This window comes from Antechinus flavipes, chromosome 1 (assembly GCF_016432865.1).
Source record: "Antechinus flavipes isolate AdamAnt ecotype Samford, QLD, Australia chromosome 1, AdamAnt_v2, whole genome shotgun sequence".
NCBI lineage: Eukaryota > Metazoa > Chordata > Mammalia > Dasyuromorphia > Dasyuridae > Antechinus > Antechinus flavipes.
Genome location: NC_067398.1, coordinates 663,749,721 through 663,893,899, shown reverse-complemented (window position 1 = coordinate 663,893,899; position 144,179 = coordinate 663,749,721). Strand labels below are relative to the sequence as shown.

At 35.8% G+C, this 144,179-nt stretch overlaps 2 protein-coding genes across 2 annotated transcripts; one reads left to right on the top strand and one right to left on the bottom strand.

Annotated features, from left to right (window-relative positions):
* Positions 1-28,174: 28,174 nt before the first annotated feature.
* On the bottom strand, positions 28,175-95,676 carry MAU2 (MAU2 sister chromatid cohesion factor). Its single transcript, XM_051971998.1, has 19 exons — positions 95,152-95,676; positions 79,358-79,375; positions 79,114-79,179; positions 76,800-76,895; positions 73,053-73,147; positions 71,214-71,241; positions 65,531-65,686; positions 63,598-63,744; positions 62,423-62,513; positions 61,991-62,094; positions 60,900-60,977; positions 59,495-59,560; positions 57,676-57,759; positions 53,919-53,968; positions 52,891-52,968; positions 48,084-48,195; positions 39,978-40,068; positions 34,189-34,316; positions 28,175-33,401 (listed from the first exon to the last, which is right to left on the bottom strand). Exons 1-19 carry the CDS (start codon positions 95,488-95,490, stop codon positions 33,327-33,329), a joined length of 1,902 nt encoding a protein of 633 aa, XP_051827958.1. The 5' UTR covers positions 95,491-95,676; the 3' UTR covers positions 28,175-33,326.
* A 99-nt stretch (positions 95,677-95,775) lies between these two features.
* On the top strand, positions 95,776-143,553 carry SUGP1 (SURP and G-patch domain containing 1). Its single transcript, XM_051971997.1, has 14 exons — positions 95,776-95,891; positions 110,072-110,243; positions 113,362-113,465; positions 117,000-117,227; positions 118,429-118,552; positions 118,816-118,919; positions 119,896-120,019; positions 122,216-122,556; positions 133,424-133,530; positions 134,281-134,458; positions 139,089-139,195; positions 140,497-140,642; positions 142,405-142,534; positions 143,373-143,553. The coding sequence occupies exons 1-14, from the start codon at positions 95,870-95,872 to the stop codon at positions 143,397-143,399; spliced, it is 1,914 nt and encodes a 637-aa protein (XP_051827957.1). The 5' UTR covers positions 95,776-95,869; the 3' UTR covers positions 143,400-143,553.
* The last annotated feature ends 626 nt before the right edge of the window (positions 143,554-144,179 follow it).

Here is a 144,179-nt window from a genome sequence, read left to right as displayed (position 1 = left end):
ATAAGAGATATACAAATAAAACATTTGCTGATAATTATAATTTTGCAAAAAAACAAAAAAAAAAAAAAAAAAAAAACAACCTCCCCTAATTCAGTTATAAGACATATATGGAGTTGTGAATAAGTTCAGGAATCTGGACTATAAATAATGGAGAGCCTCTGAAAGTTTTTGAGTGAAGAATAAATTGATCAGACTTGATCTTCTTTTAACTTCTTTTAGGAGCTAAGCACTGGACATGATTTCTTTGATTTCCTAAAAACACTTAATTTGTAAAAGAAGGATTAAACTAAATGATAGTCTAAGGTGTCCTCCCCTTACTCCCCCTCCCTCCTACCAGGTCTCAGATCTTAAGCATGGTAGAAAAATCACTAGCATTCAGGATGAACAAAGCCTCCCATCTGGTCAGGTGAATTCTGGGAGAATCTGAATCAGATGTCATCTGGTAAAGAATAGACTCTCGCTCTAGGACCAGCATAGTGCCAAGATGGATGATGGGAATCAGACTGCTGGCATGAAGAAGGAAAAGAAGGATCTGTGCCCTATGTAGGGATGTTTTTTCCTTTCCATGTGAGTAATGATTACATCTTGCATCAAGGCGTGCCCCTTCCCGGGTCTGGGAACACATCTGGGCAAACTGGCTAAGTGACATTCATATCCAAATAGGGAAATGGGAACAGAGCCAACAAGCCTTTACTGACAGCAGTGGAGGAGGGGCCTCAGTGGTGTCAGAGAGAATGGGGGTGGGGGAGTGCAGGCCAGAAGAGGAGACCTCATGTTGCTTCTGTGACCTTGGATTCTATAGGAAATACTACTACTAGGGGAAGTGGGGTGGAGCACACCAACCCAGTAGCAACACAGAAAGATTGCATGCAATTTTTAGACAGAAAGCAATGTAAAGTCCCTAAATGAGAGTGGCTGTTCAGGTGTGCAAAACATTCACCCAGGTTGGACTTCCTCCCTAGGGTTAAAACCTCTTCACCATCATATTTTTTACCCTCACATTATTTTGAAGCATAATTTGGTTTTCCAAACAATTTGAGTCTTTCAGATGCATTTTAGTAATTCACTGAAACTTGTGCCAATTGTTCAGATGACTCTGGATCACAAAAGAAAAGGGTGATGATCTGTCTGTTTTTTTAAGACTCTGAAATCTAAAATAACTCAAAATCTTAGAAGCCACCAGAAGTCTATATACTCACCCAAGTAGTTTTTGAGGTTTGTTTTGTTTGCTTGTTTGGTTTTGTGTTTTGTTTTGTTTTTGCTTTCTAGGATAATTAATTATCCTAAGGTGATATTGAAGAATGAAATTAGATTTATTAGATATTACAGGTATAAGTAGTGGCTAGAGCAAGAAGATAATAGAAGATGCCTTAGTACAAGGCCCAAGCACTACTTAGAAATAATTATTTCTTTTAAAGTCAAAACCCAAGATATGATCACTAAGAGTTTGTTTCCTTGTCTCTAAAATAAGTGTGCTATCTATAAGTTTGTTCTAAGAATGACATTCCCAGAAAAGGTTAAATGTAAAAAAGGTCATTTTAAAGAAAGATAATTCATCTTTTATGGTCAAGAGAAGTCTTTTTTTCCCTCTACACCTACTTTGAAATGGGGAGAAGAGTATTGGAGTAATGGACAGAAAACCTTGAGCTGTTGTTTCTAATTCACTGTAAACTCTGACATATCAATTCTTTCTTTGGGGGTATTTTCTCATCTATGAAATGAAGTTTTATTAAATTAGGGATTCTTAACTTTTTGTATGTTAGGGAATTTTTCAGTGCAGTGAAGCCTAGGGATTTCTCAGAATAGCATTTTAATGCATAAAATGAACTGCATATTACATCAAGAAACCAGTTATATTGAAATGTAATTTTTTTCCCATACAAATTTGTGTATCTTCTTAGATTTGCCCTCGTATCTCAGATTAAGAACCCCCAGATTAGATCTAATGTTTTATTGCCTATAACATTCATTTTTCACATGTGGGATTTATTTAGCATCTTCTATATATCTTGCCTTTTCAGATTATCTTCAGATCCCATAGCATTAAGCTAGCATTGAGGACATAGGGAGTAGGAAATAATAGAGTTAACATGAGTTTAAAAGATCCTTTACCCTAGCTCTTTTCACAGATGAGAAAAACAAGGATCAGAAAAGCAAAGTGATTTAGTCACTTTGGTTACACAGGTAGTACACATCTATCCTTATTCCCCCATTGCTAGTATCCTCAATCCCACCCCCAAATTACTTTGTATAGATCTTGTATTTTTTATCTGTGTGTCCTCCCTACTCCCAATAGAATGTGACGTCCATGAGTATAGGGACTTGGATTTTCTTGTTTTCCTGAGCACCTAGCACAGTACCTGGCCTATAATAAATGTTCCATAACTGAAAGAATACAGCTCAATCTAAGGTCATTTGATGCCAAATCCATGGTTTTTGCCACTGCATCAGACTTGCCCCAGTGAATTGAAAAATCAAAAAATATGAACTACTTCTTGACATAGATAATTTAGAATTGACTAATTTGGATCTCTAAATTCAGCCTGCCTGACTTAGAGGTAAGTAATTTACTTGCCATCCACAGATTCGTCAAAGTTGTTAAAAAGACGCAAAAGTTAAATTAGATATTTAAATGAACAACATTTTCCCTTTACTCCCGCCTGCTGTTGTTGACAAAGATCTGATGATTTGCTTCTACATTAGATCTCTCTCTTTCGTAGACCTCAGAAGTCCCTTGAGAATTGTTATATATTTGTATTCAGTAGTTTTTGAATGATTTTCATGGTAAATGAGAGAAATTTATATTCTCATAGCTCTAATCAGCTCTGGCAAAATTTTCCTGGCCTCCATTTTAAGCCTATTTTGGTCATTATACTGGGAAGTGGCCATTAAGTAATTATACACAGCTCCCCCTACCTTCCTGGCTGTGACTCAAACAGAAGCCCAAACTTTCCAAAACTGCCGCTTGTACTGACTCAGTTCATTTGAAGTACTTTTGCCAGCATCAGAAATGTAAAGGGTGAACTTGGCACAAATAAAGATAAAATTAAAGCACTTATTAGGAACTATTTTGCCCAGTTATATGCTAAGAAATATGAAAATCTAAGTGAAATAGATGAATATTTACAAAAATATAATTTGCCCTGGTTAAAAAGACAATAGAATACTTAAATAACCTCATCATAGAAAAATAAATTGAACAAGTTATCAGAAGAATTTTAAGAAAAAATACTTAGGGTCAAGATGGACCCACAATTAAATTCTACTAAATATTTAATTATAATATTACATATTTTTGGAAAAATAGACAAAGGAGGAATTTTGCTAAATTTCTTTCATAACACCATTTTGGTGCTGACCCACAAACCAGGAAAAATGAAAACAGAGAAAACTATATACCAGTTTCCCTTATATTGTTGAAAAAATTTTAAAGAAAATACTAGCAAGCAATGAGATATTACAAAGATCACACACTGTGACCAGGTAGGACTTATACCAGGATTTCCGAACTGATTAAATATTAGGAAAACTATCAGCATAATTATTTTAACAAAACCAACAAAAAGCATGAGTCAATAGATGCAGAAAAAGCTGCACAAAATAGAAAGCTTCAGTGGGAAATTTCCTTAAAATGGTTAAGTATTAATGGATTGTTTTTGGAGTTGTGAAGTGATCCAATCATTATGGAGAACAATTTGGCACTAGTGTCCAAAGGGCTATAAAACTCTGTATATCCTTTGATGGAGCTGTGTCATTACTGAATCTGTATCCCAAAGAGATCAGAAAAGAAGGGAAAGGACCCACAAATGCAAAAATGTAACAACTCTTTGTGGTAAGGAATTGGAAGTTGAGTGAATGCTCAGCATTGGGGGAGTTATTAAATAAGTTATGGTATATGAATATAATAAATGAGGAGCAGGCTGATTTCCGAGAAGCCTAGAAACACATGTACTGATTCTAAGTAAAGTGAACAGAACCAAGAGAACATTGTACACAGTAACAAGATTATGTCATGATTAACTATGATGGACTTGGCTCCTTTAAATAATGAGGTGATTCAAGGCAGTTCCAAAAGACTTGTGATAGAAAGTGGTATCTGCATCCAGAGAGAGATGACTATGTATCAAAGCATAGTATTTTCACCTTTTTTTGGTTTTATTTGTTTACTTGTATTTTTTTCTTGTGTTTTTTCCCTTTATATCTGATTTTTCTTGAGTAGCATGACAGATATTAAAAATGTGTTTAGAAGATGCACATGTTCAACCTGTATCAGATAGTTATCTTAGGGAGGAGGAAGAAAGGGAAAAAAATTGGGAACACAAGATTTTACAAAGGTGAATGTTGAAAACTATATTTGCATGTATTGGGAAAAATAAAATGCTATTGAAAATTAGTGGAGAATATCCTGGAACAAGAAGAGACATGAAACAAGGAGGACAACCAATTAGAAGACTTGTAGTAATGCAAATGAGAAATGATGAGAATTTGAATTGAGGTAGTATGTGTAAGTATTTAAAATGCTAGCTGTAACAATAAAAGAAGTTGAAGAAACTAGGCAGTGAGGAAATAAAACTAATCTTTTGTAGGTGATATAATGGTATACTTGAAGAATCTTACAACTGAAAGAAGTTGAAATAATTTTAACAAAGTTGCAAGATATAAAATAAATGCACATAGATAATCAGCGTGTCTTTATATTACTAACAAAGACTAGCAGCAAGACAGAAAAATTCCATTTAAAATAAGTAAGACTTTTTTTTTGCTTGGGTGTCTACTGTCAAGTCAGACCTAGGAATTGTAGGACCACAATTACAAAACAAAGTCAGATCTGAACAATTGGGAAAAATTACTTTTCATGGGCAGGGCAGGCCAATGTGATAAAAATGACAAGAATACCTAAATTAATTTACTCAATCAGTGCCTATTAATTAAATTACCAAAAACTATAGAGCTAGAGGGGGAAAAACCCAATTCATTAAAAAGGTCAAAAATATCAAAGGATTTTTTAAAAATTGAAGATAGCTTAGCAGACCTCAAACTATATTAAAAAGCCTGGTACTGGCTAAGACAATGGTAGAGCACTGAAATAAATTGAGTACATTTTCCTACACATTTAGTAATGGCCATAATAATCTGGTATTTTAGTAAAATTTTCCATTGTGGAAAGCAATTTGGAACTATCTCTAAAAAGTTTAAGGGAAAAAAAAACTGCATTCCTGTTGGTCAAACAATGCCACTACTAGTTCTATGTCCCAAAGAGTTTTTTTTTGTTTGTTTTTTTTTTTTAAGGAAAGGGAAAGGATCTATATGTACAAAAATATAGCAGCTCTTTTTCTGGTGGCAAAGAATTGGAAATTAAAGTAATGCCCATCACTTCGGGAATGGTTGAAGTGGTATCTAGTTTTTAGTGATGGAATATTATAAGAAATTATGAGCAAGATGCTTTCAGAAAAACCTGGAAAGACTAAATGGACTAATACAAAATGAAGTGAGCAGAACAAGAAGAACATTTTAAAAGATAACATTGCATGATAAACTGTGAAAAGCTTAACTATTGTCAGCAACACAGCAATCCAAGACACTTATGAAGGACTTAGGATAAAAAATGCTGCCTACCTCCAGAGAACTGAAGAAGCCCAGATGCATATTGATATAATTTTTTATTTTGTGGGGGTGAGGGGAAACATGTGTTTTCTTTGACATGACATTAATATGAAGATGTTTTGCATGATTGCACATGTATAACCTATGTCAAATTGCTTGCCCCCTCAGGTAAAGGAGAAGGAAGAGAATTTGGCATTCGATTTTTAAAAAATGTTAAAATTGTTTTTGTATATAATTGGAAATAATTTTTTTTCAAATAAATTTATAAGTTCTCTTGCAAGCTGTAGTCTTTTTTTCATACACAAAGTCACAGGTGTTTTTAATTTAAGACACAAGAATTTTTCAACATGCTGACCTATTTCAGCACCATCCTTAGATTATATTCTTAACTATATCACTGAGAATAATTAGTGCTTTTTATCCTAATGTCTTTTCTGTTATGTTTCTAAGACCCAAGCATCTCTTGCCAAAGATTCCTTAAAATGAGGAAGGGAAGGCCTAAATTTTGAAATTTTGCCTAGGGCTAGGATTTAAATTTCAATCTCTGCTTATTCACCTTACAAACTTTCAAAGGTGCATCATTTTAAAAACCAGGAAAAACATCCTAATCTTGAAGTCAGAAGATACTAGATTCAAGTCCCAACTTTGAAACTTCCTAGTTGTATAAACCTGGATCAGTTTCCTTCTCTAGAAAATGAAAAAAAATGTTTGCCTTCTCATTTTACAGGATGGTTGTGAGAAAAGCACTTTGAAAACTGCCAGCTGTATAAGTAGAACTTCTTTGGTTCTGTAGTCTTGGCTAGATTTGGACAAAATGAGAATGTAAAGAATGTTGTAAAAGGACATTGGATTGTTTGGGAGGAAAAGAAGTGGGATGACTCAGTTTCAATTCAGGAAGCATTTGTTAAGCATCTACAATGTACAAAACATTGTATACAAACCCAACCATGAAACATTGTCTCTTGAGTTCTTGCATTCAACAGACTTTTAATAAAAACTCCCAGTGATAGTTTTATTTGTGAAGCACCTTCCTCATAAAAACCCTGGGAGGTAAGTAATATGAATATTTTGTACCCATAGTTACACAGTAGCTGAGGAAGAATTTTAATCCAAATTGCAATACTCTTAACAAAACATGCTTTCTACTACACGTAAGGCATTTGTATTAAAGAACAAAGAGTTCCCCCACCCATTCAAAAATGGCATCAATTCCTGCTCTTAAAGAACCTGCAATCTAATAAGGGAAAATGATTTCTATACAAATAAATAAGTGAGATAAGTGCAAAGAGAAGGCAAAATACTTAGAAATTTGAAAAAGGACAGATCACTTCAAAGTGAAAGAAGGAATATAGGAAAGCCTTCACCGAAGAAGTGGTATTTGACTTGGGCCTTGAAGGAAACAGGAAGGACTTCATATAAGGATAGTCTGTTAAGAAAAGATGAACAAAATGTGAATTGTAGTGTGTTAATATGTTAAATGCATTTAGCTTTAATAAATTTTAAGACTACAAAGTATTTTGATTCAAGATGACGAGAAAATATGTTCAACATTAAGACGAATTTGGTAGTAGATATGTGATGTAGTAGAAAGGCCACTGGATCTAGCTATTATAGAAAGCAATTTATACTTATGGTAGAAAAATCACTGAACTATACATACCATTTTCCCCAGTGATTGTACTGGGCTATTTCCACAAAGAGATCACAGAAAGAGAAAAGTCAGGTGTATATAAAAATACCTGGAACAATACTTTTTTGTGGTAACAAAAAAATCGGAAACAAGTGGCCATCAATTAGAAAATGACCAAACAAATTGTAGTATATTAACGTAATAGGATATTATTGCATCTAAAATGCCAGGAAGAATTCAAAGAAGCTTGGGAAAACTTGCATAGACTGACAAAGTAATCAGAACCAGGAAAATTAAGTATCCCTTCTCTCTGTAAAAAGATGGTAAGCCATGCAAGCAGAATGAGGCATGTATTGTTAAACTTGGCCAATATGTTGATTTGGTTTGTTCATTGTTGTAGGGTTTGTGAGTGCACTAGAAATGACAAGCACTCTTACTCTTCTAATTCTAGATCTGCCACCTACTGAGTGACCTTTGACAAATCACTTGGAATCACCTGAGCCACAATTATAGGATAGTTGTAAGCAATAATAGTATTCATTTCTATAGCATTTTATAGTAAAATACTTGCATGGCATCTTTGTAGCTTATTTAAAAATGAAGAAACATTGATTGCCCAAGGTTGCATTCCTATTCTGTAATTTGTATCCAGATGTAATTTTCAGATTATAAACATCAATCATATTATGTGCCTATCCCATTTTGATCACAAATCATGACATTTGATTTACCATCTAGATTTAAAACCGAGCCCCCTTCATTCAAGGTTACTTAAGGGGGAAAAATGGCATATTTTGCTAATCAAAGATTTTTAAGATCAAGATTTTTAAAAAAATTCTCTTAAGTAATAAGATTGATCTGCTTATATGTTAATTTTTTACCTATCACTCCGATAGAGTGGAACTTTGTAGTGTTCTGGTTGGTTTTCTGGAGATCTTTGAACCAGCCTTGGTTTCAGCAGATAATCACCACGAGAATAGCCAGGAATAAAGTTTCAGAGTTCTGGCCCATTATAGAAGTTTATTTTGTTTTTATATGCTTAACAACTAGCAGTAAAAATTTATTGGATTATTGACAGTGTCATTGAGTACTACTTTAAGTTCTAGAGTCTTGAAAGAAACTTAAAAAATACATTATTATTTAAAATTTCTGGAATATCTCATTTTTGTGTATATACACATGTATAGTGATAGTATTGTGCGAAATAGGACCAGGACCACTAACTTGGGCAGAAAGATCCCTGCAGGCCACATTTGACTTAAAAAAGCACACAGTTGGTGTATTTTTTAAGATTAATATTAATTCATAAACATGTTTTTAAAAGATAGGAATTATATATTTGCTCAGGTTATGCTTGGGAATGTTGAAGGCCATGCCTTTGACACATGATCACTTTGATACCTTTGTGAGGTAAGAAAACATCAAGTAACAAACTGATAATCATCTTTAGTAGAGAGAGCACCCATTTGAGAATTCAGAAACCTGAATTCTCATCCTCCTATCACTAACTTATGACAAGTTCCTTCCTCTCTCTGGAGCTGTTTCTTCTGTGTAAAATGAAGTCTTAGCTTAGAGCTTGAACAAATTATAACTAGAAGATAGTTTGTTGTTACTCATAAAATGAATTTTGTCATGGGACCCAGGAGTGTCAGATTCTCATTTAAAGATCTTATTAGTTGTAAAACTGCCCAGGCTCTTGAGAATGGCAAAAGATGAAAGAAGAATAATGCCTTGGGAAACTGGAAGACTCTTTAAGTCCCTTGATTTGCAAATCTTAAAATGCTATATGAATTTCAGTTCACTATTATTCCAGCACTTCTATTAACTTGTTATATAACTACGGGCAAGTCAAAACTCTGAGCCTCATTTTTCTCATCTGTAAAATAAGTCTAAGAGGATCTGGGATAACTAGGGAAGAATAGGACCTTTCCTAGTAGTACTAGTAGTAGTAGTAGCCCAGGATTGTGACACTAAAATTAAGAAATAATACATGTAAAGTGATTTGGAAACCTCAGAGCATTATAAAAATGCCATTTATTTTGTTAGTAATATTTCTTAAACTTTATGCTTCAGCAAAATCGAACCATTCACTGTCCCTCCTCCCTTTACTGTCCTTGCATATATTGTTCTCCTCGCCTGTAATGGCCTCTGCTTCCCATCTCTACTAGCATCATTACCTTCCTTTAAGGTTCATAAGAAGCCACCTCTATGATGTCTTTCCTGGTTTTGTCCCCACCCCCAACAGAAGTGATTCTTTCCTTGCACAGTTTTTCAATTTGACCTCCCCTTATTCTCTAATTTATAGTTATTTTTATATTGCTCTATTCTACATATTGAACTACAAGCTCTTCGTGGTCAGAAACTAGTAGGAACACCAAGCTGCATTCAATAGGTATTTAATATTATCAAATCACAGAATTATCCAGAAGCTCTTTGCACATATTAAAACACTATATAAATTAAAATCACTAAGGTATTTGAAGAGAACAATCAATTATGTACCTAACTCTTCTCTTTCAAGCTAAACATCCCCTGCACTTTTATTATCTATATAGGAATGTATGGGATATGTAATTCATCCTCCACCATTCCCATGAACAGTAGATGCTCCCTACCTACAGAGACACACTTTGCAACGTTCTCCCTTGTCTCACATTACTTGATAATGTCAGTGTTGCCCCCCTCAAAAAAGGAACTAGGACCCAAACTTGCCCAAAAAACAACACAATCCAGTTATAAAGCTGCTTCTCAATGCTCTATTTTAATGTGGTTTTTTTTCCTTCCTTCTACAACACTTTTCTGATTTTTTGAAGGGAATGAATAAGTTAATGTCCCAAGTATCTGAATTGTGATAAATTGTAACAAACAATCTCAGTTCCAGGAATAGATGATAAAAAGAGAGGTAAGAGATGGGATATTGCATACAATGTTGGAAAAAATAGCTATATCAATTAGTTTGCTTCATTGTTTGCTACAAGGAATGGTTTGGGGAGTCACATGGGGAGGGAATTATTGTGGTGGAAAAAAGGGGCATCAGCAAAGCTTAGGAAGAAAACCCTCCATTTTGTTGCTGTTGTTGATTTCTAAGTATTAACTTATTCAGACCAAACCCTGATGAGCCAGCAAAATATAAAGTTTGGGATCAGTATTCTTAACTGACTAAATCTATGTCCCTTGAGGTTTTCTTTCTTTCTTTCTTTCTTTTTTCTTTTCTTTTTCTTTCTTTCTTTCTTTTTTCTTTTCTTTTTTTTTTTTTTTTTTTACAAAAACCAGCTCTAACTTTTCCCTGACAGGGTATGGGTCTGGAATTGGTCAGTCCCTATTTTGGTTGTCCTAAACCCAATCTACTCTTAAATCCTCACAATGTTTAGGAAGCATTTCAGCAGGAGTTTTCTGCTAGCCTATAGGCAAGCCCTGAACTAATATCCCAATGGTCCACTATGAAAGAAACATGAAAAGAACTTAATAACTTTTGACACTGCTTGCCAAAAATTATATAGAGTCCACAGTGCCATCTTGTGGAAGTTGTAGGATTGCAAACTGGCAATAGAAAACCCAGAGCTTAGAAAAATTCCCCAAGTGGATGCAAATAATATAGAAAACAAATTTAAAAGAAAATACTTATCTGTAATTCATTGATCTTTAAAAACTCTCCTTATGGTAGGTGGAATAGAGATTCTTGTCCTCATTTAACAGATGACGGCCATGGTCCCATAGAATCACTGGTAGAAGGACTAGATAACAATTTTATGTACTCCCCAACACAAGAGGTATTTGGGACATCCAGGCTCCAGATGAAGTCCCTTCCATATCTTTGTCCCCATCCCCAATAACATGTCTCTCTGCATATTACGAGTTCTGGAGTCCTATTAGTCCATAGTTGCACTATAAGCTGAAGCTCACCTAAAATGTGGATTAGAAACATTATTGTCTGTTGGCCTTCATTAAAAAAAATCAGAGCTAGTTCTAAAAAGCATTTATCTTTCATGTGAGTTTTAAAGCTCTTCAAAGGGTGTGCTCTAGTCAAAGACGAAAAAAAAAGAATCTATTCTACGTTTTTGATGTAAACCCAGATTAAATATATGATCTGCCCTTGAGTGCAGGAGCTTTTAGGTATAGTAGGGTTAAAGCCAATTGGGTGTCCATATTAAGTTAGGCACCAAAATAGCCTTAGGGGATAGGAAGTACCAGGCCACTTAAGGAGAGTGGAACTGGTTGAGACTCCCTGCTGGTCAGTAGTGGAATTGGCCCAAGAGTGAGTTATTGGTGCTTCCACCTTGAGCAAAATAAGGAGACCTAGTATCTAAATATATACATATCCTAATAAATGTGATTTTTCTTTACAACAGTAATTTAAAGCTCCTCATTAAGCTTTCATAATCCCCTTGTAAGGTCAGCAGAATAGGGACGATTCATCCCACTTCCGAGATATTTTATGAGTTTTTACTAATGTGATAGAGGATGTCCTACATTGAGTCCAAAAAGAAAAGAGATTTCCCCTGCAAGAGAAGTTTTATAATGATGTTGCTGTAATTATCCATCTCTAGATTCCTGATCATTCTGCACTCTAGCTATCTTCCTGCCATATTGCACTGGCAGCTGCTACTACACTGTCCCTAAACTCCTGTTCTGCTTCTGATTAGACTTTATCCGAGCTATATTCTGCCATTTTTGTTCATTTCATTGCTTAACATGGGGAAAAATTAAACTGATTGCTTCTGGAAAGAACATGTCAATCAAATGTCTTAGGTTCCATCCAACCAAAAATCTTTTCTCTTCAATATGTCACATGCATTGCCTCTTTCTGTTAGAATGTAAACTCTTTTAGTATAGAATTATGTTATTATTCAGTGGATCCATCATTGACATGCATCTTCCCTTTCCACTCTTGAAAATTGCAAACTATTGACAGCCTTTCATGCTGAGAACTAATATATAATGCTGGACATATAGGATAGGAATTAGACCTATGATCCCAGTAGTGTAGGAAACTCATTCTGTGCAATTTAAAGTCTCAGAAGAGGTACCTAGAGTACTGAGTGCCCAGGATCTCATAACCAGCTTTGAAGTCAAACTGCCACTGTCACTGTCTCTCTTTTATTCATGTTTGCAAATGACATTGTGCTGATTTTATTGAGAGTCTGTAACAACAGAAGGCCCTCAGGAGGATCTGTGGTGGCTTTTTCAAAATAGATTGGTCTGGCCATTCACATGAAGAAAAGCAGAATGGATAAAGAATGCATAGAGGCCAAATTATTTCAAGCAGTTGGTCTAACACCCCAGTGGAAAAGTCTATCAATATATTTATCTAAGACAGGTATTATAGATGGACAGTGAGCAAAATCCCAAATCAAATAAAATTATGCTAGATCACACTTGGAAACTTCAATGACCCCCAAGCTGTTCGACATTATAAGACCTAAGCATTTTAATAACAGTTTTCTCCCAGTGAAACTATATGGCTACAAATCATGGAACACCATGATTTAGAAGAAACATAATTGCAAACAACCTAAAATATAATAGGAAAACGTAGTGTGGTTGTCCGAATATTATCAATGATCATTTGAGAAATGGTACAAAAGATACAATCCATGACCCCAGTTTGACTAGAACAGAGAATGGGACAGACATGTAGCAAGGGTAAGGATGATACTCAAAGGAAGTCAAGGTCTGCATAATACAAAAAAATTATTTATGACCCTAGAAAATAAATAACAAAATATACCTTCTTCCAAAGATTATTAGGGCAGGAGAGTGTATGCATTGTCAAACAAGGTCATTATATCCTATAATCTTCTGTATTACAGGAGTGATTCAGTAGAGGAAAGGGCCATAAGGTAAAGGGCATGGCACATCAAGGAGAGAGAGAGATTTCCTGAAATTGCATGAATTAAAAAACAGCATGAATTTTTTTTTTTTTAATGTTAAGGATGTCAGATGGACAGCTCAAATGTTATACTTATTTCCTTGAAACATCGAAGGAGCCAAAGACCTCCAGTGAATTGAATGGTTCTTCTGGGGAGATTTATGATAGAAAGTTTAGATAAAAATCTCAATATGAAAGGGTGTCAATAGGTTGCAGTTTGCAAGAATGGAGGAGTATGCCCATAGATGAATGAGATCAGGGATCCATTAAAAAATAGCATTCATAGGTAGTAAAACTTTTCACTTCCTTAATTCATCTCTAACTTGTGAGCTATATAGATATGCTAAAGGCATTTCAATTCCTGTTTTTCAGATGAGAAAATCAAAATTTATAAAGTTTATCAATAAGCATCATTATATGTACCAAGCACTGTGCTAAGCACTGGGGTTACAAAGAAAGGCTAAAGACAGTCCCTGTTCTCAAGAACTCACAAAATCATGTGGGAGACAGTATACAAACAACTATGTATTAAATATATACACGTATATATACATACATACAGAAACACAGACACACACGTACATATATGCAGAGTAATTTGGCAATAACTAAAGCAAGTAATGAGAATTAAGGAGGATCAAGAAAACCTTCTTGTAAAAAATGAGATTTTTAACTGTGTCTTTAAGAAAATCAGTAGGCAAATAGGAGGAGGAATAGGGGACAGTGTGAAAATTCATAGTGTGGGGACATAGAACATCTTGTTTAAGGAACAGCAAGAAGGTCAGTGTAACTGTGATTTGCCCAAGGTTGAAGAGATAATAAATAGAAGATCCAAAACTAACCAGTCCTAGATATCATGAGGACTGATAATCACTCATTGCAGAGCTCTTTTTCTAACACCACACTGCCTTTTACAATCATAGAATTAAATGTTTCTTCTTTGTCCTGTGGATTCCCACCCTACAAAGAGTTCTAGCATTAAAGGGCTGTTTAGAATCTCAGGAGTAAGGTACTTGCCTCTCTCTGCCCTATACCCAGATCTGTGGTCCTATGCCAGTTTCTGTTCTAGGGAGCCAGCCTCTAATTAGGGAGAGCAGGTTGATTTTTTTTGGGGGGGTACTCATTGACTCATTAAGTTCTTATGTCTAGCATCCTGAGGATTTTATTACTTTTTGGTTCAAGTTAGGGTGTCTTCCCCAAAATAGGAGTATGAAAAGAAGTACTAAAGTGTACAGTATAAATCAGGTCACTTATTCCTACACAAATAGCAATAATAAATATAAAATAACAAACACATTAATAGAATGATTTTATCAAAATTCAGTAAACGGTACAATTAAACCGAAAGGCTAGCATTCAAGTTTTGTTGGGAAATAAAAGTTTGTAGAGCTGCTAATTAGCCATTTTTACATTTCACCTTTTCTTTTCACTAATGAAAGCCTGCTGGCAAAAATGACCAAACTAGGCCAGTTCTTTCTTTGCAAAGTCCAGTCTCTCCAATGAAGATGCTTTTCCTGTTGTCAACTAGTGTATCATTATGCCTATGGATATTGTGCCTTTATCTTTCCAGGAGACAGTGCTGCCAAAATGACCAAAGATTGCTAGAGCATTTGAAGCCCACAAGGTTAAAGAAAGGAAACACAAAACAGAAGTTGCCCCATTTCAGGAGCAGGTTTGTCTAGATAGGACATGTCCTCACAGTTTTATGGGGCATCTACTCTTCCCTCACCTGATTGGGGATACAGGATACTTTTTATGATTCAAAGCAGGAAAAAAAACAAAGGATAAGGTCACATTTTGTAATATCCCTTAAGTTTCCAACTCATCAACCAATAGGGACTCTTCATCATCTCTGAATGGAAATCCCTCAGTAAAGTGTCATACATGGCCAGAAGCAGATCTCCCCAAGCTTCCAGGTGAACACTTGGAAACAAGAATAACATCTGGTTACCTTCTATGCAAGATAGGACAGAGAGAAAGGCCTTGGCATAGCCACCTCAATGTCAAGGGCCTTAGTCTGCCCAATAAATGTTTTTTTTAAAAATCTTTAACCTGTTTTTCCCAGATTCTGCTTCATCACAAAAATCTTGACACCCCTCTTTTATGGGACAGGATTCATTTTTTAAAAACCTGATCAGAGAAAGACTGGCAATCTCAACTAACAGTATCATTCACAGAGGAGAAAGCATTCTGGATTCTGAACTCAGATAATCTACATTCTAGTAGCAATTGTGTAGAGGGCCAGAACTCTGGAGAAGTATACTTGAAACAAGGTGTTAACTCAGTGGAATTGATGAGATAATAGTTCTCTAGTTCACACATATTCAATATGCTATAATGATGTAATTGTACTAAGGTATATAAGAGTTAAGAAGGACTGCAAGAGAGACATTCCATCTTTGACCAGCTTCATGGTGGCTATCCTGCCTTTATTACTTCTCCACTAAGACCAAAGACTAGGGTTGATCCTGTGATCCTCAAGAAAGCTTGCCCGGACAATACACAATTCTATCAATAGCTCCCTGGATGATGGTGGGCAAGTCATTTCCTGTGCTTCATTGTCCCCATCTGAAAATGAGATTCATAGGATCCTAGGATTAGAAGCTACAGACAATCTAGTTCAATTCTCTCATTTTACATATGAGAAAGCTAAGGTCCAGAGATTTGCCCCAGATTAGGTTTGATTTAATTGAAAATCCAGTTCAACAAATACTAATTAAATAGCAGCTCTGTTTGTATGTGTGTGTTGAGAACTGTACAGGTGCTGGGACAGAGGAAGAAGTAAACCATTGTCCTTTCTCTCATATCTTCCCTGACATATCTTCTTTCTAAATTCAGAGTTATCCAAAACACTAACACCAGAAATTGATCATCTATGCAAACCCTTCATTTTACAGACAGGGCAACCAAAGACCAGAAAGGGAAAGTGACATTGTAGTTACTCAGGATATTAGAACACTCAGATCAGGACTCCTTCCTTCACTTTAGAAATTCTGTTGCACTTCCATCTGGATGATGTAATCACATATCGTCTCACATCTTTTTCTCTCAATATGTCTTATCTTCTTGAAGAGACAGTGTCTCCTGTATATGTACTTTGTATCCCCCAGGGTCTGACTCAGGTCTAGATACATGACAGATGATAGTATTTGTTTTCCATTCCCCTTAGGAGACAACAAAAGTCTATGGGGAAGGTCCAGAAATCCTGTAGAATGGCAAGAGAAGACAATTATGAATTCTAGCCTTCATTTCCAAATCTTGTACCAATCTAACTTGTCCCCTATGCCTACTGTACTTAAATCTTGACATCTCCAAAAAGCTATCCCTTTATATTGTCATCTGAAAAGTCCACTCATATCTCACCCCCCCCCCCCCCCATCAAAATCTTACCCACCCTTCAAGGCTTTGGGAGTGATAACACCAGCTTCTAGCACAGAGCCTGCAGCCATCATCCTGGGAAGTATGCCCTCTGGAGATGCAGCCTGGCAACTGCTCCCACAGGTACTACAAACACAGATACTACTGAAGACCAAAAAAAAGAAAGTTCTTGCTACCAAAGTCCTTGGCAGTGTTACGTGGTACAATATTAGAAACTTGGATCATTTTATTGTTAGAAGTGATATTAAAGAAAAGGCATTCCCATCTGCTTGATTGCTATCCTCTAAGAACCATGAGATCTTTCCATCTGATTTGTAGCTGGAAACTTCCATAGTTGTCCTAGTTTCTTATGAGTAAGGACTGTCATATTTTCCTATTTGTATCCCCAGGCTTAGCTCTGTGGTTTGCACATAGAAAATGCTTTTTTCTTTTATTGTTTCATTTATTCAAGACCCAATTTAAATGTCACCTCCTCCAGGAAGCCCATGTGATACAGTAGAGCCCCAGCTGGAAATAATTTTTTCTTCTGCTACTGTTCCAGCATTGCTTTTGTATCTTTCTCACCACTTTTTTCCTTATTTTACCATGTATTGTATTTTTGTTTCTGGATTATCTCCCCAACCAGATTGTGAGATCTCTGAGGAATGTCCTCTGTGTTTAATTCATCTCAACTTCCCTCATCACCATTCCCACTCCTGCTACTCTCACCCCCCACTCCTATCCCACCTCCAAATTGTAGATTTTAACAAATATTTGTTGAATGATTGAATGGAAAAGGCATTTAGTCTAGAAACCAGGCCATAAACTTGTTCACTTGCTGGCCAATAAACAATATCAGGAGGTGGGAAAGAAAGGGGAGAGAAAATTACATATCCAAGGCCCTAGGACAGAGAAGATCTAAGAGTTATATGTTTGGAGAACCATTTGAATTTCAAAGCTGTATCTCAGTGGATATCCAGAATCTCCTTTTCAACAATTTCCTACAAGCAGTCATCCAGACTTCATTGTGAATCATTCTGGTGACAGGGAGGCTCACTCCCTACTGAAATTACCCATTCTAAGTATGGACAGCTTTTTTAATCGATATATCCTTTCGTCTACTTAGCCAAAAATCTAACAACCTGTGACTTCTATCTCAATGATCCTGGTTTTACAAAGATTTAAGAGGAAAAACATCCTTACAGATATAACTATCCAAAAATAGAATGGGCTGCTTCAGGGTAGCTTCCCTCTTAGTGGAGGTCTTCTCTCACCCGCCAATAATATTTTTTTCCCCAATTACATGTAAAGATAGTTTTCAACATTCACTTATTAAAAGTTTTAATTTCCAATATTTTTCTCTCCCCCTTCTTACCTTCTCACCTTCCCAAGATGGCAAGCAATCTGATATAGATTATACATGTACAATCATATTAAACATATTTAGAAATTTGTCAAGATGTGGGAAAAAAATCAGAACAAAAGGGAAAAACCATGAGGAAAAACAAAAAAAGTAATAGTCTGCTTCAATCTGCCTTCAAAATTCATGTTGACTTCAAAGTCAACACTTTAATCACTACTCCACCTAGTTAGATCAAATAGTTACTGCACTCTCCTCCAATCCCGAAATTCTCTGAATAGCTGATGTTGTACTCTGGGGCAGAACAGAACAAATTGAACTCTTTTTCCACATATCCCCTCAGACATTTCAGTGAACAATCACGAAGTTCTTTTTTGATGTATTATAATAGCTTTTTTATTTTTCAAAATACATGCAAAAATAGTTTTCAACATTCATCTTTGCAAAACCTTATGTTCCAAAATTTTCTCCCTCCTTCCTCACTATCCCCCTCCCCTAGACAGCAAGTAAAGTGCAGAATAATAGGTTAAATATGTGCAATTCTTCTAAACATATTTTCATATTTGTTATGCTGCACAAGAAAAATAAGATCAAAAGGGGGGAAAATGAGAGAAAAAATACAAGCAAGCAAATAACAACAAAGAGGTGGAAATACCATGTTGTGATTCACATTCAGTCCCTATAGTCCTATCTCTGGACGCAGATGACTCTTTCCATCACAAGTCTGTTGGAACTGGTCTGAATCACCTCATTGTTAGAATTTATCACAGTTGATCGTGATATAATCTTGTTGCTGTGTACAATGTTTTCTTGATTCTACTTACTTCACTTAGCACCAGTTCACGTAATTTTCTCCAGGATGTTCTGAAATCAGCCTGCTCATCATTTCTTATAGAACAATAATATTCCATCACATTCATATACCCTAACTTATTCAGTTATTCCCCAACTCATGGGCAGCTACTCAGTTTCCAGTTCCTTGCCACTATAAAAGGGTCTGCTATAAACATTTTTGCAATGTGGGTCCTTTTCCCTTTTTTAATCTTGAAGTTCTTTATCTTGACAAGGTTTTGAGATACTTGAAGTAGAGTATTCTCTTTTCTAGGCTGAGGCATCCCATTTTCTTCCAAGCAATCCTCATTGCCAGTCTTCTCACCATCCTTTTTATACTTTTCCAGATACACTACAATTTGTCAATGTCCTTTCTAAACATGTTCACATCCCAGAAGCTTCTCAGCAGCTTATGGAAATAAAAACTTCCTCTCTGAGAAAGCAAATTCTCACAACCACCAAGGACTAATCCTTCCCTTTTAGCCCAATAACTACTTGCCTGTTCCTCTGGAAGGTCTGTTGCAGTTACAATTAAGGGTATGATCTCAGTAATTGACTGCAAACTAGTAGTTATCAACCTTAATGACTGTTTTCTAGTAACAGCCTCTGGCTGTACCTCAGACCCCTGTGGGGCTTGGATAGGGCTAACTGCAGGGGGCAGGGGAAATATTTTTCTGAATACTAACCACATCTTCCTAAACCAATTCACTCTGTGATTTTTGAGCAGCCTTAGAAGGCAGTTAGGTGGCATATTGAATTCAGTTGTAAAATAGGTGTCAGGAAAGATTTGAATTCGAATCTTGCCTTCTATACTCATTAGTTGTGTAATCCTGCAGAAAATCACTTAATCTTTCTTAACCTGTGTCCTCACCTATAAAAAGGGGATGCTGATAACACCATCTATTTTATAGAGTTGCTATGAGTCTCAGAAGAGACTATATGTAAAGCATTTTGTAAGTCTTAAAGGAAATCAACAGGTGTTTATTAAAAGTCTCACAAGAAAAGCAAAAACAAAGTCCCTGTCCCGGAGGAACTACATTATAATGGGCAAGATAACATACAAACAACTATGTACACAGATATGTATGTAGTACATAATACACATATATGCTCTCTATTACAGAGTACGTAGTACATAATATGCTCTCTCCTGCAGAGAGCACAACATACAAGATATATATTGTACACCTGGCAGCTCACCTTCACTAGCAATGTGGGAAAAAGATCAGTCTCCTACTGTATCTGGAGTCATCACTTACCATCTTGACTGACTCTGGAGGAGTGTGGCTGATGACTTTGCATAGCTCTGCCTCACTTAAATCCATTTCACTTGTAACTCAAGACATCACTCTACTGAGGTCCTTTGTCCTCTTCTAGAACAAAGGATCGAAGACAATTATTTTTGGGGGAAAGGAGGCTAGGAAAGACTTCTTGAATAAGGTGGAATTTGAGCTGAGTTTTGCAGATGAGAAGTAAGCATTTCTAGGAAGGAAAAGAGGGACATTCAGATACAGGGTACTTTCTGGAGAACACTGAGAAAGGCTAATGTCATTGAATATAAAATACAGGGAGAGAAGGAATATGTAAGAAAGTACTATGTAAATGTTAGCTAATATAATTTAGTGGAAATATTATATCTGAGAGTTAGAATCCTTGAGCTCAAATTCAGGCTCTTTTATATATCAAGAATCCTGGATAAGATTTCTAAATTTGAAGATTATTGTGCAGTAAATAGGTATCTAATAAATGTTTGTTGATTGGTTGATGGAAAAGCCTTACCCAGATCAAACTGAATTGTCAATAAGCTAGAACTTTGGGTGCTGAGACACACTGTATTAGAGAAGGGAAGATGGGAAATAGATCTATTTAGATGCAATTGCAGTGGGAAAATGGAGTGGGCTAGAAAAACATTCAAGAAAGTCAGACGATGTGGCTCCTGAGCTGAACCCTGAAAGAAGATAAGATTTCTGAGGGGAAGAAGAGGGACCCATTCTAGCTTGGAGAATAGTCTGTGCAAAGACATGGCCACAGAAAAGAGGAGATGGAGTGCCAGACTCAGGTAATATGAGAAGTTTGGTTCCCATAGACATTGTCAAAACAGGGTGAAGGGAGGGATGAAGTATCTTGTTAAGAATTCACCAACTAATCACCATGTGAGTCAAAGAACTTAAACTGGCCCAAACTGGCTAGGGTCAATGACAGGGCACAAACCTTTTGACATGGAATGGGTGAATAAGGAGGAGTGTACATCTGACCAATTGTAACTCTGTAAATACAATTTAATTGTAATTTGGATTGTAAATTTGACAATTGTAGTTAATTCTGATTGTAAATCCAAACCTTGAAGGGAGGGGTAAGGAACTGAACTAATAGTATAAAGTTTGCTTCTATGTCTGCTTATGGTGTCTCATCACTGAACTCATCTACTTTTCATGAGAATCACTCAAGAAAGGATCTCTTCTCTGATTCTAAAAATGTTGGTTTTACCACTATTCCTGGACCAACTTGCAACTGGGAAACAGTGGGCTGCTCATCCCTGGCTTACTCCCCAATCTAATTCCATGGAGTCTTTTGGTAACATTAAGCAAATAGTTCATTTCAGCTTAAAAGTAGAATGCCTGAAAAACAGCAATGTGAAATAAAGCTGGAAAGGTGGACTGGAACCGAACCAAGAAGAACTAGAAAGCCCTGTCCATGACATTTGCATTTTACCCCAGCAATAATAAACAGTCCCTAATAAAAGCTGGTAGTGAAGGAGTAAGACATGAGCCTTAGGAAGGGGAGTGGGAAATAATACTAGTTGCATGAAGAAGGAAAAGACAGTTGGAAATGGCCATCTTTTTGAGTATGATGTGAGTTAGAAAAGATTTAAGTGATTCTCTTGGAACATTAAAGCAATTGAAATCCATAAATTTTCAGTGACACCTGTCAGCAAGATTTGGTTTGTGACTAGTGGCTAGGTAGTAGTGCCAGAGGAGAAGAATGAGGAGACCCAAGGGCATGAATGCCAGGATAAGGGGCAAGAAAATCAAGCATAAAAAGCAGGATATAGTTGAAATGGTTAACACAATTAGTAAGGATAAAGAACAAGTTCCATTGATTCCAAAGAAGAAATATAAAAAGACTACTTCTCTCTTTTGCATAAATGTGTGTAGATGTGGGACAATACATATTTCATATTTTAAAAAAATAATTAATTTTAATAACTGATTCTCTTCCTCCTCCTCCTCCCTTCTTCTTCTTCTTCTTCTTCTTCTTCTTCTTCTTCTTCTTCTTCTTCTTCTTCTTCTTCTTCTTCCTCCTCCTCCTCCTTGGGAGTGAGAAAGGGTAGAAATTCAAAAAAGAAATCCAAATCATTTGGCCCAGATAAATTGCCTCCTAGGAGCTGAAATAAATAAATAATATAATTTCTATGTAACTTCAATGTTCTTTGAAAGATCTCAAAGAATGAGAGGATAGGACAATGGACAATTGTTCTCCAAGTTTTCAAAAAAGGGAAGCAAATGGAATCTGCAATCAATAAAATAGTGAGTTGACGAGCTTAACTTTGCTTCCTAGTAAAATTCTAGACTACATTATTATAGGGATAGCTAGTGAATGTCTACAGTAAAAAAGCAATGATCACAAAAAGCCAATGTAGCTTCATGAGGAAACAGATACTCTTGGTGATAATTCAGTAATCAGGCAATGACTGAACAAATAGGGGTATGCCTAGTAATGGAATATAGATGTGAAGAATACAGATCTATTAGAGAAGGCTTAAGGAAATTGTTTAGTGAAGAAAATAGAACCAAGAGAACAATTTTCCTTCCTCTCAGGACTTTGTCCACTATGCCCTGGCTTCCCCTTTCTTTCTCACTTTTCCCCCTTTCTCCTTTGCTTTTCAGCTTCCTTTTATGTATTTTTTTTTTTTTTTACCAGATTAAGTTTCTTGAGGCCAGAAGCTTCTCTTAGCATACTTATTTTCTCAGAATTGAGTGTGTACTTAGCATCTGGTAAGACCTTAATAAATACTTCTTGATGTGACTGAATAGATAGAATTCTAGGGTATGTTCAAGGAGAACTAATACCTTAGGTGTGAAGGCTTGCCAAATTCTTTTTAGGACTGTTCATCTACCTTTAGTGTCCGCCTTCATGCAATTCTCACTTGGGGCTCCAAGAAGTTGTAGCAGTCACACCCCAGTAAAACCATCTCAGAAAAACAGATTAAACCAAGATAAGAGTAATTGATAGGTCTTAAGTCCATTGGTGAGTTAGGGGGATATCTATCTCAATTACCTAAAAATAGCCCCAACCCGGTGGTATTAGCAAAGAAGAGCAACTTGTTCCAAAGGCAATGAAGACAGCTATGGAACACTCAACTTGGTCAGATATTGAAGATGCCAAGGTTATCCATTGCATCCTAGGCCATCACCAGTCATTTTTACTTTTATCTTGTCACTGCACTTCAGTAACTCTGGAAGAAGGACTATGACTGATGACTTTGTGCAACTGCCTAAATTAAATACAATTTACCCAAGTCAAGACAGCACCCTGTGATGTCATTGAGAGCAACGACAACAAATACAGTTATATAAATGAAATAAACATCAAAGTGCTGATGAAATTAGATAAATTGCAATGGTCCAATCTGGATTCTTTGTCCCAGAAAAAGTCTAGGAAACATCCTGGCTGTTTTCTAGGAAGGATTCAATTAATCAAGTAAGAAATCAGGTAGGTAGCAAAGTGGACAGAGTGCTGGGCCTGAAGCCAGGAAGACTCATTTTCCTGAGTTCATATCTATTCTCAGATACTTATTAGCTATGTGATCCTGGATAAGTAGCTCAACCCTATTTACCTCAGTTTCCTTGTACATAAAATGAAGAAATGGCAGAATATTCTAATATCTTTGCTAAGAAAACTCCAAATAGCTTCAAGAAGAGTTGGACATCACTGGAAAAAAAAAAAGATTGAACAACAAAAATTAATAAGCATTTAGTAAGCAATAAGTATTGTGCTAAGGAGAGGATGGTAAAGGAATATAAAGATAAGAAAAATGGTCCCTGCCCTTAAGGAGTTTACATCCTATGGGGGGAAACAACATGCTCATAAATAAGTACAAGATATCAAGCTAGGTTGCTTTGTAGAGTGGAGATAGTTTTTCTTAGATTTCTCTTTATTGCAAAGACATATTTAATTGGACTAGGGAATGATTTTGAGCAAGATAAATTCTAAAAGTAAATGCTCATAAAGAGGAAAAAAGAACAGGTCATGTGAGACTAACCAATTTTTCTTTTCCTTCTTTCCTTCCTTCTTTCCTTCCTTCCTTCCTTCCTTCCTTTCTTTATTTCCTTCCTTCCTTCCTTCCTTCCTTCCTTCCTTCCTTCCTTCCTTCCTTCCTTCCTTCCTTCCTTCCTTTCTTCATTTCCTTCCTTCCTTTTTTCCTTTCTTCATTTCCTTCCTTCCTTTCTCTCTTCTTCTCTCCCTTCCTCTCTGTCTTCCTTCCTTCCTCCCTCCCTTCCTTTCTTTCTTTTTCTTTCTTCTTCTTCTTCTTCTTTTTTTTGACAAGGTTACTAGATGGATAGATCAGGAGAATGCTGTATATATATAGTTGTCCCAAATTTAGCAAAGTATCTGATTGGGTGAAACAGAGCACAGCTTTGGAGGCTCTTTTAAGGTGACTCCTTCTCATTCATATCACATTGAAATAATTCAAAATTCCTTGAAAGACACAACAGAAATGATTGTTTAATGGTGCTATGATCATAGATACTGAATAAGGAATAAAACAGTGAGATGTATTCTTGCCAAAAAACAATTGCCACTGTGATTAAAAAGATCGAAGTTGAAGACAACTTTCCTTGGGATAGCAAGATGTTTCAAGTATTCTTTTTTGTGATTGAAATTGGGCTGATGATATATTCTCAGAGCCTCCTGGATAAAAATTGTAATTATTTCAAGGAGTTTAGTCTGACCATCCACAGGATGAGTATTACCAAATTACAATTCTAATATAGAATTTCAATATATAACTGGATCAGGCATTAAGAGGGGGCAGTAAGGATCCAGAGATTGAGCTAGATTACTGTCAGAATATTTAGCAAAAACTCTCATTCTACTGGAATTATTGTTGAATAGCAGCCTTGGAATAATAAATGGTCTCAGAAATGTTGAAGATCACATCAGGGAGAGGAGATGGACAGGTCCATTAAATTATGACATATAATCATTGAGAAACTTTGAATAAAAGGAGTAAAAGATATCATCAAAGAATTGTATCACAGGAAGAGATTAGTTGCTTACATATCAAAGATGAATGTAACAATGTAGGGATGAGAGGTAGACAGACTAGTACTTTCTTAGTGTCAATAGAACTATACTGGGTGGTGAATTAGTAGAAGGATATGGATAAAAGTAACACAGAAAGTATAGGCATGGATGGGTTGCAATTTGCATTGTTGGAAGAAACTTCCAAATCGATGAGATCACATATTCTCTTGAACACTAATATATCTTTCATGTTAACTTTATGGATAAGATAGAGATTTGGCTAGGTGATAGAACAATTAGGGGGATTTAGAAACGGATTGCATGGCTGGATCCAAAGAATAGTTATTCCTAATCATAAATGGTTCTATGTCAACTTAGGTGGAGATCTCTAGTGAAGTTTAACTGTGCTATTTAACATTTGAATCAATGTTTTGAATTAATAAGTAGCAAGCTTATTAAATTAAAAATGGCAGACATCTGAAAGAAACAACTTCCACATTGGATGATATGAAGATCTAGAAAGATTTTGACTAGGTATACCAGAGGTGTCAAACAAAGCTGGGAGTCCCTTTCCTCCTCAACATTGGAACCAGATTAAACTGTAATTGAAGAAAAAAATGTAGTTAGGAAATATTTAACCAAATAAATAAAAAAAAATAGAACAAATAATCATACTTTTTTTTTTTTTAAAGCCCAAAAGGAAATCAGCATGACTTTCAGGGATCCTTATGTAGAGATAGTTTTTATTTGAGTTTGGGATCAAACCTGTTTGACACCACAGGGGTAGACTACTAGATGGAATCTATAATATGAAATATCATATAATGAAATGAAAAATTTTACACTTAAAATTTAGTTTAAAAAAATTTAGTTTCACAAGCATAAAAATGGAGAAGGAAGGCTAGATAGTTGTTTTGAAGTTTTTAATGAAACTTAGGAGGACCAAAAGGGGCAGAAAGGGAAAAAATTCACAAATTATACATACACACACATGACTATTATGTATATATGCACACACATACATTTCACTTGCTAATTGTGATGACTGCATATTTAAAATCAGCCGGAGTCAGGAATTCAGGTTAAGGAAAAAAATCTTCAATCTTTATTCTTTTTGAGATGAAGGGGGATTGCAATAGCAATATGGGCAGCTGCAACAGGAAGCCAGCCAGCAGAGGTGAAGGGGGATCAGAGGTGAAGGGCGGTTGTGATAGCAGTGTAAGCAGCTGTGTCAAGAAACTAGCCAGCAGCCTCTCTTTCCACTTCCCTTTCCACTCCCCTGCCTCCACCCACCAAAATCGTCATTTCCTATACAACACATCAGGACTTGCACAAAGAGTGGGCGGGGGCCATTCTTTCTTCAAGCTTATATATTAATAGACTATGGTCCAATTACTATTTAGCCTCACGTGCTTGGGACCTCAGTGCATCAACTCAAGCCTCAGCCCATTACAAATAATGTCAATGTAGATGGAGCTCTCTAGTGAAATATTTTAGGATTCTATCCTTGGTTATGACTGGTTTGACATTAAAAAATAAATACTTGTATGAAAATATCATGTGTTCCCCGGATTTGTGAATGACACAAATTTAGGAGAAATAGCTTAGTTTAGATAACAGAATTTGGATCTATAAAGATCTTCACAGGCTGGCAAAATGTGTCAAATAAGATGAAATGTAATAGAGAATGTAAAATCCTACAGTTGGGGTAAAAATAATCAACTACAAAAATTGATATGAAGAGATGAGGAAACTTTCTTGGATTCAGTATTATCTAATGGCCAAAACAGTTAGTGTTGACCAAAAGTGGCTAGATGATGGCACAGAGAGAGTGCTGGATCCTGGAGTTAGAAAATTCTGAGTTCAAAACTGGTCTCAGAGTATGACCCTGAGCAAGTTAGTTAATCTCTGCCTGCCTCAATTTCCTCATCTGTAAAAGGTTGAGAAGATCATTTTACCTTCAAAAATAAATATCACCTATGAATAAGCTAATATTATCTAAAAAATAAATAATAATAAATGGCAAATAACCTTCATGGTTGTTGTGAGGATAAAGTGAGATAGGATTCATTAAGCACATAGCATGCAAAGTCTGGCATATAATAGGTGCTTAATAAATACTTATTTACTTCCTTCCCCACTCTTCAAAAATCTTTAGTTCCTGACATTAGCACAAACAAACTCCTTAGCCTGGTATTCTTCATAATCTTATTTTTAACATATCTTTCCAATCATATTTTACTGGAGCCCCCAATATATGCTATACTTCTAGCTTTAATATCATTACCTAAATTGCTATTCTACCTCCTGCCTCCATACCTTGGCAATGTAACCCCTTTTCATCTCTATCTCTTTAAATCCAGGGCTCATTTCAGGTGCCACAACTGATCTAAAGATCAGTTATCCTGATTGGTGATCTCTTTCTCTGCTCATATTTTCTTGATTTATTAGTGTAGAGGTTGAATTCTCCAAGGAAAATCACAAAACTGTTTAAGCAGAGAGACTTTTTGTTTCTGTATTTTCAGTGCTTAGCATATAATTTTAGACATAGTATTCAATAAATAATTTTCAGGAGGAACTAGGTGGCACAATGGATAAAGTACTGGGCTTGGAATCAAGAAGACTCATGTTTTTGAGTCCAAATTTGGTCTTATTTAATAAGCTGTATGACCTTGGGTAAGTCTCTTAACCCTAATTGTCTCAGTTTTCTCATCTGTAAAAATGTGTTGGAGAAGAAAATGGTAAGCCACTCCAATACTCTTGTCAAAAAAAACTCCAAATGGGGTCGGATAACAACAAAACATATTTTGAATTGAAAGATAATCTTCACTAACAAAATCAAGGAAGGATATCGATAAAGTAGAGTATATCCAGAAAAGGAAAGATCAAGCAAGTGAGAGGACTGGAAATAATGCTATGTGAGGATTAGGAATGTTCAGATATTTGGAGGGGGGGTTAGACATTGATTTTGCTTGGCTCCACAGTGCAGAATTATGACTAAATGGCATAAACTAGAGAGGCAAATTTCAATATGATTCCAGGAAGAAAATCCTAACAAAGTGTTTAATAGTAAAATGGGCTGCCTGGTGAGATTCCCTTCTCCAGAACCAACAAACAGAAGACAAATTGACATTTGGTGATGTTATAGAGAGGACTGATCCTTCATGTAAGGGTTTATCTAAATCATTTCTCTTGAGATTTTTTGAATCTTTGATAAGGGATGGTTTGGAACTGGCAAAACACGTAAATATTTAAAATTAGAATTCAAGAATAGTGAGGTTTTCCTGTCAACTTATTTTATTTAAAATTCTAATATAGAAGAAAAAAGAATTTAACAATAGACACGCTAAGGCAAGTGGTTATGTCTTATTATACAGCAACATTATTGTATATACATGTAGTTTCTCTGGGTTAAAAGCCTCAGCAGGATTTACAAGCACGAGTAATAATGGAATAAACAGACAAATGGAAACACAATCTATGTTATACACAGAATCTTAAAAATCTCTTAATGTTACAAACAGAATAGGGCAACAAATGGATGATTTAATCCACAATGACCAAAAAGTTTTTATTTATCATCAAATCTATATTTTTGTACAAATTGAAACAAAGATGATTTTCCCACTCCCCCAAATAAATTGTTCCCACCTTTAAAATTTATTAATTCAACAAACATTTGTTAGGCACCGACTATAGGGAAAGCCCTATATCAGGTGCTAGAGAAAATACAAAATTTAGACAAGTTAAAATTCTTATAACCACCGGGAGCTGAGGGTGAGCATGATTAAACTGCAATGGAAGTGGATGGTTTTCACATAATTCAAGATATGTAGGTATGACCTGTTTCTGAGGCAACAATAGTAGCACAACATAACTTTTTCACAACTCCCCCATTAACTAGTTGCATGATCTTGCTTGATTATATGAGGTCAAAGGCCTCTTCCAACCCTGAAATTTTAGGACATGTGGTTACCTGAGATTTTCAGCAAAAAAAAAAAAAAAATACATATATATTCACTCACTCAAGTAACTAATTGAATAAATAAGCTAATATTATCTCATCTACTGCTTGCCCCTAATGTTGTGTAACCACTTCCAGGTGTCATGGGTCAATGACTAATTATTTAAAATTTAAAAAAATATATCACTTCTACATATCAGGATATATGTATTATTCTAGATTTGTGTTTTCATTTATGTAGCCTAGGTTCCCAAATTTTGTTTGCTTGCTGCTCATGATGGAACACAAAAATATAACCACTATTTAGCCCATAGGCTTTGCAAACTAGTCCTCAAAGGGAATGTTGCATGAAGTCCATGGGAATGTTTATATGAAAGCCTTATATAGACATTTATACACTTTCTTCTTGTTTTGATTCATAAGGTAAAATTCGAATAGAAATTTTAAGGATGCAGACTAGTTTAATCTAATAAGTCTTACCACTTGAGTTGTTCAATAATGACAAACTGTCTCAGTAAAGTGATGACCATTGGCCATGGTTATGATAGAGGGATTTTGTTCCACTATGTGGAAGATTAATGCCCTTTAAGATTCCTGCCAACTGAAAATTCTGACTTCTAATTCAGTGGATAGTCTGTTCCCTCAGTTAATGATCTAGTGTTGTTGATGACATCATCAGTAATTGAGACTGGCCTTGCTAATATAGCCTTTAATTCATTTCGAAGACCATTAAGAGTTGGCTTTGCCTTCCCCCCTCCATGATCACTATGAGCCTAGAGTTCAAAGGAGAGAAAGAATACAAGAGGGCCTTTTCTTACCGTGATACCAAATTTGCAAGGGTAGCTAATAAATTCTAACCAGTTGTCCAGGAAGAGGATTGGGATGCTGCTCGGTTCTTATTCATGTCTGTCTAAAGCATCTTATCTGTCTCATTTGGCACCCTGGGGAATGGAGCCTTTCTAGCCAGCTTTTGCTCAGAGAAGCTGTGCTATAAGGAGAAAGAGTAATTTATTTGGAATTGATGTCCGGAGTTTGCTTCCTACTATAGAACATTTTGGTAAAGCTCCCTCTATAGAATTTAGTCTTCATCTGTAAAATAAGGAGAAAGAGTCACTAGCTTCCTGGGTTGTTGTGAAGCTCAAATGAGATAATTGTAAAGCTCTTAATACCATGCCTGGTATACATTCAGCACATTCAGCTCCTCCCACCCCCCATCCTATGGGAAGGTGAAACTAAAGAGGGCATGCCATGTACATGTCCTCACATAATCTGACTTAAGTAAGGCTAAGGTGGACCATTTAATGCTCAAAGTACAAAGCTGTACTTTTAAATTGTGCTACAGATGAATGCCCTAGAAGCATGTAAAATCATACAATAAATTAAAATGCATTCGATCACAATGCCATACAAGATGATGTAAACAGTGGGATGCAGAGGTTAGTTCACCTGGGCCAGGTGCAAACAGAGTCTATATTATGAAGGGGCAGAGTGAAGCCACAGTGAGTCCTTGCAGTCTATAAGGTAACAATCTGCTTTACTGCTATTTGTCTTGGGGAGACTTCTCCTTCATGCAACCTTGTAAGAAAGACTGAGAGCTGCAGGAGCTATTTATTCCAGGTATTGACAAAGAGGGACTTATGTGCCAAGAAGAGATTTGAAGGCTCCCAGATCTGTTTGCCAGAGGCCAAAATTCCCTGGGAGCTTTTTCATCTCCTTCAAAAGAATTGTGTTTATATGAAGGAAGTCTATCACTTAAGAGGCAGAGAACACACAGGAAAATTAGGGCTTTGCAGGATCTCAGAGATCATTTCGTTTTCTCCAGACCTTCCTTTTCTCACTGCCATCTTGTCCATTCCTGCCCCACTCCCTCATCTAAGAAAAAAAACACACACACACACACATATGCACAACCAAAAACTGAAGCCCTAGCAATTTAAGTGATTTAGTCAAGATCACAGAGCTAGTTAGCTAAAGGCAGAGATGAGAAAAGAACCCAAGTTTCCTTGGGCCCATTATTCTTTCAGTTACACTGCATTGGGGCTTTTTTGATTCTACCCAATTGAAGACAATCTTAGGACCTTTCAAAAGCTGCACAGAGATGGCCACAATTTCCATGAGAAGGGCAAGTGGTTGGTGGTATGACTAGTTAAGTCATTTCCCATATCTGTCCTTTAGTTTTCTCTTCTGTAAGATTAGGTTTCACTTCAATCTCAACATTCTAATTAATCCCAAAGCTCTAGCTAGCTCACTCTTCTCAGGCCTTTAAAACAAAGAAAAAAGTTTTTTATAATTCATAGCATGTAGACCTAATTTGTTTCTGAGGCAGCAGTGAACTAATCAAACAAGAATTTACATCTCTGATTAAGGGTGGGTAGGCGGGCAATCACCTGTTAGCTTAAGCAAACAGTCATTATTATAGGTGTCGCTGCTGACTACACAAATTGGACATGGGCTCCTCTGATGGGAAAATTAAAAATATTTTCCTTTAAAGGGCAATAATGCTATCTGTGATAGGACATCTTATTTCAAAAATTAGGCTTACCAATATGTGTATAAACAAGAAAAATGAATAAATTCCTTCCTGAAAGAGATCATCTCAAATAAGAAATATAGTTTAGAAGATTTAAATCAAACCTATCCTGAGAGCCTTACCAACCTTGTACATTGGGACTGGTTGGCTCAGTAGGTACTGATGATTTTGAAGAAAACAAGCGAATAACTCTTCTTATATTAGTACTTGTCAAGAGACCTGAAAGGGTCTTTCCTTTGAACCCCACAGCCTACCCAAAAAGGAAGGAATTAAGTGGGTTTACAATCTAGGTCAGGAAACCAACAACAATGGCTACCCTTGGAAAGCATCTGGGGGAAGTGCTTTATGTGAAACTCTTTGTCTTTCTATATCAGCTCAGTGGCATTCCAATCACCTACTAGAATATATTCTGCTTCGCCTATTTTAGGCCCATTTAATTTGTGGTCTAAGTCATTTCAGTCATCATTCATTTAGAGTTTACTTACCATAAGACAGGTATTGTACTAGTTGCCTGCAAAATGGAAACTGAGACCTTTGGATAGTTGTCATTTTCAGTGCATACCACCCACATGCTACTGTGGCTGCCTTGGCCCTGTTAATCACTATAACTAAAACCATTAATCCTGGGGTCCTTTAAAAGGGAATGTTTTGCTATTCAAACAGATTTTCAAAGGTGAGAACAGATAGTGCTTATTCAATGTGCCTTTCATTTCAAGCTGGGCAGAGGGGTAGATTTAAATCAAAATGGGGAGCCTCACAATACCTCCCCCAATAAGTTCCTGTTATTAGGGGAAATGTAAACACAAGCCTCTACCTCTGTAGATATATAAGTACACAACACATACATACATACATATATATATATTTATGTATAATAATATACACAACAGAACAGTGTAGTAGATCAAGGTGCCTTACATTTGGAAGCTGGCATTCTTGGACTTCTAAGTGAGTCTGAACAAAAGTTCAGTGTAGTACAGGACTGAAAGTCTGTTGAATAATGGGATATTCAAAAGATACATTGAAAAAGCCATTTTCTGTACAAATGTGCATTTTTTCGAAAGTGATTTATTTTCTCCAGGTTATCTCCCTCAAATCTGGATGCTGGGATTAAGCTAAATTTAAACTTTCAAACTTTATTCGGTAAAGTTGTCCAAGGGATGCATTAAAGAGTTAATGGGGAAGGAGGATACTGTCCCTCCTTCACAACACATGGCTACTCACTCAGGCAATGAAAGGTTAAAAAGTAACCAACCTTACTTTTCACCTTCACTAGAGAAGAACTTGTTTAATCTGGGTACACTTGGTGATTTGCTACAAAACAGCTTTGAGACATGGGACTTCCCTAAGAGAAGGCTTTTGAGGTTTGCCAGCTCTCCATACCCACTCCCAGGCACAGAGTCATGATTAAATCCCACAATACATGCTACTTGGAGCCTTGTAGTAGACTCTTCTCCACTCCCGGCCTTTCTCCAACCAGAAGCACTTCATTTTAGGTAGAACTTAAATATTTAGAGCAGTGATTGGCAATCTGGTCAGAATCCATTTCCAAGTGCTGCTTTGGGAAAATCAACATCAAGATTGGGTTGGAGAATTTCACATAATGAATGTTTGGTAAACGAGGAAAGACGGATTCCCCTGCCAATATCCCCTAACAGTGTCCTGGATTCTGCACCATACAGAGGAAAACCAGAAACATCAAATACAGTTAAAAATCCAGAAGTTGTGTGTAAGGGCACACACCTCTCATCTTTAAAAGCAGCTTAAAATGTCCTTTTTGAGTCTCTAAAATGTAGGCTGTGTTCAATCTTGATTAAGGCTTTTGGCTGTACAGGAAATTCCTCCTTTTCCCCTTCTGGAAAAAGTCCCCCACGATAGATTTTCCTCTGCCCAGGGGCCAAGTTGCATGTATCACTTTAGCAGAGTTTTCCTTCACAGAAGACTAGCAAGGCTGGTAGTAGGTCCATTCTGCGCCTGAAACTGTACAGGGGGTGGCCCATCTGTCCACTGGAAAACATGCATGGAAATGAAAGAAAATGGAATTTACAACCTGGAAAATGAAGAACATGATGTTCTTTGGCAAGAAGTAAATCACTTTTCACATCCAACCTGGGTGATAAGAATGGGGAAGGGACTCAGAAACCATGGCACATGATGATTATCTGAGACAAGATGTTTAGCCTACAAAAGAGAAGACTTAGGAGGATATGATCCCTGTAGTGGGAAAAGTACATTGATGAGACAGAAGGCTAGAATTGATGGGGAATCACAAGGAGATAGATGTAAATTTAGTATAAAGTATTTTCTAATAACCAAGGCTATCCAAGAATAGAATGGGCCTCTTTTTGAGGTAAAGATGTTTACAGTACAGTGCCTAGCTCATATACACTATAAATGCTTATTCTCTTCTTTTTATCCTTTCAAGAAATTACAGAGAATTCCAAATTGGGAAACTGGTTGGACTAGATGACCTTGTAGATCCCTTTGCAGCGCTGAAATTCTATGATTGCAAATATAAAGATGTTACCACTGAGCTGTCAGACACAGGCAGGTGTTAAAAGTTGGTTTTCTTTAGACAGGGATAGCTAGTGCCTAATATGTTATCAAGGGCTGATATTTCCCTGGGAAGGGAGAACGATGCTAAATAGTCTATAACCATGAGAATGTCAGCTAAAAAATATGACAACTGGCCATAAAACATTTTTCTCCACCAAAGAACCATCATTGATATAGCAGCAAATACTATGAAGAGCACCCTCCCTCTCCCCCCCCCCCCCCCCCCCAAGTTCCTCACCGTGATCAGGTTGTGTTCTGGAAGGCTACAAGCTTCAATGTGATCTTGGAGAAGCTGCTGGGAGAAGTTCTGATGCATCTGGGCAGCTTCATGAGCATCCATTGCATTCCCACAAGCTTTATTCAGGTCTGGGAAAAATAACACTTATAGAATTCAGATAATTAAGTAAGGTACTGTCAGTCGAGTTCTAGCTGGTGTGATGTCTTCCTAAAAGCTTTCCTTGGAGATTGGGTGATAGGATTCTTCTCCTTTCTGTTCTCCCACAGTCTTTATTCATATTCCCCATATTTACTTAAATTTTTATCTGTTTCACATGTACATTTTCTGTCTTCCCAATGAGCAATAATAACGGATACTTTTATAAAGCTTCATAGTTGCAAGAGCATTTTTGTATGTTGTATCTTGGGGAGGCAGTGTGGTAACATGGAAAACCAGCTAGATTGTAAGTCAGAAAATTAGGTTCAAATGTCACCTCTGACACCTATGTGATATTGGGCAAACCACATACATTCTTGGACCTCATGTATAAAACAGAAGGTTAGTAGAGGGGAGAGAAAGGAAGAGAGGAAGGGATGCTGGACTACATGTCCGCTAAAGTTCTTTCCAGCTCTAAATCTATCATCACATGATCCTCATAAAAATTCTAAGACGTAATAATAGCTTCCACTATTAAAAGTTTTTCTAGTATACAAAGGACTTTTCTTACAACAATCCCAAGAAGGACATAGTGAAAATTTTATTATTTCCAATTTATAGATGAGAATATGGAAATCTATAGCGGTTGTATCTTTCCCAAAGTCACACTAGTTGTAAATGGCAGAGCAGGGATTTGAAGTCAAACTTCTCTTTCTAAAAGGAATGATCTTTTTCTTGTACCACAGGTAACCTAATTAGAATATAAAGCTCTCTGAGGACAACAATCATATTTTGGGTATATGTTTTTGCAAGAAGCAGGATGGTATAGTGGAAAACATTTTAAATCAGAGACTTGAGTTCAAGTCTTGGTTACATCACTGATCTCACCTCCTTGAGCCTCAGTTTCATTATCTATAATATCTATAATAATAATAGTTTCTATCCTGCCTCTGCTAAAGGTTCTTATGATCATCAAATGAAATATGTATAAAATGTTCTTAATTGTGAGTAAGATAAATGAATTACTATTGATAATACTATTGATAGTATTGATAAATGAATAACTACTATTGATACATAGTCTCATTCTTTAACAATCTCCTCAAAAGCACTAAATATGGTAGATCCAACTATGGCTCTTTTTTTTTTTTTTAATAGGCACATATTAAAATTAACACATAATATATAACACAAAAGTGTTAATAGGCACATATTAAAATAAACATATATAACACAAAGGTTGCTAATAGGCATATTAATAAGGGCATTTTGGGTGGCACAGTGGCTAAAAGGCTAGTCCTGGCATCAGGAAAACTTCTCTCTGGTTGTTGCTCAGTTGTGACAGCCTTGTCCAGCCCTTCCAACTATGGCTCTTAAGATAATGTGGCTTTACCTATAAATACAGTCATGTGGACCAGGGCCAATATTTTAGTTTAAATTTTCATATATGTGATTCACGGAGCAGTATGGAGGGAGGAAGTTCAATTAATGATCTTTTTATAAAAAACAAAAATGTCTTATTGAAACACTGGCTAGAATTGTTAACCTTTATCATACTGCCTGCTATCTTGGAGAAGGGGGAGGTAAGAGAAAAATGTGTAACACAAAATCTTACAAAAATGAATGTTGGGGGACAGCTAGATGGTACAGTGGATAGAGCACCAGCCCTGAAGTCAGGAGGATTTACTTGAGTTCAAATCTGTCCTCGGACACTAAATACTTCCCAGCTATGTGATCCTAGGCAAGTCACTTAACCCCAACTGTCCCAGGGGGAAAATAAAAGAATGTTGGAAACTATCTTTATGTGTATTTGGAAAAATATTATTGAGGGAAAGAAATTGATAAATGCTACCAAAAAAAGTTAGTATCATATTAGCCTATAATATTTATTTTTTATTAGATAAAAATCTCTAGGTAGATTTCCTAAAACTTCACCAAAATAACCTCTCTGAAATAAAGGTGCATGGCAGAGAAGGTATCTAGATGATCCCAGGGAGTATCAATCAAAGCACACATACATTTTTGGCTAATATTTTTAAATAGGTTAAGAGTTTTATTTGCTTCTCTTCAGAAAAATTCTTTGTTTATTTAATAACCTATTTTGTGGTAAAAGGAAAACTTAAGTATTTTCACACTACCCTATCTTTAAAGTCATTTATTCTTTCCCTTAATAAGCTTCCTCTCCTCTAGTTGAAAGCTCTGAGAACCAGGAATCCAGTCCAATGTTAAATAACATAGACAACATTATTCATATTGTAGTGGAAAGAAACTTGGACTGTGAATCAGAAAACAAATCTTCAGTTTCAGTTATGTCTATAACTTGCTCTATGATATTGGACAGGTTCCTTCCTTTCTTAGTTTTCTTATTTATAAATTAAAGGAGTTAAACTAGCTCTGGCATAAAAATATATTTAATCTTATTTTTTTATTGCTATCTTTCCCTCCCCCCCCATATATTAATTTCCAAATATATGCCTTTTGTTCTCTTTCCCCAGTAAGTCACTCTTTTTTTTTTTGGCTAAGGCAATTGGAGTTAAGTGACTTGCCTAGGGTCATACAGCTAGGATTTGAACTCAGTTCCTCCTGACTTCAGGGCTGGTGCTCTACCCACTGCGCCATCTAGCTGCTCCAGCCACTCCTTATAAAAAAAAATTTAAAAAGAGAAAAAAGAAAAAAGACAAAAAAACTCTAAAAAGCAGTTCATCAAAACTAACCATTTAAAATACTGAGTGTATCTGACAGGATATACAATATTTCACACCCCTCGTGTTCCTACCTCTGTAATGAAGGTAGGGAGGTACATTTTCTTAACAATGCTCTGGGGCCAAATTTCTTTGACTCACATTTTAGCTAGTGATATTTCTACAAAAATTCTGCTAGGTAATGTGATTCCCACATTTCAAATAAATGCACTGAAGGTCATGAAAGTTAAGTGATTTGCTCAGAAGTCCATAGCTCTAAGTGTCAAAATGGGGATATGAAACCAGGTCTTCTCTAATTATTGTTCTATATTGTCTGACAACTTTATTTTATTAGGTCTGATTATCTGGTTTATCTCCCCATTTAAATGTTCCATAGGCAGCTCAAGTTTACTATGTACAAAACAGAACTTATCTTCTCTTCTAAACTCACCTCTCCTCCAAATTTCCCTATTCTAATAGGGAATATAAATATTCCCTATTTAGGAGCACCACCATTTCTGTTGTGCTAGTTCAGAACTTTGAAGTCTTTAATATGTAATTCATGGCCCATTTTTGTTAATTTTATTTTCAGTTTGTGTTCTTGCTCTTCACTTTCATAGTTAGTACCCTAATTCAGGAATTCCTTACTTATTGTCTGAACAACTGAAACTACTTCAGTTGTTTTTCCTGTCTCCAGCATTAACCTTCCCCAATCCGTCTTCTGCACCAGTTGCCAAGTCAATGCTCCTAAGACATTAATCAGACCATGTCATTTTCCTACTTAAAAGATCTTTAGTGGTTCTATATTACTTCTAGAATAAAATACATCCTTGATATTTTTAGAGCCTTCCCCCTTAAACTCTACTGTGTAGCTCCAGCCTTTTTTGTTAGCCTTATTCCTACTAATCTTCTTAAAGCACTCAACATTCCAACTAAACTTTCTGCTGTTCCATGAATTTAGCAATTCAATCCCTGCGTCTATTATTTAGTACAACTTGTTCCTCAAACCTGGAATGTACTTGAATGACTCCTTTCCTCTACCTCTAAGAATCAAAAATTAACTGAGGAGCCACTTCTGATGGAAAACCTTTCCTGAGCTCCTGGCTAAGTATCCTCTTGTTACTCAGATGAATTTTAAATTTCCTTATCAGTATACATGTTGTATACCCTCAGCAGAAGGTTAGCTTTTTGAAGAAAGGGATGGTTTTTCCCTTTGCAAATACAATGCTTTGCACACAGTAGATAAATTTTTCCTGGACGGAACTGAATTTTCTTGAACCTTGGCTTCCTCAACTCTTTAAAAAGGGGACTCTCCACTGAAGGGTAACTAGATGCCTTGTCATGAACTTGGAGTGAATTTTTAGTTCTGGAAGGTTCGGTGACAGTAACTCACCTTTCCCAGATTTGGTATCTTAACAGAATAGACACTCAATTACTTTTCAAGTTAGGTGCTATTATTCTGGTTAAGTTCAGTGATGTTCATCACAGACTGGCTAAAAGAATAAAAGAATTCTCTGGTTGGAGAACTTTTCAAAGCCATCTATTAAGTTATAAGACAATTACAGTCTGCATAAGAGAAGTAAATATAAATGAATTACAGATCCTTTGAGCAATAAAGTAAAATAGGAATATTTTTACTTCCCAGGGTAGTAATGAGAAAAAACATTTTTGTACATAGGGAAAAGTAGCCTAAGACTAGGAGTCAGAAAATGTTCAGATCCTAGTTCTACCAAATAGATATATATACTCATGGCAAATCAATTCACCTCTCAAAGCTTTAGTTTCCTCATCTGTAAAATGGAAGGTCATATCAGAGTAGTTAATACAATAAAAAAGGAAAATGTATGTTGAAGGGAATGTGAGAAAACTTGGACACTAAATGCACTGTTGGTGAAGTTGTGAATTGATCCAACTAGTCTGGAGAAGAAGTTGAAACTGGGTTTAAAGAATTATAAAACTGCAAGCCCACTGATCCAGCAATACCATAACTAGATTTATATCCCAAAGACATTGGAAGAAAGGGAAAAGGACCTAATTGTACAAAAATATTTACAGCAATTCTTTTTGTGGTGTTAAGAATGGGAAATCAAAGGGATCTCCATAAGCTAGGGAATGGCTAAACAAGCTGTGGGATATGACTGGAATGGAATATTATTATGCTATAAGAAATGACAAACAAGATGATTTCAGAAAAGCCTGTAAAGACTAACATGAACTGATGTGTGGTGAAATGAACAATACCAAGAGAATGTTTGTACAGAGTAATAGCAATACTGTTTGATGAAGAACTGTGAATGACTTAGCTTTCTCAGCAATAAAATGATCTATAACAATCCCAAAGGACTAAAGATGAAGCATACTATCCATCTCCAGAGAAAGAACTACTATTGACTGAATACAAATTAACATATGCTATTTTTTACTTTCTTTTATTCAAATCTTATTGTACAAAATGACTAATATGGGAATGTTTTGCATAATTGCACATGTATAGTCTACATCTGCCTGCTTATCTGGTTAGGAAGGGAGGGATAGAATCAGGAAGTCAAAACTAAAAAATTTGAAGGAAAAAAAAAAGAAAGCCAAGACCTAAAAAAGTCCAGCAAGTTGCTCAAGATCATACAACTAATAAGTAGTAATATGGGATTTAAACCTGGGTCCTTTGACTCCAAATATAGCATTCTTTCCTCTAAAACAACAGCAGCAATAAACACAAGCAAACAAAGGAAGATCAGACTAGATAATGTCTTAGATTTCTTTTAATTCTAACAACATATAAATCAATAAAAAGTACTATAGAAGTGTGAATATTGTTATTATTTTTATTCCCCATTTCCAAAAGGAGATAAGAACTCTTTAGATATAATTGCAGAACTCAAGCGGATGACAAAAGGGCATCTATTTAAGGAACATTTTCCAAGTTAGTGCTTAACTATAATCAAAAGTCTGCAGGGAGCTGCCCATCAGACTTACCTCTTAGTAGAGCTGAAGACCACAGCTGCACCGACATGTCTGGAATCTTGCTAGCCAGCTGCATAGCTGGTACCACCATATTATTACTCTCCTGATCAATAAACACGTGAGAAACCTCAGTTAGCACTATGAAGTGATAAATCATCCATGGGCACTAAAGGCAAAGGATCATACTTGCTAAACATTAGGTAGGCAATATACATGCCACAGAGTGAGACTGTAGGCAATGATAACCCCCTAGCCATGGGACATAGAGATCTGTAAACGAACCCATTTGGAAGACAAAAACTTTCACCTACAGCCACAATGCCAAATTGGAGAGAGGTGTAGGGGGGTAGCGCACTGATGCTGTCAGGACACCTGGGATCTACTATATTCTAGCTGTGTGTCTATTTATACTTTAGGTATAAAGTAACTACCAGTTTTTGCCTTGCCTACCTAATAAGGTTGTTGTAAAATTCAAATGAAATAATGAATGTAAAATTACTTTGTAATTGCAAAATAACATACTGGTGTGAGAGATTATTATAACTTAGATATGAGAGACATATGGCACAGTAGATACAAGGGGAAAGGGAAGGAAACAAGAATCTACAGAGCACCTACTACAAAATACTGTGCTAAGGGCCTTATAATATTATCTCATTTGAATGTGGGTGGAAAGTTGACCTTCAAATCAAGAACATCTGGATTTAAGTCTGTCCTCTGAAAACTACTGCCTGTACCTGTAGACAAATCACTTAACTTCTTGGTGTTCTAGGCAAATTTCTATGGTTATAAGTTGCTAATAAGTACTGGTATGAGGAATTTCCTGGAAATTTTCTATACCAATAAAATTACAAATCATCACTATTCCTATTGTATATAATTCTTCAAACAAGATGAAATCTGCCGCTCTAAATAAAGCTCACTTTTTTCTTTTTTCAAAATAAGTTAAATAGATTATTCTGCTAAATCTTAGTTTTCAGGATACTGAATACATACTAATGGTTAATGGAGGCATACTTGTCTACTATCATTAACTAGTTCTGCTAAAGCATGATGTCAGGGAAAATAATGTCATAAGAAGAGGATAAATGATTCAAATGTAACAGTGAGCAGAATGATGCTCAGGAAAATGAACATCATTGGGATTCATGTACTTACAACATATCTCTCCCTATTTAAGATGAAAACACGATTAAAATTTATAAAGACTAAGAGCTATTCTACAGTAAATAAATGGTCAAAGGAAATCTAGGCTATTAGTTATTAGTGTGTGGAATAGAGAGATAAGGTGAAGAACTTACAGATTAAGCACATATTGATCAGAGACTGTTAGCTCTGGCCCTATCGTGCTGTGAAATTTGGCTCATGGACCAGGATGAGGTCCGCTTCTTGAGATTCTAATAAATAATTCTGCTTTCTGAGTGATCTCTGTAGTAGTCAATTTGGGTAGGTCTTTTTGTCCCAAACATTAGTAACATGAAAATTGTCCTAAATCAATAATAATTAGAGAAATATCAGTTTCTGATTTAAACTTATCAGATAGACAAAAAGAAGAAAATGAAAAATATTGGAGGACTGATCTGTGGGAAAACAGATACACTAGGGAATTACTGGTGGAGCTGTGAATTAGTTCATTTTGGAAAGCAATTTAGAACTATGCTCAGAAAGTTGCATAATTATCAAGTTTGTGCACACCTTCTGATAACTATGTAGTTATTATATGTATAAAAATATTCAGTCATGTCTGACTCTTTATGACCCAATTTGGGATTTTTTTTGGCAAATATAATGGAGTGGTTTGTCCTTTCATTATTTTAGCTCATTCTACAGATGAGGTACTGAGGCAAACAGGGTTGAGTGACTTGCTCATGGTCACACACACCTGAACTCTTGACACTATCCATTGTGCCACCTAGCTGCTATTGCAGCTGTTTTTTTTTCCCCCCAAAATAAAGGATGTCTTTCTATTAGACAGATTGTAGCATATAAATATAATGAAATATTACTGTGCTATATGAAGAAATACAGTTTCAGAGAAAAATGGAAAGACATTTATGAAATGATGTAGCGCGAAGGGGGCAGAACTAGTGGAACAATTTATACAATAATAACAATACTATTTTAAAGGACTTTAGAATTCAGATTAATACAATCTTAAATCACAAAGCCAAAAGAATGAAGATAACATTTGCCACTGACTTTCTGGCAGAACTAATGAACTTAAAAGATGTAATGAACAGAAAGATGTTCTTGTGGACATGGCTAATATGGGAATTTGTTTTGTGAGACTATATAGATTATATATTGAGGGATGTTTTGGGATTTTTTTTTTTTGAACTGCTCAATAGGGGGTAATAGAAGACAGATTAATTATATGAAAATGTTAAAAATAAAAAAAATTTTAAAAAATATAACATGGTTCTTGAAAAGGAAAGACTAGGTTAATTTTAACCTATAAGTAAAGTTGGATCTTCAAATGAAAGAAAAATCATTCAAAGACCCAAATGTACACAGAAATAGACACATCTCATACCCTGCCAAGTCCAGCAAAGAAAGATCTCGGCCAATTTGGTAATGGCTGTTCAGCAGCTTTAGAGCCAAGGGATTATTTTATGTTTCCTTATAATTGTATGAAGTCCAGCAACTGAAAAGTTTGTGGGGGGAAGAAGGGAGGAAGTGTGGCACAGGATGCAAGGGTTAGCATAAGGTGCTAATTAGGGTAAGTGAAGGAGGAATGAGCAATTGGGAAAGAAGGGTGGAGCCAACCAAAAGTAAAACAAAAGGTCAAGTTGTATTGGTAACAGAGGTTCTTCAGAATGCCAGTGGGTTGAGACAAAGCAGAAAATTGCTTGCAGGAGACCTAGGCCAAGAGGTCGCCAAGAGTCAAAATACAAAGGTCATAAAAGAGATGATTCTGACTTGTCTCTTCAGAGTTTTTACCTTGGTGGCAACTGAGTTGTATTCTCCTTCCTCAACCCAATGTGCTGGTTTGGTCATATGTCAGATAGGCCATGCTCACTCTGGATTCTACTGTGCTAGTAAGATACTATTCCTCACTTCAGAAATGTTCAAGATCATGACTTGGTGGGACAGAATTGGTGGATGTCCTTTACTAATTCTAGGATCCTATGTTCTTTCCTTGGCTCTGTACTCATACCTATCTATTAGATACTGGTCAGGGTCCTATTGCAACCATGAGCCCAATTAATCCTGAACTATGTCTGAGCAATGAGGTTAATTGTAGCTGGTAGAGCACTGGTTTTACTACTTAACTAGTGATTAGGGACCTAATATTCTGGTTTCTAAGAAGTAGAAGTTATGGAATAATAGATGTACACTCAAGGTCTGATATTGTCAGACTCTATACACAATTTTGGCCACTGGGCTCAAGTTAGCCTGGGTAGCCTTGGTAGTTACTGACTGAAGGAACAGAAGGGAAAAAATCTGAGAATGGAAATCAGTTTATATATAGGACATCCTGCTACCTCTTGTTGCAATATTAGCTACTCCTAAACCCCAAACATTTGCCTTTCTCTTTCATATATTTGCATAAACTAATCCTCCCATCTAGAAAGCACTGCCTGTTCTTCCTTGCTCCTCCAAATCCTTTCTTCAGATAACAGTCTAATCCTCCATGAAGCCTTTTCTGTTTCCCTAGTGTTCTTTTTTCCCTACCTGAATGTTGTTTTTACTATACTGATGTATTTTTTCCTTCTTTCTGGGAAAATATAAGTTCACCGAGCAGGAACTGTTTCACCTTTGTCTCTGTATTCCCTAGCACAATGCCTTGCATGCAGACATAATAAATGTTTGTTGAAATGAATCATACAGCTTTTGGTTGAAGCTCTTTTAATAATGGGGGAATCACTATCTCATGAAGCAGGACTTTTTTGCTTTTGGATAGCTCTAATTAATAGGAAGTGTTTCCTTATATTGAGCTAATATTTACTACTCTCACTTATCTACTGATCCTAAATTTCCCTTCTGGACCAAGAACAGCAAATTTACATTACAATTCATCAGATGTTAGAAGAGAGAGGCCCCTTCAAATGACATCATTTTCAGACCCTCACTAGACTTGATGTCAATTAATGAATATCGTTCTGGTTATACAAATATAAGTAATTATTAATAATAACTAACATTTATATAGTGCTTACTATGTGCCAGGCACTGTGTTAAGCACTTTACAATTATTATCTCATTTGATCCTGATAATAACCCTGGGAAATAGGTGATATCATTATCTTTCATTTTACTATGATTTTATCCATGACTATTCATTTCTTACCCCCTCCCCGAAATCATATATCCAGTCAATTGTCAAATCTTACTGATGACATTTTCATTAACCACTCATTTGGACTATTGTAATAGTCTCTGAATTAGTTTTTCTGCCTTATTGTCTCTCTCTTCTCTAATGCATACCCCACTCAAAAACCAAAGTGAGGTCCCTAAAATGCAAATATGCTCAGGTCACCCCTGGACTTAAAAAATCTATAGAATAAAATATAAATTCTTTTATTCATAACTTAAAGTCCTTCAAAATCTGGCTCCAATCTATATTTCCAATCTTAATACACATTATTCACTTTTCTTAGTTCACTCCATGTTCTAGTCCAACTGGCTTACTTACTGTTCCTCAAATATAATATTCCATCTCCTGTCTCTGTGCCCTTCGTATAGGCTGTCTTCGATGTCTGGAATGTACTCCTTCCTCACATCTGCTTCTTAGAATCTTCAGCTTCCTTCAAAGCTCAGCTTGTGCCAACTACTAAATTTTTTTGTCTTGATCCTCCTAGCTGGCCAGTGCTTCCTTCCAAAATTATTTTGTATTTAATAACTTTGTATTTATGTGGTACTCATATGTATACAGGTTATCCTGAGAGAATGCAAGTTTAAGGAAAGAAGGAAGAAAATAAACATTTATTAAGTGCCTACTATTTGCCAGACACTGTGCTAAATGCTTTTACAAATGTTAATTCATTTGATCCTCATAACCACCTTGGGAGGTAGGTGCTATTATAACTCCCATTTTACAGCTGCCTGAGGACTGAGGCAGAAGTTAAATGACTTGCTCAGAGTCTCACAACTAGTCAGTGTCTGAGGCTGGAATGGAAATCAGATCTTGGTTCCTGGCTTATTGCTCCATCAGCTGAACCACCAGCCACTTCTAGCAGATAGTTTTGCTTTTATTATTTGTGTCGTTAAGACCTAGCACAATGCCTGGCATGTAGTAGGCACTTAAATGCTTATTATTTGATTGAAACTTTTGAGACAGATTTCATGGAAGACTATTCTAATCCAACACCTGTGAAGGGGGGTTTAAATTCTGTAATTTCTAACACAAGTGTAGGTGAAGGCTCAAAAAGTACTGTCAAAGACACAGCTATTAATGACTAAATGATAAGGGACTTATTTAAAAACCCACACAATAGGGGAATACAGGAGACATACAGTTAAAAGTGTTCAGAAACAAGAGGCTCCCCTACCCCAAAGCCAAATACTTTGCTCTTAATACCTCAATATCACTATACTTCCCTTTTTCCAAGATAATTAATTTTGTTAGAGCAATAGAATGAACAAGGGAAAAGAATAGGAATGGAAAAGGGAATAAGCATTTATCAAGCATCTACTATGTGCTAAACACCCAGCACTTTACAAATATAATCTCATTTGATAATAGGCTCACCTAACAATATTAGCTTAGGGGAGTTGTTTCTGAGGGTCAGCAATCTTAGTGTATAAGAGACAGGCTGGCATAGCTCTTAAGTCCACTGTCACAATTCAACTGTCTTAACTTCCTTCAATTGGTAATAAGTGGCTTTTATAGAAGCAGAGGTTCTGCCACTAAAATTCTACTCCAATATCTTACCATAATGTATAAGTGTCCAGAATTCTTAAAGGCTTTGTCCGTAGAGTAAGAATCTGACAGATCCTTCTCAAATGGAAAAAGCTTTGATACAAACCTCATGAAAAGACTATATATGGCTATTGTCCAAAGATGAGGCTAAATATCAAAAGATTCATTACTGAAGAGTTAGCCACTAGTGATTTAAATTTTTTATTTTAACTCATGATAGCCATCTATTAGTGGAAGTAAAGGGTGCTGTACTAAATAAATCAGACATAAAGCAGAGATCATTAAATTAACCTTTTAGAAGTATGGGGCAAAACTGGCTAGCAATGCTTATTTTTCTGACATATTCAAGGTGTAACTGAATTGAGTCTTTTGAGCTGGGTGGAGGTGACTATGTGATGAGACTTTTGAGGGTTAGGTGGTAGGCTATTGTATATTGACTCTTGAAACTGCTATGTAGCAATGGCCAACAACTCTTATAATAAAAGGGTGGGTTGAGATAGTGATGGTGGTTTGGTCAGGTGCCAGGAAAATTAGCTCATATGCACCCACTAATTTTTGTAAATTAACAGATAATATTAATCAGTAATAGATTAAATAGATTTTTAGTAGAGTTCCTAGCACAAAGTAGGCATTTAATACATCTTTCTTCAATTTGATGACTATCTAATGTTTTTTTAAATATAACCCTAAATGTATAAATAAATTCTCCTTTTCCCAGTCCCATTTGAGCTTGGAAAATAACCAAGAGAAAATATTCCAGTATACAAAAATTATTCCTTCTTTAAGATATAGGTTCTAGAAAAGATAAACAAGGAAACTATAGGCGAAATATTTTCAGAAATTTGTCAATGCATTCTCATGTAAAAGCAAAATGAGCCAAATGATTAAAAAGGTAGCATGCATTCAATAAACATCCAATGACCTTGCTATATATCAATGGATTAATGACCTAAAGGATAAATAGTTATTACCTCTAGTGATACAGATAGAAATCCGTCAGTGCCTTCTCATCCTGAGTAACTCTTTTCCATGTCCTCCCCAATATCCTTCATAGGGGGACCACTGAATATGCTGAAAGTCTTATTCTGTTATCTGGATACCAATGCAGCACTCAGTCAGATTCTGTTATCCTTTTTATTCTTTCTATATGCTCGCCCCACCTATATTTCCAATTATACACTGCTTGGATGAAAAATTTTTTAAAATACTCTTTAAAAATTTTTATTGATAGAATTTGTGGTTACAGTGCTTAATTTCTTCTAGTACCTCTCTCCCTTCACTAGACCCATTCCACATGTGACAAAATTTTGTAAAGGGAAAAAAAAAGCGAGAAGAACTCTCTAAACAATATTGATAAACAGATGGGGGAGAGGGGGCGTTTTCTTACTCAAGTTCTAACTTTTGTTTTATTGGATTATTTAATCCATTCACACGTAAAATTGTGAGTTAGGTTTATATTTTTATCCTTGTTTTTAATAAGGCTTTTTTTTTTTTTTTTCTGAACTGGGATTTAAAAAAAAAAAATCCATGCTCTTTAAAGATATTATTGCTTAAGTTATTTTTGCTTAATCTACTAAAGAAACCCTATTTCTATAGGTTGGCTTCCCTTTACCCTTAAATGCCTCTCTCCATTACCAAGTGATAATTGGTCAAAGGATATGAACAGGCAATTCTTGGATGAAGTCTCTTATGCCATTATTCTGGATGTTAGTTCCTTTTTGATATGCTCCAGCCTATTTATGGTTACCATACATCTTAATGTCCCTTGGCACTGAAATTTTGTATTTTCAGAATCAAGTGATATTCTGTCATGCAAAAATGCATAGTATCTCCAGAAGATCAATGAAATGATTACTATAATTGTGAGAATTTTAAAAAGATAATATCTAATTGAAAGCACTATGAATGTAATATGATCACTGTTTAAAGTCATGTCAGAATGACTGTAGTGTGGAGAAGAGATTATAGCCACAGAACAAAGAATACAAGTGACAGTGAAAAGGTTTCAGCTCAATATAAGCAAAAAATTCCTAACAATCAGAACTATACAATACTGGAATGGGTTATACTGTGTGATAGTGAATTTCCTGTCACTAGAGGTCAACAAGAAGAGACTGGACAACCACTTGTTGAAAATGTTATTGTTGATTCATGCTTCCAGAAGAAATTAGAATAGCTCATATTGGAAGTCCCTACCAACTTTAAATATTCTGTGATTTCCATTTTAAAACGACAATATAATGACTGACACTCACCCTATGATTCCCTAATACATAGAATATATGACCCAGGAGGACAAGGGAACAAGCTGTTAACCGGTTCAAATCTTCTGCATTTGACATTTTCAGAGTTTCACGTAAAAATCGCCTACAAAAGTAAAAACAGGAGAAAAGATAAAACCATCTTAAAATGTAACATCTTATGGAGAAGACAGAAAAATGGGCCTACAATCACTTGTAAACAAAAGCCACAAGATTAATTTTGATCTACAATGACATTAATACTGACAAATTAAGTGAGGTAAATTCAGCAATTACAAATCAAATACACTTGTCAATCTTGATGACATACAGAATCAGAAAACTATAGTTTTCTTTTTGTAAAGATGGGATGGTAATTAAGCTATTAATGGATAATAATAGCTAATATTTATATAGCACTTACTATGTGCCAGGAATTGTGTTAAGTACTTTACAATTTTATCTCATTTGATTCTCAAAACGACCCTATGGAGTAGATGCATTATTAATACCAACTTACACATTAGAAAATGGAGGCAAACAAGTTAAGTGATTTGCTTAGAGTCACACAGTAATTCAGGCCAAAGTTGAACTCAGGACTTCCTGACTCCAGGCCTCTCTGAGATGAGATATAGTATAATTGTTTACCTAATGCAACCATCATTTTTACAATGTCCTCAACAGATGTTCCTAGACTCAACTTCTACTTGAATAATTTTGAGTGCTAGTAAGTTTACATCATCATAAAGTGTTCCTTACGATAATAGATTGCTCTATCTTAGAGCCCCACATAATAGAGCAAAATTTCTTATATGTAAATAAAAGTATTATTTGTTTTTGATAGGTGAGCAAGCTGAGGCTCAGAGATATTAAACAACTTCCTCAAGATGACAGAGCTAGTAATAGTAAGGTCAAATCTAGGATGTCCGAGTCAAACTCCAGTGCTCTTTACTCTACACTATATATCTGCCTTCAGAAAAGCTCTCTCAAAAGCACTTCTAGTAAACTCCTCTTTTGTCTCATACTGTTGTATGTTTATTTTAGTAATCTAGATCAAAGTCTGTGCCAGTTAAACAACTTTACACCTATTACAAGCGACAAATTTGCTTTTGTCAGCTTTCTAATTTTTGTCTTTGTATATGTCATTTCCTCGATATGATCCTCATTCCCCAACTAAAACAAAAACCACCGTCAAAGACTTGCATCAAGATTTTCTTGATGGATCTCTGCTTATCCCAGTTTTCCAAGTAGCTTAGAGGAAATGTAATTGGTCATGTATTTCTTTTCTTTGTGTTTGTTCTATGTTCCTGTTGATCCTTTCCCTATTACCTCAACTCCTTCAATGAATTGTTAACTCCTACACAGAAAAGAATCAGCTATGAATAGAAATAGACTGGGTCTCTGGTCTCAATTAGTGAGTAAAAATTATAGTGGATATTCATATTTTATTTGTTATAAAGCCTTTCTTGCTCATTGGCTCACTTTTTTTTTTTTTTTTTTTTTTGCTGAGTCAAGTGTCTGAGATTAGATTTGAATTCAGGTCCTTTTGACTTCGGGGCTCTGTCTACTGCCCCCTCATTAGCTCACATTCTTATAACAACCATATAAGGCAGGTGGTACAGGAATTACCAACTTTAATTCATAAACTAGGAAATTGAAGATAGAAGAGGCCAAATGCTTTGGTTAAGGTTAAAAGGTGAATTAATGTCAAAGCAGCAATTCAACTTCTTATAATCTCTAAGTCTCAAAATAGGATACTATGCAAATTTAATATTTTGGTAACTATTTTACTTTGATCTCCCCATACTATCTACTACATTGCTATGCCCACAAAAGAAGTAAACAACTTCTATTAACTTGACAAATTAACACTGGGGAAATCCTGAAAGGGAGATGGGAATGATTTCTGTCTGAATATCAAAAGAACTATATTTTGGAAGGAATAGTTTAGGACCAATCTAAAGAACCTCTTAATAACCAGAGCTGTCCAACAATAGGAGGGATTAATTGCCGATCAGACATTTAGAACAAGATGATGTTCTACAAGCATCTCAAAATCAACCTGTTCAAAACAGAACTTACTATGTCTAGATTCAAACCTAACCATTCCCCCCCCCCCCCCCAATTTCCCCTTTAGTACTAAAGGCATATACAGCCATCTTTCCAGTCACCTAGCTTTGAAACCTTACTTATATCCTTTTTTCTGCACTTAGTTGATGTATCAATTACCAAGTGTTGTTTCTACCTTTATAGTAATTCTTATATATGAATCTTCAACAGTCACATAGCCACCACTTCAGTAGCCTACAAATTTGATCTCCTTGTGTTAAATCTTTCTTCACATTAATCCATTCTCCTGATACCTGACCAAGCTATTTTCCCAAAGTATATATCTGCTCATACTATTCCCCTATTAAATAAATTCCACTAGTACCCTATTATCTCTAAATTGCAGTTTGGCATTTGAAGTTTTTCACAACTTGACTTCTTTCTTCTTCAATTAACCAATCAGCTAGCATTTATTAAGTGCCTATATTTCAGACAATATTAGACAATTATTTTATATTATTAGACAATGGGTATATAAACAATTCACTTTTCTCAAGGAGCACATATTTTATCAAGGGAGACAATAAATACATGTATAAGTGTGCCCAGAATAAATATAAAGGGAATAAACATAAAGTAGTAATTTGAGGTGGGGAGGAGAGAAGAATCAGGAAACGTTTCATGTAGAAAGTGGTCCTCGAATTGCTTCTTGAAGGAAGACAGTAATTCTGTGAGGTGGAGGTGAAGAAGACTTACATTCTAAGAGTAGGGATGACAGCTAGCAAGCACAAAAGCACAGAGATAAGAGAAGTGCTGTGTGTGAGGAAGAGAAAGGCAGTTTAGGCTGGCTAGATTTAAGAGTATGTCAAGAGGAATGGTACATGAGGCTAAGGTGGGAACTAGGTTGTGAAGGCTTTTAAAAGCTAGAGAGTAGATTTTATATTTGATCCAAGAGACAACAGGAAGCCACTGGAAGTTTAAGATTTGGGGAGTGACATGATGAATGTAGGAAATCACTTTCGCAGCTGTAGCTGAACTGAAGTACAGAGAAGCTTGAGGGAAGAAGGCCAATTAGGAGTCTATTGTAATAATTCAGGCAAGAAGTAATGAGAGCTGGTGGTTATGTGAGCAGAGAGAATGGATCAGATATGAAAGATAGTTGTGGAGACAGAAACAGTAAAATTTGGCAATTGAATGGATTCATGGGAGGAAGGGAGGGAAAGGAATCAAGGACAACGTCAGGGTATCAAACAGGACACTGGAAGAGACAACCAAAATAGTGCGGTTTTTGAAGAAAGGTAATGATTTCTGTTTTGAACATGATGTTTCTTAGATGCATACAAGATAGCAACTTTGAAAAGTCTAAAAAATTGCTAGGAAATATGGGACTAAATTTCAGGGGGGAAAACAGAGACTGGATGTATAGATTTGGGAATTATCTATATAGAGATAAGTTAATTCAGGGGAGCTAATGAGTTCTCAGAAAGAAAAAAGTATAAAACAAGAAAAGGGCCTAGGGATTCTGTGCTTTAAGGCACAACTATAGATGGGTAGTATAATGATGATAAATCAGCAAAAAAAACTTGAGAAGGAACAGTCAGACAAACAGGAAGAGAAACTCAAAGAAAAGAAGGTGAACAACAGTGTCAAGTACAGCAAAAAAGGCAACAGACAGAAAAAGGACCATTATATTTGGAAGTTAAAATGTCCCTCGTCACTTTGGAGTAAGCAATTTCAACTGAGTGATGAAGTGTAAACACATCTTACAAGCGTAACATCTTACATACCAACTCCTCTTGGTGTACTGTATGGTCTAGTTTAGGGCTTTTTAAACTTTTTCTACTTGAGACCCCTTTTAGCTTGAGAAATTTTTACATGATTCCAAGTATACATGTACATAAAATAGATATGCAAATCAAACATTTACTGATAATAAATCATAATTTTGCAACCCCCACTTTAGTTATGAAACCCCATATAGGGTTGTGACTATAGTTTAAGAAACTGGGGTCTACTTATACGGGTCTACTTGAGGTTTCCATAACTTTGCATTTGTTGTTTCCTAATACTAGAATACTCTCTCTCTCTTCAACTGTACCTCCTGAAATCTATGGATTCCTTCAAGACTAAGGTCTAGTGCCAATTTCTGATGGAGGCCTGGACCTCTATAGTTGCTAGTGCACTCCCATCCAAGATTATCTATAGATGAGCCTTGTGTATATCTATAAATATACATGCTACTTTCTGCACTATATCATCACTACCAAAATGGAAACTTTGTGATGACAGAGACTATATTATTTTTTTTCTTTGGAGCTTGAGTGCTTAGTATAGCATCTGGCATCTGATACTTATTATAAAGATATGCTGAATAACATGAGAGATAATGAGCCTCCAGGCACTGGAAGTGTTCAAGCAAAGAGTAGAAGACAACTTATTGGGTATTCTTGCTTTAAATATGGAGGAGGTTTTATTAGATGAAGTCTAAGATTCCTTCCAGTTTTATCCAGATTCTATGATGATTTTTTTTTTTCCGAGAAACTGCCAAATTCCCTACACCTCCTTTTAAAAAAAAGCATATCACCCTGTTAAAGTATAGCAACTATCAGGAAAAATTTGAATGTGAAAGAAAAGTGGGGCATTTATATTTCCCTTTTATTTTAATCAATGGGGAAAAGAATCATTTGATTCTATCTAATAGAAACTCAGATTTCTGGGATTCCACATTACCTTCAAAGGAGCCCTTTGGAGATAGAAATGATCTCATACTCACTTTGCTTCATTGTATCTTCCCTGAAAGAAAGAGAAGAGTCCTCGGATGTAGAAAGCAGCAGCCCTCAGGCAGTGAGAACTGTAAGGAAGGCAAAAAATTGAACTCGTTTTGGGATCATAGTTAATGGTTGTGCTTCTTTTTCTCAATATACTGCATAAAATACAAATTTCTTTTCCTGACATTCAAGACTCTATCTAGTCTGGGAGCTCTTTACCATTCCATTCCAGGTTTCTTTTCTTTCTTTCTTTCTTTTTTTTTTTCAGGTTTATTTTCAATACTTTCCTACTTCTATACAATCTTCAACTAAGCAGGACTAATTGACCATGTTCCACTCATGCCTTCATCTATTCCATCAGTGTATTATATTCATATTGTTCTCAGGAAATGTAATATTCTTTACTCTTCTAACTGCATTTCTATCTATATTTCAAGGTTCAGCTCAACCGTCACTTCTACCATTAAGTCATCCTCGATTCCTTCATTTAGGAACTAACTTCCCCCCTAAATCTTCACAAACAACTCTGTGCCTCTTATATGTTTTATCAGGTATATATCAACCTGTATCGAATTGAGGATCACATCTCCCATTAGTTCCATGGGTATAGGAACCATAGCTTATTTCAACTTTTAAATTCTCTCCAGTAAGAACACATAGATGCAAACAGAGAAGGAGCTTAACAAATATCTGTGAAATGAAATGGAATTTTGTTATGCAAAGTAACTTTGAAAGTAAATAGTAAATCCTTCTCATGTTTCTACAGACAAATGGTCTATTGTAAAATTTAGCAAAAGATTAAATTTTTTCCTTCCCCTCAACTTTTGCAATATTTTTTTCCCAAACAGTACTTTGTGAGCCATTAGAAAAAAAAATTAGTTGCATTTACAAAAAAATGGCAACATCATCCTACTAAGCTACTCTGAAATCAAGTCAACCTGTTTGGGATCTTTTATGTGTTTGATTGCTTGCCTCAAAAAAGCATGTTATAAAAAAGCCCTCAGAATATTCAATTTGTATTTAGAATTATTACCTTACAGGAAAGTTGTGGTCTGGATTTATCCTTTCCAATAAATTGTATAGCTGGAAGTAAAAATCAGAAACATCATTAAAATCTACAGCAGTAGTTTCCATTGTGGTCCTATAGGTACTGCTCCCTCTCAAGGGATTTTGATCATACTGATTGGCAATGTGGTGCTATCATGTCATGGCTATCTCTTGACTGCTTCTAACTCTACATAACCAAATAATCTAATGGAAGATGTGAGATGCAAATAGAGTCTGGCCAAGCAACAAGGTCTGTGGTCACACTGGACCACAGGCTAAGTTGCTATTTGTATTTTCTTCTTTATAGTCAATCCATTGTCCTGGTAATCACATTTTCAGAATGCAATTTTAGTAATGATTAAAATTCATCAGAGGCACAGGGAGAGACTAAGTTATACTTTTGGGTCTAGAGAAATAGCATGATCTTCCCATAGGATGGGAATGTTCTATTATGATATGGATATGGGAATAATGGGTATAAATTCTTTGGTTTTTTTTTTTTTTTTTTTGGCTATAAAATGCCTTCCCAGAAATTTCTCCTAATTTATCAAAGTCCTTGCGAATTCTATGGACTCTAGAAATTCTTCCTTGACAAATTCTATTTGACCTGGTTAAAAATAATCTCTCCTTCTTCTCCCACTTCTTATCAACTTTATCTCTGACTTTTTGTATCTCCTCCTCTATTGTAGTCATTTGTATACGTGTCTTATTCCACCACTAGATTATAAAGCTCTGGAAAGAAGGCCCTATGCCTTTTTCCCTTCGTATTTCTCATGAAGTGTGGTTACTGCACAGAGAAGCCAAGCCCTTTGATACTGATTTAGCAAATGAAAATATTTTTAAATTTTGATACACTGTGGCTATTTTTATAGCAGACATTATATTTTGATAATTAAAACCCAAAAATCCAAAGTAGTTTTCTTTTTTTGTGTTTCTATCAATAAAGCTTTTACTAAACAACCAATTCTTTTCCCTGGTACAGTATGTCTATGGATATCTCATTACTATTTCTTATAGAAAGATAGAGGATGCTGGGACATAAAGACAAAGAAAAAAGTTCAAATATGAGGATCTGCAAAGTAATGAACAATCAAAAAGAAAAGTATTACTGAAAATTATAAGAAAGTTTGTTTGTTTTTTTAACCACACCTATGATTTCATCAGTGGAAGAAGTTCCTGGTGAAGAATTCCTTCTATCAATGCCAATAGGAATCTGCTAAAATTAAATGGGGCACTGAAAAGTTAAGTGACATATCCAGTGTAACACAGCTTGTATATTCCAGGGGCAGAACTTGAACTCAGGTCTTCCTAACTCTAATGTTGGCTTTTTACACTAGTCTGCCTTTGTTGTTTTTTTTCCCTCAAAAGTATTTTATTTTCTCTAATACATGTAAAGATAGTTTTCAACATTCATTTTTATAAGTCTTTGTGTTCCAAATTTTTCTCCCTCCTTTCATTACCTCCTCCTTTTCCAATATAGAATCTGGTATCTGATAGAAGTTAAATACCTTCTGCTCTGTCTTAAAAACATTATGTACTCCTAGGCAGAAATAAGTTCAATGGTTCCCTATTTTCAACAGTTTAAAGTTTAAACTCTTGGCATTCAAAGTCTAGCTTATAAGGTGTCTCACTAGTGGGCCTTAAAACAATATGTTCTTATTTTCCCTGACTAACTTGCCCATTTGAGAAGTATTTGGTTCTCTAGACTAGTAGATCCTCTACTCCTCTAGTCATACTAGTACTTCCTACTTTTGGAATGCTTTAGAATTTAAAAAGTGCTTTCCTTGTAATGCTGAAAACTGGTAAGGCAGGCAAAATTATTTTTATTTTTAAAAATGAGGAAGCTGAGGCTCAGAGGTGATCTGTTTGGTCATGGATATTTTGGTATTCTGATTCCAAAGCCATAACTAGAATATTCTTGGTTGTTGCTGTCTTCTCCAGTTTTGCCCATCATCTGAGGGTCTTTTTCATGAAGTTTTTCCTGACTATTTTCATTCACTATGAACTTTCTTTTCTCTAAATCTGTGGGATGATGCTTTTGGTCAATGCATCTCACTCTAATATTTTGTATAGAGCTTATTGTCTTATTTTCCCAAGTAGCTTCTAAAATTCTTTAAGAAAAGGACTATAATAATGTATTTCTGCAACTCCCATCTCATACAGCACATTATTATAGAGTAGATCCTCAAAAGTGCTGAAATTATTCAGTGAAATAATTGACTAATTATGATTTGATTTTTATATTCAATTTAAACATAACTAAGGAAATATATTTGCTACATAAAGTGATGTGTCTAAAATATAGAACAATAATACACCTTCACATGATTTACCAAAATAATTTCTCTACCACTATCTTGTATAGCTTCTCACAACCATCCTAAGGCAGAGAGAATTATTCCTATTTTAAACATGAGGGAACTGAGACTCAGAGAAATAAAATGACTTTGATGTTTTTCAAAAAGAACAGAGTAGGCAAAAGAGGAGAAAGGAGAGAATGTCCTTATATGTTAAGAAGACATAAGAGGAAAATGAGGAAGAAAAAGAGAACAATTGCTTGAAAATCCATAGGAACATAAACAGAAGCAATAGTGATATTAGGGTATACTATAGACAATCATAGAAAGAGGAAATAAATGAAGAATTTGGGAAATAGTTAACACACCTGGCATGGTAACATGAAATAGTTGTTATGGGGGAATTTTATATATTTGAACTTTTAGCTGGATCACTATCCCTCTGTCACCTAATAATTCTCTGACTTAGCTTAATGATGATTTCATCTCTAAAAGGCAAAGAAACAGGTAGGGTAGTTATTTTGCTACTTTAGATTTGATTCTCAGCAATAAGAAAGAACTGATGGATGAAGTGAAAATGATGGAAATTCTGCAAGGAAATGACTTCTCTAAGATAACTGAGGAAATATTTACTACATAAAGTGATGTATTTGAAATATAGAATGATAATCAACCTAGAGATAGAGAATAGAGACAGAAAAGCTGGACAGAATCTGACAGAATCAAAATCTTAGGTGAGCAGATTTCAAATGAAATTTTCTAGGGTAAAGTCAATGAAAGAGAGAAAAATTCTAATGATTAGGAAAAGAGAAAAAAGGATAAATCATCTATGTGAATGCAGAGGAACTTCATCAACTAATTATCATTAATAGTTCACTCGTAACTTGAATTATGACAATTGTCCAAGGCCCCACGGCTATTAAAAAATTACATTTAAATTAAAAAAAATTTAAAATGGTGGCAGGTCTTATGACTATAAGTCTTGTGCCATTTACGACTTGTGTGATTTTGGATAAAAGACTGTCTCTCTAGATTTCAATTTTTTCATCATTAATTCAAGTGTTGCCACCAATCAGGGACTCAACCTTTTTTTATACACCTCTGCCAATCTGGTGAAGCCTATGGATCTCCTTTTCAGAATGAGTTTTAAGTGTAAATAATTTAAATTACATATATAATATGCACTATATGATATTAAAAAATAATTTAAAATATGAAATATATAAAATTACAAAGGAAATCAATTATATTGAAATACAATTATGAAAACCAAATTAATGGATGCCAGGTTAAGAACACCTAGTCTGGATATTTCTCTAAAGTTCTCTCTAGCTCTAAATCTATGAATCTCTGCTATTTCTACTATACTAGAACATTATGCCATTACTACACCATCAAGTTATAGAAAGATAATTTAAGAGAAAGATATCTAGATATGTCACCTACCTCTTGGTGTCTATTGCCTTCTCTGATGTATACACTGGCAAGGTTTGTCACAATAAATGCCCACAACTCCTGATGAGTGGTAAGCTGTAATAGAAAATGACAAATGAACAACAGTAAAAATAGAAGTAACACAGAATACACATTCACATTTGTTAGATCCCAAACTTTCTGGATCAGTTTGTTATGATGCCTTAATGATATATCTCTATATCTCCCTTAATTTTCCCTAACATGTAATACTAACCTAGTTTTTAAAGAAAAGGGAAAAAGCTAAGTATGAAAGTTAAACTAATTTTACTGTTATCACTGAAGAAAAATGTGCATTCCAGTGACAAAACTAGAAACATTGAAAGAACATACAACTAGAGGTGGAAGCTTCTCCATCCTGGGAATAAAATAATAATTGTTTATATTTATATGAGGCTATAAATAAACAGGTTCACTGGGGCGGGGAGGAGGGAAGGAGAGAAGAGAATCTATACATCTGTAAGATTTCTCCAGGGAAATGCATGGTCACAGTAAGAAGGGCTGAACAATGAACAGGTTCCTGAAAGTGGAGGAAATTTTGGACAAAGTCTACTGAAGGAAAAGGCCAATTCTTGGGCAACACTCAGTCCTAGACAGACAAGAGGAATTTTACAACTAGCAGGAGACAGCAAGGGACAGAGCCATAAGAAGCAAACCCAGATATTCACTAGTACTAAAACAATCACAATCTAATTCCATAATTCAAAATGGAATCTCTCATTCTGTCAAACTTAACCATCATATCTATACTATGAGCATCAATTTCTTCCTCCTACCCCCACTAGAATCTTGGATTCTGTTCCAAGGAGGTTGGGTTCTAAAAGGTGAGATTTCATTTTTACTTTACCCAGAACTAGGCCTCCATATCACTTCTATGCCACCTCAAGTGTATTACTCTTCTCCATTTTCTAGTTCTTCTTCATAGGTTTTTTTTCTCCTATACAAATGTAAGCTCCCTGATGGCAAGGGCTATCCTATTTGTTTGTATCTGTATGCTTCGTACTGATTTAAACCCCATGCAAGTATTACTATGTAATACCAGAGAACAGCATTTCAGAGTTTAAATTTTCTCCTTAAGAAAACCTATCTAAGAATTGTTAGGTCTGAATGTAGGTATTCTGACTTGAAGCCTTACATATTCTTCTACTATATATCATGTTGACTAAAATGCAACTCTGGATTACAATCCTAAATGGGCTTCCACCTTAATTTACAAGAGCTACAGAAAACCAATTTAATATGGGGAAAGGAGCAGTAATCTATGAATAAAAAGACTAATATGCTTGTAATGACAACTTGATGAGGGGATTAGGGGAGGAGCTGGGGGAGTGGAGGTGGGGAGATTTACTCTTCTTTAGTCAACCAAAATAATCAGCTATTTATCTCTGAATAATAATAAGTATGACTAATACTCACATAAAGCTTTAACGGTTTATAAAGTACTTCCCTTGTAATATATTGTGAGGTAGGCAAATACATATATTATTAGCTTCACTTTAAATATCAGTAATTTGAGATTTAGAGGATGTTGTAATATGTTTTATATTAGAAATCTAGTGAATATCTGAATTGGGACTTCAATCTGGGTCTTAATATTCCAAGTTAAACTGGTTCCCTGGCATTTAATCCTTTAGTATTTAATCTTGTAAGCTGGCGCTATTGGGGACAGATAACTCCACTATCAAAGTGGTATACTGATGATGCTACTGTTTTTATAAAGTTAAAATGGAGATATTCTTTTTGAGAAATATCTTCCCAAACTTAAAGAGTAATAGAAAAGTTAAAACCTTACCCGCAATGCAGTAGTGAATTGAGCTTCTGCATTATCCATGCAGTTAACAGAAATACAGTACAGACCCTAAAAAGAAGAAGGGGTGGGGAAAAGAGGGAACATTGAAATGTCACTGTATTCAAGGAGTTTCCTGAAAGAATGGTCATTCATTTGCCCTACTGCATGAACTTTGGAAACTATAATTTAACAGAGTAAAGAGAGGAAGGCAGCCTCTGTTCTGGTCAGATACTATGGAGTATTGTATATAGTTCTGGAAACCATTTATCAAGCTGGGGGAGTTCCCAAAGGACTAGACTGATAAAAGTTTCTCAAAATGTATATAAATTGGTAAAACATCTAAAGATGTTTAGTCTGGAAAAGTATCTTTAAATATATGAAGGGCTGTCATATAGAAGATTTAGGTTTGTTCTACTTGGACCTTAAGCTTGCTACTTTCAGGCTCTGTGCAAAGCACTGGGGATTTAAGGGGGAGGAGAGGACTAAGATCAACAGGGAGATATTTTGGAAAGACAGAATATTTGAATATTTTTAAAATTTCTTTTTTAAAAAATGAGCTCCATAAATGTAGAAAGGGCTGCCCTGAGGAAGTGAGTTCTCTATCACTGAAGGTCTTTTAAGTTGAGATGACCCGCTATCAAAGATGCTGTAGCTGATTCATGAAATACATGTTCTAGATGAGAGTTTCCTTAAAATACAAGCTAAAGGTTCGATGATAAATTCTACGCCAGATACTCAAAATATCCCTTGGATTGAAAAGCTGTTTTAGATCTTCTAAACACAACTATCTCTTGTGGCTATTTTATCTTTCTATAAAGTAACTGCTTCATGTAATATTCATTCTATGGTAAATCACCAGCTTTGAAGCAGCCAGATCTATATACATACTGTCACTGAATGTTGACTTAGTTTACCTTCACAATATCTGAGCCATTCACTACAGTTTGAAATTATGAAGTAGCAAGTTAGTGATCTTAGTAAGTCATGGTACATTTTAGCTTCCTCTTAAAGGAAAAGAAAAATTAACAAATGCCTTCCCACATTTAAAAAAGTGATGTTGGCATCTTTACTTCAGTAATTATTGAAACTATATCTAATTGTTCTATTACGCAATTTAGAAGCACACTTCTTAGAACAAAGGACGTAGGCTGTCAGAGTTGAAAGGAACACCAGAGATGAGCTATTTAAATCCACTTTTTTTTTCCTTCAAATGAGGAAGGCTTAGAGAGTGGTCAGAACCATGTATAGAATCTAAATAGAACACCTGCTTCAGAGTTCTTTTTACAGTATCAGTTGTCTCTGATCAAAGAGAACTAAATTTCCCACACAGAATTAAGATTCCTCTAGAAATTCCCAAGGGTTAATAGACATTTAAAGCTTGATCTTACACCTTTGACTTCATACTCACTAATAAAGTATGTAACTGGGCAGCATGATTAGAAAATAGCCTTGGAGACTGCTGGCACAACTGACAGACTTGTGAGATCTGTTAAAAGGAGAGGAAAAAACATTTTTATTACAGTGTTCTATGCTTCCTAAAAGATCAAACCAGAGAAAGAATTAGCTCAACAATACCTAATTTTTACTGCTAATATTAATAAGGATAAATAATAACCTTATTTACCCTTAATAAGGGTAAATAAATACCACTATTTACTGCAATCCTTTAAAAGATCTGAGATAAAAAAAAAAAAAATAAAAAAATAAAAGATCTGAGATTTTATTCTTGTAGACAAATTTATTCCCTTGAGACATAGGGTTTTAACTTTTTAAGCCTTTTTTAGATGGTTTAATTAGCTGCTATGCCCAAAGAAATTCATCACCTACTGGCTACTTTTCTGGTATAAAGTTGGCTAAGCTGGTTGGCTTTGCTAATATACCTTAAAAGAATGCAGAATTACCAGGAGAGCATCAGACTTTCAAGAACAACAATAACAAAACATTTTATGGTTCACAAAATGACTCCCCCCGCCCCGACATTAATCCTAAAAGTTGCTAGTAAGAGTGCCATTTCATTCATATGGAAACTGATGTTCAGAAAACATCAGGATTAAAACTGAGGGCTAGTGAACACAACTTTACTATTTAGCTTCTCCAAAAAAGCCAGAATAAAAGTTTAGGAATCCCATCTCTCCCTAATTACAAAAACAATTTAAGCCCATCATGCCATTACAAAATTCCTATTTAAATGTGCGTGCTAATAACTACTTAACAGTTTACAAAAATTTTTTTTGGTAGTTTGATGGGTATGGTACTGAATAAGTTGGTGCAAGTGTCATCAGGGAAATTATATGACTTCTCTGAGGACACATGTCTAATAAATGGCAATACGGATTAAAACCCTGATATTCTGACTCCAAGTTCAGTGTTCCTTCTATTTGGATATAAATATAAGTAAATATGACTTAAAATGGAAGTTTGCTTTGTTTTGGATTTAGAAGAAACACTTAACAGACTAAGTTTGCAAGCAATTGCTGAAACTAAACATGTCAAACTTACCTCCTGCAGGGCAGTGGCCTTGTGTCCTGTGACAAGTCGGCACATGATTATGTGTTCCAGCAATATCACTTGGAAAGATGACAAGATAGGACTGCAGTCTAACACTAACAAGAAAATCAAGGAGATTTAGATGATATGCATGAAAATCAAAAGAACCAAGTTTAGGGAAAATGTGCCAGAAAGTTAATGTGCTGACATGGTACCACTAGAGGGAACTACAGTTACAAGGATAGTTCTGTACCTGACACCAAATATTCTACATACAGAAATATGGAATATCAGATCCAGGAAGAATTCTAGAGACCAGACCAAACCTCTCATTTTACAGATGAGACTATTTAGGCCTAAATAGGGAAAAAAACAACTAGCTAGTGACAGAGCTAAGACTAGACCCAAGGCCTTCACACTCGTATTGCTTTTTAAGTTACTTACTTTTTAACTTTTCTAGCTGCATGAGTGCTTTGTCTGTGTACTTCTGTGCTTTCTCCAAGTAGCCGGCTTGCATAGAATGCATTACTGTCACCTGACATGGAAAAAAATAAATCTCACATATTTGAAAAATATTCCAACAATATGAATAGAAAGCATTTATCTAATAAAGAGTTATATAAAAGTAAAGAATATTTTAGATTTATAGGTTGCTGAATATCATTTTATTTGGTTGAGAAAATTGAGGGCAAGGGAAGTTAAATGATCTGATTAAGATCAAAGGAAGTTAGTGCAGACCTCAGACTTGAACCTATACCGCTTGATTATCAAGAGATTATCTTGATTATCAACAACCTCCAAACTGTTTTGACGATCATTGCTTGGTAGTTTGAGACCTGGTATTGCTAGATTCCCTTTTTATAATTTTTCATTAATTCCCTTGAAATCCTAGACCTTGTATTCCTCCAGCTTAAGTCTGTTATTTTTTTCTAGTTCTAGAAAATAATTTTTTTGGTAGTTTGATGGGTATGGTACTGAATAAATACATTAATTTAGGTAGTGGTGTCATTTTTACTACATTGGTTTTGCCCAATCACGAGCAATTAATATTGTCTCCAATTTAAAAAATCTGTCTTTATTCATGTAAATAATTTTCCCACCATACCATTGTTTTCCTCTCAAGAAAATTAAATATCATATTTACTTGAACCATATCATACTGCAGAGAAATCTACCATTCCAACATTTTATATAAAGCAGGATAAACCTTGCCTTAGACTATTGAAACTAAAATATTAGTTTATCTTATAAGCAATCCTGTGCATATACACATAATAGATTTTTGTTCACTGGGATATCTCTTGACCCTCAGGAAGTATGCTTCCCCATCATTTTTGAATGACTCTATTAATTCATTCTAATATTTGTTCCAATGAAATACAGTCTTTTCCACTGTTATAATGACCTCAATTATCAGATAAGAAATATATGTCTAATTCTTATCCTGTAACTAACATGCATTCATTTCATTGTTTCTATAGCAACTTTATGGACATGAAAAGGCTTACGCGCTCTAAATGCTGGGTTGACTTTTCAGTGGGAAGAGCTATATTAATACATTTGGGCAGAGCATAGTGGAAAAACCTTATGCTATGATAATAGCAGAAAGAAAAACTCACCAGGTAGACCAATACACACATATGCTCTTTGGGCAGCCAATGAAAGAGGTCAGCAGGATTGCTGGGTAGAATTTCATCGTCATGAAGAGTAGAAATAGTTTGAATACACTGCTGAAGCTGCTTCAGACATGGCTTCACACTTTTCACCTAGCAAGTTAATACAGATAAAGCAGAATTTCATTGTGTTAAGATGAAAACAATGGAGACTGCTTTAAGAGCATTTCATTCTAAGCCTACTTTCAGGTATAATGGATATATATATATGAGATCATGACATTCTACTCCCAGAATCCAATCTGTAAAACCTCTGCGCATTCTTTCCCATCTTCCAATTTGATATATTCTAGCAACCAGAACTACTCTCCAACTTCAGAAACCTTGGGACTTGCTACCTTCTTACAAAGTACCAAATTATCTTTTTAATACTATTTACACCATCATTTTGTGTGTATGTGTATGTGCGTGCACTGAAAAGCCACAGCTAAGGTTAGCAAGGAAGTGATTAAAATATAATGGATAAAAATCAACAAACATATACAAATGTTCGGAGTGAACAGTCTAAAGTAATTAAAGCAGAATCCAGAGCTCAACAATGATAAATTCCCCTCTTGGATAAGCTTCAGACTTTCTGTATTCGGTTTTTCACACAGCTTCACCCTCAGTTTTTCAACTCCCTTTTATGTATTATTTTTCCCCATTAAAATGTTTTCTTGAGATAGGATTTTCTTTCTTTTTGGGGAGATTATATCACCAGTTCTTAGTACATATTCTGGCACATAGTAAATGCTTAATAAATATTTATTGCCTAGTGGCATGCCTGTATAAAATTCCTAGGTTCCATTACTAAGTTTAAAATAGCTTTAGCTAGATTCCTCAAAAGGAAGGGTCCTGAACTTTGGTCAGGAAAAATGTGACATCTATCTTTTATCTTTCTATCCTCTTGCCAGAAAGAGCTTTTTCCTCCTAAAAAGCTCTGTCGCTCTACTTCTTTTTCAGGGAATGATAACTCTGCTTAGTCTCCTAGTTTACTTAAAAATTCATAAAGAGAAGTCATTTCTTTACATTGATCAAATAAGGTCTCTGGCTATCCTTTTTTCAAAATAGCATATTGTGCAGGGCCTTAAGAGGAATTTTTTATTTTTATTTGAACAGAAGGCTTTATAGATCAGGATGAAATTTGGAAGGCTGAAACCTGGAGTCTTACAGACCCCAATGCCCTTTGAAAAATAAGAGCAGCTGCAGTCAGTTGCACTCTGTGCAAATTAAATGTTGCACTTGGGCTCTTGACAAGTTGCCATGTGGTGCCCATGGGTAGGCAAAATATGAAGTGTTACTGCTGCCTTTTTTAAAGGCAGCATCTGCTAAAACCCTTCCTCTTCGATTCTGCTCAGGTACCAGATGGTAAAATGGATTCTTCTGGGCATGAGGTTTAGTGTGAGGAGTGGAAACTCTTTAGAAACAAAGGGTTAGAGTTTCATGTTGTTATTTTCCTTGCTACTATCTGACTCCATCTGTAGGCTCCAAAGGCATTATACTGCTCAATGAGCCAGGCCTAAAGACTGAGCAATCTTCTAGATTTATTGTTCACAGACCTGCTAAAACTCAGCAGAATAAGTTGCAACTGCTATTCCCAAATCAGATCTCTGAGCCTTGCCTCATGAAAGATTTTTCCTCATCTTTATATGATTACAATATTTTCAGCTCATAGCCTCAATTTCCAATTTAGCTGAAGAAGCAGTTTCCAGGATGCAATTTTAATATAATTACACCTGTGTCTAAATATTACAATACATCAGAAGCCTAGATCACTGTAGCTAAATCTTCACTGATATTACTTATTTCAGTTCATAAGTCTAGACTTTTAACTTCAACACTGGTTAGCAATAATTTCTAAGAGGAGTCTGTCAAATATAGATATAAAACAGTTATGTACCTGTCCAGCATCCAAGTAGTGCGTCACCTGGAGGACCAAGAAGAAAACTCGAAGAGATTCCTTCTGTATGGGGTTCCCTTGCCAGTTTTCAACTATTTGTCCACAAAGAGTCAGAAGAGGATGGACTTCTTGTAACTTCCTTTCCATCAGAAGGAGCTGTAAGGAAAGGCTATTTGGGGTTTTGTTTTGTTTTAACTTGAATATTCCTGACAGCTTCAAAAGGAGTAAGTGGCTGTGACACTTCATGCTAACATGGAACAGTAAAACTCTCATATAAAAATCAGATTACACCCAACTTGAGATCTGTAGATCAGCCAAATAGTGAGCTTGTCATTTTCATTCCAGTAAAACACAAATCTAATTTCATTTACAAAAAACTTTGGAACTGCTTACAAGCTTTTCTATCAATGACCTCTGTCTATCTGTAACATCTCCACAGCTAACATCTGGTCCTCATTCAGTTCATTTGCTAAGATTCTATTCACTCAATGACTGTCATGCAAACAAATGCATGGATAAAATCCCTACTCTGTGATCTCTTCTCATACTCTCATATGTATTCACTCTAGCCATATTCTATGCTAGTCTCTTTCATTACCTGTTTACCTCCAATATGGTACCAATGATGTATTTTTCCATCTGGATATTTCCTTCCCCATCCCCCATCTATTTCTGCCTATATTTATTATATCTCCTTTTATTAATAAAACCTGCCCTTTTCCTGAGAACTTCATATCTTAATCCCTATATGCTAGCATCAACTGCACTTTTTCTCATTTTCTGAGTTTAAAGGCAAACTCTGAGATGAAAAAGAACTTCAGCAGTACCATACAAGAGACACATAGATATTCAATTGAAATTAATCTAGTGCAAACCATGCTTATGCTAGAATTACTACTCTACAATAGAAGATAAATGACATCTAATCTTGAAGGAAACCTACAATTATTTTCCTGGAAAACTTGTTCCACTTTTGGAGAGGTCTAAATGCTCAAACCTAAATTTGTCTACTTCTAAATTCAACTGGTGGCTTCTATTTCTATCCATTTAAATCTGTGCTATCGAATAATTTATAGAATCTATGCTTCTTTTTTGAAAATCAGTACATTTGCTTTTTAAAAATCTTGTAGCATTTTGCATGTTCTTTACTATTTTTTAAGGATTAACCACAGTGGCTCAGAAATTATATTAGCCAGGTCTTTTGGTATGAATGAAGTCCACCTGGGCTTACTGACTTGAATTTGTTCTCTTTTGTGAGGAAAGCTAGGTAACTCCCTTATTATCTCTCTGCTTTCTTGAATTTTTTTTAATTTATTTTTTTCCTTTCAAGCCCAAAGATTTTTTCCTTTTTCTAGTTCTCTCTTGGCAGAAATAGAAAATCAAATATAACATGAATAATCACTTTTTCTGTTACCACCATTCCATCTTTTTTTGAGCCTTTAAAAAATTACAATGTATCTTTAAAAGTCATAAAGTTTAACTCTGATGCTTCATTGTGAACATGGAGATGACGTGGAGAGGAGCCAAGGGCTTAGAGATTATATAGAGGCCTCATATGAGGTACTATACATGGCAAATATTGAATTACATTTTTAAAACATGAAATTGATTATATGCTAAAAAAAGAACAAGAAAGTGGTTACTAAAGAAGGAGATATTTCCAAATCAGCTCTTTGTGCACAGACTGATAAATGGTTTGTTAGGCAGGATCAAAAATAATATCAAATCAGAAGAGTTTAAACAAGATGATATGGTATATAAAGGGGACAACTTCAACCTGACTATTTCATTAATCTACTAACATTGAAAAATGAGAAATGAGTAACAGAATAGACGCGTTAATATATAACTTCTCCTAAGGAAATTTAAACAGATTTATATAATGTATCACAAGGAGACAAAAAGAATCTATAAACTACCATCATCAATAAATACTTTTCATCTTTTCAAGAGGAGAAAGATGGAAAACAGTGGACAACATTGGTTTAGAATAAAAACAAAGAACAAGTTGGTTTGCAAAGTCTTTCAGAGAATGGTGAGAGATTATGAAGAGTATCATGTCAAAAAACAATGAGATGCACTAGGGAGAAAAACAAATTTATATAAGGTTTGGTGAGAGATCCAATTAAATTAGATCATTCTGAGAGCATTTAAGGATGAAACTGGAAGGATGCCAACAAACAAATGGAAGTAATCTGTCAACATTTCCATCAAAATATGATTTCTGAGAGAACCAAGTGATTCTGTTATCTTCTCATCAATGTCAATGGAATCACTACATCTGGAATCCTGGATGTATGATATTATGAAGTATAAAAAGCAAAAAGAAAATAAAGTTAGGAAGAACAACCAAACTAGAACTAGTTATACATAGTCATGATGTCCAGTTAGAAGTGCCAATTTGGAGAAGTGGAGAGTTAATTCTTAAGATATCTGGAAGAGAAGAGCAAGCATACCAAAGATTTGGAAGAAATCATGGATCTGGTTATTACTGAAAAAAGATGACTGAAAGAAAAACATATATACTTATTTTTCTATCTCTATAAAAATCTTTATGATGATAATTTACACAAATCTCAAGGGTACATGAGAATAAGTTTTCCATAAATGATAGCAGATTGCATCTTTACAGGCCCAAAGCAGACTGCAAGGAAATAGAGTGTACCAGACCTTATTATGCTCACTGTTTAACTTTAAAAAGCATTTCATTGGTGGAACAAAATATCTTTAACATTCGCCAACATATTGTTTCTGATGCACATATTAAAATCATATGAAATTTATCAAAAGATATAACAGAAATAACAGTGTACAATGACTATTAATATCAAGCCAGATATTAGTAATGTCAAGCTAGGCATTATCAATATTAAGCAATTAAAATAAGAATATGCAGTATCATTAAACGTTTTTGTCATTGCTATGGACAAAAGAAGGTATTCCCTGAAGATGTTCCAAGTCCCATATAAACTACTTTTTCATATCACACGCTGCTGATTTCACCTTAGAACCCATAAAGCCTATGAGAAACACAATCATTCATAGAGCTTGCCCTAATCATCATTTAAGAGAAAAGGTAAAAAAAGCCCTATCTTCTAGATTATGATAGGCTTCTGGAGGAATAGCTCATAGCGTTGTATCATTAATGCATGTGTCTTGAGACAAATACTGAGGATGGACAATGCACTGGGCCTAGAATTAAATGGGAGTAAGCTACACTGCATTTGAAAACCTATGCAATATTTTAATGCCATGAAGCTTCTTCCTGAAACTAAGGCCCATCAATATTCTTATAGTGATGTTATATGGCTTTGAGTCACAGAATACTGCAATCCACAAAGTACAGGTCTAAAAAAGGAAAGCATGATTAGCCTGTAGCATAATATCAATGAAGAATTGTATAAAGGAATTCATCTGAGAACTATATGACTGAAAGCCATTATTTAGCAAAAGGGAGGAATATACTAACTACTGAATAGCTAAACAAATTACATGAAAGTCCAGGAAGCAAGATATTATGCCATAAAGAAATATAAAGAATTCAGAGAAACATAAGACTTAATGGGAATGATGCAGAGTAAAGTGAGCAGAACAAAACAACATATATAATGACTACACTATAAAGAAAAAGAATAAATGAAACTGAGTTCTATGCAGTTAAACAACCACGTTTGGTCCTAGAGAAGAGTTGAGAAGATGTAAATTTTCTTCTCTTAAGAAAGAGATTATGGAGACTGATGCTACATATATTGATAAAGCTGATGTTAATTGATTTTGATAAACTACTTATTTTCTTTTTCATTTATTATAAGAGATAGGTGAGACTGAGATATATTTGTGTATGATGGGAAAACCAAAGGCAAAAAAGACAAGGGATGGCCAGCCTCAGCTGCATTTGTCAATTCATGAAAATTCATGAATCAAATTCAACTCTGATGTGAATTTATACTATCTCGATGACCTGGGGCAAGTTACTTAACTTCCCTTCTCCCCTTTTTCCTCTAGACCTCTGAGAGTCATTTCAGCTCTAGCTCTATGTCTTTGAAGGCCTACAGTATATTGAATCAACCATATGAGTTGCATACATGGGAGAACATGGACAAGATTTGTATAGGAAGTAGGGAAAGATTATTATTTGAATTAATGGAAGGAGCATCCACATAGATGAAAATCCAACAAAGAAGCAAAGAAAAAAATAAAATCCTTTGTTTTAGTCTTAGCTTTAGGCTAGCCTCAGCTCATTTTGAACTTTAGTATATTTGAGGCCTATGTCATGTTTTTATATTCATCTTCCATTATCTATCCTTGCTTTTACCATTTGTATATCTTAAAAAAAAAAATCTAAATTAATCAGTGAGTTCCAGGTCTCTTTAATTAATATCCTCTGTGTACTTGAGAGCTTTCCATTTTTCCTGGACTGACCTCCATTGTAGAATTCTGTCCATTGACTCCTCTCCATCTCTAAATCCTTGAAATCTGTTTTTTAAAAATCTACAGTACAGACTACTCCCACCTTTCCTCTTTCTATTACAAATTCCAAGACAGAAATGGTTATTGTTCCCTTGAGATTCCTATCATTTTTTACTTTAGGTACCAATTTCACTTTGTGAATGAGAACTGGGCCCAGAATATCCGTTTCCTTCATTGGTTCATTTTTTGAAGGATGAAATTATTAGTAAGGCAAGCCCAGGATGTGTTTGCTCTCTTTACTTTTAGTACCAAGGCAGTTTCAATTGATGTTAAAATAACTGAATTTTCTCTTCTCCACTGCAACCAAATAAAAGTAAAAATTCTTAGGTTATTGTCAAGTCGGATCTTTTTCATGTCCCATCATTATCAAATTCTTTCCTTTTTCCATACATACTTTTGATTGCATAATTTCCTTGCCTTGCATAGACTCCTCTCCTGACCTTCACTTCTTCTTGTTGAAATATCACCCTTCTTTAAATGCTCTCTTCTAGTGCATTCTTCTTCATGAAGCCTTTTCTGAACTTCCCCAGTCTAAGCAATCCATCCCTCCTCAAAGTTTCCTGGAGCACTTAAGAGTGCTCTTTTGGCCCTACCATATTTTACTTTGTAAGATTCCTGTCTACGTACATTTCATTTCTCCCCTGAAGAACCACGAGCATTTTGCGGCAGTAGATTTTTCATTGTTGCACATCAATGTTTGAATTAGATCATCATATCTTCCTTGATATTGTAGTTATCTGCATGCATGTCTTTTTTCCACTAATAGATCATAAATTTTTTGATAGCAAAGTCTGGTTTACATAAATCTGTATTCCTAGGACAGTGCCTTACATAATACTGGTATTTCACAGATGTTTGTTGAATGATCCATCAGAGTCTTTAATTATTTATTTACTTGGCCAAAGTAAAATTAAACTTTTCAAAAACAGTATTAATAACAAAGGCTCATAGCAACGAACTACTTAAAATACATGTAAAGTCAAAATGCTCTCAGACTTTGGATAGGCAGATATTTCTGTTTTCATTAAGTCTGTTTAATTTTCAGAAGATATTTTGTTGGAGGCAAATATTTTAGGCATACAAAAACTAAAGCTTAATGATGAGTTTTAATAATCTTGATTATTTTCTTGAAGTTCTAGTCACTAAGATGCCTAGTCCATCCCATTCCTGTGCAATCCTCACACTGGAGAATTAAAAAACAAACTTTACTTACCATCCCCTTACTCAGCAAGAACAATGCCCTGAAAACAAGAAGTCAGAGTGAGAGCCAGCAAAGGCCTGAGTTACTAAAACATGATAATTAAATATTCAGATGTAATCAGATGGACATGTTGTACATTAATAGATTTTAAAAGTCAGTTATCACAATCAGTATTTTATGAAGGTTCACTGTACACTACTATTGTCCTCCACAGTTAAAGTACACTAGCAAGAGACATGGAAAATCACCTTGCTACATCTACTTGTTAATTCCTCTCTAAATCTTAAGTTTTCTCAATTGTAAAATGAGGACAATGAGGATAACTAACATTTGACCTCACTACTTTCACAAGGCTATTATGAAGTGTGGTTGTTTAGTCGTTTTTTGTTGTGTCTGACTCTTCATGACCCTTGGCATTCTTATTATATGGAGTGGTTTGCCATTTCCTCTTCAATTTTATTTTAAAGATGAAGAATTTGAGCCAAACAGGGTCAAGTGACTTGCCCAAGGTCACACAGCTAGTATTTGAGGACCCATTGAACTCAGGTTTTCTTGACTTGAGGAAAAGTACTCTATCCACAGCACTACCTGGCTGCCCCTACTATGAAGTAGGAAAGCATTTTATGGACCTTAATGAGCTCTTAAAATGTGAGCTATTATTATTATTATTATTATTATTACAATGATAATTAATTGCAATTTTATGGAATTCTGTTTCAAGCAAAGGAATGACCAGAGAAAGCTTTACCAGATTTGTTTAATAAAGGGATTTGGGTCATAATAAATCTACTAATGGCAATAAACAGATTTTCATAGGAGAGAATATAAATTTTAAACAAGGAAAATAGACACTTTCAAGGCCACATGTTGGTATTAAGGAGAGTATTGGGAAGACACCATGACACAGAAGTGACAGACAGCAACTATCACAGTCTGATGAGCCATAATGTCATAAGCTTACTTTTATTCTTTACATGTACTTCTTTCTATTTCATATAGCAAAAAATGAAGATCAGGAATTTTTATTATTTGCTTAAGATCAAATTGGAAAGCAAAGATTCATATCTAGCTCTTGGGACACTGTCCCATGCCTGTTCATATGTACCACACTACTTTTCATTGACCCTATCATTTGTAACTTTCAACTTAAGAAAGTGTTTAAATCAAAGTAATTTTGTTTAAGGTACCTTGGGCATCATTTTATGTCAAATATGGGATAAATTAGTACTAAGAATTGTACCCTCTGCAGATAAAACTGTGGATCCCTGTGAAGACCAAGTTAGCACCCTTGATACTTTAAAATCAGCCGGACTCAGGATAAGCAAAAGCCCTTGGTCTTTATTCTTTGTCCAAGTTAGAGGAATGGATATAGGAATCTCCACACCTCTCTTCTTGCTCTCTCTACCTGGAGTCACCTGGTTTGTCTTACTCCACTCTCTAATCTCTCCTCCCAATCTCTCTGTATACCAACAAATTGAGCCAGTAGGCCATTTTCCAAGCAAATGCTAAGAGAGTATTGTCCAATTGGTAATTAGCCTTAAGTGCTCGGACCTTATTGTATCAACTCAGTTTCACCATTACAGAACCCAGTTTAGATTATATACTATTTTGTAAGGTTAAATGATATATTTTATTAACAATTTTAGATCAGTATAAAGAGGAAAATGCTAGAACTATAATTCAGAAAATTTGCAAATAATCTTTAATAGAAATCTGGTTGCTATACTAATTTTAGACTCCCTTGTCTATTGCTGAATTATTCTAAACAAATCTGGAATGATAAGAGGGAAGAAATCAAAAAAAAGGAAAATTTGTGCAAATCAGAGAAGGAAAGGAAGACTATATGCATACCTGGTATATTCTGATCCTACTACCCTGGCATATTCTGCTCCAACTCCAAGTAAGTCACATGCAGATACCAAATCTTTTTCAAGTGTGTGGAGTTGCTAAAAAATAGAGAAGAGACATTCAATCTTTTTATTTAAAATGTTCCATTTTAAACAACATGTCACTTTTTATACCATAGTACATTTTTACTTGCTAACAAGTTAAAGCTTGGCTCTGTCATATTTCAATAGTTATTTCTACATCAGTTCTAAACTTAAGTAGATGAGTAATCTGTTTGTTTTGTAATGCTTTAAATCTATTTCACCTATGATATATTATTTAAGTTTAATGACAGAACAAATGTGAGGTAAACACAGTGACACTATGTCCATAAAACTTTTTAGGACCATTAAGCAAATGGAAGTAAAACTGTATCTGACAAGAAGTATATGTAATAAACTGTAGTTAAATGCAACAGATATCAGGCCCCCTATGGAAAGGACAAGGAGAATAACATCCCTCTGTAATAAAATACTGCTAGGCATGAAAAAATATTAGCTAAATTATGCAGAGTCAAAGAGGCAAGAAGAAAATCATTGGAAATGTCTTAACTGCTGCTGAAAGCCTGATAATTTTCATTGTTCTCTATCCCTGTGTTAACCCTAACTTTTGTACATATGCTCACATCTTAAGTTATATTATAAACACTTATTATGTCATACAAAGATCTGTTGAAAGAACTACGGCCCTTTAGTCTGGGGGAAAAAAAACAAAAACAACTTATGATTGCTGTCTTCAAATACTTGAAAGGCTGTCACAGATTTGGAAGTTGAAGAGGCCACTCCAAACCCCTCATTTTACAGATGAGGCAACTAAAACCCAGAATGTTTAGATAACTTGTCCAAAGTCATATAGATGTTAAATGCAGCAGTTAAGTGGCAGCAGAGACTTCAATCCAGGTCTTCTGATTCCAAAGTCAGTGTCCTATTCACTATACCACATGGAAAATAGACTAAATAATCTCTGAGCGCCTTTCTAATTGTAAGATTCTATGAGGTATGGAGGAATAAAGTGAAGTAGAAAGATATTCTGAACTTTACATGCTAATACTGTGGTCTATACAAAACTATTTAATAATATTCTCCTGCTAGGAAATCAGCATGTGGCATCAGAGTTGAGAGGTCATAATATTACAATTTGCCTAGTTATGCGTCAACAGAATTCAAGCATATGGACTTTGGGAAAATGAGCACTCTTGCCTTAACAGGCCAACAAGAAAGGCTTAGACTTTTAAGCTTAATTCTCCAGAACCCAGTAAATCTTCTCGGAAATAAAATATAAATTCTTCAAGAAGGTAAGTTGCCTCTTGTGCTTTAAATTTATGTAGACAAGGGAAGAAACAAAGGAGAAAGATATTAAACTAACCCTCATGGAGAAAGAAGTCTTAGAAATCCCTCTGAAAGAATTTTCATCTAAAAGAGACTATCCTCATCAGCTACAAAGTCTCAGGAGGTTGAGAAGAGAGATCTTTTGCTGGTCAGAGACATTTCTAAATTCAGGGATAAGAAGCACCTTAAAATTCTCCAATTGATCCCATCATCCCATCTTTTTTTGTTTTTCTTTTTTTCCTCCTTCCTTTCTTTCTTTTTGGCTGAGGCAATTGGAGTTAAGTGACTTGCCCAGGGTCACACAGCTAGGAAGTCTTAAGTGTCTTAAGCCAGATTTGAACTCAGGTCCTCCTGACTTTAGGGCTGGTCCTCTATCCACTGCACAACCCAGTTATCCCATCAAACTATCATATCCTATGTCTCCACACTTTTTATCCAAATCCTAGGGGGAAAAAAAGTACCTATAATCTGGCTTCATTTTTCCACCTCTCATTCATTTTTCAGCTTCTTATAATATGCCTTTCAACCTTAACATTCAATTGAAAGTGGTCTCTATCAAAACTGCCAGTGATCTCTCAATTGTCAAATCTAATGGTCTTCTTAAAAAGTGTTTATACAAGTATAAACTTTTCTATAGTACCTGATATCATCAACTACTTCCTCCTCTGGGTTTTTGTGACATTGTTCTCTCTTGCCTCTCTTCTAACCTGTATAGTCCTTCCTTCTTAGTCTCCTCTGGATCATTATCCAAGTTCTACTCTCTTATGTGTGGGTGTACATCAACTTAGAACTTTTTCTCTTGGTTTCTTGGTAATTTCATTAGCTTCCATAGAGAAACAGTGATTGTTTTTATGCAAGTAAATTTAGCACCAATCTTTAAACTCTAGTCCCACACCAATTATCTATTTAACATCTCTAATCAGATGTCTCACCGGCATTTCTAATTAAAGATATCTCCTCTTCCTATCTTTCCTATTTCCATGCTTCTAGTCACCCAACAATCAGTTGCCAAGTCACATCTATTTTATTTCTATACTACATCTCTTTATGTTTTTCCTATCATCAATTTGCATATACCCACCAACCTGATTCAGGGCCTCATCACCTCTGACATGAATTATTACAATAGTCTTTTAAGTGGATTCTCTTGCCTCTAAGCTATTTTTCCTCCAATACAATTGACACAACCAGCAAATTTATATTCCCAAAGCACAGTTTTGACCAACTCAGTTCTCTGTTCAAGAAGCTTCAATGGTTCCCTATTGCTTCTAGCATAAAATACAAACCCCCTTATTTGGCTTTTAAAGTCCTTCTTTTCAAGATTATTGTACATTACTTTCTTTCACTCAACATTCCAGACAAAGAGGCTTACCTGGGATTCTCCATACATGACCTTACATCTCCTATTTGCATGCCTCTGTATAGACTATTCTCCTTATCTACAGTGTACACTTATTTTACCTCTGCTCAGCTCAGATGCTACTCCCATAGAGGTTTATCCTTATATTCCCCAAGTTACTAATAACCTTGCTATCTCAAAATTATCTTGCACCTACTTTATATTAAATTTCCATGTGGCTGTCAGTAAAAAGTTATTATTTAAAAAAAATTTCCATGTGACTTTTCCTGTAAGCTCAACAGATCAAAGGGAGATTAGATATTTTAATTTTTGTCTTTGTACCCCTAGGGCTTAGCACAGTACCTGACAAATAGAAGGTGTTTAATAAATGGTTGTTGAAGGAATGATGAATTAATTCTTTCCTAAATATTTCAAAATTTCCCATTTCAGAAGGCTGAATTCAAATCTATTTGGTCAGTCCCCCTAAGCTATTTCTGATAATCAATTCACATTTATAGATCACTTTCTTCACTAGTTACAATATGATGCCTCACCATAGCATAGAGACAACTCTGAATTCCTGAAAGCTATACTATTTGAGCACTAGCTCCAACAGATCCTAACAACCTGGAAAGGCTTCCAATTTAGGCCTGATGCTACACTGAAAGCCTATCATTTGAGGATATGCCAAACCAAATGTGAAGTTCTTCAAGTCAGCCAGAAAGGGATGAATTTTCTAATACAGCAACTTGTGAAGTACTATGTTGGAGAGGGATTTTGATTTGTGTCACTGGAGGGAATACTTACACTAATGAAATCATGGTTCCTTAATAGTGTTGGAATATATATTACTTTAATGCTTTCAAAACACTTTTCTCAGGACAATTCTAGCTAAGCAGGACAAGTATTTTCCCCATTTTATAGATGAAAAAAATCCAAAGATGTTTGGTCACCTGCATATGGTTATAAAGCTATAGAAAAAGAAAACACAATACAATTATGCTTCTCAGGCATTTCTTATAAATTTATAGAGATGATACTTACTGCAAGTTGAAAGAGTAGTCTACAATGCCAGTAGGGTGTTTGCTGTGAAATCTGAATTGCTTTACGCAAGAGAGGTTTTGCAGCATCAACTGAATTCTGAAAGGACATTTTTGATTTGGAGGAAAAAAATTAATATTCAAATAAGATTATTTACACAGCAACTTCAATTTCTGATAATTAGTCATGCTTATTATAGGTTTTGGAATATGTGGGGGGCAATTTGTCACATAAAAACCAACCATTCTTTATTAAGCTTTGTATGACAGACTATGTGCAAGTTCTTTTTTTTTTTTAAATATTTTATTTTATTTAATAATAACTTTATATTGACAGAATCCATGCCAGGGTAATTTTTTTTTTTACAACATTATCCCTTGCACTTGCTTCTGTTCCGATTTTTCCTCTCCCTCCTTCCATCCCCTCTCCTAGATGGCAAGCAGTCCTATATATGTTAGATACGTTGCAGTATATCCTAGATACAATATATGTTTGCAGAACCGAACAGTTCTCTTGTTGCACAGGGAGAATTGGATTCAGAAGGTAAAAATAACCTGGGAAGAAAAACAAAAAGTGCATTTTCCATATAACAATTTATCACTGAATAAATCTGAAACAATCAAGTACAGAACATCATATGGTCAAATTAGATGTAGACCTCGGTCTTACTATTCCAGCACCAGACAGTAGTACCTTCTTAGGTGAAGCACCCAGATCATTATCATCCAGACTCTCTTAAATAATATTATATTTAAAAAGAGAATGTTCAAATACAAGAACTTAAGCTCATCAATTTAAAAAATTAAAGAAAAATGATAAAATCAAAACTTAGTTGGGACTATGAGGAAAGAGATACATTCATCTATTGTTGGTAACAAAACAAACTAGTATAATCCTGTAGAACAGTCTAGCTATATGAAACAATCAGAAAATTCTTTTTCCCTTTAACAATGCTCTACCATGAACACATTCCAAGGAAAATCGATTTAAATAAAGATAGCTGTAATTGCCATATATGTAGTAGTAATGAAAAACTGGTTGCAACCCAAATGGTTCTCCCAAATGGGGAGAAGTTAAACAGATTATGGTGCAGGTAAATCAAAACAATGAAGTACTATATACTGCATTGTTGTTCTAGTCATAAAGTTCCATTCTTTATGGAACAGGAAGAATTACATAAAAATATGTAAAGATGTAAATCACATCACTGAAAAAAGTGAAAAAGTCAAAGTCCCACAATTATATTTTGTTTAAAAATAAACAAACCCTGCATATACAGGCATATGTACATATACAATTAAAAGGATAAAAAAGAATCATAAAGTGATTAGGGAAATTAAACCCTAAAAGTTTATGAATAGGATTGATTGAAGTTTTCTCAAGTTTGTGGGATTGGGTCTAAGTCACATGATCTCTATACCCAGTTGAGCCTTGGGTTTCAGAAAGTCATATGATCCCTATTCCCAGTCTTGAACCCTGGGATGCAGCAAGTTAGTGAAGTTACAGGAAGTGATGTGACTCACAGGAAGCAGACAACATTGATGACCATTGGGCAATGGTTACATCCTTTTACTTTATCCAATGAAAAGGCTCAGGTCTTTTGCTTTTAAGACCTAGCCAAGGAAGAAGCTGGCCAGGTTCCAGCAGCACATGGCAGGAGTTGGGATGGCTCCCAGGTGTGTCTGGGCCTTTCTCTGCAGGGATTAAATGCTTTCTCTTTGTACCTGAAGATGTCTCTGATTAGTTAATTTGGGAAAAGGAGACTTAGACCTATCCCACACATTTATATTATGGTTTTGCTATAAAATATACATATGAACTTAAAAAGTTTCCATGCAAACAGAATTAGTCTTAAAACTAAAAATATTCAGATGTTTTGGGGATTTACAGAAATTATTTGGGATTTATTTTCTTTGTTCACCTATATGTCACTAAAAAGAGATTAAAAACATTTTTTAAAAAATGTGTTTATATAAATGACCTAAAAACAGGGAACCTGAAGTAGTAAAGTTATATGATATTTTAAAAACTTCAGAAATTCTTTTTTCTTTCTTTCTTTTTTTGCTGAAGCAATTGGGATTAAGTGATTTGCCTAGGATCACACAGCTAGGAAATGTTTAAGTGCCTGAGGTCAGATTTGAATTCAGGTTCTCCTGACTTCAGGGCTGGTACTCTAAATTGCACCATCTAGCTGCCCCAAACTTAAGAAATTCTAAATTAAAAAATTTAATTCTAATTTAAAATTACTTTTGGCTTTCCTTTTGTCATAGCTATAAAAGAGAGGCTCAATTTTTAAGTGACAACAACATATTCTCACCTCTTGGCAATACAACTCAGATAGAAGACTTGCTGCTTCAAATTTGACATCTTCAAACTGTGGAATCTAGAGTTATCTAGTTAAGGAAATATGAAAACTACAAAAAAATTATATTGCAAAGACCTATCAAAATTGAAGTCCCAATGTTATACGGAGTTGTACCAACTAATATTTAGCCACTGACCCAAAGTTCACGACAATTTAACAAAGCAATAATGTAAGACAAATAACATGAAAAGGATACTTGTTGGGATATCAACCACTGTAAAAAAAAGAAAAAAGGATTAGATAATAACTGACTCTGACACAGCAAAAGCTGACAAGGCATTTGAGGTGAATTATTGTGGGAAAGTCAAGTATTTGTTATCTCCTGAAAAGGAGCTTTATTACTGGGGACAGAATTTTCACTCTATTAAGCCCGACTAGTCTGGCTTTTAAAGCTGTCCAACAATTGGGGTATCTTTCTAGCTTTAGTTCACACAGCCCTCCCTCCTGTACTCTATCCTGTAGTCAGCTGTACTGCTCTTTGTTCTTAAGATGTATCCTGTACTTTTCTGCATCTAGATCTTTGTTCACTCCCCAATTCATCTTGTCTTCACTGAATCTAATGATATCCCAAGCCTATCTCAAAGACCACTGCTTCTGAGAAACCTCCACTAATATCTCCCCATCATCCAATAGTGATAGCTTCCTTATCTGACTTTATAGCACACATAATTCTCTTCCACACTTGTAATTACATACAGATCTTTCCCTCTACTCCCCACACAGGGGAAGCAGGAGAGAGAGAAGGGTTAGTTGATGCTAAAATCCCTCTATAATATCTTCAATTCTATCTTCTTATGTACTTGTCTCTAATGAATATGTTCCCTTTTACAAAAGTTATCTCACTTGTACTCTATTTCTGTTCAGTTATATCTCCTCCAGGATTTTAATCCTTCTCTTATCCTTTCTCTTCCTTTCATTTTCAGTCTTTATTTGTTGGTTCATTCTTTGCGGCCTACATAAACATATATAAGTCTCTTACATTAAAAACCTTCATTTGATTCTGCCATTTCCAGGAGCTCTCATGTTATATTTCTCCATCTTTTCACAGTTACACTCATTAGAAGGGTCTATATTTCCTATAATACTGCCTCCTTTCATGCTTTATTGAAATGATTTTAGCCAAAGTTATCAATGCTCTCTCATTTAAAGCCATCTAAATTCTCATTCTTCCCTAACCCCTCAGCAGATTTTGACACCATTGACCTTGTTCTCTACTTAGTTGTAGCATCTTTTAATTTCTATTTCTATTGCTCCTAGACGATCATTCATTTCCAGTCCCTTAATCACAGGTGTTTTCCAGGCAATTTCAAGACAATCTTGAACCTTCAAAGCTTTCTTCTCTATAGATTCTCTTTTAAATATCTAATTAGCTCCCATTGGTTTAATCACCCCAACACAAATAACTTAGATCTCTATATTCATTATCACCGACTGCATGCTAGAACACCTATATGTTCCAAAGGTATTTTAAATTCAACATTTTCAAAATGGAATGCACTTACTGCCCTACTTTCCCATTTCTGTCAGTTTTCCGATCATTACCACCAAACCAGGAGTCACTGTCTATTCTTTATGCTAATTCGCTTCCAATTAGCAGCAAATGTGCAATAATTCTCCACTACAACATATATCAATTCTCTTTTCTCCACTAACAATCACAACTATATTTTAGCTTCTCATCCATTCTGGCCTCAACTATTGCCTGTAATCTACTAATAGATCTCCCTGTTTTAACTTTTTTTCCTCTTTATTCCATCTTCCACACAACTATTAAACTGATATTCCTATAGCAGAGGTTGCCCATTATCACTTCAGCAACCCCTACTGCCTTTAGGATAAAATACAAATTCCAAACAGAGGAATTTTTTTTTGGAACTTAAATACGTTTATAATTTGGCTCTAGATTATCTTTCTAGATTGATTTCATATTATTCTTCCCCACAGATTCAATGTTCCAGACAAACTGCCTTATTTGTCACCCAATTTTGGAATTCACAATGCTTACCTCCCTGTCTTTGTACTTGCCCAAAATGCATTCCCTCCCTCACTTAGAACTTTGATAAAGATTTTGTTTCCCTCAAGACTCAGTTTTGGAACTAACTTCTATTTAAGGTCTTTCCTTATCCCCCTAGCGGTTGATAGTGACTGTTTGCTTGGGATTACATTCTTAAATTGGGCATGTATGATTTTTTTTTTTAAATTATATATAAATTTTATTTTATTTAATAATAACTTCGCATTGACAGAATCCATGCCAGGATAATTTCTACACGACATTATCCCTTGCAATCACTTATGTTTCGTTTTTTCCCCTCCCTCCCTCCTCCCCCCCCCCCCCCCCCAGGATGGCAAGCAGTCCTATATAGGGCATGTATGATTTAAAGTCTCTCTCCATCTAAAATATAAAGTATCCTAGAGTCAACAGATATGAGTAGCTGACAAGTACCATTTATATTATGTTTTATACCACTTAAAAGTACTTTCCATATATCATCTCATCCAATTAAGGTAGCTACATTCCCTCTCAAAAACAGGCCATTGAATTCCTCTTACACGAACCCCCGCCCCCCCCCCCCCTTAAACCCCAAACAGAATTCAAGGACAGCAAAAGTATGGCACCAGCTGGATTCTTAAAGGGTTGTAAATCATCAGACAGCACATGAAACATTAAAGGATAATACTAGGAATACTAATATAATCCTAAACAAATTAAGAACTGTTCCTTTTACTTATGAATTATTGACTAATTAAAAATTAACTTAATGGATATAAACTAGCCAAAGATTTAAGCGATCATAATACATTTCCCCCAGTAGCTGTCACATTTATTTCAAAGCAAAATCTGACAAATACCTCTTGGTATCAGTTATAAAACTGGCCCAATTTTCCAGGACTTTTGATATGCAACTCTACTGCTAGAAAAGACAAGAAAATAGGGTGAAGCCCCTTTAGTTGGTCCAAAAAGATTTCCTTTTAAGTCTATGGCAGAGTGATCTTTTCACCATGTTTCCTACCCAAATTCCTCATTTGGAACTTAGGATTACACAAAGAGACATTTGTTTTAAACCTGCATGGAAGAAAAAGCCAATCATTTGGCAATCTGGGGAGTATGGGAAGAAGTAGAAAGGTAAATCTTTACTATGTTTTATTTCTCAGTTACAAAGAAGAGAAAGAAGCCAGCAACTATTATATCTATGTGATTCTTTAATTTCTTCTCACATTAAAGTCATTCTTCAAGGTCTTACAGTATGATTACTATCTTTACTTGACCAAATTTCATTTCCTTCTAGTCCCACTCTGGTCTTTTACTAAATGCTCATGAAGAACACATTTTCCTCTTAAGAAACACATAGATTATCATAAAACTTATATAGATCTGCATAATGTAGAATCATAGAATTTTAAATATGGTTGGGAACTTAGAACATAAGGTGTCAGTGCCACAAGAGATCTTAGAATGGATTATTACAAATATATAAAGTGGAAATGATCTGAAGAGACAAAACATCAATGCTGGAAAGGATCTGAAGACAACAAATGTTAGAACTAGAAAAGACCTTGGAGATCATCAAGTTCAATCCTGTAATTGTTTACACCCATGAGAAAACCATAGCCTAGAGAGATTAGAGAACTTACTCAAGGACAAATCAATTATTCCTATATATTTGGAGGGCCATGTACATAAATACTTAGGGAAGATTATTGGTACCAGTTAACTCCTCATCTCCCTTACAGCTACATACTTCTCAAATTATTACCCTAATAATTTTAAAAACATAACAGAAGTATATGTGTTTTTTAAGAAAAGATCAAATCAAAACTGTGAGATAAATAATCCTAAAATCCATCCTCTCCTTTCATCTTATTCACTAAAACATTTAGCTACACATTTTAAAATTGGTATACAACTTAATAAAAGTTCTATTCTGAAGTCCAATTATGCCATGGAAGTGTTCTTAAATTCTCAAAAGATATACAAAGTAAAAGATGTGGGAAAAATCTATTAAATTATTAAGAACTTGAGTACTGATATAGCGATAAGACTCACTGATGAATTTTTGGGGACTGTGGTACCCCATGACTGCTCATTACAACTTGGACCTTCTTCAACAAAAGTGATAATTTGGTTCAAGGTATCCCTCCTACCCTGAACAAGTATTCCAAGTAAATGATGTATAGTCACAAGAGTAAGGGGAAAAAACTCCTGCTTATTTCTTTTCCCACTGCAATTCTACACATCCAAAATTTATATTCTATTTTCCATTCCTCACACTCAATCACTGTCTTAATGGAGGGGACTCTTTGGGACACTTTTTATGCCTTGGTCATAGCCTCAATTTCTCAAAGATACTGATCACTAAGTTTTTCTTGATCTCAGACACACATTTTATGGGTCTGGTATATATGTCAAACATTTTGGGAAACAAATTCTGGTGAAACCACTTTCATAATTCTCTACCATCTCTTAATTATCTACCTTACCTCTGAGTACTAGAATTTTCTAGCTCATGTCAATGATGTAAACTAGCCACATATGGAAATGTAACTAATCTCTATCTAGAGCCAGGACAACTGAAAAAAACAAAAATAAAATCACCTCAGAACTGTAATCTTCTACTTCCACAGTAACAGTAACAAAGTGGGAGAAAAACAAGATGGAATACTAAGAATAAAAAAGTTCTTAGACCACCTACAATAAAAATTAAACTCTTACCCATGAAACTACAAAGAGCTGGGTTCAAATCCTACCCCTCACATATCAATCACTGTGTGACCCTGAATCCAAGACTTAATGTCTTAGTTTTCTATTAGTACTCTAAGTCCCATTGTATTAAACTGTGGTTCGCAACCCCATATGGAGTCTTTTAATTGAATGTGGAGGTCACAAAATAATGATTTGTTATCAGTAAATGTTTGATTTGTATACCTGTCTTATATACCTGTATACCCAGGGTTACATAAATATTTCTCAGGCAAAAAGATGTGGTAAGTGGAAAAAGTTTAAAAGAAAACTGTTCTAGGAAACTCTTTAGATTGTAAGTTGCAGGGAAGATGTTGACCTATACTGAAAAGGAGTTTCCTAACCGAGGATCTTTTAATACTAATGGAATAACAGGTCCAGTCCCCATCTCTATTCCTACTCACCATACTATGTCCATCTATCAAAAGCCTTACACAACTAGGAGAAGTGAATCACATGTGTACTAAATCTTGCCATAATGTGAAACCAGATTTAAGAAGTGTTTCTTAAATGGAAGGATAGTTTGCAAATTCTTCTTGGTTAAGCAAGTACCAAACATATTTCATAGGATACTATTTCTCCCCATTTGTGATTTCACCCTCCACAAAGACTATTCCAAACCTTCATTAACATCTTCAAAACTCATCAGGAGGTCTCTCTATCTACCTTTTTGAAAGGACCTCATATTTCACTAAAAACCTGAATCTATTTTTAGAGAATTCCCTCTTCTCATTTCACATCAGTCAGATATTTTCCTCCACTATCTTCCACTTTTTTTTTTTTTTTTTGGCCAAGGCAAATCTTCATATACACACCTTTGTTTAAAAAATTTTAAGAATAGTATTTTATTTTTTCCAAATACATAGTTTTCAATATTCATCTTCGCAAAACCCTGTGTTCCAAATTTTTCTCCCTCGCTTCTCCCAAGAAAGCAAGCAATCCAATATAAGTTAAATGTACAATTCTTCTAAACATAATTATATTCATCATGCTGCTCAAGAAGAAGCAGATCTAAAGTAGGAAAAAAAAAACCCAAGGAAGCAAACAAACAACAACAATAACGGTGAAAATACTATGCTTTGATTCAGTCAGTCTCCATAGTTCTCACTCTGGATGCAGATGGCACTTTCCATTCCAAGTCTACTGGGATTGCCTTGAATCACCTCACTGTTGAAAAAAGCTGATCACAGCTGATCATCACATAATCATCTTTTTGCTGTGTACAATGTTCTCCTGGTTCTGCTCACTTCACTCAGCATCAGTTCATGTAAGTCTTCCTAAGCTTTTCTGAAATTAGCTTGCTCATCATTTCTTATAGAACAATAACATTCCATTCCATTTGTACCTCAACTGATGGGTATCCAATTCCTTGCCATCATAAAAAGAATAGGTACAAACATTACCTTCAGGATAAAAATATAAACTCATTTAAAGCTTTTCATGGCTGTTCTCTTCCTACTTTACAATCTTTTTTTCATTTATTCAATTTCAAGTACTCTGTAATCCAGCTATCCTGGTTTATTTGCTGTTTCTTATATATATTCCATCTCCTGAATCTGTATCTTTTCACTGGATGTCCTTCATACCTTTTTTTTTTTTTTGGCTGAGGCAAGTGGAGTTAAGTGACTTGCCCAGGGTCACACAGCTAGGAGGTGTTAAGTGTCTGAGGCCATATTTGAACTCAGATCCTCCTGACTTCAGGGCTGGTGCTCTAATCACTATACCACCTAGCTGTTCCCCCACTCCCAACATATTCTTGAAGAAAGCAATCATATTCCACTCTCTTGCCCAAATTTTCTCCAGTCTAACTTAAATATCCCTAGTTCTTTCAATACTTGTATTATAAAGTCTCTCAATCAGTTTAACCACTTCATATCTGCTTCATCAGAGCATGATATAGCAGAAATCTCTTTTATTTTAGATTCCATGCAGTATAAGACTGAACTAGCTTTTTAGTTACTATTTCACACTACTGATTGTATAAAAATAGAAAGATTTTTATGACTAATTGTGATCTAAGTAGTTCTCTCACATTCTTAAACTTGTAAAACTTGATTTTTAAAGTCAAGTATATGACTTCCATGTAATCCTATTCAATTAACTTATTATATCCTGGCCAACATTCTAGTCTGTTGGGCTATTTTACATTCTGATTGTGTCAGTAATGTCTCCTACCCTTATAAGGTCCATATTATCTGAAAGTTGATATACTTTCTTTATAGATAACAATAATGCAAAATAAATAAAAATGTCCCAAGTATGAGATTTTTTTAAGCACTGTATTACAGATTTCTCTTCAAGCTGATAATCAACTATGTCTCAATCTATACCCTGAGTCAATCAGCTCTCTGTCAGGAAGTCAGAAGCTGTTTTACTGGGTCTTCTGGAATCATGGTTGATCACTATATCGATCAGAGTTCTTTTTTAAAAAATTAATTAATTTATTTTATAATAACTTTTTTATTGACAGAACCCATGCCAGGTAATTTTTTAACAACATTATCCCTTGCACTCACTTCTGTTCCGATTTTTCCCCTCCCTCCGTCCACTCCCTCCCCTAGATGGCAAGCAGCCCTATATATGTTAAATATGTTGCAGTATATCCTAGATACAATATATGTATACAGAACCGAACAGTTCTCTTGTTGTACAGGGAGAATTGGATTCAGAAGGTAAAAAATAATCCGGGAAGAAAAACAAAAATGAAAACAGTTTACATTCATGTCCCAGTGTTCTTTCTTTGGGTGTAGCTGCTTCTATCCATCATTGTTGATCAGAGTTCTTATTAAGTCTTTCAAAATTGTCTTTACAATGTTGTTATTATTGTATAATTCATTCCTCCCAGGATTCTTTTAAAATGCTCTCTGCATTTCTTTCAAAACTACACTTTTAAAATTGTAATGTTTTATAATTTAACTAGTCTCCAGTTAACATATACTCCTTTAGTTTCTTTTTTTTTTTTTGCTGCTACCACAAAAAGAGCTACTATATTTTTGTACATAGGGATCCTTTTTGCTTTCTTTGGGGTAGAGAATTACTAATAATATCACTGGAGCAAAAACTATACAAGGTTCAATAATTTGGGGGATATAGTTCCAAACTGCTTTCTAGTTGGATGGACTAACTAGCTCCATAAAATGTATCTATATTCCCAGAGTCCCTGCATCATTTGTTATTTTCCAATTTCCCCCCAACTTTTCCAATTTGATGAATGTGAGATAAAGAACCTCATAGTTGCTTTAATATTTATTTCTCTTATTATTAATGATTTGGAGCACTTTTTTCCATTTAGCCATCGATACCTTGGATTTCTTCTTCTGAATACTACCTGTTCATATCATTTAACCATTTATCATTTGGGGGAAGAATTCTATAAATTTGAATCAGTTCCATATTTATGTTGGAATTGACCTAGACTTTTATCACAGACTTCCTGCAAATTTTTTTTTCTCAATTATCTGCTTCCTTTTTAATTTTAGCCACAATGGTTTTATTTGTGTGAAAAATTTACATCATCAAAATTGTTCACTTAAATTTACATGATCCTCTATATTTTGTATGGTTATAAAATCTTCCTGAATGCAGAAATTGAAGCATGACTTCTTCCTTGCTTCATCATGCACAGTGAGGTACTGGTTCATACTTGGTTTTGATCAGATTGTGTCAGTTTCCAGAAGTTTTTGTGGCAAGTTCTTTTGACTTAAAGAATTTTTGATTTATAAAATACTAGGCCACTGTGCTCTTATGCATCTGGATATTGTATAGTGAATCTGTTCATCAATCAACCTTTCTATTTCTTAACCAGTACCAAAGTATTTTAATGATTACTGCTTTGTAGTTTAGTTTAAGATCTGATTGCTATTTTTCTGGCTTTATAAAAAAAGCCCCACTAAGTTTGATTGAAATGACACTGAATAAATAAGTTAATTTGGGTAATATTTCCATTACATTGGTTGAATACAACCACTACCAACTAATATTTTCCAATTAAATGCCTTTCTTCATGAAGAATGTTTTGTGATTATATCCATATAGTTCCTATATGTATTTTGGTAGGTAGACTTCCAAGTATTTTATACATTCTGTAGTTATTTAAAATTGAATTTCATCCATCTCTTTTTATTGAGTTTTATTAGTGACTTGTAGAAAACTTATAACTTGGGCAGCCAGTTGGTGTAGTAGATAAAGCATCAGCCTTGAAGTCAGGGGGACTAGAGGTCAATCAATTCTGGCCTGAAATACTTAACAGTTGCTAACTGTGTGACTCTGGGCAAACCACTTAACCCCAATTGCCTCAGAGAAAAAAAAAAAACAAAAAAACTTATGTGGATTTGTTTTATTTTTTGCAACTATGCTGAAATGACCCTTTCAGCGAATTTTTTAGTCGACTACAGGGTTATTGAAGTAAACCATTATTATCATTTGGAAACAATAATTTTGTATCTTCTTTAACTGTATTTATTCCCTCAATTTCTTTTTTCTTGTCTTATTACAATAATCTGCATTTCTAGCACTATATAGTAATATTGATAAGACATCACTGATTTACATAAAAAGTTCACTCCTAGTTTTAGATACTACTTATCATAAGGAAAGTTACATTTGCTCTATTACTTTCTAGTGTTTTTTTTTTTTTTAAACAGAAATGGATGTTGCACCTAGGCCCAAAAGTTTTTTCTTCATTTATTATTTGTTATTATTATGCTAATATGGCTAATTATTTTAAAAGTTTCCCAGATACTGAACTTGAACTTCTATGATAAATCCAACAAAATCATAATGTATACTCTTTGTGTTAAGTTGCTTATTAAAATTTGATATTGGTTTATCATTTTCTTTCTATTTCTTCTCTTCATTTAGGTATCAAGATCACATTCATATCAGGGAAAAACCTAGATAGAATCTTTTCTTTTCCCATTTTTTCCTCCACATGCCTGATAGAATTCACTTGTAAATCCTTCTCCTGGGACTTTTTTCTTTTGGACTTCATTTATGACTTGTTTAATTTATTTCTGAGATTGGATTAAGCTCTCTTTTTCTAAGTATTCATCCAATTCACTTAGGTTGTTTTATCAGAATATATAGGTTAAAGCGTCAATCATTTCCTTTATTTTTTTCTTTATTTGTTGTGAATTCATTGTTCTTACTTTTGATACCATCAATTACCTCTTTTTGTTTTAATAAGTCAAATTAACAAATGGTTTACCTAATTTTTTTGCTCCTCAAAAAGTCTAGGTCCTAATTTAATTAACTTTTGCTTTTGTTAATTTTTTATTTTCAGGACTTTCATGTCAACGTTTAATTGGGAATTATAATTTGTTGATTTGTTCTATCTTTTATGGATAAAAACATTTAGAAATATAAATTTTTCCCCAGGGACACACCAGAGTTTTGTATGCTTCTCCAGTATGATTTGACATAATAACTGTATAACATTAAGTTATTAGTCTCTAATTCATGTTTGAATCCTTCAGTGTCCTTTTACTGAATTATGGTAAATAAAGAGTATATTTAATATTTTTGTTTATTTGTTTTTGAAAGGGTGTCATGAACAGCTGAGAAACATGTTAAGATTTTGCTCTGATTTTCATATTTAACTCTGTGTGGATTTCTATGTTTCAAATATGTAAATATTTGAATGTAAATAACTTATCAATATTTTGCTTTTTAATCCAGTTTATTTTTCTCTTATTTTTTAAATGAAATTATCCCACTCATAGTTATGACTGTTAACTGTATATGTCTCTCCACCTTATTCTTTTTTATTTTCCCTTTTCTTTTTTTTTCTGCCCCCTCTTTATAAAGAAAAAAGTGATGATTTAGAACTAGTGATTGGTACCAGAGTCCATTTGTATCTTATGATTTTTTTTCCTTTTAAAACTCCTCTTCACAATAAATCCTTCAGGTCCATTCATTAAGCGAGTTCTAAATCTACTATATTCACCTACTATCATCTAGCTATAATTCTTTATATTGTCTATGAAGAAAGCATAAAAGACTGTTAATCCCAAATATACTATGATCATGGAATTCCCTTAATCTATTTGCCTGGTAATCTTATTTAAAAAAAAAAATGAGATTGACCTGGCATGAACTTTATTCAAGGACATCATTCAAGAACTTAATGAACACCATTTCCCTAACTAAAAGCTTATAAACCATTCCTTTATGAACACACTTTATTGACAGGTATAGAGGCACACACCTATAATCACTACTACCAGAGAGGCTAAAGCTAGTGTACTGTATAAGGTTGATAATTATGAGATAAACTGACTGGGTGGACTCAATAAGTCTGGCATTGATATAGTGAACCCCTAGTAGTGACCAACAGTGAGCTCAGGCCTGCCAGTAGCCATTATACTTCTAATCTGCGTGAAGTAGGGGAATCAATATTTATTATTATTATTATTTTTTTAATATTTATTATTTTTAAAATTAAGACATCCTCCCCACCCAACCTCCCCTGCACTGCACTTTATTAAAATAATGTACAATTTTTCTAGTAATCCAAGTCAAACTCATTGGCCTACATTTTAAAGACTATTTTTTTTTTTTTGGTTATGGTTGGAAACTGGAAACATTTGCCTAACCCTAAGCTTGGAGTACCTTTCATATTCCTCTATGGTTTTTCAAAGTGTACTGATAATATCTCAAAATCCCTTCTACCCCTATTCACATGGAAATAGGTATTAGTATTAAATCAAGTACATTCTCCATGAAAATATGAGAAAGGAACAGGCAGTGTTTCCTTTTTCCCACAGCAGACCACATCTTTATGGTTACAACAATTGAGAACTAATACAGAATATAAAATCTCACGGTATTATTTATTAATTAAAAAAAATTTTTTGATCCAGATGAACAAAATGGTATTTTCCATAAAAAACATTAGGAATACATAAACTGCTATGACAAATAGCCTTATAAATATCAAATGAGAGGACTAGAGATGTTTAGCCAACAGAAGAAATACCCAGGAAAGGAGCTAACTAGTTATCTTTCAGTGTAGAAGAGGAAGTTAAATGGTTGAGAAATGAGATTTATTTTGTTTGGCCCTAGAATACAGAACCAAGAATGATAAAGTATAGGTTGCAGAAGAAAATTTCAGTATGAAGTAAAACAAACAAACAATCAGAACTATCCAAAGGTGGAATTGTTGTCTCATTAAGGGAGTGCTTCAATATTAGAGGACTTCAAGCAAAAGCTTGATCATTTATTTGTTATCTTTTAGGGAAGAACCTTGTTTAGGTGTGGGTTGAATTAGATGGTTTATGAGATTCTTTCCGATTCTTTAATTTCACAACAAGAATGACTAAGCCGTTTATATTAGAAAAACAAATTGAAAAAATCCCATCCACGTCAATAAACATTTATTAAGTACTTGCTATGTGCCAGACAATGAATTACATATGGAGAGCCCACTGAGCCAGTTTCTCAAAACAAGTATTATGGATAAGGAACAAAGTCCAGATCTGAGTATAAAGACAAAATCAGGTTGGATTGGGAAAAACCTCAATAATCCCAAGCAGTTTTCTGTTGCTTTATATTTTAATAATTGATATTTTCTGGATAATTCTATGTAAACGAAAACCATGGACAAGCTTGACTTCAGAAAAACAAAAATGACAAAATACAAAAAAGAACTGAAAGATACACAGTAGGCAGAATTAGAATCTTATTTTCTAGTCAATGACTAGAAAATAAGAGCACAGTAAAAGATAAAGAACATGAGTAAGCAGAAAAAGAGAGCACAGGTTGGCCAAGTAGCAAAAATGGGTAGCACAAATGGCACACTGATATTCCCAACCTATTAACATTCATATATTTATTTATTTATTTATATATATATATATATATACACATACACACACACACACATATGCATGTATATATATAACATACAAATATATATATTTAGCATGAAAACTAGATCCATTTCTAAGTTTTTCTATTTTTTGTCAAAATTACTACCATTTTTCAAGACTCTCAGGGTTATAACATTGGCATTATCCTGAATTCCTCACTCCCTCTTCACTCCTACATATCATCAATTGCCAGTTTTTCTTTTTTCAACCCTCACAATCTCTCTCACATTGTAGCCCTTTTTCTTGAGTCACAGAAGTACCACTTCAGGTAACAGATCAGTTGACAGCCTCATCACTTTTTGCCTCTATTATGGCAGCAGTATTTTAAATAGTTTCCTGATCTCAACTTGCTCCACTCTAGTTCATCTTATAAATGGCTACGTTGGTTCTGAGAGCTTGAGTTCCTGCAGCCAATCCTTTGTCTTCTCTGCTTCTGCCTCTAGCTCTCCCGGAATACAAAGGTTTGTGCTTCAGCCTCCAGCCACCAAACGTGGGTGATGGAATGAATATGTCTCAGCCTTAGAGAGCTTCTAGTGTGCTTGTCTTTTCTGGCCCTGAGAGCTTTAGCTCCACACTGAATAAACCAATCATTATATCACTAGGAAACCATTATTTGTTGTAGGATTAAATCAATGCTAAGTTAGATTTAACCACTGTCTCCTCAATTCCACTTAGTACCTTGTTTCAAGTTCTGGGCCACAACATCTCCTTGTAGGAGTAAATCAATCATACTGAACCACGCTAAAGTTGATAACTATTGTCTCTATCAATTCCACTGACTTAGTACCTTGTAAGAATCCTTTGTTTCAAGTTCAGAGTTCTGGCCCATAACAGAGTATCATGGTTTCAATTTCAAGAAAATGCCCCAGGAGGAAGGAAAATACCCAGGACTGTTTTGACAAAATCCCTACAACATGTAATAAATTTCTCTCCTTCCCCATAGAGACTGTTAGAAATTCTGAAACACAACTGAACAATTATAGTTACTAATGAAATTCCTTTATTATGATTTAGACTGGCCAATATGATCAAGCAGATGGAAAACATCAATATTTTAAAAATGACAGGAAAATTAAAAAAAACCAAAATGACTTATGAGGCAAGAAAAGCAAAAGACAATGAAAATAATAATCACAGATACTAAAAACAGAATTAAGTGCAAAACTATATTTAATGCTCTCTTCCCGTCTAAGTTTGTATATATTTTGCAATTAATCATCTATCAATACCTTAGTAGAATGTATAGTAGCAGAATTAATAAAATTCTTCCCTTGAGAGCACGGAATATTTCTGTATTCCCAGTGCCTTGGATTCTTAAACAACTACTAAACTTTTTATTTCAATGTGCAAGGAATTGTGCTAGACACTGTCCATACAGACAAAAAACAAATGGCTAACTTCCAATAGGATCTTATATTCTACTTGGGGAAAGGGGAAGAATGATATACATTTTATAAATCGAGGAAGACTGATTCTCATAGATTTTTTAGCATAGTAGGAGGAAAGCTATTTTGAATTTGGTCATATAGTCCAGATATTTCATTTTACAGATGAGTAAAATAAGGCTCAGGAAAGTTAAGTAACTTGCCTAAGGTCATACAGATACTTTGCAAATTATAAAATACTTGAGGTCAATTATTATTTAAGCATTTTATTAATATAAACTGTAATTTTACATTTGAAGTGGATGAGGTTTGTGGCAAAGTACTTCAAACACCAATTAGAAATATTCATTCCTTGCAGTTAACACTCAGAAGTCATTTAATCCAACCCCCCTCTTTTTGCAGATGAGGAATCTTAAGGCCCAGGGAGGTTAAGTGACCCATTCTAAATTACACATCTCCTAAGTCTCTGAGGCATCTTCTTACTCCTGGGTCAGTACTCTTTCCAGTGTACCAAGCTGCCTAGTGACCATCAATGTCATTGCAAGAGTAAGGTTTTCCAGAAATGTCTGGCTTTCTTTTGAAAGATCTATTTATTATCATCACCTGCAGCAGTGAGGTTATAGTAGAAATATAAGGATTCAGGATCTCATCTCAGCTAAATCACTGGTTAAGAATAGGCATTTCAACTGTGATCCTCAATTTACAAATCTATAAAAAGACAATAAACTGTATTAATCTTCCTCACAGGTGGAGGAAAATCTTTGTAAATTTCATAGTGCTAAATAAATGCAAGTTAATATTACCTAAGAAAAACAAACAAAATTTTACTTACACAAAATCTTCCTTTGTTTAATCAATGTTAAACTAGTATCTTTATTTTGCATACAATACCAACTAAGGAATTAGTACAGTAGCAAGTAAGATCTAAGTAACCAGTCTGGTGGCAAACTATCTACAAGGATGTAGTACAGTGTTACTGTTATTAGAAACAACTTTACAATTGTGATAATATTAAACATATGGCAATGGCCACTGTACCAACTACTTTTCAAAACTAGGATTGTGACAGTCAAAGCAAGAAGGAAAGGGAAATACAGTTAAGTTAAAAAGTGAAATCAACACCTGGAATTAGGAAGGCCATTGGAATAGTCACTGTCTCTCCAGCCGACCTTCTTTCTCCAATCACTCCACCCCAGCCAGTTCTGGTCACCTCATCTCGGACATTCCTCACCGCAGCACCTATCCTAATTCTGGTCCCTGTCACCCTGGGGTTGCCTTTCTCCTGTCACTTACATCACGGCTCCCCCTCTCTCCTCACTTCAGGTCGGAAGTGCGCTTTTTTTTTTGTCACCTTAGACCGGGTTTTCATTCTCCTGTTAGCTCTCCTCCCGTGACTCCAGTCTGGGGAGTCCTCCCCTGTCATTTTGGTGCAGGTCCTCATTCATGTCAATCTTGACTCCCCTCCTCCTAAGATATCACCATAGTCCTCCCTTTTCTATCAGCTGATTCCACGCTGTCCCCTTCGTATCGCCTCAGCTGAGGCTCTCCCCACTCTTAGCCTATACTTAATCTCCTCTCAGTTTCCTCAGCCTGAGGGTCCCCTCTTTCAGTGACTTAAGTCTTTTTCCTTCTATTATTTCAGCTCAGAGTCCCCACTCCTGTCATTTCAGTCCAGGATCCCCTCCTCCCGGCATCTCAGCCAGGGGTTCCCCTTTTCTGTCACCTCAGTCTGGGAGTCCCCTCTCCTGTCACGTCAGTCCAAGTTCTCTGACTCCTGTCACTTCAGTCTGGGGGTCCTCCTTCTGTCACGTCAGCCACGAGCGGTCTCCCCACCTGTCACCTCAACCCAGGCCTTTCCTCCCGGTCCAACCCCCCTCCCCCCGCCCCAGGCTTGGCCTAGCTGCGGGACTATTAGCGCCGGGGCTGCGGCGCCGCCGGCAGCACGACTGCAGCCCCATCCGCCCCGCCACACCGCGATCCCAGAGTTTTTTCTCACCGCCTTCTCGAGGTGGCTGCGGGCTAGTTCGCTGTTCTTGGTGTGGTGGTAGAGCACGGAGCCCAGTTGCAGGTGCGTGCGGGCCTCGATGCGCTGCGGAGGCTTGAAGGGAAACACGGCCTGCAGGCAGTGTACGCACAGACGGATCTTGGGCGGGCTGGACGTGCGGAAGTGCTCGGCAAAGCCCAGCAGCGCCAGGTACCACGACTCCGAGGCCTCGGCCTGGGCCGCTTGGGCCGCCTGAGCCGCCATCTTGGGCCGCACAACAACAACCGGCCGCCGAACTATGTTGGGGGAGGGGGCGCCGGACGGAAGCCGCGGTGGCTCTCGCGAGAACATGATGAGGCATTCGTGAGCATTCCTCCCTAACTCCCTCGCGCGCGCGGCTCCTCATGGGAGTTGTAGGCTGCCACGGGAAGAGAGCGCGATCGGGAAGGGGTGACTTTCAGAGCAACCATAAGGTTTTCCGTCCTTTACAGAGGACGAGTCCGAAGCCACCCTGAGGCCAGAGTGAGCCTAACGCTTTAAGAGCTCTTTTATAGTGACCCTCTCGAGGGGTCTTGGAGGCACGGACTACACATCCCAGTAGGCTGTACGCAACATAACAGCTCCCCCCCATCATCTTTCCCTCCCCCTCTTCAGCCTCTCCACGCACACATACACATCCCCGCCCTCCCTAGGGTGGGGAGCGGTGCACTGTGGGATTGAGGACCTCAAGATGGACAGTCGGGATGTTGCAGGTAACAGCCTTTTTCTCCGTCCCCCTCCGTGACGCTCCACTACCTTCTAGAGGCACAACACAGGCGGGCCTACCCCGCGGAGCCTCTGGTCTTCTTGCCGCGTCGCTGGGGCTGGAGACCGAAATACTTCTTCGAGAACCCTCCACCCCCCAAACCCCAGGTCTTCTCAGCAGTCGGCGGGGGCGGGTCGAGGCCAGGCGGGGGCGGCGGCGCCTCCCCAGTTGTGGCCGCTCCTAGCCCCGTACCTTCCTGGGCCGCACGTCCTGTGCTGCGAGGCTCGGCGGGGCAGCCTGGGAACCAGGAGTTGGTCAGGAAATCGTGCCCCGCTAACCAGCCTTGCAGCGATCCTACCCCAATGCTGGCGAATTCATCTGGAAAGGGCCACCGCTGTCACTTCCTGCGGGAAGCCTTCCAAGTCCTTTTGTAAACTGCGCTCGCCCCTCTTCTCTCCCTCTTTTCCTCCTCTTATTTCACGTTTACCCGTCTCTCTCCTAGTGTTCTCCCTTCCCCCAGAAGAGTGTAACCTTCTAGAAGGCCAGGACGCCTAGCACATGGCTGCTGCTTAATTTACTGGGTTGGATTGAATTGTATCTTGCCCTGTTCCCTTCTCCGAGACGGGGAACTGACTTGCCTGAAATCATACATCAGTAAAAGAGCAAGGACTCAAAACCTGGTTCTCTGCCACCTTGATGTAGTAGGAGGAGCACTGGATGTGGAAACAGAAAGCTTGAATATTGACTCTCATATTTCCTGTCTTTGTGACCGAAGGCATTCTAGTGCTCTGTACTTAGAGACACAATTTCTTTATCTGTGAAATGGGAACATTTTCTCTTTTGAGGCAGGGACTTTGATGATTTTTGGTTGTGTAATTATAGGCCAGTAACTTAACTTTTCCAATAGCTATAAAACATAAAATGTCTTAAAACAGTTATTGAGAGGCTCAAACAAAATAATGTGTGATTAAGTATTTTGTAAACTTTAGAGTGTCACACAAATGTCAACTGTGGTTATGATTTGTAAACTTTGTAGCACTATAAAATGTGAACTGCTGATATTTCTGTGCCAAGCATAAAGCCTCTAACACTTGAACTGGCATCTAAAAGAGGTGGTCAGAGGTTCCAATTTACCTTTCTTTTAGTAGAGCCCTTTTAAGGGTAGATCAACTCAAGCTTATATATTGGAAATAATGATTTTCTAAACTGATGCTCTTCTAGACAATACTTCAGTATGTAATCACTTATTCCACTAATACTACAGATTGCATCACTCCTTTTCTCAAATTGTGATTTTTATGTTCCCATAGAATTTCCAAAAGAAAATCAATTCTGTGTTGTGGGCTTTTTCTAGGTCTTTATAAATTTGTGTTTTAATTTGTGATTAGTGCCTGCAGTTTACATTTCCATAATGTTTGAATGTTTACAAAGTCTTCTTTAATCCATTTTAACTATGGGAAAGAAGAAATGTTAATATCTTCCACTTAAGAGAAAATTGAGGATCAAAAAATTTGTGACTTTGCCCCATGGTTAGTAACTGAGTTAAATATTAGAGTCATGAATCATCTTGGCTTTAAAGCAGCAGGTTCAGTGGAAAGAGTTTTGATTTTGGTTCAGGAGATGTGTTTTTTTTTTTTTTTAAAGATGTGGGTTTTTAACATAGGGATTCATTTTTTTAATGAGAAGGGATTGGTCTAGACAACCTTTTCTAAGTTTCTTTTCAGCTCTAAAAATCCTATTTTCTCAGATGATATTTAAATTTGTTCTCCATTCTATTTCCATGCAGATTTATTTTCCTCATTTCTTGTCCTTAAAAGGGTAGACAATCTGGGGCCTGCTAAAATCTGAGTCTGTCAAGTAGGGTTATCAGCTCAGAAGTGAAATACCATACAGAATCTATTTAGTTTTTGGGAAGGAATATTCTATAATGAGTCTAGAAAGGCGGGCTGAAACTTGATCGTTAAGAACTTCAAATTTCTAACAAAGGAATTTATATGTTATTCTAAAATGAAGAAGTGAGGTTGTTTTTCAATGATCTGATTTTTCATGACCCTAATTGGGAATTTTCTTGGCAAAGATAGTAGAGTAGTTTGCCATTTTCTTCTCCAGTTCATTTGTTGAGGAAGCTGCTGTGAACAGTTAAGTGACTTGCCTAGGGTCACACAGCTGCTGTGCTACCCAGTTGCTTTCCAAGAGAAGTGAGCTACTGGAGTTTTTTGAACGGGGACATGGCATTTAGGGATATCAACTTTGGCAACTTTGTAGAGGGTAGATTGTTAGTAAGCTCCTCATAGCTGGTAATTTTAGTAAAAGTGGTAAGTAAAATGCAACAAAAGCAAACTGATTCTCTGAGGAAGATAATGGTTTATGAATAATGCCACTGTGACATTCTTGAGATAGAAATGATCATTTTTTAATGAGACTCAGGGTTACTGTAGTTAGCTATATTGGGCCTACTTGTAGGGAGTGCGTTGGACTGATGGTAAATCATTACTCTCTTAGACAGTAAAGGAATGTTAATTGCTTTATGGGATTCAACTTCTTATAATTTTTTTCCCCTAAGGCAATTGAGGTTACGGGACTTGCCCAGAATCACTTAGCTAGGATTGTTAAGTGTCTGAGGCCAAATTTGAACTCAGATCCTCCTGACTTCAGGACTGGTGCTCTATCCACTGTACCACTTAGCTGTCCCTTTACTTTTATAATCTTGATTAGAAAATCAGAACAATCAAAATCCAGATCTTTCTTTTAGTAGTCCCTTTAGGGAGAGATAAAGCAATCTCTAATTTCTCTGGGACTTGCAAGAACTGAAGAATTGTCTTTAAGAAAGGAGGACCTGTTTAAACTGGTCTGTTTAAAAAACAACAAACTAGTCCCAACTTAAATTGGTTAGCTAGCAAATGCTCCAGGAGCTAGTAGTGATTCTATTCCTTTTCAACTATGCCTCTATGTCAATTAAAAGTGGGAGAGACTACACGATGAGTTCTATCAGATGATAGCCATTATAAAAATTAATATATCATGAAATATTAATTTCTCATACTAGGATGTGCTATTACTGAATCATAGAAAGAAAGCTATATTTGAAGTCAGGGGATCTGAATTTGAAATCTGGCTCTGTCACTGACTTTTCCTAAGTCAGCTTCTCTTCAGTTTTCTCAAATCCATCTTTAAAATTAATGGACTGGACTAGATCACTTCTAAGATTCTTTGCTTAACTAAATCTGTGTTCCCATGTCCTATCTGTATGGAGTAGGAAACTGGACTAGATGACTTCTAAGCTCCATGATTGATTACATCTTTTATATTCTAGAACTATATGCTTTTCTCAGTGATAACCTTAATTATTCAAAGATGAGAAATGAAAAGGTACCTGATTTTTTTCTTTGTAGAGGGAGGGACATTACAGTAGTGGAATATGGTTGATATCACACTTGTATAATGTGTTACTAACCTGGTTTTTATTTCCCTTCCTTTTTTATATTTTTCTGTTATAAGAATTGGGAAAGAGGGAAAGATAATAGGAAATGTAAGTGATTTAAAAAAAAAAAAGAAGATTGTATTGATATACGGCTTTCATTATCAAAAATGGAAAATTTCTTCTGTTAAAAATCTGGTGACTTTTAAAAAGATTTCCAAAAATAAACATTGTTTAGGGCAGAAAAAGTTTTTAGATTAAAAAGGAAATGTTGTGGGCTTTTTCCCTGACCCTTTACTCTTCAATTTAGTAATCCAGAAAAGCAAAATACATAGCAAGAACAGCCCAAGACTTTGAAAGTGATTATTTTTAAACTAGAGAGGTAGGAGTGCCTTTACTGTTTCCAAGTTTTTTATTTTTTTCTAGTTATCCATGTATATTAATTTAAAAAAAAACATTTCTTTATGAATCATATTGGGAGAGAAATATCAGAACAAAAGAGGAAAATCACATGGGAAAAAAGTGCACAAAGCATGTGTTGATTTGCATTCAATCTCCATAATTTTTTTTTTCTGGATACAGATGATGTTTGCTATCCAAAGTTTATTGGGATTAGATTGCTTTGTATCACTGAACTGCTGAGAAAGACCAAGTCTTTCATAGCATATAATCTTGCTGTTATCATACAATATATTCCTGATTCTGCTTATTTCGCCCAGCATAAGTTTGTGTTAATCTTTCCAGGCCTTTCTAAAATCAGCTTGTTCATTTTTTATAAAATAATAATCTATTATTTTCATATATCATGATATAGTCATTTGATGGGCATCTACTCATTTTCCAATTCTTTGCCACCACAAAAACAGCTGCTACAAACATTTTGGTACATAAGGGTTCTTTTCCCTCCTTTATGATTTCCTTGGTATACAGACCCAGTAGCAGAGTACTTTTACTTTTTAAAAAAGGTTGTTTTGGGATAATAAAGTTTTTTTCTTTGAGAAGCAATAATATTTTATACTTAGTACCTTTTCTCTGAATATCTCTTATTCAGTAATTCTTCCTTACCTATATTATTGTAATAATTGAACTTTTCTATCTTCATTATTTCTTATTTCCAATCAGTCGTCATACTACTGCCCCAGTATTCTTCCTAATGTATCATTCTGTTCATGACCCTTCTTTTACTCAAAAACCTTTAATGGCTCTTTGATCCCCTTTGCTTAAAGAAAAAAAAAGTGTAAACTCATTTAAGTTTTTAAATAAGGTGACTAAGCTACTTGTCCTGTTTGATCTCATGCTACTTTGCTTCCCTTTGTGTAGTTATTGGTCATCCAAATTGGACTGTTTTCTGAAGAGGTAAAATAGTCACCAGGAGTGTAAATATGAAATAGATTTAGGAGGACAATTGAGGGTAAAGATATTATATGAAAGTAGTATAATGGAGATTGAGTTTTGTGACATGGAACAACCATACAAACCATCTATGATAGGTACAAAGAAGTGTTATTTATTATGTATGATGTGAATTAACACACCAGAGTTAGCAAGGAGAGGTTTTAATAGTGAATAAAGGGAAAGTTGCTGGAACTCAAAATTAACCAGGAGGAAAATGTCATTAAAGGGAATATACCATGAGGTAGGAGTATGCCATTAACTGGAAGATTAAATTCATAAAGGAGTGTAGCAGACTAACCCTAAAAGGGGGCTAACAGAGGAAGGGAATTACACCATTGACTGGCAGGCTAACCCTAAAAGGGATTTAACACCTTAAAAGAGTTAGCTATAATAAGGAAAAAGACACCCTGAAGAGGTGGGGATGGGCATGGGCATGGGGTAGGGCAGAGGGAGAGGAAGGCAGGGAGAAGAAAGACATTGTGAGACAGAAGAATGCCATGGTGGGCAAACCCTAAAAGGGATTTAGCAAAGATCTACATCATGAACCCGTGTTTTATAAAGGAGAGGGGGAGTTGACATTATAACTTGGCTTTCTGATTGGCTATAGTAAGGTAGGGTTTCTAAAGATCCATACCTGGGATGGGACTGTAATTGAAAGTCCACTTGAACCAAAGACCTACTTAAGAACAAAAGATTCACTTAAAGGTTCCCATCAGTGGGGAGTATTATAATCCTATCTCTGCTTGCCTTTCTTTGCTTATGCCCATCTAGCTACCCTCATCAGTCTGTTCCATGTTCTCTTTTTGATTTCTGTTGTCTCTGTGCCTTTGCTTATGCTGTTTCATCTATTTGGAGTGAATTCAATCTTGTTATGCCATTGTCACCTTGAGGTCGCCCTACCTCAGCTGCTCTGCTCCAGAACTCCAGGCTATAATAATTCCCTCTTAAGCATTTGATGAGATAAGAGTCTTGTATCTTTACAAGATAAAGGTCTGTTATTAGAATATCAGCAACTTCTCCAGCACCTCCCTCTATTATGTTATTCTAGGCACCTCCCCAATTAGAGAATCCCCATCCAGGTACCTCCTCCCATTATGTCATTGATCTTGGGATTCTATAAAAGGACTTCATATAACGACTCTGGGGAGTTGGGGGGCGGGAGGAGGAAATACTTTAAGATGAGAATCCTATCCAATTAACTGATTTACCCTCCAATAAATTAATAATTAAATTATTCTCCAACCTCTATTCTGTCTCAGTTTTGCGGGCATTACAAATCTCAATCACTAATTAGTATAAAGGAAAGAGAAAAGATAATTATCTAATGTAGGGAAGCAGCAAGCAAGAGACTATATACAGATAAGGTATATACAGAAAAGGCTTCTTATAGAAAATGGAGTTTTAGTTGGAATTGCAAGGAAGCCAAGGAAACTGGGAGTCAGAGGTGATCTGGGAGAGAGTTCCAGTTATGGGGGACATCCAGAAAAAATACCCGGAGCCAAGAAGTAGAAGTGTTTTGTTCAAGGAACAATGAGGTTTGTGTCACTGTATTGAAGAGTAGAGGGTGTTAATTGGACCAAATTGACTTAAATAGGCTTTTAAACCAGAACTGAACAGAGAAGACTAGAGACAGAATCAGGAATTAAACAGAAATTTAATTTCAAATTGAGGGAATTCCCTCTTATAAGTGAATTTAAGAAGGAGGCTCATGGGGCATCTAGATGGTCCATTGTATAGAGCATCTACCCTGAAGTCAGGAGGACCTGAGTTTAAATTTAGTCAAGTCTTAACACTACCTGTGTGACCCTGGGCAAGTTACTTAACTTCAGTGGCTTATCAGGAAAAAAGAAAAAGGAAAAAAAAAGAAGGGGAGCTTACTTGCTTGTGGCAGAGTATGAAAACTACAGCATTCTTGGATCTTGGGTAAGAAGTCTTCAAGTGATTAAGTCATTGAGCCTTGTAGTTGTTGAGCAGGGTGAAAATCCATGGGGAGTGTGACCACAAGCTGCAGCAGGGCACCTGAATGGGAGAGGGAAGTAATTGTTAGTATGTCAGAAAATCTGATCACTTTGGCTGCAACCTCGGATTCTAAGTCAAGATCCTCTGGAAAGAGTAGTGTAGCTAGATGGTAAAGGGAGGAAAAAGTTGTGGAGGATTTTGACTGCAATCTCATCTTCAAGCCCTTGATTTCTAGATGAAAGAAACAAGGCCACACAACACAAGCAATTGCAGGCAATTACAACCTATCACTGTTTGAGTTGCTAATTTTGTGTGACCTGTATATGAAGTTAGAAATTCCCAAATGGCTGTTGGCTGTTAAAAAAAAAAAAAAAAAGGTTCTCTATCCCTAAAGTATAAGATCACTTCTTTCTTTGATTTTTTGAACCTTTCTCAAATGTCTAATAAAGGCATTCTGGAGCAGTGGAAAGAACACTTGAATTTGGAGCTCCAGGATCTGGAGTTGAATACTATTAATGCGACTCTGGGGAATTCACGTGGCTTCTTTGACCCTCACTTGTTTGGATTATGCTAGGCTTCCAGCACTCCCCCTACCCCCCTGAATCCTTTGAAACTGATTCTTTCTGGGGGCAGCTGGATGGTGCAGTGAATAGAGCATGGCCCTGAAATCAGGAAGAACTGAATTCAAATGTGGTCTCAGACACATTTTTTTTTAACTTTTTTTTTTAATTAAAAAATTTTTTTTAAACACTTAACTTTTAACACTTATTAGTTGTCTGATCTTGGGCAAGTCATTTAATCCCAATTCCTCTCAAAAAAAAAAAAAAGTGATTCCTCCCTCATCAAATTTCTATTAGCATTTTACCTGGTCCTTTTAATTTATTTAATTTTCCTAGCTTGCTCTGTGTGTGTGTGTGTGTGTGTGTGTGTGTGTGTGTGTGTGTAAGGGGGAGTATTATATGTCTTTCTATTAAACCAGAGGCTTTAATACTGGAATGGACCTTAGAAAGCATCAATTACAACTTCTTACAAGCTTTTTGAGAAGAAAGTCTATCATATTTTTATTCTCTTTGTGCCTATGATAAGTGCTCAAGCATTTAATAAATATTTGTTGAAGTACAATTTGAAAGAACATATATGTTTGATAGAAAAATTTAAATTTTACTAAAGGGAAATGTCACATCTTTAATATTCTGAAATCAAGTGCCAGGAAGGTCAGGTACTACTACAATGCTTTATAGAATATCTCTTGGAGTTATTTATCAGAGAATAATTATTGTTTTTGCCTCTTGATTTTATTCCTTTTTACCTTACTTGAAACCCCTTATTTTTGTCGAAGTAATGCCCATTATTCTAATACCTCTAGCTCAAAACCTTATATTGAACTTTGACACTTAACATTCATTCGGTCACCAAATCCTGAAGATTTATCATTCCCAGTGCTCTGTATTCCTTCCTTTTCTTTCCTCTTGCCACTCTAGTTCAGACCCTTATCATTTAGGAAGAGGCTGTCTGTATTCATATTCTTACTTCCCTCTTTAGTTACTTTATCACTTAGAATAAACAGTATGTACTTTTAATTTCCCTTTCCCTTCCCTTCCTCTTATGTCTTAATCCTTTACAGTTTAATTTTTTTTGTTAACTTTTAAATTTTTTAATCAACAAAATTTTGCCATCTTGCTTTCTACCTCCTCCCCTCTCAGTGAGATGGAAAAACAAGATACTTTTATGAGTATTGTTTTAAGTTAAAAAAAAATTCTACATTAAGCCTTGTTAAAAAAAAATTGGTCTCCTCCTACACTCTGAATGCTTCACCTATCTGAAAGTAGCAGTTCTTTGGGTTCACTGTTTGGTCACTACTCTGATTAGAGTTAGCTAAATCTTTCAGTTTTTTGTCTTTGCATTATTATTGTCAGTTCTTACAAGTCTTAGTGGGATTCTTTGGAATCATCATCTTCATTATTTGTTTTCTTTCCTTTTTTTTCTTCTCTCTCTCCCTCCCTCCCTTCCTCTCCCTCCGTCTCCCTCTCTCACTCTCCCTTTCCCTCCTGCTCTCTCTCCCTCCTCCTCTCTCTCCCTCTTTTGAGGGTGCAGTTGGGTTAAGTGACTTGTTCAGGGTCACACAGCTAGGGGAGTATTAAGTATCTGAGACCAGATTTGAACTCAGGTCCTTCTGACTTCAGGGCTGGTGCTCTTTCCACATCTTCATTATTTTTTTTTAAACCGCAAAATAAATTATATTTCAACATTTATATACTATAACCTGATCATCTGTCCCACAGTATATAGTATCATTTCCCCACTTTGAAATGTTAAGGGTTTATCTTTGTTCAGTCCCTTATCATAGCTCACTTAATTTTATCTTTTTAATGTTTTTCTTGACTCCTTTGTTTGCGCTTCAAAGTGTAAACTCTGCTCTGGGTCTTTCATCATGAATACTTAGAATTCCTGTTTCATTAAAGGTCTTTCTTTCCTCTAATAGGATTATACTCAGTTTTGCTGGGTAAATAATTCTGGGTGTAAGCCTGGATCTATGATTATGCTATAATATATGATGGCTGCTAAATGTTGCTTGTGTGATCTTGGCTATGGCTCCATAAGATTTCTGGGCTCTTTTCAAGTTTTTTATTCCATAGTCTGATTTCTTGACCATTTTCTTTTAGTGGACTCATTTCATGTATTAAAAAAATTAACAAAATTTTTTTTAAACCCTTGCTTCATTTCTTCCTGAAATTTGAGAGCAGATGTGTTTTTTCTTGACCCTTGGCTTGTAGATGTTTGGGAGTTATTTTCTTCTGGATTTGTGTCTTGAACATCCCTGTCACTGGAATATTAAATTTATGGTGGGATTCCTTTTTTGTCTGCTCATTATTCCAGCCTAATTCCTGATTTTGGATTTGATAATAGGAGCAGGTTCTTCAGGAAAAGTACTGTTCTTTTTTGGGGGGGAAGGGGGAGAGGGAGGTGTGAGGCAATTGGGATTAAGTGCCCATAGGCACACAGTTAGAAATGTTAAGTGTCTGAGGCCAGCTTTGAACTCGGAGTCCTCCTGATTCAAGGACTGCCATCTAGTTGACTCTCTACTGTTCCTTTCTTAGGGGTATTCAGAGGGATAGCTTAGACTGGGAACCTGTCCGAGAGTTAATTTCTACTCTACTGAACCTGAATTCTGCTTATTCCTGACCAGAGTTTGGGTCTGAGCAACAGACCTGTGAACTTGTTCTGTTTGGAGTTTGTGTAGACTACTTGTGGCATTAGCTACTTTAATTCTACTGGAAAATTCTACTAATTCAGAGTGATAGAATTGTAGACTCCCCTTTGGTATGGGATTCTTGTCTGTATTCTTTTGAAGGTTTATAACATGGTCCAGAGCTACACAACTTCTGCTTGCTTCTGAACTTGTGCTTTTTTGATTGAGTACATAGCCTAGAGTCATGTAAATACTGCTTAACCTAAAACCCCACTAGCACTTTACAAGTCCCTTCCTTATTTTGCTCTGGAAATATGACCTGGAACAGGGTAGTGAACAACAGAGCTGCCATTTTGCCTATATCTTACACAAATTTAGGCCCCTCCATACTAATCACTTCTTGCCATGTTACAGAGAATCACACTGGATTGAAATGCTCTATGTAGCACCCTCCTTACCAAACTAGACCCTAGAGTCAATAAACCTTGTTGTCTGTTTCCCTTTGTGGATTTAGGCTGGAAAAAACTCATTCTGATATTTTTTTCCTTTGGTTTTCCCCAGTCAAGATTCAGTCTGGTACATTTTGTAGATCTGTTTAGGAGATTTGGGAAATGAGATGTACTGTATTTCTTCCTCATAATTAGCTATCTTGTCTCTTTTCTTGCAGAATGACTTCTGACCCCATTAGTTAACAGAATCTGTTCTCTATGGAATTACCAATGCTCTTAAAAATTTTTTTTAAATAAAATTTTACTGACTTTTTTTATATTACACAAATTTCCCAGTTTTCCTCAATGAGATACATCAGTTTAACAAAGCATATATTAAAAAAGGAAAAAAAAAATTAAGCAAAATTAACCAGCACATGGAAAAAACTTGTGTGTTCCATATCCTTAGGCATTCCCCTCCAAGAAAGACTTTTCCTTCTGATATTTTTTATTATAATTTCACAGTATTCATAATAATGACAATATATAATAATAATAATAATGTCATAATAATGACAATAATGATAATATTGACAAAATCAAAGAGGGCAATCCCCTTTGATAAATAGACCTTAAAGATATAAAAGATGCAAAAGGAAAAAGTAGATGTCTGCTGTTTCTAGAAACATTTAATGCAGTCCAGTGTGGTCTCAGCTCAGGTCATTTGTAGAAATTTCCTACAAAATTGACAGCCTTCTTTCTAGATTCACAACTCTTGCTCATTCCACATGTTCATTCATTTGCTAAATTTTGTCTGCTTATAAAATGACTGGCATTCATCTTCTATTATTTACCCATATATCATTACCTTAATTCAAGCCCTCTTCATCGTTTGCCTGTTTCTCTTAGGTCTCGAGACTCCTCTCTGTAAGCCATCCTACACACAGCTGACAAAATGCTTTTCCTAAAGAGGAGAACTCACTATGTTATTTCTTTAATTATAAATTCCAGTGGTTCCCTGTTGTCTCTGAGAAGCAATTTAAAGCCCTTCACAGTTTGGTTTCCGTTTATCTTACAGGTACCCTTTTTCCTGCTTTTTTGGTTAAATAAAGCTGTCTTTCTTACTATTCATATTAAATACTCTATTTCCTATCTCAACTTTTTCAGTGTCTATTCCCTTGTTAGGAATATGCTCCTTTTTAACTTCCTTTTCCTACAATTCCTAAACTCAATAATATCTTCTACATGAAGCCTGACTATATGAATCTGATCCCATCAGCTGCTAGTGAGGCACCCTTAGATTCACTAGATATAGTGAATATCTATTTATATATATGTATATGCTGGTTTCCTTTAATAAAATGTTAGCTTCTTGAGGGCAGGGATGGGTTTATTTTTGTCTTTATAGTGGCAGTGCTTGGCATACAGATGCCTAATAAATGCTTATAGACATTCAATGCGCCCTGCACAATATTCCAACCAACCATATCTGTGTACATGAATTTAGCCATATTGGCCTATTCAGACTTTGCCACTTCATGCATATTCCCCACCCTGAATCTTTGCTTATTCTATTCTCTTTGCCTGGAATGTTCATTCTGTACTGGCTTAGCTTAGTCCATTCTACTCAAGGAATATTTATTAATTTAACCAACATTTATTAAACTAGGTAAGGTAAGGCAAGGCAAAAAGCACTTAATAAATGCTTAAGTTCTAGGAATACAAAGCAAATATCCTTGAAGAACTTACATTTAATGGTAGAAGACAACACACAAAAGGCAGCACACCCACACACAAAGAAGAGCTGGAAAATAATAGTTGGATGACCTCCACAAAATGGAAGCCTCAAGAAAAACTCACTACTGAGAAGAAGGGGACCATCCTGGCAGAAGAAAATTTCAGAGTAAGAAGACCATAGGTGTTGGAATCTTTACAAACTGCTAACTCATTAGAGTTGATAGATTATTGATCTGCTCTTACAAGAAGATGTTTTGGGCCAGAACCTGAAACAAGATACTAAGTAGAACTAATTGATACAATGCTTGTGTTTGCACCTTTACTCATTGGAGTTCACACGTTTGGGAAATTTCAGGGTTTAGTATGCGATATCTGAATTCACACCTCCCTTGAAGCTCTTAGGGCCAGAGAGCACTATGGGAGAAAACCCATAATCCCATTCTCTCAGAAGAGTCATATATAAGCCAGTGAAGAGTGATTCATTTCAATATTTTCCACTTGGCTGGCTGGTAGTGGAAGAAGAGTTTTGAGAGGAAGAAGCTATGAGTTGAGAGTTGCGCGGGAGATTGAGAAGGCTCTCTGTGGTGGCTGGGCTCCTGCACATCCCCCACTGTGACCAAGCTGGTCTGACTCGCCAGAAAGCTAGCTGAGTCCCAAGTGAAGAAGGCAAGAGATTCATTCCATCTTTGTGCTGGCTGGAGGCTGAAGAAAGCAGAGGCAGAGGCTGAAGGACAAAACCTTTGGATTTGGAGACATTCGGAGGGAGCTCTTGGAACCAAGCAGAGAGATAGGCCTCTAATAATCTAGCTATCTGGGCCCAAGGAAAGAGATAAGACTTGGAAGGAGAAATAAAGGTTTGTATTTTTACTAGCTGGCTGCATTTGGGGTAATTATTGATCTGAACTGATACTAAGGCTGCCTCCAAGAAAACCTCCCCCAAGAAACCTGCTCTCTCCCCCAGAGAGAACTATTCTACTTATTTTAAAAGAAGAACACCATCACACATAGGGGTTATTGAATGTTTTGGGCAGTGAGGGAAGTTCAGAATGAGACAGGAGCTGAGACATAGTTTTGATATCAGGAGTAGGATCCGGAGAAAGAACTTGCTATGTGCCAGGAAGTGTGCTGTGCACTGGAGATACAAAGACAAAAATGCCCTCAAAAAAATTTGCATTATCGTTGGAAGGATGCAACATAGGCATAAAAGTAAGGTAAAAATATATGATGGCTAATTGCAAGACCTGGAATCCTCTAATCACCTTAATCTACAAAGTCACCGTCTCTTGAATTCATGAGGCTCTTAGATACTGTTTTAAGAAGTGTACTCAATGTTACCCAAACTCATCTTCCTGGTGCTGAGCTCTTAGATTGGAGTTGGCAGGAACCTCAGAGACCATTTAGTCCAATCACCAATCATATTACCCTTCTGTTAAAAACAACTTTCGGTGATTCCTTATGACTCCTTAGCCTAACATTGATGGCCTTCCAAAGTCTGACAATATCCTGTGTCTTACTTTTATGTTTTAGCCAGATTGTACTGGTTGCTATACTACTTATCCATTTTCCTACCTTTGCATTTGCTTTGCTGCACTTCTCTATAACTAAAACTCCCAGCTGTTATCTTAACTTCCAACTTCATCTGCTCTGATTTTTCACTTGTTCAGATGTTCTCTAACTTTTTCCTTTCATGAAGCCTTCCTTCCCTTATCCTTGTTCTTAATGCTTTTTCTCATCTCAGACCTTCATAATTTGCTTCTGATGTTCTGATCATATATCAACTCACTGGAGCCCATGTGTCAGTTAACATTATTGTTGTTTGTGTACACATCATATCTTCCTGCAAGGATATGGGCTTTATGAGGTCAATTTTTATCACTTATTTTTATATCTTTAAGTGCCTACCAGAGTATATTGTATAGTTTAGATGCTTTCCTAGCTAGATTGTAAACTCCTTTAGGCAAGGAACCTTGATTTCTACTTTTTATGTGCCAATCACCTGTTTATTTTATATCAAGCTGTTGGATGATGATTTCTGTTGGTCTTGTGTTTTACCTCTGTAGGAAAAGCCAACAGGTGGTTTGGAATTGCGCCACCAAAATCTGGAAAGATGAACATGAATATTCTCCATCAAGAGGAACTTATTGCTCAGAAGAAGCGGGAAATTGAGGCCAAAATGGAGCAACAAGCCAAGCAGAGTCATGTGACCACTCCCCAGCCCCCACCACCAAGGGAGTGAGTATAATTCTGAGAGCTTTTGTGATATTCACAATATCTCAGGAATATTGCATGTCATACAGAATCTCAATTAGTAATCACATTCATTCAGTAGACCTTTATTAAGCACTAATGCATACAAATTCTGTGCTGAAAATCCAAAGGAAGAAAATAGATCCTGGTATCATAGAGCCTACAGCCTAATAGGGAGGAAAGATATGTACACAGTCAAATATAAGGATTAGATAAAGGAGAGGAGCAAGAAATTTGAGGAAGGCAAGATAGTTTGTGTCTTGGTGCTTTGGAAAGGGAGAGGGGAGAGAGAGGGAGAAAAGAGAGGAAGGGAGTAGAGGATGATGATGAGAGTATACTTTCTATGTAAAGTTGATAGTGCTAACCCCAAGTTATCTTGTATTTATTTTGTAAATCATGTGTATATAATATTTATACATAGAGGTATGATTGGTCTCCCTCTTCCTCATTTTTTATGTAAGCTACATGAGTACAGAGACTTTTATTTTAATCTTTCTTTCCCAGTATTTAGTACAGTTCCTGGCACATAATAAGCTCTTAATAAATGGTTATTGACTGATTAAATAGAGACTTCATCAAATAGGCGAAGAGTCTTGTTCCAAGCACAAAAAATAATGCAATTGAGGGACTGATAATAGTCCGTATTAGTTAGGCTATAGATCATAAGGTATGAAGTGGAATATCATAGGATGTGAGAGGTCTGGAAAGACATTTCTCAATGATTTTAGCTCTGACTGGTCAAAACAGGCAAATCATCATAAAAGATCTATCTCAAAAAAATGAGGCTGGTCTTAGTCAACAGTATTTATGAATAGTGTGTATGTGTTTCTGTTGATCATATTACCAAAACAAACTCACCTTTAAAAAAATTACATCAGATTTATATGTGATACCTCCTCATTTAAGAAGAAAGGCACAAATTTTGCCAAGTAAGATTTTGCTTATAATAGCAAGAGTATTCCACTAAAGAGCATCAAGAGTAAATTATACTATAATTGCTAGTAATTGGGCAAAGTGGTAGATTTATAATCTGTAAGGCAACTTGACATAGACTGTGATCCTTAGAATCAGAAAGATCTAGGTTCAAATCTTGCTGTTTGATCACGAGCAAATCACATCACTTCTCACTGCCTGAGCAGCTCTCTAAGACTAGAAGTCACAGACAAGTTACTAGTCTGCATTGGTAGAGGGAGCCTCCACACTAGGTTCTGTGTGCTAATTTAAAAAGTTAGATTCATTAAGTGTGTTCTGCTAAGAAAACAATAACTTCTTACAATTGCCTTTTTATTTTTCCAATTCCAATGGTAGTTTATATCTAGAATAGGTGTCAGTGGTTAATAACCATTCTTAGCTCCTGGGCCTATACCAAAACAGGTGGTACCAGCTGACTCCTGAATGAGAGTCAAATAGACCATACGTGGTATGCGGCAAATAAGCACAATTTTGTAAGATTTGACAAATATTTTTCTTTTAGTGAAGCCTGTTTATATCTCTAAGTATTTTTGAATATAGAGTCCTTTCTAAACCCACTTTGAGAGGAGAGAGAGAACAATATGGTGTAGGGCAAAAGGCATAGGGCACTGAATTAGAGTGAGAAGACTCTAATTCAAGCCTTAGCTCTTCCACTAAGAGACTTACTGGTGTTTTCTTCAGCTTTCTAAACCTTCATTGTCTTGTGTGTGAAGTGTGAAGAAGGGGTTGGATTAAAATGATCTTTTGGCTCCTTCCAGCTTCAAGGCTCTCTTTCTAGGATTACACATTAGCTTTTAATATTCTGTTGTCCCAGATCTCTTCCAATACTCACATTCTGTGTTGTCCATCATTCCTTCAAACTAGAAATCTTAAAACTAGTGATCTTGAAGTTGTAATTCACATTAGGTAAAAGCACTGAAAGAATCCCATATCTGTTAGGATATGTTAAGGATAATGTCACTGAACTAAATGGAATCCGTTTTTGGCATTGACAGGATGAAAGTTTTATCTTTGACCATAACATTTTATATTCACTGCATCCCACCTCATAATCTCAATCACTAAGGTTTGTCTACCCATCTCCCCTTTGGGGCAGTATTATGGATAGGGTCCTGTACTTGTAGTTAGGAAAGACCGAGTCCAGTCCCCACCCTCAGATACCTTCTAGCTGAGTGGTCCTAAAACCAGTCATTTTATCTCTCAATTTCTCAGTTTCTTCTTCTCTGAGATTCTGTATGACATTGTATGAAATTGAACTCTGTGGCTTCTTAGGTATCTTCTAGCTCTAAATCTATGTTTATCTCTTTCTGCTCCTACCATAACCATTCTAATCAGGCCCTCATTTTTTTCTACCTAGACTAAGCAATAACCTCTAAATTGATATGCTCCTCCTCCCTGAACCATCCTTCACATCACTGTCATCAAAGTGATGACACTTTCATATAATATGACTAGTCTTATCAGTAGGACAAAATACTGATACTTCTTTTGGCACTGAAAGGCCTTCATAGTCTAGCTTTAGTCAGATTATCTAAGCAGGTTGATTATACACTATTTCTTACACAGTCAAAACTCTAGCCAAACTGATTTGTCCTTGCTGTTCCTTGTGTAAGATTTCATCTTCCTGATCATGCCGCTACACAAGCTGTTTTCCATGCTCTAGGTGCTGCTTTTCTTTTACCACTACCTCTTGGAAGCTCTGGCTCCCTGAAAAGCTCCATTGAAGTATCACTCCTTTCTGATTCTCCTGTTATTAGTGCCTCTCCCAAATTACTGTTTATTTGGCATACACCCTGTATTTATAAGTGAATATCTTATATTTCCCTACCTCCTTCAGGACAAGATTGTCTCACTTTTGTATTTGTATTCCTGCTGTCTAGCAGAACACTCATAGGTACTTCATAAAAGTTGAATGATTGTCAGTCTTTGCTTACCCAGTCTAAAACTCTGTGTGTGTAAAACTCTGAGAGAGAGAAAAAATTTTTTTAAAATAAAAAATAATCCTGTTTGTTATCTCATAGCTATTCTTTTTATTTATTTATTTATTTTATATTTTATTTTATTTTATTTTTATATTTATTTTATATATATTATATATATTATAATGTTTATTTATTCTTTTTGGGCTTAGAATTGCAAGTGCACCAAATGCTGCTTCTGTCTCTAACAAGTTTGCCAATGATGGCAGCTTCCTACAGCAGTTTCTGAAGCTACAGAAGGAAAAATCCTGTACAGGTAAGTTCATTTCAACCCTGGGAGCTTTGTTAAATTCCTGCTATTTGGTGATCTTGGGAAGGGTTACCAAAATAAACCTGAAAGTTGTTATGGATTTTAGAATTTTGCTAAGTGTATGAACAGTTTATAGGTGGATATAATAGAAAGGAGTAAGGCATCATGGCATAGGGCAGAGATACATAAATTTTGTGAATTCAGGACCCTTTTTTAGCATTGACAATTGCAAAACCTTTTGTTCCAATTTTTCCCCTCCTTTCCCCCATCCCCTCCCCCAGATGGCAGGTTGATCAATACATATTGAATATGTTAAAGTATATGTTAAATACAATATATGCATACATGTCAATACAGTTATTTTGCTGTATAAAAAGAATCAGTGGGAATTCTATGTAGTGGTTCATACTCATTTCCCAGAGTTCTTTCCTGGGTGTAGTTGGTTCAATTCATTACTGCTCTGTTGGAATTGATTTGGTTCATCACATTGTTGAAGAGGGCCACGTCTATCAGAATTGATCATCATATAGTATTGTTGTTGAAGTATATAATGATCTCCTGGTCCTGCTCATTTCACAAAGCATCAGTTCATGTAAGTCTCTCCAGGCCTTTCTGAAGTCATCCTGTTGGTCATTTCTTACAGAACAATAATATTCCATAATATCCATCAAAATATTCACAATTTATTCAGCCATTCTCCAATTGATGGGCATCCATTCAGTTTCCAGTTTCTAGCCACTATAAAGAGGGCTGCCACAAACATTTTTGCACATGTGATTCTTTAAGATCTCTTTGGGATATAAGCCCAGTAGTAACACTGCTGGATCAAAGGGTATGCATTGTTTGATAATTTTTTGAGCATAGTTCCAAATCCCTCTCCAGAATGGCTGGATGTATTCACAATTCCACCAACAATGTATCAGTGTCCCAGTTTTCCCACATCTCTTCCAACATTCCGCATTATCTTTCCCTGTCATTCTAGCTCAAGACTCTTTTTCTATAATCTTAAAAATTGAAAATCCCCTAAAGAGATTTTTCTTTTAAAAAGTGAGTAATATTTATCAGGTTGTCATATTAAAAATGAAAACATTTTAGTGATTTTATGAAAATAATCTTGACCTTGTCCTGAAAGGTCTTGGAGACTCTTAGAGTCTTCAACTGAACTTTGTTAACCATTGTTATAAAGGACAAAGAGCTGATCTTCTTGGAATTAGGAATAAAGAAGTGTTCAAGTACTGTCTATGACATGTATTAGTTGTGTAACTAATTAGCAAGTCACTGAATCTCTCAGTACCTCAGATAACTCAGACTATACATTATTGAGATTTCATTAGAGGCAGGCATTTCTATACTAAAACCTTTAATGGAAATAGATCCAGATCTTTCTTAAAATAAAAGTGATAAAAAATGCTATGCAATTAAAATTAAAAATAAGAAAAGCTTATTATTTGGATCAAGGTGGTGTAGAGATATGATCTTATAGAGAGTGGTTTTTGAGAGGTAGCAGAATGTCAATATCAGCACAGTACATTCTGAGTATAGGGCAAAAGTTTGTCTTTTTTGGTGTGGGATCTTGCTTCTTTGTGGTTGAATTATTTCTATGAGGGTAGAGTGGGGGGAAGGAGGATAAGGCTGTAATGTAGTTGGAACTAAGTAATCACATTTGGTAGAGCTTGAATGTTTAAGTATTTGAACTTTATTTGGTAGACTATAGAGAATCACTAAAAGCTTTTGAATAGTGAAGTGACATTAGAGTAGTTTTAGAGACATTAGTCTGGATTAGTTTCTAGTATGATACAATCCAAAGTTAAAACTGTTTAATTTTAATAAACATCACTTTAAAACCCTGCTTTTGGAAAAAGATCTTAAGTGGAAAATATTCAACACTACATTTTATTTGGAATCAAGAGGCTTGATTCATATAACATGAATACAAATTAATGTAACATAATATTAATAACAATAGCAGTAAATCGTACCATATTTTATTTCATTTGATCTTCATAGCATTCTTGTGAGGTGGGTATTTATTCTAGTTTTGTATAGGAGAAAAATGAGTTTCAAAGATGAAATAACTTGCCCACAGCCATGAAATAAATTCATGTTATGGGCACCACTTAAATATATATCTGCTAATCCAGAGTTCTTTTCATTACCAGATACTACTTTTTTCAGAAGTTAGTATTGTTTCAACCTGATTCAGTAGCTAACAGACAGCATTGTATGTTTAGTGTGTAATAGATTTGAAGTCAGATAATGGGATCAACTCTTGGTTTTTCTACTTAAGACTTTAAGGAATTCCTTCGCCTTCTATGCTCATAAATTTACTTATTTGAAAATTAAAGAATTGAATTAACATTCTATGGTCCCTTTCAAATCTGAAATCTTATCTTTGTAATTTGTATGTTATCCTTTCTATTTTTCCCTTTTCCCTTTCTGATAATATTTTTCTACCTACCTATACTAGATACCTATCCCAGAAAATCAGGCTAATAGCAATATTCACATTAATGATAATAACAAAGAGAGTAGAGAAAAAAAGCAGATATTTTTCTTTTTTTTTTTAATTAAATTTTATTTTTAACAAACATTTATTTTCCTTCTCTTCCAAATATCCATTCTACACTTCTCCCCAAAAAGAAAAACAAAATCTTTATAACAAATAAGGATAATCAAGCAAAACAGATTTCCGTGTTGGTCATGTCTAAAACTGTTATCTCATTCTTCATAGTAATCTCTCTCAGGAAGTGAGTAGTATTCTTCATCATTGGTCTTCTGGAATTGCAGTTAATCATTGGGTTAATCAGAGCTCTTAAATCTTTCAGAATTTTTTCATTTTTATAATTTTATTGTTATAGTTCTGGTTTTATTCATTTTACTCTGTCTTAGTTCATACAAGTCTTCCCAAGTTTCTTTTAAAAGGTTCTACTACGGAAGTTTTTTATAACCTTTTTATAAACTTTTATAGCTAACTTGTTCCTTTCACCATTTTTTACATTAAATTCCTATACATTTACTAATGATAAATTGTTCAACTTCCAGCCAATTCAGAGTCATGCATTTACTTTGCCATCACTATAAGATCATTTAAAAAATATTTAGGCCATTAGTAGTATGGTTGGATCAAAGATTATACAATCATTTAGGTAACTTTTGAGGCATAATTTCAGAAAAAAGCAGAATATTTTGAATGTTGTTTTCTTTTCTGCACATGAAATAGATTGTTTTGATATGAAAATAAATTCCTATTGATTGTTAATATGGTAACTTAGTTTGACTAATTCTTGCCACTGGGGGAAAATAATTTTAAAGTGAAATCAGAAATATTTAGGATAGAAGTAAGAGGAAAAAACTTTTCATTTAAAAAGATTGTTATTGGAATAGAAATGATAAGGTGTACACATCTTTGTGCCTGCAGGCATAGTAATAGGTTAGATATCTTCTCAAGGCCCTATTCAACTCTATAATTCAGTCAGTGATTGCTATTTCCAGTAAATGTTATTTCTTTTGTTACTGTCATTGTTTTTCTTTCCTTCCAAGATGCTTCTCCAAGTTCTGCCTGTGCTCCCTCCAATGTCTCTACCTCAAGCACTGGGAAAAAACCAATCTTGATTGGAAAGAGACCCAGCCTGGGAGTAAGCAACCCTCTCAATCAAGTAAAAAACTACTCTCATGCCAAGCAGAGCCCTGTGGCTAATCGCCTGAGTGTCTTCCAGTCTCCAGATGATGATGACGAGGAAGATTATGAGCAGTGGTTGGAAATTAAAAGTAAGTGTAGAGGTTCACCCCACAACCCCTCAAGTTTTCTTATAAATTGACCTATTCAGTAGCAAGAGAAGTGGGAATACTGAGTATTGGAAATACTAGATTTCCAATAGGGACTGTCTCTTAGGTTAATGACAAGTGTGTTATACCTTAAAGAAGGGATTCTAGTGTTCTTTTCCTCGTATATTAAGATAAAAGAAACTTTATTTCATGGAAGACGTGTTAAAGTGAGAGAAATCTTGGACTAACAGGAGACTTGAGTTTTATGTGCTAGCTTTGTCACTAACTGGCCATGAGACCTTGGGCAAGTCCTTGACCCTCATCAAGCTTGTTTCTACTTCTGTAAAATATACCTCCTTTTCTAAGGTCCTTTAGTGAGCAAATTAAATAGATTCCCAATTATTAATTTCTCTCTTTTCCATGTTGAGTAATTTAATCTCAAGTCTCTGAATGAGTTCTGGGAATTCCACTCTTCTTGTTTTAGGGTCTTCCATCCAGATTTGATCAAGGATTCATGTGAGCAGAATAGTGGGAAGATGTTACTTTTACTGTTCTTGTCCTGGGGGAAAATAATAATGTTGGTCCCTAGCACTTTGACTTCACTAACTTGTACTGATTCTAGGCCTGCTTTGGGAAGAGGCAGGAAGGGAAGCCATGACTCTCATTTGGGTACAAGAGATTTTTTGTAGTCTAAAGAGGGAATGCTTTGAGAGGGATGTTCCTTAGAAAGAACATGCTGTAATGTTAGACATTCTATAGTTCATTGGTATTGCTCTGATTTAGAGATCGTCATTTAAATTCACAAGGAAGGTGAAAGTTATTAGACCCTAGTTTAATCACATTACAAGTTCCATACATACTTCTTCCACCCTACACTAAGCAACAAAAATTTCTTGATGAAGGCCATATTGAGGGTATGTTAGTATCTGTTTTGTATACTCACTCTCTGTCAGTGACCCAAATGGATTTAGCTTTTTTCCCTTCCCATACATTTCATGAGATTGTTCAGGTTTACATCCCTTCCCCCAGCAGTCAGTCACTGGTAATTTTGTACATCATACTAGGTTTACCGCCCCCATTTCATCCCTCTTCTTCCCTCCCTCCCCCATCCCATTCTTGTCTGTTGTTGTGGTTCTTAGAAATAATGTGCCTGTTGACTGTTGGGTGTATGAATTGAACCCCAGTACTGACAGCCTGCTTAAAGTTTTACCCCCAGAGGATGCGGAGACCCGGAAAGTGGTAGAGAAATTGGCCAGGTTTGTGGCAGAAGGAGGCCCTGAATTAGAAAAGGTTGCTATGGAGGACTACAAGGATAACCCTGCATTTTCGTAAGTATAACTGTGCTTAGTTTATTATTTAATCATCTCATTAACTGCTAGTGTTAAGGTATGGAGCCTTGTGTGTATAACTTGTTGATAAAATTTTCATTGAAAGAGCTGTTGAACTCCACCAGCAGCTCCAGGTGTGATGTCTCTCAGAGATTATATTACATTAAGCTGCCTTTTTTTGTCTTTAGAAATGTAACCATCAAAAGCTTTAGAATTAAACTGTCAAGGTAACATTCTATGACTTTTTCTGACCATCCCTCTAGATTTTTGCATGATAAGAACAGCAGAGAATTCCTGTACTACAGAAAGAAAGTGGCAGAGATGAAAAAGGAAAACCAGAATGCCCAGACACCATCTTCTCAGAAAGGTAGGAGAGGGTGCTGCTAAATCCCGGTACAGAGGGTCAGAAATGCTTTCCCTTGTATTGGATCTGAATGGGCCACAGCAAGGGCAGCAGCCTGCAGAGTTAGATTGGGGCATCACCATGCAGACCAGTTAAAAAGAGCGGCAGCTTCATTCTTTCCCAAATAGCAGAAGCTCAGCTATGAATACAAAAGGAGTTTTAAGGTTAAGATGTCAATTTTCATTGTACACTGAAGTTCAGAGGTGCCATCTCTTTCTCAGAATATAAATGTGGGAGGAATTGAAATGAATTTTTAAGATTTCAATATAATAAATCGCAAATGAAAGATGAAAAAGTAGTCATCATATTTTAAAGGGAGTAATATCCTAACTGAATGTTAAACTATTTGTAGGGCAATGGGGGAAAAATCAATGGTTGAACAGAAATAGTTTTTTTTAAGATTTCTATAAAGAGCCAGTTGCTCTTTATTTTTCTTATTCCTTCCCCTTATTCCTTTTACTCAGTATAGGGCTCCTTTAGCGATCTTCTTCCACAGGTAAGAATGAGAAGCAGATCCAACCAAAATTCCCTGGAGAAGCCACACAGAGGGACAAGCCTATATTTCTTTCTAATTCCATGATCCTGGGCCTAGCATAAACAAGCCCCACAAAAGGTATCTTAAACAGTGACATGTCTCACCAAGATTCCATCTTGTCCTGAAAGTAGGATATAAGCCTGGATTGCAAAAGAAAAAGGCCATGTCCCGGTTCAAAGATGATATATGGTTTAAATTCTTGGCCAGGGGTCATTCAGAGCAGTCAGACTAGTAAGCACCACAATTTGTTCCCAGTGAAGTAACCTGATTACCGTTTGCCTGTTTTTCTTTGTATCATTCCCCCCCAATAAACCCCTCCTCTTGCCCTTGGGGTTCTTAGAACATATTAGGCTTTTGACTGTTGGGTGTGGTGAGTTGAACCCAGTACTGACAGCCTGCTTAAAGTTTCACCCCCAGAGGATGAAGAGACCAAGACTTTTGCTGAGAAGCTGGCCAGGTTTATAGCTGATGGGGGTCCAGAAGTGGAAACAATTGCCTTGCAGAACAACAGGGAAAACCATGCATTCAGGTAAGATGAGCATGATTGTAATTAACATTAATGGGAAGAAAGCCCTCAGGATTCAAATGACTGTAATGCTGCTATATACTGTCTGCAGAAGTGCTGTTTTTGCTTGAGGATATAAATAGATAAGTGGATTTAATGAAGTTGGCCTTCTACCAGGACTTCCCCCCTTTCTCCCCTCCCCCTCCCCCCATATGTCACTGTATAGTATATGGCATTTCTGGTCTTGATATAATAATAAAGCTATTCACACTTATTAAATGCTGTTATGATTACAGGGTACTTTTCTTTGTAGCAGCAAGCTGCTATCTTTGTAGGTAGTATGATCATTTTTATCCCCATTTTGGAGATGAGCAAACTGAATCCTAAAAATTTTTCTGACTTGCTTGTGATCAGCTAGTGCTAGAAACAGTATTAAAACTCAGGTTTCAACTGCAAAATGAGTTTCTTTTTTCCTCACAAAATTCTGCTGATCATCTCCTGGGATATTTTCACCATTCAATCTATATTTCCCGAGTAGTTCAAGGTAGAAGTTGACTTTTTTTTTTTTTTTTTTTTTGTGGCAATATTGTACCTGGATCTATGTTCTTTGTCGAGGCTAATTATAAAAACTACCCTTGTATAATGTTCTAATGCATGTCCATTATTATTTATATGGGCATAGCTCATGTAATCTTGTTCTGACTTCACATCAAGAGGTAGTGTGTTGCAATGGTTAAAGTGCTGGACTTGGAATCAAGAGGACATGAATTAAAATTTTACCTCAGATACTTACTACCTGGGTGACCCTGACTAGATCATTTAATCTCTTTCAGCTTCAGCATCCTGATATGCAAAATAGGAACAACAAATTCCCATACCTCTGATTCTTCTGGTTGTGAAGATTAAATGAAAAAATTTGTGTACAATACTGGCAGATAAAGTGTTATATTGTTAGAACTATAGTTCCAATCCCTAGGAAACCTGGGTTTGAGAACTTAAAGTGACCCAGTAATCCTAAACCCCCTTTTACTTACCAAAAAGACCCTTGTCTCCTACTCTGCATAAAAATTAGCTGCGGAAATCTCATGCAAGACTTCTATCTCCTTGCTTCTGTCATTGATGTATCCCCTTAATAAATAGTTGTATGTATATCAGATGATGAAGCAGGTTAACCTGTTTGTTGGTTTCTGTCAACCCTATAAAAAACCCTAAGTCCTTTTGTTTGGATATTAATCCCATGTGGCCAGTCGTCTTAATAAATTCTCCAATTAAAAATTAATATTTCTCAATTTGTGTCTATATTTTGGCACAACAGTTATTATTATACTGGCACCAAACCCTGCATTTATATCATTTGCCAGTGCTGCTTTGTCAAGATTCCCACGGAACTATTTGATGCCTGTATCTAGAAAGTTCCATTCCCACTCTCCTCCTTGTTCATGGACAGACTTGTTAATTAATGGGACAAAAAGTTATATTCAGACTAACTTTTCCAACATTTTAGCCTAGGATGGCCACAGAGACTTTAAAGGTCCACATTTATGATAAGTCTTTTAACTTGCCATCAGATATTTCTGTGATCAGATAGGATCCTTCCACTGTAGTGCTGCCTCTTAGAGAAGTTCTTTATCAGCTATCAGCTTTTGTGAGAGATTTGTTGGCATAAACAGTTTAATTGTCTTTTAAGAAGCAGCTCCTACAACTTTTAAAGTTGTTTTCAAGAGAAATATTTAAAGCTGTTCTCCCAGTAGATTTAAAATCAAGTTCATCAATTATTAATAAATCATTTTTGTATTTTAAATGTTTCCATTTTGACTCAATCGAAACTTGAATTTTTCTTCTGTTTTTTGAATGGTATTTTAAAGAAAAATGATCACATTTCAAGTTTTGTAGTATGCTAATTTCCTTTAAAACTCTGGAGGGAACATAATTCATGTCTGTATAGCACCTACTGTTTGCAAATCTCTTTCCCTTCACACCTTTTAGAGATGGTTTTAATGAGCTACTTTGGCCAAAGAAAAGTCATCTTTGATTGTCTGTCCTTTAGTTCTGAACCTTACTAAACTTAGTTTGGTCCTCAGAAAATAGATATATAAATTTTCACTGGATCTGTATATTATAAGTCTTTCCAAGTTGGTAGCACTTAATTTGTCAGGTTCAAGTAAACTTAATTCCATATTGTTTGGTCTTAGTTAGAAACACTTATATCCAATTTTATAGGTTTTTATATGAGCCAAATAGCAAAGGATATAAATACTACCGACAGAAACTGGAGGAGTTCCGGAAAGCCAAGGCGAGCTCCGTAGGTACAAGCCCCACATCTGATCCTGGTCTGAAACGGAAGACACCTCCAGAAGCCTCCTCTTCCTCTTCATCTATGTCCCCTTCGTCCTCCTCCACCACCACCATTTCCACCACTCTAGCTCCTGGCAAGGCAGTGGCTGCAGCTACAACCAAGAAGAAAAGGAAGAGTAGATGGGGACCAGAAGAGGAGAAGGTTGAACTGCCTCCACCTGAGATGGTCCAACAGGATGTGGATGCTTCCCCTTCCCCTCTATCAGGTAGTAACTTGCCTATTTTTAAAAACTTCATTTTAATTTCCTTCTCCCAATTCTACACTAGTCAGGTTCAAATAGTTAATTAGACTTTTCTTTTTACCACAGCAAGAAGACCTATAAACGGGCATACCACATATTTGACTCCTGTTATCTTCCTGCTCAGCAGTCCTAGATGCAGTCTCTTATATAGCTTTCCTTGTATGCTGATATAGATAAAAACTGCTTTTATCTTATGATTTGGGGAATTGAATGTGTCATTTCTTAGGTTATCTGGAAAATTCTGCTGCATATTAGGGTATTTTCCTGAGCAACCATTGAAGGATGTTTTCCTCTAGGAGCTGAGGTGGTCAAAAGAAGCACCTGTCAAAATATGAGCTTAGCCATTCCAGATCTTTATCGTGTCTCTGATCAACTCTTTGATCTTTCCTTTATTAAGGAAAGTCACATTTAGCAAGATGCATCAAAAAAGACAACATATAGACATTGTTGCAGTTTTCAGTCCTAGGGCTTAGCACTTGGTTTGCCTCCCTCAAATGAAAAACTCTGTATAAAGACTGAGCCAGTTATTTTACTTCAGTGCCCAGAATATGATACATTGGATTATTTACTGAGATTTTGAATTAATGATAGAGGGGGAAGAAAATAGTGCTAGGTTCCACATTGTAGGCGGAAGTCCAACAAGAGAGCTTAGAGAGAACCAAGATAAGGAGAACAGTGAAAAAAACATAATTTGAGAACAAATTGAAGCAGCAGGGGTATTTACTCTGGAAAAGGGAAGAATTGGGGATGTGATTTTTTGTTTTTAACTTTAAAAATCTATTTTCAAATATCTGATTCCCACTCAAATTGACAGGATTAGTATGAAGAAAAGCCTTCATGAATCTTAAAGCATATACAAATATTTGTTTTTACTCCTTATTTGAAAATTTTGTCTTAAGAGTTTTAGTCTTGAAAGCATTCTATCCCTTGTAAATTGACCTGCCTCTTGAATCTTAGGCCATACAATCCTACCTATTCTTTCTTAGATGTCTTTTAAATCTCTTTTCCCCTAGTTGGTGTTATAAAGGTAAATTAAGGATTTAGCTGCTTATTGACTTCACTGGCATGAAATTTGCTTTGTTTTGGAGGTGAAGGAAGTAGAGGGGACATGTCAGGGGAGAATATGATTGAGTTTTTTGTCAAAAAGTCATAATTGAACTGTCATAGCGCCTACCTTTCTGCCTCAGCAACTTCTCTGAAGTTCATTGGAAAGAATGAATTTTTGAGTCTAATGACCAAATTTAGTATTCTGACTGCCATTTATTACTGTGTGACTTTGGTTCCTGAGTCATATCTTTGAATTTCAGTTACCTCACCTCTTAAATGAGAAAATTAGATTAGATGACCTTTATGGTACTTTCCAGCTTCACAATTAGAATCCTGTGAGCTTGTTTAGTGCTTTAAATTATGAGGTTTATTTTAACATTATTTAAAAAAAAATTTTTTTTACTAGTATTTATGTGGTGCATTAAGGTTTGCAAAGCATTTTGCAAATGTCTCATTTTACCCTCACAATAACTTAGAGAAATAAATGTTATCTCCATTTTATAGATGAGTAAACTAAGACAGGTGAGTTTAATGATTTGTCTAAGATCACAAATCTAAGTGTCTGAGATTGGATTTAAACTTGGATCTTCATAACTTCATGTCCACTCTTGTAACCATTACAACACCTAGCTGACTTTCTCATTTGTTTTCACAACTTTCTGAGGTAAATATATTGCTATTTTCTCATTTTTATATCTAAATGAGACAAATTAGACTTAGAGATTCAGTGATTTACTTAGGTTTACATAGCTAATAATATCTAGTATATTGTGTTCAGGTTAGATGATCTCATATTAGTAGATACCCAGACAGTATCTGCAGAGTACTTCATGCAATGAATTGGGCTATATCATTCTTTACCAGTTGCCAGCCCCTGACAAATTTTAACTAGATTTACTATGCCGTAATATTGTTGCTTTTTTTTTTTTAATTTTTATTTTTTCACTTAACAAGTATTTGTTTCCTCTTCCTATCATCTCCCCTGTCTATTTCCCCTTACTTTCCCTCCAACCCCCCCCCAAAAAAAAAAATCCTTAATACATATATAGATAGTCTAAAGACCAAGCAAGGCTCAAAAGAAGAATAGTACTACCTCACCCTTTTGAAGGGGTGGAAGATACACAAGTGTTGAAAATTTGAACATAGTTTCCGAATTTTTCAGTTTCTTGATTGGTTATACTGATTTTTTTTTCCCCTGTCTTTTTGTCTTTAAAAAATTTTGTTTGTTTTATAGAATGAGTTATTGGGAGGGAAAGGGGAAAGGAGATACTAGGGGTAAATGTGGTTATGTTTAAAAAAAAAAAAAAGACACATGTAAAAACTTATTTTAAAAATGTACATAATTAAATCAAGTTCTTGTTGGCTATTATAAATTTTTGTCTCATTCTTATTATAATTTCTCTCAGAAGTTTCTCATTCTCAGCTATCAGTCCTATGAAATAGTCTTTCAGAATTGTTGTTCTTTTCATAGTGTTATATTTTAAATGCACTGCATCGATTCATATATTTGTCCAGGTTTCCCTAAAATTATACTTTTTGGCATTTACTACAGCATAGTTTTAATTCATTACATTTATATGCCATAATTTATTCAGTTTTTAGATGAATACTCCCTTAATTCCAGGGCTTAGCACAATGCCTGGCATATAATAGCTGCTTAATATAAGTTCATATATGTTCTTAGCTCGTTGTTGCTATTTTTTCAGTATTTGTCTTTTTTTCTCTGCTTTGGCAGTCTGATGGGGATGAGGTTTAAATTTCAGAGTTGCTTTAATTTGCAATTTTCTAGTTATTAATAATTTGGAACACTTTTTTTCTCATAATCTTAGCTATTTTCAATGTCTTCTTTTGAGAACTGATTTTTCATATTCTTTGACAATTTGTCAATTAGCGAATAGACCACAATCTGTTACTCCTGAAGTTTCTTCTTAAAATCTAAGAATATTAGAAGAAAATCCCAATTCCTCTTCTTCTATTACTTGTATCCTGTTCTTGTCTTTTCCTTGTCTTTTGCCCACCAAAATTCTGTTAAGCTCTCCTCTTACTCTAGGAATCAAAAATTTTATGGTTATGCTATGAAGAATGATACATTTACTCTTTACCATCACAAAATTTTTGAATGGGTTTTAAGAGTGAGATCATGGTACTAAAAGTTTTAGTTAATTCTGATATCTGTATGTAGCACATATAGAGTAAGTGGTTGTGATATGTAATAATATACAATATAACAAAAATTATAGAGTAGCTATATTATTATATAGTGATACTTCTTTCCATAGCTTTGTGACCTCTATGCTGCTTTTATTCCATTGCATGTTATAATACTGCCATTCTTTTCATCATCATTTTTTTTGTTAATAACTTTTTATGGACAGAACCCATGCCAGGGTAATTTTTTACAGCATTATCCCTTGCACTCACTTCTGTTCCGATTTTTCCCCTCCCTCCCTCCACCCCCTCCCCCAGATGGCAAGCAGTCCTTTACATGTTGAATAGGTTACAGTATATCCTAGATATAATATATGTCATATTATATAATATCATCATCATTCTTTTGGGACTCATCCAATTCACTAAAAACTTTGCTTTGATTATTTTTACAAAATTATCTTTATTAATATCTTTTGGTTTTATATCAACTATTTTTTCCAATGAATCTCTCTTCCTGCATTTCTTATTATAAAGATTTTAAAAGCAGGAAAAACAGTACAACAGAGCTAACCAATATATTTTAAACCATTATATTTTAAAAATCTGACATTTGCAATTTTCCACATTTATATTTTCCCCCAAGTTTTCAAAGTAGCAGAGATGCCTTCTTATTTTTCTTTTGGAGTCAAGCTTGGCCATTATGATGATATAACATTCAGTTTTGATCATATATAGAAATCTGAAAATCATATATATATATATACACACACACATACACACACACACACACACACACACACACACACACACACATATATATGTATGTATGTATATGATAATTGAACCCATTGGAGGTGATGACTTCATTTTTTTTTTTTTTTTGGTTTGTTTGTTTGTTTTAACAACTACTATTTCAATGTCATTGGAAACCAAACTGTCATGCTGAATATTTTAGGCAGCAAGAGCTCTTCAGTCCTGGATTGCAGTTGGATATCAGCCAGGAATATCAAGGGGCTGTTGTAGGCCCCCTGGAAACCCATCTTATTCCAGGCTATTTATCTCTGCTCTTCTCAGTGCTATGGTTTGTTTTTTTGAGGCAGCTAGGTGGTACAGGGCCCGAGCTCAGGGCCTGGTGTCAGGAAGAATCTGACACAGCTTCAGAAACTTAATAGTTGTGTGGCTTTGGGGAAGTCATTTAACTTCTCTTTGCCTCAATTTTCTTAACTGTAAAATAGGGATAATAATAACATCTTTCAGGATTGTTGTCAGGATCAAATGAGGTAATATTTATAAAGTACTTAGCAAAGTTCCTGACACATCATAGGCATTAGATAAATGTGAACTGTAATGATTATGGATGATATGATATCGATCAAGGAAACTGAGAAGAAATGGTTTAAGTGAGAGGAAGAAAATAAGGAAAGAGCAGTGTCTTGAAAATTTAGAGATTAGAGAGTATCCAACAATAAAAAATGATAAGTAATATAATATTGCAGGATGGTTGTGAAGGATATAAATGAATAAAAAAAAGCATTAGATTTGGTAGTTAAGTGATCATTGGTAATTTTGGAAAGAGAAATTTCCATTGAGTAATGGGTTTGGAAACTAGATGTTTAGAGCTGAGGGAAAGGAGAAGTTTTGAAAGACCTAGTGCAAATAGCTTTCTTGAGGAATTTAGTAAAGAAATGGACTAGAAGTGTGGCACAATAACTATTGGTGATTAGATTAAATAGAACTTTTTTTTAAATAGCATGGAAGACTTGGAGATATTCCTGAGCAACTTTGAAGAAGCTGAGGCGTAACAGAAAATTGTAACATAAGAGTGTGGGACATAATAATAAGACTATCTGCTGGTAGAGACAAAAGGGGATTAGATCAATAGTAAGCATTAAGTTCCTGCTGTGTACCAGATGTTCTGAGTGCTAAAGATACCAAGAAAGTCAAAGTAAAGTCTCTGCATTCATGGAGTTTACAATCTAATGGGAGAGATTTTATATGTAAACAACTAGAAAACAAACTATATTTGGGATAAATAGTAAATAATCAAAAGAAAAGGATTGGGAAAGGCTTCCTGTAAACCGTAGAATTTTAGCTTGAACTTGAATGAAGACTAAAGCCAAAGGGATAGAACTGAAAAAGAAGAGCATTCTAGTCAGGGAACAAGACAGAGAAAATGCCTGGAACTAAGAAATGGAAAGAAGCCAGTGTCAGTGGATCAAAGAGTATATGTCAGAGAATATGGAAAGATGGGGTGAGGGGAGGAGGTGTTAGGTAATCTAGAGTTTTGCATACCAGACAGAGGATTTTCTGTGATGCTGAAAGTAATGGGGAACCACTGGAATTTATTGAGTAGTGGCAGCTGGGGTGGAGGGTGGGATTTGTGACATGATCAGATCTGTACTTCAGAAAATCATTTTGTTGACTCATTGGAAGATGTTCTGAAGTGAGAAGAAATTTTTACCAGGCAGACCAACTAGCAGGTGAAAGAGTGAGGAGAGGAAGACTTGCACCATAGTGGTGATAGTGTCAGAGAGATTCCAGAAATGTTGCAAATGTGAAATCAGCAGGCCTTCCCAGTAGATGAGATATGGCGATGAGAGATGGGAGTGAGTACTGTCACCTAGGTTGTGAGCATGAGGGACTAGAAAGATGTTGGTACCTTGGAAAGTAATAGGGAAATTTAGAGGGGGGAATGGTTTTTGGAGAAAGGTAATGTGTTCAGTTGAGGTTAAAATGCCTATTGTACATCTAGCATGAGATGTCTGATAGGCAGAGATTGAAGGCCAGCAGAAAAGTTATATTTGAGAATTGTTAGCATAGATGCATTTGAACCATGCGTGTTCATGAGATCATTGAGTGAAAGTAGTAAAGAGGAAGAAGAAAAGAAGGCCCAGGACAGAGTTTTAGAGGATATCCATAGTTAGTGAGAAGGACCAGAAACTTGAGAAGCTGTCAGATGGAAGAACCAGGAGAGAATGGTATCTCAAAAACCTATAGAGAAGAGAATTATCAAGGAGAATACAGTGAATGTTAAAAAGATGCAAGAAGAGGAATTTGCCTTGGCAAGGAGGAGAAAGTAGGGTAAGATGTTTGAGTGAAGAAATGAGGGAAGAAGTGATAACTCTCAATCAGTGGCCCACATATTTTTGGTGAAGCATGAGGGACAGGATCCTCAGTAGAGATGACAGGGGTGGATTGGGAATGGGAAGTTTAAGACACAGGGAGGTTTGGAACAGTAGCTGTGATGAATTGCATCAATTATGAAAGAGTAGAATGCTTGTCTTAGCTATAGTGAGGGCTCAGTTGAAGATTTGATAGTAAGTTCGTAGTGGACCCAGTTTCTTGATTTTCTCTAGTTCAAAGTGTCTTGAATCAGAATTCCTTATGTGATGTTAGTGACACACAGTTTTTTCTTGAGGCTTCCTACAATAAGAGGAACTCATCACATAATGAGGCAAGCAAATACGACTTCAAGACAGCTTTGGTTTTTAGGAATTTTAAAATTTTTATGGACATACAGGCAATTGGTATGTCTAGAGAACTGGACTCAGAATCAGGAAAATCTGCTTTCACATTCACTTTCTTGTACATACTTGACTGTGTGATCAAGGTTAAGGCATTTAATTTTTCAGAGTCAGGCAGAATAAGTAGTTACTGATCTTCATTGATTGAGGGAATTTTCCTTATCAGGAATTCCTTTTCCTAATGAAATCATTCATCCATAATCTCCCACACCTCCTTCCTTCCCCCCCCCCCAAAAAAAAAAAAGAAAGAAAGAAAGAAAGAAAAAGAAAATTTTCCTTCAAGACTGAATGTGCTTGGGTATTTTTTTGGTTTATTTGTTTTTACATGTATTCATTGCTTTTGTTCAGTGTGACAAAACAAAACAAAAAATTTATATTGACAATCTTTCAGATGTTTGAAGGTCATTATTAATTAAGCTTCCTCTGCCCCTCTCCTAGTTATCTTTAGGATAAATTTTCCCAATTCCGTCATCTCATTCTCAAATGCCCTTGGTCTTCTTAACCTTCCTGATTGCTCTTTGTTTTGTTTTGTTTTTTAATTTGTCTTCTCTTCCAGATATTTGCTACTAGAACTAAACACATTATTTAAGATATATCTGTCCAGAGCAATTATATGAAACAACTTTTGAATTGAAAATCTACATGGCTGGTTAGAGGAACCCAAATAAGAAGGTGCTGGCATTGTTTAAGGCATGGAGAATAGCATTTAGTCAAGCCAAAAAGGGTAGGGAATACATAGTCATAGAAAGTCTCAAATGTTGGGCTAAGTGTTTGTTAGCCAGTTTGTGATACTGAGCAAATGTTGATATGGTAATTCTACTCATGAGAAAAATGAATATTGTGGCATTCACAGGATGGCTTGGTATGGGAAGAAGAGAAAAGGTAGGAAGAGGGGTTGAGGACTTTTGTAATAATTCAAAAGGCTGTTATGGAAATGCTATGTAGGAGAGTGCCATTAGAAATAGAGGGTGAATTCAAGAAAGATTGTCAAAGCCACATTGATAGGATTTGGTGACAAGATATAGTTGATTTTTAAGGAAAAGACATAAATTTAGTATCCAAGAAAGAAATCTAGCCTCCCCAAATCGCAGACAAACCCATGTGAAGACATTTTGTTATCTCTTGTTAGAATATAAGTTCTCTGCTTTAAAAGATTGGGTTAGTTTTTATTCTTGAATCCCTTGCACCTAGTAGTGCTTAGCTCATAGTAAGCATTTTAAAAATATTTGTTTATTGGTTGATTAGAAATTAAGGAAGTGAAAGCTATGCAGATTTTGGTGTGCCCCCTAGATTTTGGAAAAGTTGATTTCAAAGGGTTCAGGAAAAGATTAGGTTAGCATCTCATGTCTTGAAGTTTAATATAGGAAGTCACTCCAGGAAAAATGGGGAGTAATATAAGTGAAATTCTAAAGACAAAAACAAGCAATCCTGTTGGAAAAGTAAGTTGTCCAAGAAGACTGAAGGTGACACAAAGGGAGTTCATTAATCAATTTAGATTTTGTTTTTGTTTCTAATTTTTCATATATATTTTGTTTTCCTATCACTTTCTTCTCTGAATATATCCTTTCCAATCTCCTCTGCCCAGTGAATGACCCCTTACAAGAGAACTTAGCAGACTTTTTCTATAAAGGGCCTGATGGTAAATATTTTAGGTTTTATGTGCCAAGAAACAAAATGAAGGATTTTTATATAGGTACTTATATATAACGAGAGAAAACAAGTTTTTTCCATATTCTTTGCTGTTGAAATTCAAAAGAATAATAATAGTTGAATGTAATTTTTGTACTACAGGTCTACTAATGAGAAGAATAGAATTCTTATTTGGGGGCAGGGGAGGTAAAATTAACATTTTGCTTAATTATGGTTCAAAATTACTGTTCCTTTCATCAAAATTGGTTGCAAATGTTCATCTGTTAATGCTGTTCTTTCACACAGATAAGTACTGCCAATACTGATACCAACCTACAACAATATGATTTTGAGCATATTCACCTGAAAATCATTTGAAAAATTCTTTTAGATCATTATCGAGTAGATTAATCACTTCCAATTGAAGATTAGGTGGCTGTTTCATAGTCAAATAGATTTGAAATGAATTTTTTTTACCCTTGCTTTGAGATCAGGAAAAAAAAAATCTGCTAGAACTGTCCTTTGTGCTTGGAAAATGTGTCTGCTGTAGTTTGTGAGATTTAATATCTCTTTTCTAGTTTTGACTTTTGACTGTACGGGAAGCAGTTTGACATGACTTTTGATTCAATGTTGTCATTAAATTGACCTCACTGCAGCATAAGTTTTGCACATAAACATTGTTTTGTCTTTTCATTATCTATAGCTGTCTATTAGTTATCTCGAACTGAATGTCCCATAGATATCTTAAACTCAACATATCCTAAACTAAACTCACTACCTTTACCCCTAAACCATCCCCTCCACCTGCCTGCCTTTTTATTCTTCCAGTCCCTTGGGCTCACAATCAAGGTGCAGTAACTTAGCACCTCATTCCTGGACCAAATCTGTAGCCTACTGGTAGATCCATCTGCCTCAAGTCTCTCCCCATTCCCATCCATTCTCCATTATCTCCAGGATCAAATACAAAACCTTCTATTTGACACATAAAATCCAATCCTTTTGATGGTCTTGTTTTCTGTTATATGCTCTTTGATCCAGTGACACTGGCTACATTGTTATTCTGTGAATAAGTCACTCCTTCTCGTGGCTCTGGACTTTTTATCTGGCCGTCACCTTGCTAGAATACTTTTGTAGCATGTCTGTCTTCCTTTAAGTTCCAATTAAAATTCCATCTTCTAGAAAAAGCCTTTCCCAACATCCTTAATTCTAGTGCTTCCCTCTTTTAGTTTTTTTCTATGTATCCTATAACATGGCTTCTTTGTGCATGTCTGATTGCTTTTTTCTCCCCCATTAATACTGACTTCATAAAGGTAAGGATTGTCTTTTGACTTTTTTTTGTATCATAACAGTTTAACATTATGCTTGGTAGACTCTTAATAAATGTTTATTATATTTCCATTACTTACTGCTTCTCTTTCATTCAGTAAACATTTATGAAGTGTTTATTCTGTGCAAGGTGAATAAAATTGATCCTTGCCTTAGGTGTGTTAATGTAGAAGATAAAGACAATATAATTGTAGAACAGCTTAAAATATGACAGTTGCTTAAGAAGAGTGTAGAATGCTGTGAGTTTAAATAGAAAGAGCTTACTTCTAGCTGAGGGGCATGGGGAAAATTTCCATAGGAGTTTAGAGATGGGACTTGGAGCACAATTGAGGACAGAGGGAGAAGTCTCCATTAAAGTGGTCTTGTTGATTCGATCTACATTTGGCTCCTTGGGGCAAAGCTCTGCTAATCCTACCCTTATTACAAATTTTATATATATAAAGGTGCAGAGACTAAATGACTAGATGGCATATAACCTAATTTGGCAGGAGCATAGAATATATGAAGGGGAATAGTGCAAAAAGAATGCAGAGATATGTTTTAATCAACTAGTGCATATCCTTGGATGCCAGGCTAAGCAGTACAATATTCACAGTATGTAATTCAGTATTCATAAAAGGTTTTTAGGAGTAGAGTAACATGCACACAATACTACATTCATGTTTTCCAACTCTGCCTTGTCAGAGATTTCTGGTGCTTTCCTCCCTCCCCACAATTTTGTTTTCATCTGCCTTTGTTAATGTGTGAGCAGGGATCTTTTGCCTTTCTATATAGTCCCAGCACTTAGCATAATGCCTGGCACATAATAGAGTTTTAATAAATGTTTGACTGGTATCTAGCTATCATAAGAGATACCTAGATAAAAAGCAATTTAGACTTATGTCTTTGTTTTAGATGTTCTTTCATTTAAGCCTCCTAATGAACTTGTAATATAGCTAGTACAGAAATGAGGGCTTATTAGAATTAAATGATTATGTAAGTTCCCATGGCTAGTCAGCAGTACAGTCAAGGATCAGTTCTCCCTATTTGTGCCTAGAGAATCAAGTGGTACCTTTACCCATTTGAAATGATTATGATTTGGGTCATATCTTCCTCTGCCTCAAAGAGTAATTGAGTATCTTTCTAGGTGACTATATCATAATTTTCTCTTACAGTTCAGGACCTTAAAGGGCTTGGTTATGAGAAAGGAAAACCTGTTGGCCTTGTTGGGGTGACAGAACTCTCTGATGCCCAGAAAAAACAGTTGAAAGAACAGCAGGAGGTAAGCCTGGGAGGGGAACTGAGTCACTTCCCCCTGCATGTGGAGTATACTAATAACAGTACCAGTTGACATCTCTTTTTGTACTTCATGGTATATAAACATGTTAGTTAGGCTTCTTCCCAGTTCTAAGTCCATAGCTGCATTTCTTTGTCCATAGCTGCCATGATTAGAAGGGAAATCCCAGTCTGTCCTTAGGAATAGCGTGGACCAAGAATGTTAAAACAAGGTTTGAGGACATTGGCATGCTGCAGCTCCCTGGGAACACTGTTCAATGAGGGACTCCTTTTAGGCCTTCAGATAATCAAATCCAGTAGTACTCTTTCAAAGGGCAGCTACTAAATATTCCAGCTTTGGTTTTCATCACTCTATAGGGCAGCCAAAGCCAAGATTATTTTCTCTATAAAGAAATGAAGAAAGTTGACTCACTTAGCTCTTCAGAACTGAAATCGAGGTTCATACTTTGGTCTTCTCATGTTAGCTAATAAACAGCAAAGAAATTATTGTTTTTTGTATTAGGTACGGTGGTAAGGGTCTTGATGTCTACTTCAATTCTAAGGTAGTGGTGGTAAAACAGGTTTTGACTGCTCCATAACAAAATGAGTTTTCAGATGCTGATCTGAACCTGTGGGAGGATGTTATCCACTTTCCTATTTTCTCTCATTATTAATCATGTAGTAGCTTAGCCAGCTATCCTACCAAGCAGTGAGACTTTACTGGAACTTGCTGGAACATAATGTTATCTCCTCTCAGATGCAGCAGATGTATGACATGATTATGAAGCACAAGCGGGCCATGCAGGACATGCAGCTTATGTGGGAGAAAGCAGTCCAACAACACCAGCATGACTATGATAGTGATGAGGAGGTGGACAATGAGCTGGGAACATGGGAGCACCAACTGCGTCGCATGGAGATGGACAAGACAAGAGGTAGGTCTGATAACAGAGTTATAGATTTGGTCTAACTAGCATCCACATGGTTTGGGGAAATTAGGCAAGGTTTGGATACAATTTGGGAATATTTTGTCTGAAGAAAAGAAAACTTGGAAGTGATCAGATTCTTGTCTTGCAGGTATCTAAGGGTTGTCATGAAATAGAAAGAACTAGTGTGTGAGTATAGGAACATATTTCCTAATTAGGATGATCCAGAAATAGAAAGGACTGTCTGATGAAATAATAAACTCCCTGATAATAAAGTCTTGAGGCTAGATAATCACTTACAGAGGATATCATTGTGAGGATTAAAGCACTAGATAGATATGTTGAAGAGAAACCACATATTACATAGGAACCAGTTTTCTTTTGATTGAAACTGTTATTGGTTTTGAGGACCAGACTGACAATGTACAGGGATGGGGATCCCTGCCCAGAGGAGAAAGGTAAAAGGATCTTGCAGGTAGAATCTCATTTTAAGAATCTCAAGAGAACACCCAAGCATTCTCAGTTGGAGAAGATTTCAAAGATCATCTACTCAAACTTATTGAAATATGTCTTTCTACAACATTACTAATAAGTATTCATTCATGTTTTTTTGGAGGGAGGGGGGGATAGCTCTTACAACTGGAGAAAATGGAAATCTGTATTTTATATATGGAAGGAATTTTGGGGGTTGAGGTGATTTCTCATTCCTGTAGGAAACTTCCTTTGTCAGTTCAGATTAGCTATTGCTTTGAAATTTATATTCTTCAAGAGTTGACTAGGGAAGTGAGAAGTTGAGTTCCTTGTCCAGGGTAACATGGTATGAGAGATCTGTCACTTCAACCTAAATCTACCTGCTACTTTTTTTATTCATAATATCTTCTTGTCTATTTAAGAAAAAAGTTATTTGGAATATTTTGCATATTTAAAGAAAAATAGCATTTAAGTTAAACCTCTACAAACATTAAAAAATTGGTTCAAAGTATTGGGTAAAGGAAATGACATGATTGGAAATGAGTAACTGGTTCTAGAGAAAATAAATACTCTGATAATGACAATATTTGAATCTAACATAATATAGTCTTAAGGCAGCATATGAAATGGAGAGGAAACCAAACTATAAGTCTTTTTTTTTTTTTAATTTTTATTTAATAATTACTTTATATTGACAGAATCCATGCCAGGGTAATTTTTTTACAACATTATCCCTTGCACTCTTTTCTGTTCCAATTTTTCCCCTCCCTCCTTCCACCCCCTCCCCTAGATGGCAAGCAATTTTATATATGTTAGATATATTGCAGTATATCCTAGATACAATATATGTTTGCAGAACCGAACAGTTCTCTTGTTGCACAGGGAGAATTGGATTCAGAAGGTAAAAATAACCCGGGAAGAAAAACAAAAATGCAGATAGTTCACATTCGTTTCCCAGTGTTCGTTCTTTGGGTGTAGCTGCTTCTGTCCGTCATTTATCAATTGAAACTCAGTTAGGTCTCTTTGTCAAAGAAATCCACTTCCATCAAAATATGTTCTCATACAATATCGTTGTCGAAGTGTATAATGATCTCCTGGTTCTGCTCATTTCACTTAGCATCAGTTCATGTAAGTCTCGCCAGTCCTCTCTGTATTCATCCTGCTGGTCATTTCTTACAGAACAATAATATTCCATAACATTCATATACCACAATTTACCCAGCCATTCTCCAATTGATGGGCATCCATTCATTTTCCACAAACTATAAATCTTAAGACATGGATTTGTGCCTAAGCTGTGCTGCTGTGACTTTGAATCAGTTCACTTTGTTAAGCCTCATTTTCTTCTATAAAATAGAGATAGTGGTAATGATCCTTCCTGTTCCATAGGACCATTGCAAAGAAAGAGCTCGGTAAACTGTAAAGCACTATTGAATTTCCTAAGCTCTAACCATATAACACATTTGGGTTACTATCAGGCACTGGCGATGCAAGGGCAAAATATACAAAAGTACAAAAAGTAATAAAAAGCAATAAAAAGCTGTCTCAGTTTTGAAAACGTGTACATTTTCTGGAGTGAAGTAGGGAAATACTGTTTGCACAGGTAAAATAAGTGTAGTGTAAGTTTGAATCTCTTAAATTGTTTTTTTTTTTTTTCCTTAAGAAGTGTTTCATCTGTGTTGATGCCCAGGTTAGTGGAGCTCTTCAAATCGAGGACCTTTGTCATCTTACAGAAATGAGTTGCTTCCTGATTTACTTACCTAAAGCAGGAAAGGCAGTGGTTCACATAATAATTTCTTAGAAACATAGCATCAGAACTAAAAGAAACTTTGGAAGCCATCTCTTTGAAAGGAGATGATATCATTCCCTTGTGCTTCAGAGTCTGTGATATCAGCAGTGTTTGAGATCTTTATCTGTTAGTATTTCATACTTTATCTCCTTCCTGAACCTGTTCTCCTTTTATTGTCTTCACCAGCCAGTTACTAAAAAGATTCACATTCATCTTCTGTTGCTAATTTTTGTCATTCTGCCTCCATAGTGTTTCTTATCATACATTGCCTTCTCTCTACTCACTGCTCCCATTCTAGTTCTGGCCCTCACCACCATTTCCTAGACTATTGTAGTATTTTGCTTGGTCTGTTTGTAACCCTTCTCCCTGATTCCCTATCCCTTCTCCCCTCCTGCTGTGTCCTGTCTCCACTTGAGAACTGCAGATCTGATCATATTTACCTCCTCATCAAATCCCAAGATATCCTCTTACCTCCAGGATCAAATCTAAACTTCTCTTTTGACTTTTCGAGCTCTCCTGTCCTCATGCCACCCTACCTTTCCAGCCATTTTACATTTTACTCCTCTTCATCCATCTCACTGTCCAGCCCAGTTTACTTTCTTGTTAGTCCTCACATGATTCTGTCTCCCATCTCTGTGTTTTATGTTTTCCCTTTTCTCCTATCCATGGAATGGACTCCTTTTTCTTGGATTCCTAAGGACTTAGCCCAAGCTTCTATTCAGCTGCTAGGGCTTTCTTTTCCTAAGGTTGCCTTATATCTATTTTGTACAAAACTATATATGTGCTTGTTTTCTCCACTATTAGAATATAAGATCTTCCAAAGAAGGAATTGCTTTGCCTTTGTCTTTATATTCCCAATTTCTGGCATTGTTAAGTGACTAGTGACACTTAATAAATGTTTATTGATGATTACTGGTTTACTGAGTGGCAGTAGATAGAGCCCTAGACCTGAGTCCAAGTAATGCTGTGAATGGCTTGATTACTCTCAGCAATGCAGTGATCCATGACAATTCTATGGGACTCATGATGAAAAAGGCTCTCCATCTCCAGAGAAAGACCTGATGGAGTTTGACTTCAGATTGAAGCATTCTTTTTTTCATATTGCTTTTTCTTTGAGTCTGCATTTTCAATATGTTTTTCATTACTAAACACGTATAACCTATATGAAATTGTTTACTGTCTTGGGGTTTGGACAGGGGTACATTGGGAAGACATTAAGGAAGGGAGAAAAAATTTGGAACTCAAAATTTAAAAAGAAACACATGGTAAAAATTGTCTTTACATATAATTGAGGAAAAGATGTTTTTAAAAAAGAAATACCTGAGTTCAAATACAGCCTCAGTCACTTAATAACTATGTGACTGGATAATACAATTATCTTTTGCCTGACCCAGTTTTATCATTTATAAAATTGGGATCATAATTGCAAAAACCCACTAGGATTGTAAGATAAGTGCTTTGCAAACTTTAAGATTGCTATATAAAGACTGGCTATTATTCTTAAGACTATCTTAGGCATTCAGTATGAGTATCTTTTAAATTCTGTACAAAAAGAATAATATTAGAGGCAGAAGGAAACTTAAAAGATAATCTATTCTACCTTTCCTTATTTTACAAATGAGAAATAATAGCTTAGTATTTAGATAAGACTGCTAAGGTTAACAGAACAGTTTACATGTTGCCTTATTTGAGCCTTAAAACAATCATATATTATTTAAACTTTACAACAGGATAGGTTCTGTTATTCCCAGAAACTGAGGTGGAGAGATGTTAAAAGACTTACTTACATAGGGTCCCCACAGCTATTAAGTGAAGCAGATTTTGAATTTGGGTCTTCCTGACTTGAATACTATTAATTGTGCAGCCTACCTGCCTTAGTAATTAGGAAGAGAAAGGGATACAGTCTAGAATAGTTAGTGATAGAGTAGGTTTGAAAAGAGCTCTCCTGTCTTGTAGTCTCATCTTCATTGTGTTTATTAACTGCTATGTGAATCTGTTGGAGATTTTTCCTTTGGTAGAGTTTGTTCTAGTACATCAGCAAAGGTGTTTAAGATGTAGAAATAACCTAGTGGCGAAGTAGAACTGGATATCAAAATGTGAATTTCCCGATTATTTTAGGTCCTAGTAAAGCAAAACAATTGATGCTGCTCTTTTAACTGAGTCATCTAGGTTCATTGCTGAAATCAAATGAGATATTTGTAAAGTACTTAACACAATATTTGGAACATGTTTCCAACAAGCATTGGGAGATGCTTAATAAATGCTTGTTCCCTCTCTTTCCCCCTCAGAAAATATGTGATGAGAGGGAGGGGCTTCAGTTGAATTTCTTTTTCCTTTTTGGGCTGGGAATGTCCTCACTTTTCCCACATCTCTCTGTAGAATGGGCGGAGCAGTTGACTAAAATGGGCAGAGGAAAGCACTTCATTGGTGATTTCTTGCCCCCTGATGAGCTGGAGAAGTTCATGGAGACATTCAAGGCATTAAAGGTGAGGGAGAAAAAGAACTGAATCAATTTCTGGTGTTGAGAGGGTATTTCTGCTATATGGTGTTTTATAATTCTCAAAGGTGTACAAAGTAGATGGGGTGTTTTTATTTTTGCTTTTGTTTTGTTTTGTTTAAGCAATTGGGGTTAAGTGACTTGCCCAGGATCACACAGCTAGGAAGTGTTAAGTATCTGAAGCCAGATTTGAACTCAGGTCCTCCTGACTTCAGGGCTGGTGCCCCAAAGTGGTTTTTATACATGATCTCATTTGAATTTTTTGCCATGCTAGAGAGTCACAATGTCCCCCTAGCATTCTAACTTGCCTGGGCCAGTTCTCCAGTTCTTTCTTCCAGAAGAATGATGCTTCTCTTTCAGAGTGTTCCGTGTCTGGAGAACACAAGAATAAGATATGCTCATTTCTCTTATCCCGGTCCTCAGTAAACTGACCTATCAGAAGGCAGACAGATTTATACTATAGGCCAGTTAAAGGAGGTATCCCAGACAGTGTGGGAGAGGTTTCCTGGTACATATAGTCCTGGTTGAACACAGAAGCCTTGCTCCTTTGAATCTCCTTTGAAAAGATGAAAAAGGCCAATCAGATGGGTCATACAAGTCCCTGCCATTTGGAGATTGAATCCTAGACTAAATGTGAAGATAGCTGGTAATGGATGGATTAGCCCTACATACCTTTTTTCTTTCTCATCCTCTTTAGAGGGTTCTAGTGCATGGAGCATAGGACTAATTAGAACCAGCATATATCAGTTAAGTTTGATGGAAAAGCAGACTCTCACTTGAAACCATTAGTATCTGCAGTTTGAGCAAGAAACAGAATGTTATGCCTTTTGGTCCTCTTGTTAAGTGTTCCAGAGAAAGACTTGAGTCTCTTAACATCTGGAGAATAGTCAATGGCTAGTACCCTTTTGCCATGGAGAGATATTTGTAACTGAAAATATCCCTCTTAGCAATAAGCAAATAGTATTTAAGCTGCATTTATTATTCCAAGGCTACTAGAAAGTGAAACTTAAAAAGGGGAGCCACACAAAGCCTTCTTTATTAGCTTAAAATAACTTATAAATGGACTCAGACTCAGACTATCAAAACAAGAAGAGACTTTAGGGATAATGTAATTCAGTCCCTTCATTTTACAAATGAGAAATCCTAATTCTTAACAAAAGTTGAGAAAGTACCTTGCTGAATGTCAAAGAGCCCTCCAGGACCAAAGCTCAGCATTCAGACTAACTTCTGGCTTCCAGACCAGGCAAGGCTCTCTTTTTCATCTTAAAGTAAGATCTGTCACCTCTGCAGGAAGGCCGTGAGCCAGATTACTCAGAGTACAAAGAATTCAAGTTGACTGTGGAGAATATTGGTTACCAAATGTTGGTGAAGATGGGCTGGAAAGAAGGTGAAGGCCTTGGCTCAGAAGGGCAGGGGATCAAAAACCCGGTTAACAAGTAAGTAAATGGCTTGGTCCATAAGTGAGTGATATTAACTCAGTGCTTCAAAACTCCTTTTCCCATTGTTCCCATTCCTTGCTCAGTACTAGCTCACCACCCTTTTGCTAGCAACTGCTGTAGGTGAATCACTGGGCTTTAGACTAACCTCTGCTTCTGAAGAAGTTAAAATGTAGGAGACAGGGATACATAGGGATTCATAAGAATATATGGATAATATTCAGAGGATACACAAATAATAACATCTGTGGTAACATACCCAAGGATGCATCAATGATGTATAGGTGATACCCAAGATAAACATGGTGATGGATAAATAATACAGAGGTGGAACCTACAAATGGTAAGTTCATGAGAAGGGAAAAGTCTTGGATAGTCAGGCCCAGAGGTGCTTCATAAATGTCTGAATTGAAATGGCATAACTTAAAACTCGGAGACGCTGGAAAGTGGGGAGATGATGGTGTTTTAGCGGGGCCTTAAAGGCATTGCATATAAAGGCTTTTTTTTATAAAGGAATCAGACTTTGTCATTTCCTTGGCTTGTTTTGTGTGTGTCTTTAGGATTTTTTGGTCCTGATCTCTGAAATTTATTATCCATTTGATTTCATCTGAAAGAGATCTTTGAGGTCTCCTAATTTAACCTTTTTTATGTCAAGATTTCTTAAACTTTTTCTGCTTGTTATCCCTTTTTGTCCAAGAAATTTTTATGTGACCCTGGGCAATATAATCTTACTGCTTGTTTATGACAAAAGAGGGACCAGATCTCTTAGCTTACAGTCCATATTATATTCCAGTAGAGCATATTGCCTCTATATCTCTGAGGGAAGGAAGTTAAATTGCAACCTTTTTCCTTTGCCCTCCACCAACTTTTATTTAGTGCATAGGCTCTCTTCAGGTAGGAAGAATCTTTAGAAGAGAAGAGGCTACTTTGCTTCAGAAACGTGAAAGAGGGATTTTTGAGGCTTGGTGGAGGTGGGGAGGAGATCAGTCATCTTTTCTTGGTATTGGAGCCAGGGAAATTTCAGCTGGATCTTAAGATAGGCCATAGGATCAGGCAGCTCTGGTTCATGCTATATATAGCCTTACTGGACAGCCATTGTTGCTTGCTCTTCATCCCCAACAATGTTATACGTAAATGCACACTCCCTTGTAAATTAGGTGTAAAATGTCACTAAAGTAATTTGGTCTTTGTATTTTAAGTTAGAGAGATTTGATATTTAAAGAAATCCTATGATAAATGAATGCTTTTTTGTCAAGAGAATACTCACCCCTAATTTTTTAGCTGTGATGTAGTAGAATCGGCTCTATTATAATGGATTTGGAGTCAGATTTGGTTTCAAGGCCTGGTCTTTTATTGTCTCTCTGGCTTTGGAAAAATTTCACCTTTTTTTCCCTTCCCTGATAATCAGTTTCTCCTTTGTAAAATGAGCAAATTTAATTAGATGATCTCTTAGTGTCTTTTCCAGTTGCAGCATTCTCATGTCTTGAATGTGGTTTTTCCTATTTCTGGTTTGCTCAAAGCAGGTGCACATGCATGTGTACATATATGCATATACATCTCCTTATAGTTCTTTCTCCTTTTCAACAACACAACTGTGAAAACTCTTTTGGTCAGACCTTAGTAAAGGGCAAAGAAAACCATAAGAATCCCATAAAGATATTTTTCCCGACATGGCAAAGTAAGTCAGTGCCCTATTGGTATTACAGAGAAAAGAACAGAATAGGCCTTCATCCTCTCATCTTGTTAATGGGCTTCTTTCCAGGGGTACAACGGCGGTGGATGGAGCTGGATTTGGCATTGACCGGCCTGCTGAGCTCTCTAAAGAAGATGATGAGTATGAAGCATTCCGTAAAAGAATGATGTTGGCCTACAGATTCCGACCTAATCCGCTGGTATGGTGATCCTTTTTAGGCAAACAGATCCTTTTCTAGCTACTCTTACATACCTATTGAAAGCATCAGTTATAGATAGTGCTTTACCTCTCAACACCCTGGTGAGACAGCTATTAGAAGTAACGTTCCCATTTCTCAGCTGTACAAATTAAGGTTGAGAGATTCTGGGACATAGGTACACAATTGTAAGCATCAGTGAGGATGCTAGTATAATTTTTCTGATTGGTGTTCCTTCTATAAGAGTCTGGAAATTAGGGAATAATTATATTTACCACACCTACTCTGGTTGTGAGATTTACATGAGATATACAAAAATGCTTTGAAAAATACAAAGAATTGTGAAAAAAAGGATTCTTTTTCAGCAAGCTAAGTCATAATTCATCTGTGAAATGTGCACATACCTTCCTGCTGGGAGGTTTCTTTTTTTCCTTCTCTCCTTTTGAGTTTTCATCTAGCAACTATGATTCAATTACTCAGAATAGAACATGATGGACAACTTACTTTGAGGTTATTTTTAACAATAGAGCTTTGATTTAGCTGACACTTGGACCAAGTATTAACACATTTCCCCCATACAAAAGGAACGGCAGTTGGTCTGAAAAAGAGCCCACCAAATTTTGTTCTAAATGTGAATTTCCCATGGGCTGAGGCACACACTTCTGTTTGACTTTTGTTCTGGGATGGACTTTGTAGAGGAGGGAGAAAGCACACCTTTGCTTTCCTCTCTTCCTCAATCTTTTTATTCATTTTATAGTTGAAGTGTTTGCTGGCTAATTCTGGATGATGTGATTATATCTGTAAATATTAATACTCTTTCTCCTTTTTTTTCTCCTTACAGAACAATCCCAGAAGACCTTACTACTGAGTATTTTCCCAAAAAAAAAAAAGTATTTTCAGTACAAATGTAATTTTACTGTGAAATGTTACAGAACTACATTATTCCCACCCCCATACCCTGTCTTTTTTTTCTTTGTTGCAAATATTGTAAAATGTATTAAAAGTCACAGTACTCTCCTTCACCCAGAATAGTGTTGTAACACCGACAGGTGGGCACACAAACTTAACACATGATTCTTTGATGACAGCATCTTTGCAAAGGTGGTGGTGTCATAGTGGAATAAAGAGGAAGGATTAAGATGGAAACCTTTCTATAACATCCTTTCCAAAGGGGAACACCAAAGAATTCATTAAGAATCCTCTAATGTTCTCTTGATGGATACCGCCTTACCAGTGACAAAAATTAGTTTTATTCGAAATAGAATATCCAAGTTAGATTGGAATTTAGAATTTTAATCTGTCCCTCTCACTATACAGATTCAAAACAAAACCCTGAGGTCCAAAGATTGAGCCTGATATACAAATTTCATGACAGAGCCAGTCCTACGACCGAGACTTTCTATGTTATGTCCTAAACTGTAGCAGTTATCATTAGGTGGTTGTCTTCAAACAATATGAGGCAACAAACTTAAGTTTCACTTTCCCAACCTAAATTCCTTTCATTTCCCATACCTAGAATCCTAATTGGAAATGTGGACCTTACCTGCTTCTAATTCTTGAGGGTATATCTGGAAAAACCCAGCACCTTCTTTTGAGTCCATAAACAAAGAGGAGTCCCTGTATCTCCAAGAACCCCTAGTGGGAGGCC

What these genes read in the sequence shown, in the direction of transcription:
- MAU2 (XM_051971998.1), bottom strand. Translation starts at nt 95,490, where the DNA reads ATGTTCTCGCGAGAGCCACCGCGGCTTCCGTCCGGCGCCCCCTCCCCC. An exon ending in CCCAGTTACATACTTTATTA is followed by an intron (nt 59,561 to 60,899) that starts GTGAGTATGAAG and finishes TCTTCTTTTTAG; the next exon opens with GGTCTGTACTGTATTTCTGT. An exon ending in GACCACAACTTTCCTGTAAG is followed by an intron (nt 52,969 to 53,918) that starts GTAATAATTCTA and finishes CCTTCCTTACAG; the next exon opens with TTCTCACTGCCTGAGGGCTG.
- SUGP1 (XM_051971997.1), top strand. Translation starts at nt 95,870, where the DNA reads ATGGACAGTCGGGATGTTGCAG. An exon ending in AAGGATAACCCTGCATTTTC is followed by an intron (nt 118,553 to 118,815) that starts GTAAGTATAACT and finishes CCATCCCTCTAG; the next exon opens with ATTTTTGCATGATAAGAACA. An exon ending in AGTTGAAAGAACAGCAGGAG is followed by an intron (nt 133,531 to 134,280) that starts GTAAGCCTGGGA and finishes ATCTCCTCTCAG; the next exon opens with ATGCAGCAGATGTATGACAT.